Genomic DNA, 142,242 nt, shown 5'->3' with positions numbered 1-142,242 from the left:
GCGAAGATCGGTAAGCGAAACGCTTACCAGTCTTCGCAAAGCGAATTTTCCCCAATTAGAAAAACGTTAAGCGATCGCATTAGCGATCCGAAAAAACGGATCGCTATGCGATTTCGTCGTTATGCGGTGTGCTCGTTAAGCGAGGCACCACTGTATAATATTATGCATCACACTTAGCTGAGCAAATCACTTCATTCAGCCTTGTTTGCATAACTGATTATTCAGTTTGAATTTTGCAGAGTAAGACATTCACTTACCGTATTTTTTAATTTTCTGACATCTTTATGGGCTCAGTGATCTTTACCAGTCACTGTCATACTGCCTACATGCTCTCCTCCGCATCAGCTTACGTTATTTACATAAGTCTTGTGACTAGAGGAAGCCTGTTAGCAGAGACATGGGCAGTTTTGCAACTGTGTGGTTTTCTCTTCGGCTTACTTCTGTGTAAAAGATGCCCCTCAATGTTTACTCTAACAATTTCAGGAAAAAGTAGTGTCTTATACATAGAAACATATGGTACATACAAAGTTTCATTACATGGGAATAAATGAGGAAAGCAATCAGCAATAAATGAATTAGTGAAAATTCCACAACCTTGTTTGAATTGTTTTCTGTATTTCTGCTGCCGTAGGGTGCAATTCTTGATCCGCCTATTAAGATAAAAAGCCCACTAGGCTTAATGGGGTTATTTCGAGTAGATATGGATAGGACAGAGGTGATGGGAATTGGAGTCCCAACAATATCAAGATAACCCTATGTTCCTCATCCTGCTGAACACGGCTGCTGGATAACACCCCGTTGCTTGAAATTGCAGGGCCAGGCTAATTGTGGTCTCACAGAGGTGGGGTAGGAACAGTTGGAACCTGTACTGCTGTGCAGATTTGTGCTTTTGGAATGAAACTCCCCAAATTCCCCGGACAACAATGCTGCTGGAGTAATTCTGTGAATTTTAGTCCAGAAACAGAAAACATACATGCCTTTATTGGGTGTGTGTCTGTGTGTCTGGAACCCCTTCTGGGCCAGCTCATTTTGGAAACGGCAGTCCAAATAGGTGGGCTGCAAATCTGGGTAAAGCTCCCATTAGCCATGTAATATTGGAACCCAGATCCAAGGATCAAATCCTCTTTCTGAATGTCCAGGCAGGCAGCCAAATGTGCACAGAAGTGCAACGGTGTCTAGGATTTCTGCCAGGGCTTGTAATCTGTGCAATATTTTCTCTAGCACGCAGGGCACTGGATAATTTTTTCCTAGCCCAGTGCTGCTCTTGGGATTCATCAAAGGCTCACTGCCAGCCAATGGAGATGATTCCCCTCCCCCCGCCTGTGCTACTGATCAGGGTTTTAAAAAAGTGGATAGTCTACCTGCACCCATGCCCTGTCAAATCTCCCCTCCTGAAACGTTTAGCATCTTTTACACTCAAATCAACAGGACCTGGATCCTTTCAGTACTGATGAAGTTAAAGAAGATGAAGCCTCAGCCAAAAAGAAGACGTTGGTTTAATACTTATGGGCAGTTTGATTTACGTATAGAAACCAACCACTTCCTAAGCCTTAAATAAATTGTGTTATATCTCATCTGCTGTTTACCTTTTTAATAAATACATATTATGCATAGCCCATCAATTTTTTTCTGGAGTTACTTGTCCTCTGCTCTTCCTCAGTAGCATGTTGGACGCCTTCCGACCTGAGGGTCCCATCTTCCAGCGTCATATCTTTTAGCCTTTTGTTTCTGGTCATGGAGTTTTCTTGGCAAAGATACTGGAGTGGCTTGCCAGTTCCTGCTCCAGGTGGATCGGGTTTAGTCAGAACTCTCCACTACGACCTGTCTGTCTTGGGTTTCCCTGCACGGCATAGCCCATAGCTTCTCTGAATTACCCCTTCACCATGACAAGGCAGCAATCCATGAAGGGGTTCTGGGCTATATAAGATACCATTAATGGCCACACAGAGCATCATATAGAAGACAATGTGGACTCTGAAGACCAACCATGTGGATTCTTTGCGTCAGCCAGAGGTGACTACGATCTGAAGAAACATCTCATGCTCACCAAATAGAAACAATATTTAGACTTTAATTTGGCACAATTGGCTATTTCTACCTGGTGAATAAACCAGATTATAACCCCTTTGTTCCAAGGGCTGCTATGTCTTTGTATTTTCTCCACTCCCACATTCAAAAAGAAACCAGAGTTTCAAAGTAGGCAATGTGAGTATGTCTTTGGGAGGGGGACAATCACAGAGTAATTGGCAACCTTTTGATCCTAAATTTAAAACCATGTTGCAAAGAGGCTTGAGAACCCAGACTAAGAGAACTGACGTCAATTCTGACAGACCACCCATTTTGGGATTCTTGTGTACTTTGTCCATACTAGGCATGATGGTCCCATGCTAAGCCTGAAGAAGTGGGATTTTTCTCTACAAAAGCTTGAAATTTATTTGATTCTTTAGTGGTCCAATGAAAGGTATCACCCACTCTTAAATTTAGACATTTTGGAATTCCCATCACACCCCTACTTTGCCAATAAAGACCTTAATCTTGCCCTTAAACGAATCCAATGTAATGACACTGCTGACTGGTCAAATAAGAGAGGGCTAGAAAACACTTGGGATGTGGTGGCGCTGCGGGCTAAACCGCAGAAGCCTGTGCTGCAGGTTCAGAAGACCAGCAGTCGGAAGATCGAATCCACGCGACTGAGTGAGCGCCCGTCGCGTGTCCCAGTTCCTGCCAACTTAGTGGTTCGAAAGCATGCAAATGGAAGTAGATAAATAGGGACCACCTCGGTGGGAAGGTAACAGCGTTCCGTGTCTAAGTCGCACTGGCCACGTGACCACGGAAGATTGTCTTCGGACAAAACGCTGGCTCTATGGCTTGGAAACGGGGATGAGCACCGCCCCCTAGAGTCGAACACGACTGGACAAAAAATTGTCAAGGGGAACCTTTACCTTTACCTTTACCTAGAAAACACTTGTTTGGGTTACTCTTCAGGAACAGGAAAATAAAGGGTTGCTTTTAAAATGTAAGTATGGTGGTGACACTACTTTCCAATGGGCTTTAAAAACTAGATTTATAATTACTTTTAAAGTTACTTTCTAAGTGCTAGCAGAAGTTGGATCTGAAAAGGGTAAAAATGGGGGGGGGGGGAGCACTCCAAACACCAGCCACAGGCAATTCAGGGTCCATTTTGATGAAAGCTGATGCAGAAAGAATGAAGCCTTAAGTTTAGATTTTATATCTTTTTGGCCATGCACTACTTGCCTGTTTAAAAATGCTGGCGGACGTCATAGCAAGTGGAATTAGCATAGGTGGTACCTGAAAGGTGGCCAGCTAGTCAAGCCTGCAATGTGTCATAAACTGGAACACAGCATCTAATCTGCATGTTTTAATTAACATAATCAGCTGTTTGCATAACATTTGCTTGAACACCTAGGGTGCTATCAAATGCCAAATGTTGCTCCACATGATTATGTGCCTTAGAGAGTCTTTCAATTTTGAGCTGCCCCCCCCACACACACACACTCCTTCCCTTGCCCAAACCATCCAAGGACTATCCTGCCCAACCTCTCTCAATGGCTGAGTTTGCCAACTGGTTGAGTTCACTCAAATCTCAGGGGTGCCTTATGTAAAATGACATCAGAATCATACGTTTAGAAATCAGAAATCAGGATGGAATCACTGCTGGGGTGGGTTTTTGTTTGCTTGGTTGCTCTTTGGAAAGCTTCAGCCTCCCCCAGCCCCACTGGAACCAGTAGGACAATATTGGGCAATTATGGTCCTCATGATTTCTTCTTTCTTCCAGCCTACAACTCCCATAGTCACATTGGCTCTGCCAGCTACTGAGAACCGTAGCCCCCTCCACCCACCCACCCAAAAAACCTCAGGAGGGTTGCAGTTGACCCTCTCTGTACTAGGGCTTTCCTATTTCTAGTTAAATTGTGGCCATTAATTAAGATTCCAGGGTTTTTTTCTGACATAGTTGGGACTAGAAAGTGGGCTAACTTTTATCATGTAAGCTGATGTTCTCAGTTTTCTAAGGAAAACTCAAGAAGCCAAAGGTAATCCATCCTCATGTAACTCCCACAAGCTACTAGGTTTAGCCGTGTAGGTGGAGATGGCAGTGAGGAAGGGGCTATGCTTGTAAACTTTTCAGTTTAGAATGGGAAACTGGAGAGGGGAAAAATTATTTCCTTGAGAGCAGGAATTAGGACCGTACCACCTTGGGTTAAGCAAAAGAATGTAAGGGCATGTGGGGCAATTTCCCTATGCCTATAGAGTGATCGTGTATATATGCACCTTTGCAGATACTGTATATCTTTTTTAGACCTTTAAAATGTTGCCTTGTCTTTGTGCCTTGGATCACTGTGAAAAAAACAAACAACTGACCTCTGAGAGACAAGAATCTCTTGAGATATTCTTTATCTATATAAAGTTTGGGCTATGTTTCTTGTTGTTGCTTTTTCTACCTGCTTCAAAATTTTGAATCTTTGCAACCATAACTGTTTGCAATATTGATTGTGAAAGACAGCCTCACACTGGCACACAAGAATGCAATCTGAGGTTCTGCCTACAGTCCCCACTCAGGGCTTCGTGGGCAGTTTCCAGGCAAAACACTTTCCTCTTTCACTTAAAACCAGGGTTTGGGAAAAGTCCTTTTTTGGACCATAACTGCTCCTACAGAAATGCATTGTACACAATGGACATGGGGGGTGGTGTGTGAAGCCTGCCTAGCAGGGCTGAAAATTAGAAAGAATGTTTAGGAACGTGTCCCTCTGTTGCACTGGCTGCTCCTACAGAAATGCATGGTACACAATGGACATGGGATATCTGCGTGGTAGAACTGGTGATCGTTGGCATGTCAATTTATCTATCCCATAATATTTTTTATTTCTATGGGAAGATAAATTGAACTGTTTTTTTTAATTGTTTTGATAACTTGGGTTAGGGTGTGGGATACAGAAAGTGGGGAAAAAAGGTTGGGGTTGGGAGGGAGGAGAAACAAAAATATACTAACATCTATTCATATTGTAATATCAAGATTCACACTCCGCTTTTCTACTATTTTCTGCCTTCCAGATCTTAGTTCACACTTTGATCTATGTTATTCAAGCACTATCTGGTGACTCTAACCATTTGTAGAATAAGTCACATCTTTCAGTTGCCTTTTGTAAAGGACAGTCCTTCATCACTTCTGATAGTATGTCCATTTCTACCATTTGCTTTATCTTCTCCGTAAGATCTTCTTGTTTCGGTACCACCTGATTTTTCCAATTTTTGGCATAGAGAATTCTGGCTGCGGTGACTATATATATAAAACTATACACTTCTTTGCTTTATCTATATTATCTGGTATCATACTCAATAAAAACAGTTCTGGGGTTATACAAAGCAATATTTGTTGTAACACAGCATGCACTCCTATCCAATATTGTTTCGCTACTCTACAAGTCCACCACATATGATAATAGCTTCCCACGTGTGGTTCACATTTCCACCAGACATTTGATACATCTATGTACATCTTTGACAGATAAACTGAACTGTGTGCCTGAGACATTTGCCTCCCTCCTCCTAATAATAGCGCTAGTCCTGATGGGAGATGTGGTGGAACCAATCAAGATGTAGCTCACACAGGAGCAGGACTGATTTCTGGACTGCGGAGATGATCCATGGGGGCTCCTTCTGACAAGCTGGAGAGCTCTCAAGGTTTGCATGTCTAGCCCATTCCCATCCGCCCAACTCATAACTGTAAACCTCGCCTATAACCATAAATGAGCAGGCTGATCTCTAATTTCAGTGTGCTGCTCAAATAAAATAAAAACTTATGTGTCTGCGTTGGCTACTGTAAAAGGTTTATCAGTCCATAAGTCCAGGCCATCTGGCAGCCATCTGACTTGCAGGCACTGCTTTCCTTCCACCTAATTAAGATATAATGTCAATTGGGAAGGCAGAGACATTAGACAGGCTATTGTCTCCAGTCAATGAGGGAAGCAAAATGGAGCATTTATGGAAAGTGAAATTGATGTATTTATATTCAAGCAGAGCAACATTTATCCAGTGGCTACAAGGCTCTCTCTTGCGCTGACACATCAGCTGTTCTGCTGACCTGTTAGCAATGCAGGCGTGTAGGGCTTAATGGAGAAAGGCTGCAACAAAGTGAAATTTCCCCCTGCTTGCCAATAAACAGTTTGTGCAATAGTGGAAGTAGCTCCCCCTCCTTCAGTCAATTAGCAGCAGCCATCACATTTTTTTTGAAAAATGAAGAATGATCTGTCTGTGTGCCTTCTGCTTAATTGATGCAACTCTGGAATGGATCAGCTGACAATCGGCAACACCCCTTGTTCTAGAGCTTGGATAAGGTACCTCTTTCGAGCCATGACTCCCAGACTAGCCCATCCATTCTGAATTTCCGAGGCCTTTGCTGCTGCTGTTGCTATTACATTCTGTACAGTTGTTTCTGATTTATGGCAACCCTAATAGGGTTTTTGAGGTCTATGAGATGTTTAAGGAGAGAGTTTACCGGTGCCAAACCCCAGTGACTTTTCATGGCTGATCCAGGAATCGAAACCAGGTTTCCTGAATCCTAACCCATCATTTTGTTCACAACAAACACCATTAATTCAGCAAATCAGGGTTATATCAAAGGACAATGTTGTGGTTATTTAAAAACAGCTTTCCAGCTATTTCCAGGGGCTACTTGCTGAATACTTGCAGATCCTATTAACAATCCTTAACAAAACTCATAGGCACAAAAGAGACTTATATCTCCTGCAGTAATATTATTTTCTTCTAGATTAGTTCTAAACAGGCCTAAACCAGTGCCTTCCAGTTGCACTAGATGAAAAATTCCAGTCTCCCTCAGCAAAATAGGGATACTGGGACTTATTTTATCCAACATATCTTGTGAGCTAATGGTCAGAGAAAGATGGACTAAGAGGTTTCCTGAGATCATCTTCTATTTCTACTCCCAAGAAAAATCTATAATTATAAATTTATGATCAGTTCCTCTACAGGAGTAAGGATTAGGAATATACGTTCTTCATCATCATCACTTTTCATTGCAGGCTTGTTGCCTTGCCTACTTGGCATTGAGACAAAATTACTCCCTCTGTTCCCAAGCTATAATGCAGCCATATGTCCCAAACATTTTGGACTTACAGTTGCCTTGATTTACTGACCACTGGCCACAGCCTCCCTTGCTCGAAGAGGCAATGAGACTCACTGCCACCACGGCCAAGATCTTGACACCCCTTCCCCAGCCACCTCATCTCCTACCCCTTGAATATCCCCGAGAGCCCACCTCCTTCCAGGTCCTGGTGCAGGGACCATAGAGATGGCGCACCATAGATATGGAAGCACATGGCCTTCACTTCCAGTTCATGTTTGACATCTAGCTATGGCCAGCTCCTCTATATAAAGCTATGGACAGCCTTCATAGCTCTGTGCTCTGTCCTTTTTTCCATGGTGTCCCTGGCTCAGATCCCAGGGCCCCCATGGAGCCATGGCACGCAGTTTGGGAAAACCTGCTATGATGCACAACACAGGGCAGTTACCAGTGCCTGCCACTAACACTGCCACACACCCCAAGCTGTTCTCAGACCACACAGTGACACAGACCAAAAAGAAGAGAGAAGACTGTGTATTCTCAAAGGCTTTCACAGCCAGGATCCGGTGGTTGTTGTAGGTTTTTCGGGCTGTCTGGCTGTGTTCTGAAGGTTGTTCTTCCTAATGTTTCTGCAGTCTCTGTGGCCGGCATCTTCAGAGGACAGCTGTGCTTCAGTGCTGTCCTCTGAAGATGCCGGCCATGGAGACTGGCGAAATGTTAGGAAGAACAACCTTTAGAACATGGCCAGACAGCCCGAAAAACCTACAACAACCATCAGAGAAGACTGTCTCTGCTCGAATGAGTAACCTTTGGGGGTCTAAGCAAGAGAACTGGCTGGCTTCTGAAATGGGTGGTGTGGGAGGGTGTTTGGCTGGCTGGCATCACACACCGCCCTCTTTTTCCTTCCTCTCCCCTTGGGTTGGCTGGCTTATGGCAAACGGGCTGCCTTTTGCCTGCCTTATGGCAAACGGGCTGCCTTTTGCCTGCCTTATGGCAAATGGGCTGCCTTTTGCCTGGCCTGGCCAAACCCAGGTCTCCTCACAGACCATTCCCTTTCACCCACACACAGGCAGGGTCCACAGGAAACTCCCATGCCCAACTAGTCCACAGGACTGGTGTGACATGGATAGTTTTCATAGGCCTGGTCCACCTTCATTTTCACCAGATCCTTTGCTCCCTTATAAAGAGCACACACAATTTACCAGATCATTGTGGCTCTAGAAGGCATTTGATAGGAAAGGAAAGCAAAGTTCAAGAGGCTCTGGAAACCCACTCACTTGACCAATGAGAAGAGAACACCATCAAGGGCAATCATCTTGCTGATCAGAGCATTGGGTTTTCTAAGCCACCTGCCTCTGCCCTGCCTGGCCTCCCCATATCTGTGCATATAGCTGAACAACTTCAATGCTTGCTGTAAGTTTTTGGGCTGTTTGGCCATGTTCGGGAGGTTGTTCTTCCTGACGTTTCGCCAGTCTCTGTGGCCGGCATCTTCAGAGGACAGAGTGCTATCCTCTGAAGATGCCGGCCACAGAGACTGGCAAAACGTTAGGAAGAACAACCTTCAGAACACGGCCAAAGAGCCCGAAAAACCCACAACAACCAGACTGTAGATTCTTCTAAATAGTAGCACTTGGAAGGAGTTACTCTTGTGGACTACATCTCCCAGAACTCCTTGGGGTTTTCTGAGAGTGGCCTAAACCAGTGGTTCTTAACCTTTGTTACTCAGATGCTTTTGAACTGCAACTCCCAGAAACCTCAGTCAGCACAGCTGGTGGTGAAGGCTTCTGGGAGTTGCAGTCCAAAACTCCTGAGTAACCCAAGGTTAAGAACCAGTGGCCTAAACAAAATCAATTTCCAAGCAGTGCTGAATAGTAAGCATTCTCAAACGTATTCAGCTTTGCTATTGAGACCTCATGGGATGTGAAGTAATTCTACAAGTGGTAATTGGAACACTTTTTCTTTAAAAACACTTCTTCATTGATACACTTCCAGAAGAATAAACAGACAAGGCTTTAATTCTATCTGACAGATAGCAGTCATACATTCCAGTTGACACTCTGCTGACCTAGTGGAGAGATTAGTAGAGAGTATAGTATAAGTGCCCAAGATATAATAGTTAGTCAAGAGCTCCAGTAGCATGGTTGCTAAGAGACTGAGCTATGTCCAAACTGAATCTCCTACAGAGGTGTGTTTTTGGACTACAGAAAATGTGGGGAATTGTGGCCCAAACTCACAAAACTACAGACCTGTATGTAGGGGGTCCTGGGTAAACCTCTTGTGTGAAGGTGGTGCCATTTTGACTACCAAAGATCTAAACCCAGTGTGGAAAATCTGAGGACCTCTAGGAGTCATGGTCTACAATTCTTATCAGCTCTAGCTCTAGAATTGTGGAAATCCTAGCCCATGCCAAAAGAAGGCCCCAGAATCCCTGCTCTGCATATGGTTGGACTTCTGCTCCCATGAGGCCCCTCTAACATGGCTGATGGTCCTGGATGATGTAAGTTGTAGTCCAACAGTATCTGGAGGGCCACCAATTTCCTCAGCCTTGAGAGACAGTGATCACCAGCCTTCAGAAACAGAGGGAATAAAGACTCTTTCTGGTTACTACCACTGTGTCCAAGTGGGCATTTACTTTCCAAACAAATGAGCAGCATGGGCAGTTACACCATCTTTTTACAATTATACTCAGAGGAATGGTGCCATATAAGGTCTTCTCTTTGCTAACAAATTCTTCGCCATTATTAGAGAAAATGCACATACTCAAATTTGGCTAGGCAGCATGACTTCGGGCCATCTCATCTGTAATCCTGTAGTGTTTAAAAAATTACCCGTCTCCAAAAAGGCAATTGTAAAAGGTTTATCAGTAAATAAGGGCTAGCCATCTGGCAGCAATCTGACTAGCTGGCGTAGTTTTCTTTGGGTGGTAATTAAAATAAAATGCCAGGGGGGACAGACAGTCATTATCCATCTTGATTGTTTTCTCTCCCAATAGAAAAAGAGCAGGGGAAGTGGAAGCGTTTATGAGATACAAACTTCCAAATATGGCTGAGAAGAAAACTTGATTCTACCACAGCAAGCCTCTGAGCTGTAATTCCCGGACTCTGGCAACACTGTTCAATACAAAGGGATGGTTTTCCATGAAGAAGCCAACAGAGCAGTCACAGACAGTTCTAACCAATGTGTACCTGTAAAGCTGGGATGTTGTAAGAAACAAGAATTTGGCATCATTTTGGAAGGTTCTAAGAAAAAGGTGGCCAGCTGTGGCTCTCCAGAAAGAGAGAGAGAGAGAGAGAGAGAGAAAGAGAGGTTGTAACTCGTCTTATCCTCCACCATTAGCTCTGCCAGCTGGAGCTGATGGAAACTATACACCAAAAAATCTGTATAGGCACAGTCACATTCCTCTTCTTTAAGTTTAATGTCGAATTTGGAAATGAAACCCCCTTTTTTGTACTTACACCTCCTAGAACCTTCTAGTCAGTATGGTACATGTGCTGACTCTGGGAGCTATCCTTCCAAAAAAAAAAAAAAAAAAAGGTTTCCAAGCACTGAGTTTGAAGTTACTGAGAGAACCTTTTAAAAAAAATCTCCCCTTCACAGATTGCTGCCTTGTCGTGGTGAAGGGGCTTGAGCAATTCAGAGAAGCTATGGGCTATGCCATGCAGGGACACCTAAGACGGAGAGGACATAGTGGAGAGTTCCGACTAAACGTGATCCACCTGGAGCAGGAATTGGCAAGCCACTCCAGTATCTTTGCAAAAAAACCTCCATGGACAGAAACAAAAGGCTAAAAGATATGACGCTGGAAGATGGGCCCCTCAGGTCAGAAGGCGTCCAACAATGTTACTGAGGAAGAGCGGAGGACAAGTACAAGTAGCTCCAGAGCTAATGAAGTGGTTGGGCCAAAACTGAAAGGATGCTCAGCTGTGGACGCGCCTGGAAGTGAAAGGAAAGTCTGAGGCTGCAAAGAAAAATACTGCATAGGGACCTGGAATGTAAGATCTATGAACCTTGGGAAGCTGGAGGTGGTCAAACAGGAGATGGCAAGAATAAACATTGACATCCTGGGCGTCAGTGAACTAAAATGGACGGGAATGGGCAAATTCAATTCAGATGATTGTCATATCTATTATTGTGGGCAAGAGTCCTGTAGAAGAAATGGAGTAGCCCTCACAGTCAATAAAAGAGTGGGAAAAGCTGTACTGAGATACAATCTCAAAAATGATAGAATGATTTCAAGACAAATCCAAGGCAGACCTTTCAACATCACAGTCATCCAAGTTTATGCACCAACCACTGATACTGAACAGGCTGAAATTGACCAATTCTATGAAGACCTACAACACCTTCTAGAACTGACACCAAGGAAAGATGTTCTTCTCATTAGGGGGGATTGGAATGCTAAAGTAGGGTGTCAAGAGATAAAAGGAACAACAGGTAAGTTTGGCCTTGGGGTATGAAATGAAGCAGGCCAAAGGCTAATAAAGTTTTGTCAAGAGAACAAGCTGGTCATCAGAAACACTCTTTTCCAACAACACAAGAGGCGACTCTACACATGGACATCACCAGATGGGCAATACTGAAATCAGATTGATTATGTTCTCTGCAGCCAAAGATGGAGAAGCTCTATACAATCAGCAAAAACAAGACCTGGAGCTGATTGTGCCTCTGATCATCAGCTTCTTATAGCTAAACTCAAACTTAAACTGAAGAAAGTAGGAAAAATCACTGGGCTACATAGAGGAATTATACCAGAAAGATCTTGCTGTCCCAGACAACCCAGATAGTGTGGTTGCTGACCTTGAGCCAGACATCCTGGAGAGTGAAGTCAAGTGGACCTTAGAAAGCTTGTCTAACAACAAGACCAGTGGAGATGATGGCATTCCAGTGGAACTATTTAAAATCTTAAAAGATGATGCTGTTAAGGTGCGACACCCAATATGCCAACAAGTTTGGAACACTTAGCAGTGGCCAGAGGATTGGAAAAGATCAGTCTACATCCCAATCCCAAAGAAGGGCAGTGCCAAAGAATGCTCCAACTACCGTACAATTGCACTCATTTCACACAAGCTAGCAAGGTTCTGTTCAAAATCCTCCAAGGTAGGTTTTAGCAGTATGTGGACCGAGAACTCACAGAAGCACAAGCTAGATTTCGAAGGGGCAGAGGAACTAGATACTAAATTGCTAACATGTGCTCGTTTATGAAGAAAGCCAGAGAGTTCCAGAAAAACATCTACTTCTGCTTCACTGACTACACAAAAGCCTTTGACTGTGTGGACCACAGCTAACTATGGCAAGTCCTTAAAGAAATGGGAGTACCTGACTACCTTATCCATCTCCTGAGAAATCTCTATGTGGGACAGGAAGCAACAGTTAGAACTGGATATGGAACAACTGATTGGCTCAGAATTAGGAAAGGAGTACGACAAGGCTGTATATTGTATCACTGCTTATTTAACTTATATGCAGAATACATCATGCGTAATGAGGGTGAAAGAGGAGAGCACAAAAAAATGGTCTGAAGCTGAACTAAAAAAAACCCTAAGATCATGGCCACTAGTTCCATCACCTCCAGGCAAATAGAAGGGGAAGATATGGAGGCAGTGACAAATTTCACTTTCTTGGGCTCCATGATAACTGCAGATGGAGATAGCAGCCACGAAATTAAAAGACGCCTGCTTCTTGGGAGGAAAGCAATGACAAACCTCGATAGCATCTTAAAAAGCAGAGACATCACCTTGCCAACAACAGTCCGAATAGTCAAAGCTATGGTTTTCCCTGTAGTGATGTATGGAAGTGAGAGCTGGACCACAAAGAAAGCTGACCGCCGAAGAACTGATGCTTTTGAATTGTGGTGTTGGAGGAGACTCTTGAGAGTCCCCTGGACTGCAAGGAGAACAAACCTATCTATTTTGAAGGAAATCAACCATGAGTGCTCACTGGAAGGACAGATCCTGAAGCTGAGGCTCCAATACTTTGGCCATCTCATGAGAAGAGAAGACTCCCTGGAAAAGACCCTGATTTTGGGAAAGGGTGAAGGCAAGAGGAGAAGGGGATGACAGAGGACAAGATGGATGGACAGTATCACTGAAGCTACCAACATGAATTTGACCAAATTCCAGGAAGCAGTGGACGACAGGAAGGCCTGGCATGCTCTGGTCCATGGGGTCACGAAGACTTAATGACTAAACAACAACAACAACAAAATATTGAGATAGGCTGTTGCAGCTCCCTCAGGAGAATTAACCTAGCTTTGCAGAAATATATTTATTTATTTCATTTATTTATTCGGCTTGTATGCTGCCTGCACTCTGCAAGAGTCTCCGAGTGGCTTCCAACATCAATTACTTCAGTTAAAAACAGACACACTAAAAACCAATACAGTTATATGTACTCTTCAAAGGCAATAAAGCGCATTGCAGTAGTCTAAATGGGTTGTTACCAGTGCATGTGTGACTGTCATGAGGCTCCGTTCATCCAAGTAGGGCTGCAGCTGGTACAGTTTCTGCAGTTGCAGGAAGGCACCCCTGGCCATCGAGTCCACCTGGGCCTCCAGGGCCAGACCAGGGTCCAGGAACACCCCCAAACTGCGGACTCTGTCCCTCAGGAGGAGTGCAACCCCATTCAGGGCAGGGAAAGGGCCCTTTAACCTGTCTGATGAACCACCCACTAACAGCATGTCCGTCTTGTCTGGATTGAGTTTCAATTTATTAACCCTCATCCTGTCCATTATCAGGTCCAGACACGAGTTCAGTTTAAAGATTATCTCACCTGGATTGGTGGGAAAAGGGAGGTAGAGCTGAGTGTCGTCAGCATATTTCTGACTCCCCAGCCCAAACCTCCTGATGACCTCTCCCAACGGTTTCATGTAGATGTTGAACAGCATGGGGGACAGTATCAAGCCCTGAGGAACCCCCTGACATAACCACCATGGGGCTGAGCCAGTGTCCCCCAGCACCACCGTCTGGACATGGTCTGCCAGAAAGAAGTGGAACCACCATAAAACAGGGTCCCCAACTCCCAACCCAGCTAATCTATCCAGAAGTACACCATGGTCGATGGTCCATGGTTGACAGTGTCGAACGCCACTAAGAGGTCCAGGATCAACAGCGTCACACTCCCCCTGTCTCTCTCCTGGCAAAGGTAATCATACAGGGTGACCAAGGCAGTCTCCGTGTGGAAACCCAGCCTGAAACCTGATTGAAATGGATCTAGAAAATCCATTTTGTCCAGCAGTGCCTGGAGTTGCCCGGCCACCACCCGCTCCAAAACCTTGCCCAAATAAGGGAGATACACCACCAGCCGATAGTTAGCCACTGGCCCTGGGTCCAAATCAGGCTTTTTAAGGAGAGGTCGAATCACCGCCTCTTTTAAGGTGGTAGAGACCACTCCCTCTCTCAAGGAGGCATTGACAGCTTCCTGGACCCATGTACGATTGCCCTGGCAGATTTCCCAATTAGCCAAGATGGGCAAGGGTCAAGAGGAGTGGTGGTAAACCGGACAGATCCAAGCACCCTGTCCACATCACTGGGTCTCAATAATTCAAATTCATCCATTAAAATTTGACCTAAGCCCAGTGCACTGGACACATCCTCCGATTCTGCATCAGTGATGGAATCTAGTTCACTGTGAATCTGAGCGATTTCCCCCTCAAAATGTAACACAAATTCCTCACAGTGAGCTGCTGAGTGGTCCTCTGCCTCCACTGGCTCTCCTGGCCAGAGGAGATCACGGACCATCCGAAACAGCTCTACTGGATGACATTCCGAGGAAGCAATGCGGGTGGGGAAATATTGTCGTTTTGCCAGCCGTATTGCCACGGAATAGGCCCGATTATAGGCTCTAAGCTGGGTTTGGTCCACCTGTTCTCTACCTGTCTCCCCACTTGCTTCATTGCCCGCAGCTCAGACGTATACCAAGAAGCCGTCCCCAGAGCATTCAGGAAACCTTCTAGATCCATTAGTCTCCAAGGACGGATCATCTTAATAGATTCCCCCACCCTCTCAGAGGAAAGAGGACACCAATAGTTTAAACCTGACCAAGAAGTGATCTGACCATGACAATGGGGTCACTACCAGCCCCTCCACATCCAAACCACCATCTTCCAATCCCATTGAGAAGATCAGGTCCAGAGTATGAGCCTTTTCGTGCATCAGGCCCACAACAAATTGAGACAGCCCCATGGTTGTCATGGTGGCTATGAAGTCCTGAGCCACCCCAGTCAAGGCAGCCTCAGCATGGATGTTGAGGTCCTCCAGCACCAACAGCCTGGGAATCCTCAACACCAGGTCCAAGACTACCTCAGTCAGCTCAGGCAGGGAGACTGTTGGTACGCAGCAGGGTGGGCAGTACCAGCAGAATCCCCAATGTGTCTCATAAGCCCAGCACACAATACAAGCACTCAATACCTCCTCTCAAAGGGATAGGAAGCCTGGTCAAGGAGATGGAACTCCTATAGACTGTAGCAAATTCCCCTCCCTGACCCTCTGAGCAACCCTGGTGCTGGACCGAGTACCCAGGTAGACACATCTGGGAGAGGAGGACGCCACTCTCCTCTCCCATCCAGGTCTTGGTAATGCATGCCAGGTCAGCCCCCCTGTCCAAGATTGTATCAGGTCTTATTTTGTACTGACCTGATGTTCATTAACAGCACCATGTGGCTCGAGGGCATACTGATATGGTCACCTGGTACCCTTTGGTAGGGGGCAGAACTAGAAGAGGGGATAGATGTGAGGAATCTAACCCCTCTTCTCCTACGCTGGCATGTTCTACCTCCTCCACCATACCTTCCTCTACCTAGCATTACTTTTATAGCTACTTCCTCCACTGCCCTCCCCCCTTCCTCTTCCTTCTGTTATAGATTAAACTATAAGGTGAGCAGGCCAGGGTGCTGCTCCGGCTGCAAGAATTCGGTGGCGGCTGTCAGTTGTCAGCTCTGACAGCCCCCCCCCCCTCATCGGGGGTAAACCGAGCAGGCCAGACAAGGGGCGCAGCTCTGACCGCAGATGTTCGATGGTTGCTGACAATCATCAGCTCCGACAAGCCCCCTCATTCACCGGGGGCAAGCCAAGCTGGTCAGGCAAGGACATGACTCTGGCCGCAGATGTTTGATGGCTGCTGATAGTTGTTGGCTCTGGCAGCCCCCCCCCTCACTAGGGGGCAAGCTGCTCTGGCTGCAATTGTTCAGTGGCCACTGGCGGTTGTTGGCTCTGGCAAGCCCCACCCACCCACCAGGGGCAAGCCGACCAGGCCAGAGAAGAGGGGTATGGCTCCAGGGCAGGGCTCTGGCCATAGGTGTTCAATGGCCGCTAGCATTCATCAGCTGTGGCATATGTCAAGAAACTTGACAGCAGGACTTCTGCTTTTACAATTAAAAGCACTCATTGCAAGATCTTTTGCCTTTCCCGTCTGGAAAAGAGCACTTCTGGGGACCCTGGACAGAGATAAGCAACTGAGGGAAATGCTGTATAAATATACGGGCAGACATGTGTGACGCTGTTAAACGTAATCCTTTCTGGCTGCAGGGCCAAATATGCCGCCATCTTGACTAGCAGCCATGATAGCTTTTACCCTCCAGGAATCCACCTGGTCATCTTGCCATCATTCCCATGGGCTCCATGGGGAGCAACACACCACAAATACGCTCTCCCCAAAGCCTAAACATAGGGCTGTTGACTTTATTCCCACAGTTGTTACATTATGGAGTCACTAGGAAATAAAAGGGAAATCCTTGCTTGTGGTTCTGAGTTCCTTTGTTCAGTTTCATTGGATGACGATGTGATTAAGACATGCTGGGGCCCCAAGAAAGATGCAGTTTAAGAGGTTCCATAGTATTACCCACAAAAAGGGCATTATTCTAATTAATGTATACAATGTGTGTTTTTTTTTTTAAAAATTAGAGATCCTCCCTAATTTGAGGCCATTAAGCTCTAGTTACCTTGTGCACAAATCCAGCATCAGGTTACCCTATGCATTGTACCTTGTGTCACGCATAAAGCGATCCTAGTGCTGCGCCATCCAGTGCATCTGGAGGACAGCTAGTTGAAGAAGGCTAGAACAGAATGTTTTCACTGTTTCACTGCAAATACACAATACCTGAAGTGCATTGTAGATTTCACAAGACAGAGTGGTGGTTTATTCTTTTTTTTTTAGTAGAACAAAAATTATGAACCAGTAATAAAGACTTGCAGTGTGCACCTGGTAAATTACATAAAGTTTTGTGGAATTGCTTCCTCTCCCATTAGCGTTTTTTTTTTCAAACATGGGGGTGACTTGTGACACACTGCAGCATTTTTAAAGTCTTCTGCTCGCAAGAAATCCTGCCCAATGCACCCTTGAGGGTCGAACATGCAGGAGGCAGTCCCTACTACGGCCACCAGAGGGCGATGTGTCATAAGAAGAAACAAACTGCTTTTAGGAAGGTTTACTTGCCTTCCAAACAGATCCACAGTGTTCAGAATTTTTTTTAAAAAAAGAGTGCATCTCCACATTTTTCTAACAGGCATGTAAATGATCATCATTACCTCATGGGAACTCAAATGGGAAGCTGATGTTTAGAGGTTTTGAAGAGATGGTGTGCTATCCACCCAGTGGATTAGATGGATGGCTACTTCAGGGTCTTTTTCTTTCCTGTTCCTTAATTTAGATTAACTGGGAAGTTGCTAGAAGCCAGATAAAGAAGGTGACATCTCCCTACTGTGGCTATATGGATGTCAGTTTTCCCCCTAGAGATTCTTAAGGTGTCATGGTGGGGGAGAACAGCCAGCTGAACTGAGGCAACGTCTGTCTTCAGATTCCCCAGAAATGTGAAGGGTGTTCTTGCTGTCACTGCATCCTGTCAGCTAGGCCATTATCTCTCTGTCATTCAAGTTCTCGGGACTCCGACAGTGATGCCTACCACACTTCTTGCATAGGAAAGAAAGAGGGAAAGACCTGGAGGCGGGGGAGAGCCATCTTCCAGTTGCTTAAGTGCTCCAATGATGTGGAGGTGGGGGGGGCACTTAAGCTGAGGCTGCTGTCTCTCCGGCATCAGGGAGCAAGCCAGGGCCGGCGTGTGAAGGGTTAAAGCTGCCGGGCTTTCCTTCCTTTGACAACATTCTGGTTTTGTGGAAGCCGGAGATAGATTTCGGCTCAGTGTCATCTTTAGTGGATCCCTAATGAGTCCTGACAAAGGCTTCCAGGAAAGTCCACGTTCAGCATCAGCCAGTGGGTCAACCACAGTTTAAAAGAAAAATGTCATGAAAGGAAAAGCAAAAGATGTGAACATCTCAGAGCAGTAAAATCTCCCCCAATTTGATGCATGTACTGTATAACCATTTAAGTGATATAACACATATTAACAAGTACTTCACAACCTATTCAAGCGAAGAGCCTTAAACCCAAGAGGTGGTGAACAGCCAGGGTCTGTGTTCCTAGCACCACAATGACATTGATGTTGACACCATTTGCTACACCTGAGAAAGTCCTCTCCTGTATCTTCACATAGTGTACCATTCTCATTGGTGGGACACAAAGAGGACCCCTCTCTCCAGCTTCATTCTTAGAAATCTGGGTTGAATCCCTTGCATATTTTACAATGCTTATTGTGGTACTGAATTTGCCACCTTTTCTTAATAAGGTCCTCATCTATAATACCTCATTGCAGGTAGGTCCAATGTCGTTCCCTCAACCCTCGGAATAGCTGTACCTTTTGAACGTGGCTGATGCAAATGGAGAATTTCAGTTTGTTTTAAAATTTATCAAACCTCTCCTGATTTCTATTGGCAGAATTATCTATGTAGGAACACAACTATAGTCATTCATATTTGTGCTATAGAAAGATATTTGACACACTGCTCCCGCAAGAAATAGGATTGTCAACTGGCAGCCATTGAATCAATTTTGACTTGGACCAGTTGCATCAGGTATCCCTAAAACACCTTAATCTGTGTGCGTAGGTTTTCCACCAGTATTGTAGGAAACAGAACCTATGCCACTACATTTTGGGAGTTTTCGTCTGCTTGTACAGAAGGCAGTACTTATGCCTAAACACACACATGCTCCATAGTCAGGGGTCGTGAAATGATCTGGATTTGAATGGGTGTCGCGAAGACTTAACTGGGAGGGATTTGTCCAAGCAGCTGTCCTGGAATGAAGATCTGAAGCTGCATCGGCAATTCTTGATAGAGCAGAACGGTGGCTTATCTTCAGTTATAAGGTGAAAGCTAGCAGATATTTGGATCTTCCCCTAGTGGTGGTGACAGCAGTACAGATAACTCTTTGTCCCTTTTACAAAAGACCTATATATTTCTTGGTTAGCACTAAAATCAGATCTGAATAATTGCTAGTTCTTATGTTTCGTAAGAAGGGATTCTGTACTTCTCTCCCTTATAGCTTTGGTGCATCTGCCAATCTTTCACACTTAGCAAGATGTGATAGAATTATGGGTGCAATCAGACTGTGGGAACAAGTATTTTATTTCTGGTTACCATTTCTGTTTGGTGTTTAGACAATGTTTATTGTAGGTTGGAGTTTGACCCAGAGTGATGACCAAAATACTTTGGGGGGTAGGACAATGTTCCAAAATCTTCCCTTCCCAGCTGACAGACCTTCCTCTCAGCTTCTCTGTTCCTTAAGCGGAAGGCACAGTGTTTTAAAGGGTTTTGGTTTCAGCTGGTTTTTCTTAAGGAAAGTTCTTCTAATGCAGATGTTAACTGGTGCTCAATGGCCTCAAAGGTTTTCCCCTGGACTTTCCAGGCACGATCATCAGCAAAGATAAAACTCCAGGAGTATGGGAATCTTGGTGGATCATTTGTGTAAATGTTAAAATGTAACGGTGCCAGGATGCTACCCTGTGGGAGACCATGCCTTTGATTTCTCCAGCGACTGTGTCTCCCTTGAAATTCAACACAGAATCTTCAGTTTTGAAGCAGAACTTCAAAAACTTTGTTCTCCTAATAGAACAACATGGCAACCTACCACTTTTGTCTGAAAGAACCCATGTACTGGAATTCCACATGGTGCTGCCTCTACTCCATTGTTCTTTAAAGTGAAATGGCAGCATTCTTTCTCACAGTGACAAAAAAAGCAGGAAAGGTGCTAGGTTTCAGTACAGATTCATTATTTTATGCGAGCCGCACACCAGAGGCATGCTTTGCCAGAGCGTTCTGCTCAAGGGAGATCTGAGGGATATGAACTTTTGAACTTGTTGTGTAGATGCCTTGCAGTGCGACTTCATCATTTGTCCTGCATCCCTTCATGAGTGTTTTCTTTGGGGGACTTGGGCACAAGCAGGATGCAGGAGGGGCGGGGAGGGAAGCATTCGCTTTACAAAGGGTTTCTCTTATACCAGCCCACGGTTTCTTTGTCTGTTTTTCTCACTCTCTCCTGCTGTATAAAAATAACTCTGGGTTGTGATTTTCCCTGCTCTCTACAGGATTTCGACCTTTGTGAGTCAAGAGAACTCCCAATTATACTTCCAGCCTGCAGCACGTATTTATACCATGGAACTGAAAGCTTCCAAATCCTTGTTAATTGGAAAAGACAATTAAATTAACATTCCAAAAGACACAAAAATGCATACACAAGGGAAACTATAGGGGGAAAAATACACATGAATTTCTGCGGGGGGGGGGAGAGAAAGGATTTTGCATTTCAACACAAAACATAGGATGGGATGTTCAGACATCAGAGGGATTCTGAAAAATACAATGACAATGAAGAGGGGGTAATTAAGCATAGTTTCTTGGAACTGAGGAGACTTATATCTAAGAGTGTGATTATACTGTCCCTTTTGTTGTGGGCTGCTGTGGTATAAATAAGGTCACTTGAAGTCAGGGAGAGGAGCACTATATCGTTTGGCATGATCCTTGCCCCCCAAATGGCATATCAACCTCAGGCAACCGTTTGGCTCCTTTTGCTGTCAATTGGACACTCCTCTTGCTCCTCTGTGGAAAGCAAGAGGGAGTGTAACTCTTATTTTTGTCTGTGCTTGCCATCCCTGATGCAGTCAATCGCTTAGTTCAATTTTTATAAAAAATCTTTGCTTTGAGTGTAGGGTCAATTGAGAAACAACCTACAGCTGTGGTTTCTACTGGCACTTCACACAAAGGCAAAGAAAAAAATGTCTTTAATGTTTAATCTAAATGATTCAGCACAACAGTGATAGTACAGTAGAGTAATTTTTTTCACTTCCCCTGCCCCTACACAGATAAGCAAGGGAAGTGTTCAATTCACCAATATCCTGAAGTGACTCACTTATAGAGCTACTTCATACTACCAGAAATTGTCAGCTGCGAGGTTTGATTTTAGTCCATTCCCAGTCATTGTGCAGGCTGGGAATGAGCTGAACTAGAGTACACCACTCTGCACCAAAGAATTAGAAGCCCCTAACAGTGTGGGTTGAAAGGGACGTGGTGGTGCTGCGGGTTAAACTGCAGAAACCTCTGTGCTGCAAGGTCAGAAGACCAGCAGTCATAAGATCAAATCCACACAACGGAGTGAGCTCCCATCGCTTTGTCCCAGCTCCTGCCAACCTAGCAATTCAAAAGCATGTAAATGCGAGTAGATAAATGGGTACCATTAGGGTGGGAAGGTAACAGCATTCTGTGTCTAGTTGCGCCGGCCACCAAACAGTCAACTAAAAACTTAAGAGTCAACTAAAAACATGGTTGTATGTTCAGGCCTTCCCTCCTGTCAATATTTAATTCTTTCTTTATTTTTTCTTTCATTTATTATTTGTTTTATTATTGTATGTGTTATGGACTGTTTTTAAAATCCTTATGTTTTATCGTATACACCTTATTGGAAGCCGTCTAGAGTGGTTGACCAGACCAGATCGGCTGGATATAAATCAAATAAATAAATAAATAAATAAAGCCTCCTCCGAATGAGCCCTCAGCCGACATGCAGGACAACACCGTAAGGGAGGTACTGGTGCAACAAACAATACATCATGGGTTTTGATTTTGTCAGAAATATGTTATCCCCTCCCCCAACACACTTAAATTGTAATTATCCTGAAGTGGTGTAATGATGGATTGCATGGATAATTAATTGCTATACCTCACAGAAAGGCTGTGCGTCGTTGCTCTTCCACATCCACTTTTCTTCTTGATTAAAGTGAAAGAACTTGTACAAGTGAATGGTGGCAACAAGGTCTGGAACAGGGTCCTTATGAATCTCCGCTGGGCAGAAAACTCCACCAAAGCAGCCAGGCAGAGTCACAATGTTTGCATAAGTGTGTCATTGCATAGGCAATGCTTCTCACAGAGTCCTTCCATAAATGGTGCAAAGGTCAAATGACATGTTCTGCAATCCATTTCACAATTGCTGGCATGAGTCCTCCATCTTTAAACAGAGGAATTGATGCCTAGGTTTTGTCTGCCTAGAAACTGCAGTCTCTGCCCCAGAATTCTGCTCCCCCCCATCATCTGTAATATATTTTGGTGAAGAAAATCCCTAGAACCAGCAGAGGCTGTGACCACTTACTTCTTCTAATCTAACTAATCTATTATCCCCATCAATAACTGGGCAGTTCGCTGTTTAATTTTAATTACGCCATTCCCAACATAGAATTTAACCTAAGCAAAAGACATTCACAAAGATCCTCTGGTTAGTTGGAAGGGGCAGATAGCTATTTTGGGCACCCAGTGTGGAGCAGAGTGACAGACTAGGACCCAGGAGACCTGGATTCAAATCCCCACTCAGCCATGGAAACTTGAGAGTGGCAGAACTGGTAAAACTGTTCCTTAAATATCTTACTTACCTTGAAACCCCTGTTAGGGTCACTATAAGTGGGTTCCAACTTGGCGATGCGTAACAGACAATAGCTATTTAGCTAGTAGTTAAATCATTTTACAACTATGTGAGTGCAATGCTTTAAGGATTGTCTGAATGCAAAAGCCATTTTAATCATATAGATCCTGTACCTTATTGAGTGATAATAGCATATTATTCATTTTTTGTGACCCTGCGTTAACAAGGACATGCTGGGCTGACAGCCACAGTAATACAAGCCCCCTAATGATAATCTATTCTTAACGTTAACATGATGGCTATTTCACAATGGCTTTTGCTGACTGGAGGAAGGTTAGACCTCCCGGCCCCAGTAACTGCTTGAGTTAGCACTTGTTTTACTGTATGAGAAACATTATAAAATAACATCCATGTCTTAAAGACAAAGTGTCATGAGGTATAGCACAGCAAAGGAGTTGTAAGAAATGGCATCTGATTTTGCAGGAGGAGAAAGGCAGAGTGAAGAGATGGAACACTAAAGCAGTTTGTTGCCAGTGCACCGCCAGTTACCGTTTGAACTACAAGTCCCAATCAGCATAGCCGTGCTGGGGATTCTGGGAGTGGCAATCTGAAAAGTAACTTTTTACAAGCTCTGGTGTATTCTTCCTCAAATAAACCAAAGAGGTTCCTGGAACTCAAAGCAGTATGCAGGGAAGCATATCAGATAAGAACGTTCCAATGGTCGTGGTTCTGTCACAAAGCTCACAATTCAGTGTAGAGCAGTGGTTCCCAGTCTTGGGTCCCCAGATGCTTTGTCACCATCATAACCTTAGAACTGTGGAGCTGGAAGGGACTTTATGGCTCATGGTGTCTAGGCCCTGTCAAGGAAGCACAGTGGGGAATCAAACTCCTAACCTCTAGCTCCACAGCCAGAGACCTAAATCACCAGGCTATGTTCTTGGACTGCTGCTCCCAGAAATACTGGCCAACTCAGCTAGTGGTGAAGGCTTCTGGGAGTTTTAGTCCAAGAACTTCTGGGGAGCCACTGGAGCAGAGCTAAGATAACTGACAACAACTAAGTTGTAATTATTAAAATAAGGGAAAGGCATGGTCTCAAATATGCTGAACTTCAGGCTACCAGAATCTTGTTAGGATGTTGTTGACTCTACTGGCTAAAGAGTTGCTATTCAACAATATCTGGAGAAGTGGTGTCACAAATTGCTGGCTTCTGATTTTGTTTCCAAAACACGTCTCATAAGACTTACTGTATTTTTCCATGTATAAGATGCCCCCCCACTTTTCTAACTCAAAATTAAGAAATCTAAGTGGGGCTTAGCAAGTGGAGGGGAAAGCAGGGATCAAAGCCCTGCAGGAACGCTTTGATCCCTGCATTCCCCTCCACTTATTTTTGTTCTCTCCTCGGCTTGCTTCCGTGTATAAGACGATCCTCAATTTTTAGTCTAAATATTTTAGACAAAAGTATAGTCTTATACACAGAAAATACGGTAATTCTTCAGTGCCAAAATGGGGACTGCCACAAGTTCCTGTCTCATTACTGTGTTCTGAGCATATTCACTTTCCCCTTTGCATGATGACTAAGGCATGGTTGTAAGAAAAGTGTGTATTAAATCCAAAACGGCAGTTTTGATGTGGGCGATGGCACCTCTAGGAGGGTAACATTTCCATCAAAGGCAGCTTGAGAGGCTATGCTTTCCCTCCACGTGCTTTTTTTTCAATGACTACCATCTTCCCGTCACTATCCTTGCCCTGGAAATAATGCTGGGTCCATTGGCCCTTCTGTGCACCAGATTACTGTCTTCTGAAGTGATCAAAGTAGCTGTCAGGAGTTGGTTACACTCGATTGCAGGTATTTTTGCCCTAGGACTGCAAGCCAAAAGATCATTTTCAAAAGAAGAAATGAGTGGACAGTCACTCAGCTTAGTTGTTTTATTGTTGCTCAACTCAATATGATTCAACAACAGCATTTACTGTAATCCTAAAAACAGGAGTTTAAAATTACCTAGCCATATTGTACTGCAAAATATGAACCTCTGTTCTCTTGAAAGCTGCTTTAGCATTATTTCTCTCACGTAGAAGCAAGCATCATTGTATATTACCAGCTGAATGTCCTTGGTGTTAAGGGAATTGGCAACATTGGCAACTTCTTTCATCAGTAGCATAAAACAGTCATTTGTCTTTTCTATTTCATATGGAATATGTCAAGGTAATAGTCCAACATGCTAACCTCTTTTGGGCCAGAGTAAAGTAGCACATTCTCATCAGGAGCACAACGGTAATTTCCTTCAAGGATTGCTCTATTGTCTAGAGTAGTGGTTCCCAACTTTGGATCCCCAGATGTTCTTGGACTACATGCTCTTGGCTTCTGGGAGTTGCAGTCTAAGAACATCTGGGGACTCAAGGTTAGGAACCACTGGCCTAGAATTTATAGTCTGGCTATAATTTTCCAAGCTCTGGGCAGAACCATAATATAGGAATTTGACAGTGGCACCCCCTAGATTCTGTATTGGCCTTCTGTACTGGCCTTAACATGAATGGGAGGATGATGCACACTTATATGACAGTAAGACCAGAAAAATATTTCCTTCTGGTGTATGTATGTATTTGCATTCTCCAACATCAGAGCACACTGTCATAGCAAATGTTTCTGAATGTGTGTCCTGTAATTAAAATTAAAAAATCTAAAATATTATAATCAGATTTATCATGAGAATAAGCATTCAGAGGAGAGAGAGAGAGAGAGAGAGAGAGAGAGAATTGTTTGTGTCTGTTGGTTGGTCCACCAAAGTTCAGAAGCTGCTACAGGAGCAGGTACACCTTTGAATAAAAATGGAACAGGCCAAGAACCTGAGTTAACATACAAGGAACCGGAGAGGGGGAGAGATTTACTTTCTTATATATACATATACAGTTTCTAGCTCTTTCCAGCGACAAGGTATTGGCTGGCATTTGATCTTTCTAGGCCTAAAGCCCAAAATTTTTTTTGAGCCAAGCTAACTTTTTACTGATAGACACTAGACGTTTACCGAACAGTCTCATCCTGAAAACTCCGCTCGGCGCTCAGAAAGTTTCTAAGCACTCAAAGACACCACATCACCCCACCCCAAGGATTCCAGAGGCTTCAATGCTACAAGTCTGTAACTTTCACTGGTGCTGTAACATCGTGAATGATTAAACTTGGTCAACTGGTTCGTAAACTAGCACAAGGACTTCCATTGATAACTTGCTTTCTTGTTATTCTGCCTTTTCAGGCTACATGTAGTTATTGGTGAATCTTTGCTTATACTATTGGCATAAAGGAAAACTGGAATTGATTTGAATTTGTTGTGTGGATTCCACTTTGTGATTCAGGATATAATACCTCATTTTTATTACTGCTCAAAATGCTGGCAACTGCCACCTTCTGCTTTCTTTGATGACTCCTGATCTTTCTGAAAATGGTAGAGGCAAGTTTGTATCATACCACCAATTCAAAAAAAACCAAAACACTCTAGGTGTGCCACAATATTGTATAGCTTGAACCACACTGCAGCAGCAAACAGCCTGTTGACAAGGCTTTTCACAAGTCCCTCACATCAGAAGTCAGATAATTTGAAGAGATACAACTGATAAAAACTGAATTTTACTTGAAAGAAATGTTTTAAAATTGAATAGAGTAGGACTCAGGCATTTAGTCGACTTTGTTTGGAGTCTTTGCAAATAAATGGCAGGAGAGTGGGTTAGATAATCCAGGTACACTTGGCGTAAGTAAGGGAGATACATTTTACAACCGTGTGTTCACCATAGCTAGTGAGAAGATTTCCTGGAGAGGTCCATTTTTCCCAGCATGCCTTTCCCTTTTCTCTCGGAACAAGGAGCCTCTTCTGTTGCTTCCAGGAAGCTTCTTTATGTATGCTTTATCTATTGGTTCCTGCCATCTATAGATACCTTTATATAATAGTTATTCACATTTTGACAGCCAATTGTACTTTTATGGTCTTAATATTTATTTGGATAAACAGATATAATAGGTATACAACACATAATCAGATAGATAAATGGTCTGTGATGCTCCCTTGTGACTATCAATTGATTAAAAACAGAATTTTCAGATAGCAAAGGCTCAGAATGAAATGTATGTTTCTTTGTGTGTGTGTGTATCTGTTTTTAACAACAGACTCTTGCAAAGGGCATCATAGGGCATTTATCTATCTATCTATATACACACACACATACACATATGAGATAGATAAATGTTCCATGATGTTCTTTGTGACAGTCTGGTGTGCGTGTGTGAGAGAGATAGATAAATTAAATTAAAATTTATATTAAATATATAATTTAAAATGTTTGTACCCCACCTGATTCCTCAAGAGAACCCCAGGCAGCCTACACTATTAAATGAAATCCAACAGTGAGAGCAAAGGTAAGGAAGGCAATATATTATACATAAGAAAGAAAAACCAACTGTGAAATTAATTAATTAATTAATTAATTAATTAATTAATTAATTAATTAATTAATTAATTAATTAATTAATTAATTAATTAATTAATTAAGTGTGGAGAAATAATAGCTCTGCAACTAGGCTGCAAATAAGTACACAATGCAGCACATAGAAATGAATCAGGGCAATTTTAATACCTCAAAACAGTCCTGCTCAATGAGACCAAAGCTACTCAGAAACAACAACAATTGCTCAGAGTTCTTTTCTCCAGTCTGGGTTCTTCTGGAGAGGCAAAGATAATCCTGTCTATGTCAAAGCATTCACACAAGCTAAAAAAAGGTCTGCAAGGCCAAGGAAGTCTGTCTTCTGTTCTTAGCTAAAACTGATGAAAATACATGGGTGTTTCTTCTTCTTCTTCATTATGTGGTCATAGATCCAAATTAAAGCAATACAGCAATAAAAACAAAATAGTAAGTAACCATTAAAAGATCCACAAATATAAGAAACAAGGTTTTTTTGGGGGGGAGGGTACATTTTAACTTGGATTGCTTGGGGTCTTCGATTCACACTAGTGACTTTGCTTAAAAAACCAGGTTTGCCTTGCTCAGCAGGCACAATAAATTGCCAATCACTGCCTCATGAATTGACAATCATTTGGCTCCTAAGGAGTGGAGATTCAAGGAAAACCCTTTCAATGAGGACACAGTTTTTTTAAAAAAAAACCCTGTCAGAATGACTCCAATTTGTACAAATTTAATAAACTTATAAATGCTATACTCTCCATGTGACATCCATTGATGCTTAGCTCCTGGACACATAACATTATCCAGTGATTCAGATTTTATTATGTTCTTATTATCTAATTTATTGCAAGATGGAAATGAAATTGAACACATGTTGACCACGGCAGTGTCTGCTCTTTAAATCTCTCTTGCCTGCTTCTTCCCTCATGGAATCTCTTTTCTGGATCAATGTGTTTGGAAACATGGCAACCCTGCCTGCTAGTCCCGTCCTCGAGGGGCAGCATGCTGAGTCAGTTTATTTCTCAGAGTATAAAGACTCCTTGTTAAAAATGGAGCCTCGTGCTTTTCACGGAACAGATTCAGTAAGTGCCCACTCACTCCACACTGTATGCACACAGGGTGGCACATTATGCTTCTTTTGTTCTGTGTTTTTAAAATGCAGAGGCCCCCAAAAAGAAGAGAATGCAAATGAGTCTTGAAATTGCCAAAGGTCAGCAGATGAATTTTCTAAAAACAACTACCTTTTCCCAAAAAGCTAACTTAAAAACAATTTCGGACATCAGATCATCACAATGCCCTCACCTATTTCATATCGTGCAGAGTTAATAGATCATCTGACAACAGGGACGGCGGTAAAAAATGTGTTCTCATCCACACTGGGGACTGGTTAAAATGACTTAGAAATGCACGAATAAATAATGATTCCTTGTGATCATTGGAAGCAGTGTTATAGGGAGTGAAATAACACCACTTTTCTAACTGTAACCTAACATGTTACATTCAATCGGCTTTATCTGGGGCTCTGGACAGATGGAGTGATCCATCTCTATTACCCTGGGCTACCCCTCCCCCTCCCTTTCCACCTTTGTGGGGACATTTTTCTTCTTACTAGACATTTCAGTTCATTTCCCTGAGCCATGTTCAGCTTAATAGCTGAACTGAAAGGCTACTGAGATGGGTGGTGAGGGGGACTCATGGCCATTCAGAAGGAAGAAGCAGCAGTGGGATGAGAGGGGGGGGGGGGGAGAGAGAGAGAGAGAGAGAGAGAGAGAGAGAGAGGGAGAGTATGAGGTTGATGGAGAATAAGAATAATAGAGGAGGCTGGTTAAATATAGCAGAGGAAGCACAAGCTATCAGAACACACTGTTAAAACGTTGTGTTTGCTAGCTTCCGTAAACAGGCACCTTCAGATTTGATTTGATTTTTTTTTTTAATTGAACTCCTCTTTCCTCCTGGCTGTGTCACAAACAGGTATTCCTCTTGGGAACTGGAATGAGGACACTGCAATTAACTCTGCTGCCATCCAAGTGCTGATCACATCCTTAGCAACAGCTTGGTCTCTATGGCACCTGGAAGCCGGTTCTCCAACTTAGGCCCCCTTTTTATGCATCCTCCTGGCAAAGGTCAGCACGGAAGGTCGTTCTCCACTTGACAACTACTTCTCCACCTTTCCGCTGCCATTCGTCTCCATTTTCCCAGGCTGACAGTCCATGACAATGGTTGTCTAAGCAGAAAGGCTAAAATGAGAGCCATTAAAGTCCGTCAGACCATCCAGGCTGTTTGCTTGGCAAAGAGCATCGAGAGCGAACGAACGAGTGAATGAGACAAACTAAGTGCCTCTCTTATAGCCTTCTCTGCTCTAATTGTCTTCAGTGTGAGGCTAATGAACTTTATCTTTCAACTCCATTGAATCTCATTATATGGTAAATATCCCTGGTGTAAAATTCTTATAATACTGCGACCAGAAACAATAAGGATGTTATTGGTGAGAAATGCAATCCAGTCCCTGTCCCTCACCATCAACTTCCCTCTCTCCCCCAGCAGATTTATCTTTTCAGGATAAATGTGTTCCCCAGTGATATGTAGGCACACACAATAGAAACATAATAGAATAATCTGGGTCACTGTAGAGAAGGGTGTGAAAAGAATCAATATATACAGCAACCCATCAGCAGGCCAGCTTTTCACCCCCAAAGGAACGGAGTGCAATTTAGCCCAGCAGCTCTGAAGTTGGTCTCATCATTTTAAACGGTATCTTCATCCTTGTTTTTCCCACTTGATTAAAATCTGGCTGGTGTTCAGGGGATAAGGCGGCATCCTTTGTCCCTTCCATGCTATCAGATGGAATATTTCATAAGCCATGTAGCATAGAGCAAGGAAGTAACTAGTTACAAACAAAACTGTGGTTTATAATTAGTTCTTTCCATGAAGGGGAGACTCCCTTCCATTGTAAGCATCACTTTAAAGGTTACTTTTTTAGTTATGGAGGGCGGCCTTATTAAATGATAAAGCAGGAACATCAGATGGTAGAAATACCACTTGATCCTGCATGTAGGGTTGCCAGGTCTCGGGGTGTTAGCTAAAGAATCGCTTTGCTTCTCTAGATCTCCTGGCAAGGAGGCCAATGTCAGGGCAAAGGATGATGTAGGAGAGAGAAGAAGGTGGGGTTTTGTTTTGTCTGAGCAGGGTGGCTTTAAAGATGGGGAAGTTCAGTGGCTGGCAGCACCCCGATGGGTTTTTGAAAGTAAAAAAAGAGAGTCAAGTATTTCTTCCACTTAACTATGTTATCCTTCTACATACACAGACCTTTCAGAGCTTCATGCCTGAGAAAACAGACATTGAAAAGCAAAGTCCCAATGACCTCCCAAAGACAAATACAAAACAAAAAGCAGGCTAATTTGCCAAATGTGGATTGAGTCAAGCTTGGTAAGAGTAACAGTCTTCTCCTCTTAAGAGAACTTGGCTAGCCTATGATACTCTGCACATTCATGTAGGGATGAGAAAATTACTTCAAAAAAAGAGTTGCAAGACTGACTGATATAATTTGTTGCCATTAAATTTGTCATTTTAAAAGCCATTAACAAGTCCTTAGAAATAGAGTTATCTGAGGTAGAAAACTCTTCACAGGAACCCCTTTCTCTCCCTGCTGTTACCAATATCCTGTTGTTGTTTAGTTGTGTCCGACTCTTCATGACCCCATGGACCAGATAACAAAAGTAAATTAGTCATTTCCTGCTGTTTTGTGGCACCTCAGATCAGCTCCTGGAGCAGCTATTGCTTTCTTCCTAATACCAGAATAGTCTTTTCTCTAACATGTTCATTTTCGGTATACTGGAATTCCTTCGTTCATTCGTTCCTTCCTTCGTTCCTTCCTTCCTTCCTTCCTTCCTTCCTTCCTTCCTTCCTTCCTTCCTTCCTTCCTTCCTTCCTTCCTTCCTTCCTTCCTTCCTTCCTTCCTTCCTTCCTTCCTTCCTTCCTTCTCTTGGCTTGGAGAAGTGTCCTCATGTGAGCAGTACAGTCCAGAGGACAAAGGCTGATCACTTCAGTGAGAATGTTAGGGCTCAGTCATAACCAGCTTTCATTGGATTGCACCCTTGTGATTGCAAGGAAATTGGCTATACTATTTGCATCCTCAGTGCTAATAGGAAAGCACTTCTTATTAGGTTATTATAGTACTAAGGACTGATTAAGATAATACCCTGAATGTCATAATGGAGTTCCTGGAAGTTGTGGCTGCTGGTCAGGAGGGAGGGGTGCATTGTTCAGCTCCAAACAGTAATGATTAACCATCGGACAAATGTGTTTCCAGAATCATGCATAAGGTGAATATGGTCAATGATGCCAGCATTACTATATTTTTCTTATTGGAGGACATCAGTTCTCCATTTTCCTAATTGATTTGTGTAATATAGACAATCTGAGTGCCGTATGCTGTTGGCTGATTGCTAGGCAAACATTATTGCAATGTCAATATTTGCTTTTTTTCCTACAGCTGTCATTGCCTGAGTGGCTATAATTCATGTGGGGCAACATTGTGGCTGTTTTGCCTGCTGGACATGAAAAGATAGCTGGGAAACAAACGATTCATAAAAAAAATATCTTCTGTATCTCCATTAGAACATTTGCACAGGGAAGAATCAATCAATCTTCCCTGTGGAAGATCTTGATTTGAACAGCTTTTGGGAGGAATTTCAATTTGTCGAGAAGGCTGTATAAAGAACTAGTCAAACTAAGGTGACAAGAAATGAACTACTGTATGAGATTCCAGAACAGTTAGCTTACAGCTTGTCAAGGAAACTGGAAAGATGATTGAAGATAGTATTGTGTCATATGAAATAGGGAACAACGAGCCTGGCTGAAGATTGCTGGGTTTTGCTTTTGTTCAGATGGTGTACTTGGACACTCAATTTGCAATTGGAAAAAAAATCTATGGAGAGGGAAGGCTGATAAATGTGCAGTTGGGAAAAATGGAGGTGGGGAGGGAATAACTACCCTGTTTTCCCGAAAATAAGATCTAACCTGAAAATAAGCCCTAGTGTGATTTTTCAGGATGCTCGCAATATAAGACCTACCCCCAAAAAGAAGCCCCAGTTAAGTGAAACCCCGCCTTCCGCCATTGTGTAGCAACCAGAAGAAGATGACATGCCTTTATTTGAATAAATGTAGATTGTTGTACATGAAAACAATAAAACATCCCCTGAAAATAAACCCTAATATGTTTTTAGGAGCAAAAATTAATATAAGACCCTGTCTTATTTTGGGGGAAACACAGTATATATTATTCATATGCATGTATTAGGAATTAAAATGAGAAGTGATATAAGTCAGGATGATGTGTAACCCAAATGATATAAGGGTGAATTTACACAGCTTCCATACTTAAGTTGCTTAAACTATATTAAAACACCTTCTGCTTTATCCTAATGGTGATGAATTATGGGGAATGTAGTCCAAACATATCTCTATTACTTAGTGCCCATCCTATGCCTCTGCTTCCCTTCAAGAGAAACTGGATCTGGCCCCGTGGCCAGAAGTTGGGAGTTCAATTCCCCACTGGGACCCCTTGACAGGGGCTGTACACAATGATCCATAGGGCCCCTTCCAGCAATGCTGTTCTAAGATGATGATGGTGGTGGTGGTGGTGGTGATGATTCAGACAAGTCCTGTGCTGGATGCATCTCCACTGAATATATGTTGTTTATAAATTAATGAACTTGAGCACCAGCTTAAAAGGCCTATTTTCTTTTCTTTTCTGGAACTGCTATGTCTGTTCCCATTTTCCCTGAATCATTTATTTAATGAAACAAATGTTCACACCAGAAGTCTGAGGTTAACTGTGCCTAATCACTAAATCACTCACATGGTCAGCTTTCTCTGTTTGAAACAAGTCATTCAGAAGTGGGAGACTTGTAGAAAGAGCCCCCACCCCATAAACAGTGATGTAGTGCAGTGGTCCCCAACCTTGGGCCTCCAGATGTTCTTGGACTACAACTCCCAGAAGCCTTCACCACCACCTCTGCTGGCCAGGGTTTCCTGGAGTTGAAGTCCAAAAACATATGGAGGCCCAAAGTTGGGGACCACTGATGTAGTATACCTAGGGCTCGCAGGCTTGTAGTGTCAGGTTTCTCCATCCTCTTCAGGCTTCCCTCTTCTCTCTATATGTGGAAATCTTCACAGTAGTAGTAAGGAGATGGAACAGCAGCAACACACTGTTGTGTTCTCCTCCTGTTGAAATGGAAGGCACGTGTGGTATGGTTTACTCTTGAACAAGTATCTGACCCATCATTTACAAAAGATATGCTTCCTCCTGTTAGAGATGGAAGGAAACAGCTACAACCGGTTTCTTGATATGAATCACCACTACCTACATTTCTGGACCCTCCTGGGGACTCTCAGTTGGATTGTCATAATGAATGCCTCCACTTCCAACAGTGCCACTACATGATTAGGCATAAGTAAATACTACTAAAATACAGATTTAGGAGAGATAATATGGTAAAGGTGATTGTTTCCTGCTTTAAGAAGGAAATCTCTCTCCATACCTTGTAAGACAGGTGTCAGGGGGCTGGCTACCTTTTGCACCAGCATCATTCCTACCTGGTCACTGAGACATCTGGATGCGACATGGCTGCTCTGGAATATTTTCGAACATTAGAAAGGAGGCAACGGCTAGAGCATCTGGCGTGCAAGCCATGCTTAGGAAGGTGTAACCATGCTGGGCTTTACTACTGAAAGCCCCGGTTTTGGAGTGATTCTATGCAGATCATCACAAAGAAATGTCGAACTGGAACTTCTTAGTGGTGGTTTCCAGATATGCAACGCCTCCTTGCTGGCGCCATCGTTATTAAGGGCAGCTCAATACATTACAGTTGCCTTGGAAACACTGAGGTGTCTACAGCAAAACATGAAATCTTTGAGGCTTATATCAAGAAGTCCCAGCAGTTTCGTTTTATTTGCAGTCTTGTTTTGCAACCGGTCACTGGAAAATAAACACGGCCTTGTCAGGGATGCAGGTGTGGGAGGAGACATTCCCTTCATATCTTGTCTGACACTGAGCCCCGTAGTGGAAGATGAATCTTCTAATTTTTTATTTTTACTTCAGCATAAGGTCAAACCAATGGCCCTTTTGTATTCAGATCCTTTTACTGCAGTTACCTAATATGTCTCGCCTGTCCTTTACAGACAAGTATTGAGGCATCTCATTGATTTTTGTGATTGTGGCATTTTTCACTCTTCTCGGTCCCTCTCTTCTGTCATCAGAAAACTTAATCCATCTGTTGTTTTTCTGTTCATTTTTCCAGTGGTATGGGGGACATGTCTAACATATAAAAGTGGGATGGTGTTTTTTTTTTTGAGCCTAGAACTATTACCTTTAAAGGTAGAAACATGGCACAAAATGCAAGCATGGTCTCTCTCCAGCCCCTCAGAGGAGTACCTCTGTGTTCAAAGTAAACTGCTATCCCAGTGGTTCTTAACCTTTGTTACTCGGATGCTTTTGAACTGCAACTCCCAGAAACCCCAGTCAGGACAGCTGGTGGTGAAGGCTTCTGGGAGCTGCAGTCCAAAACTCCTGAGTAACCCAAGGTTAAGAACCAGTGTGCTATCCTAACACCACAGCTTGGAGAAGGGTTGGGCAGCCTCTGTCCCTCTGGCTCCAACTTCCACCAGACCTATGTGGCATAAGCCATGAATTAAGCACACCCCCATGCCAGCATTTTTATATGGATATTGCTTTTAGGGTTCAGTTTGGAATATTTCGAAGCTCTGCAAACCTGTCCAAGGCTTGGCACCTGTGAAGAATATCTCCCTGACCTTCCTCCCAGCAGGCTAGAGTTTTACATAGCTCAGCTGCTTCCCTCACATGCCATTATCCTGGTGTTTTACACACACACATACACACACACACACACCCTTCAGCATTCTCTGAATCACCTTCCCTTGATATTCAGTAGGTTATGGAACCTTGCAGGTTGTCCTTAGGACTTTTTTTTTAAGTGTATTTCTTTTCTTTTAATGCAAACTAAAATATTTTTATATAATTAGGAAATCCTCCAAGCATGTGGAAATCATTAGCATCTGCCTGGGAATGATGAGAGATGTAGTTAGGGCTTGGAAATAATTAGTTACAAGTAATAGTGTTACCTTTAATGACTTATCCTTTGCAATGAAAGGATAACAGAAAGTATATGGACTATAGGTCATGTGAGTAATGTAACAAGTACTGTACTTTCAAAATTTGGGGTATAACAAGTAAAGTTTCCCAGGTACTTTCAAGGGCATTTAGGTTTATATTGTCAAGTTTTACATTGTCTTATCAATCCTAACTGGCAGGAAAATGTTTTGTTTCATCTTTTGTATTTTTGTAAGTGTTTTTCAAGATTCAGTATCAGAATTTGTCTCCGGAGGGAACCAGAGAGTATTTCCTTATACATTTCTGACCTGTTTGCACCAACAACCAACTCTTGTTTTTTCCAAACAGAGAAACAACAAGGATACTCATAACCTGGTTGTTACAAAGTAATGAATAAGACAACACATTCCTTTAAAAAAAAACCAAAAGAAACATTTCTGATTCTGATTGGAGTCCAAGACGTTTGGAGGGTGTCTGGTTGCATGTGGCTTGTCTAAGTAGTGCTGGTTAAGAGAGAGATGGACCAAAAGATCTGTGCAGAAGGCAATATCCTCTGTGGGAGAAGCTGCTGTTAGGGGTGGAACGCCTGCTCGGCCCTGCAGCTGGACTGTTCTCGGCATCTCCATAAGAGCCCTAAGAGTTTTGCCTGAAACCCTGAAGAACCGTTGCCCGTCAGTACAGGCAACAGGGAGCTAGAGGGAGCTATTCCTTTACTAGCCTTGAAGAAGGTCCATTTTCCATTTTATTTCATTTAATCTTGAGTCTTCTCCTCTCTAGAAGACAGCATGGTTTGCAGTGAAGCTTTCTTTGTTCTCATATGATAATGGTGGGCATTATTCAGCTTTTTTTGTTACTGTTGTAAATGGTTTTTAGATTATATCAATTGAGTGCTTTAGTCAGTGTATTTAATTGTGTTTTAATACTGTAATTTATTGTGTCTTTAGCTACATCTGCTTTCTTGATTAATATTTTGTAAGCCCCCTTGGGTCCTGCCAGGGGAAAAATACAGTATATTAAACAAACAAACAAACAAACCTGTCTCTTGTAACTTTTGCAGCTGAAGATTTGGCTTTAAGGGGAGCCGAGACGTCAGCCTTACAAGCAAGGAACCCTTGCATTTGGTGTTTCATGGCCACACTATGTACAAACACAACACTTGCGTTGGCTTCAGCAGCCATCTGAAACCTCACAATTAAATTGTACACTGCATTCCATGTCTAGCATCCAGCTCAACTTTATTGTTTTACTGTGAGGTAAGTAGGGATTCATCTTGATTTGGGCCTGGAGCACATGGATGGAAGGGAGGCATAGAGCTTCCCCCAACTACAGAGTGTTTTCCCCTTCCCTCCTCAATCCTTTCCAGCATGCGTGTTCACTTTTTGGGTGGGATGCCATTGGATGTTGCTCTAGAGAGGGCAAGAACCAACAGATGGAAACAGTAGGGAAAGAGATCTTGGCTTAATATTTGGAGAACCTTGCTAATGGCATGGCTATTTAAGCAATGGAACAGACTGCAATGGAAGCAGCTGAGCAGGGTGTAAAGAGGCATCTGCCATGGGTGTTGTAGTTGCATTCAAATGAGTTTATTCTAATTGTAAATTATTTTATCCTATGTCAAAGAGAAGGTTCTCAGCCTAGGCCTTCCCTTGGCAAGCTAGCTTTCGATGCATATGGATTCTTTTAAAAATAATGTTGTTGAAAACTGTTTACCGCCTGCAGTTGTGAGGTGAGAAAGCCAGTATGATGTTCTGGTTAGGGCATTATCTTGGACTTTGAAGACCCAGATTCTTGAAACCCACTGAATGACTTTGGACCACACATTTGCTCTCAGATCTACCTGACAGGCCATTGACGTGAAGATAAAATGGGGAAGAGCCACGAATGCTGTCTTGAGGTAATTAGAGGAAGGCAGAATGTAAATGTAACACACACACAAACACACACACACAAACACACACACACACACACAATTGTGCAGCCCCAAAAGAAGTTTACTAGCTCAACAAGAACCAGGATCTTGGTTTGTAAGAAATGAGTGCAATAGTTTGCTAGAACATAACATGATCATATGGTGTTGTTAAGGGTATATCAACACCTAAGGTTGTAATCCTATGTCCACACCTGGGAGTAAATCTCAATGAATGAGTAGAGAGAAATATTGTATCCCAGATAGATAGATAGATAGATAGATAGATAGATAGATAGATAGAGAGAGAGAGAGAGAGAGAGAGAGAGAGAGAGAGAGAGAGAGAGAGAGAGAGAGAGAGCCAGCCCTTTCACTCCAATACACAGACACCAACAATCCATGCTGCTCCCACTTTTGCTTTTCAAAGGAATTGCTTGGCCTCAGGATGTGTTTTGAGTCTGGCCATGGTAACTATCCCACTTTGTTTCCCTTTCTTCTAAGTGAAATCTCAGCTTCATTTGGCGCGGAGCCTGTGCCTGAAGAGAGAAAAAAGGAGCTGATGGCAGAGATAGTTGGCTGATGGGGCCTAGTCTAGTGGAGATCTCCAAAATTTTAAAGAGGATTATTGCAGAGATAGTATCAGAACATCAAAGGGTCACATTCAGCCCTGAGGCCTGCCTTGCAAAGGTCATGCAGATAACACTTCCCACTCTCCACTCCCTTCCTGATTAACTACTACTTCAGGGAGATAAACAGTGAGTAAAATTGTTATGTGCCCTCAAGTTGCCACGGCCTTATGGCAACCCTATGAATGAGACATCTCCCAATGCTGGCATAGTACCCTCTTGCCGTTGGCCATGGAACAGTCCTACAAATCCATCTTGCTCAGATGTGACCCAGTGACAAGGAGTCCCTATAATCAGGCAATTACAGTAAAACTGAAAATGAACAGGCACTGGATATCTTATTGCACTTATATATTGACTACTGAAGTTATGTCAAAGAATTTCAGAGGAAAATCCATCCATACTTTATGGATTATACAAGTAGTAGAGTTTTTGACTACTTAGATAATGAAAAGCTAGAGATTGCTCTGAAGGAAACAGGTGTGCCCAACTTTTGACTGCCCTGATGGGTAATCTATACTCTGGACAAGAGGCCACTGTGAAGACAAAATATGAAGAATGAGACTGATTCCACAATGGGAAGCATGTCAGGCAAGGAGGTATTTTATCTCCCTATCTATTCCGTCTGTACCATTTGAAAAGTGCAATAAGGTTCAGACAAAGGAGAAATGAAAAGTGGTGGAAGAAATTTATGCAGGTAGCAAGATACTGCCATCATCCTTTAAAATTACACTTTTCACACACACAGCTTCCCCAGATGTTTGTTGCAGATGTTATTCATGCTTCCATTGCATATAGCTCAATCCAAAGTCTTTCTTTGTTTCTACTGTCTGTAAGTGTATCTATGCACATTTCATCAATTTTCACATCAATATCCATATTTCAATGAATGGAAAACAAATCTGCATAGGAAACAACTATACAGATATATATATATCAAATAATACTATGAAAATCATGAAAATAGAAAACATTTAAAAAAATTAGCATTTTGGGGTACAAAAACGGTTGTATGTAAAGCTACTTTCAGAGACAAAGAGTACATGAAATAGGCATTCCATCATCACATTTCTCATTGCTTGTTTTTTTAATGTCAATGAAACAATGCAAGGGGGGGGTATATATGCGCCTTATCTGATGTGGGAGTATTGCTTGGAGCAAGAGTGTCCCCAACAAAGGGGAGCTGAATACTCAGCCTGGTGTAATAAAGTTTTCTCAGCTCCATGAGAAGATGCAAGTGAAGGAGTTCATGCCCCCTCCTCCAGAAAGCCACATTTTAAATAACTGTTGAGTAAGCAGTCTTTTGAGAAAAAGGAAATGGGGGCTCAGCGAAAAAGATCTTTGCAGCAGAGAAAGGTCATGGATGCAGCACATGGGAGAGAGAATTGCCTCATTTTCATACCCTGTGAAAGGAAAGGCTGACTTTACACATGGAGTAAATTTCCGGTTGAATTTCACTTCAGCTGCTAAAGCCTTCTCCAGCCCTTCAGGGATTGCCATTTGCTTACGGAAAGTGTCCCAACTCGCTGCCCTCTCAGCCTGATTGTAATGAAAACCAGCAAATGGGGGAGGAGCTGCAGGCTTTTGCAAGGATTTGCTCCACATCATACTATACAGTACTGGAGAAACCTTCTTGGCTGGTTAGGGAGGACAGGCAGCTAGCTTATGGTCAGGGTATAAAAAAAATTGGCTGGGAACATATTTTGAAGGCTGAAGAAGAAAACAGAGGAGGCCCCTGTAGTATGAGTCAGAGCCATTGATTCATCTAGCTGAGGTGGCTTTACCATAAAGCAGTATGGAATGGTTGCCTCAGTGGAAGATATTAGAAGATGGTAGCAGGGTGCCATGGAAAGAGGGTTGTGTGCCACAAAACTTGCCCTGCACCCCCCCCTCAAGCTAGTTTTCTTTCTGTGGGGAGGGGTTACTGTCTCATTATCAGTCCAGTCCAGTTAGCTTTAGTGTGTGGGAAGGGAAGGAGTGCCATCTTCTCCCTTGTCCTGGACTGGCTTTACTGCTAGTCCAGATCTGCTGACAGAGGACTTTTAAAACTAGACAGTTTAATGGCAAAGGTTGACACTCTGCGTGTGAATGCTGATCAATGAACCCCAAACACTCCTAGCTGAACAGAAGTCCGAAGCATCCTCTCAGTTCTCAGGAATCCTGTCCGTAAGGACAAATAAACCAAAAATATTCACAGGGGAGGGACTCGGAACGCAGCATTCCTCTGGCGTGGGAGGTGATTAAAAAAAGTAAGTTGGGTGTTATGCGTGGGGGAGGTGCTTCGAAACTCCAAACATGGGAACAGAAAAATCTTCCCAATCATCATGGAGGAAAAGGAAGGAAATGAGACCCCGGTTAATCACTGCCTGCCTTGGCAGTGAGCTTCCTGACCTCTTTTCCTGCTTAGTCTCTCCAAGAATTGCAGGAAATGAAGCATCTACTGTGGAAAGATGAAAAAGTCCTCCCCCCCCCCCACACACACACACCATAGTGCTGGAGTTATAAACATCTCCACACAAGAGGAGCAACACTTTGCTTTGCAGAAAAAAAATAAATGACAATCAAGATTGTCTTGGTAACATTTCTCCCTGCAGAAATGTTTCTGCTTCTCATAACGAAAATTCATATTGACTCCAGTTGGTTTTAGGAACAGGAATAAAACTAAAAGCATGCACATACACGGCAATACATGGTGAATACAATGATAGTAATGGCTAGCAAGGAAGCGGAGATATTGGGATTGACACCTTTACCCCAGCCCAAGAGATTTTGTATTACGCTGTCATTTTTTGAGAACAGTTGATTGAATGTACAGGCTAGTAGACAACGATATATTCAGTAAAAAACTGAGTCAAGAAATTTGCACAAAGTCTTTAAATCAGGGATTCTTCTTCTTCTTAGAATTGCAGAGCTGGAAGAGACCCTCAGGATCATCAAGTCCAGCCCCTGTCAAGGAGGCACAGTGGGGAATCGAACTCACAACCAGATGCCCAAAGCACTGAGCTATCCAGGAATTTTGGGTCATGGGCCTCTTTGAAAATGTGGTAAAAGCTACAAACCCATTCCCCAGAAAAATACACATAAACACTCCCTCCCCCAAAGTAACAGGAAGGAACTAAAAGGAATCCCCCCCCCAAAAAAACTTGCACCTCATTTGATTTTCAAGCATTCTAAGATTCTTTCCAACTTTTCAAAAGCTGAAATCCTCCTGAGTAGCTATATGGTTGTAAGTCAATGTTGTGTAGCTGTAACAGGGGCAAGGTGGAACTGCTATCCATGAAGCACATCTACTGGTGAACCACAGAGTTGGTTTTTGCGACAGGAATTGTGCAATCTGCATTGCCTGGGTGTTATGCCTAGCAAAGTTATACCTGTATAATTTTATGTTGCACCGTGGAGAACTGGATTGTGGCCAGTGTCAAAGCACCCTAGCAAAAGTATGGATTTACCAGTTTTACCCAGAGATGTCTGTGTTGGTATAATGAACTTAAACAATGGCTGGTTTATGTGTTGGAGTGAGCGTATTCCACAGCTACTGCTCCATAACACTGTAGCTGCTTCTCCCGTTCTTTGCTATAATTAAATGGCTCCACATGAAAAAAAAAACAATCATGGTAATTGGCAGTGGGGAATCCCATAGCAAGAGAAGAGATGAAAGCTAGGTCAGTGCCACAGCTTGGACTAATATGAAGCAGATATTCAGTATGGATGTAACTAGGGCTAGACTTTGCGACCAAGGGCCAAAACCTGACAGCCCAGTTCCCCAAATGGCCACCCATCTAAAGAGCGGTGCCATAGGCCTGGTGTCAGCATCAGCCTGCACACAGTGGGGCCCACTGGGCTTAACCCTGCTTGTCACAGCATCCTCCCTGTGTAGACAGAGAGACAGTTAAGGGACTGTCAGGCCTGCAAGTACATGACTGAAAATCTCCTTTGTAGTTTCTCTTTAAGAAGCCAGCCGAGCACCCCTCGGTGTTAGTCGGAGTAGAATGGATGGCATTCACATCAGAAGGAACAATTACGGCCTGTACTACCCTGTCAGAAACCAGGACAGTCCTGGGGCCTACTCTGAGCTGAATCGGTTTCTATATAGTCAGAGATCAATCTGTGCTCCAGGTTTAAATACATGTGCTTTTTTAAACTACAAACTGCACAGTATTTCTTGCTTATCAGGGTTCTCCAACAGATTTTATGTGTTTTGCTATAGTTTGCAGGAATATGTTGATTTTTTTCCGTTAAGGGGTATAATGGGAGACAGCAAGGAAAGCTCAGGACCATCAGAGAAGGATCATATCCTCATCTCAAAAGATCCCCAGTACATACAAGTGAGAAAGCCATACTGGGGAACCATCTGGTGCCACCCTAAGGCATGTACCAGAGGTGGGGGGAGATTGCGTCTGTAGATAAACACATTTCCCCCCAATGTTTCTAACTTTTGAAACATGTAAGACTGAAAGTAAATCTTTTAAAATGCCATTTGTCGTAGAGTAGATGAGAAAGCTCTGTTGTTGTTTTTTAAGTTGGTGGAAATCTGGTCAGAAGATGAAAACTATGAGGACTCAGTTCAGAAAAATTTTATTTACACAACAAATGTTGGGTGCTGTATGTGTTATGAAAACAATGGGGTTGGAGAGAAAGGATTCTACAAAGCCTGCTGACTGGTGACAGCTCTTGCCTTGTACCTGCTGTTCCATAGGATCAGGAAGGAGTCAGGTGTTGGCACTCTCACTGCTTGCCATGCAGGAATCGCCGGTGTACATGGCAGGAGACAAGGGCCAAGACTGTTCGCCTTCCAGAGCTTTCTAGAATGCTCCCCCTTTGGGCTCTGCACCCCCTTTTCATGTTAACCAAAACTGAGAATTAAGTTAGTTCACGGAGAGAGAGAGAGAGAGAGAGAGAGAAATGCAACTACTCATTGTATTCCAGAATTAGAAATTAGCAACTGGTAAATACTGCCCTTAAATAATAACATTCTGAAGGCAGTTTAAAAGGTTAAGAGTTGCCTCTGAAATTCTGTATCAGAATTTTGAGCAAAAGGGAGGAAGGTTTTCTCAGGCAAAGTTATTTTTTGGGAGGGAGGAATCAAAGGAGTTTGCTACAGCGGTTGAGATTTGTTAGAGGAGATGTTGTACATTGAGATGTGCTATTAGCTTTTTGTTTGCTGTTAGGAATTCAAATTCCACTATTCTCCAAGAATTCCCCAGCCCACAAATACATTTTCTGCTGACACCTTCATTTGACACCAACTCATAAAGTGTCTGCAGATATGTGTTAGTGGGCTGGAAGTCCCAGAGTTCTGTCTTGGGAATTCTTGGATAATTCCGGGATATGGAGTTGTGTTTTTTTGGTTTTTTTTTTTTAAAGAGCAGATCCTATTGTACATTTCTTGATGCTCATATTTCAGCAAAAACAAAATCTGACTCAAACTTGTGATTTTCCTCAGTTACAAAAATCAACGTATTCTGAGGACAGCCAGAAGAATTTAATTTAAAAGTAGGGATCTGGTATTCAAGGGTTTTGTTTGTTTGTTTTTGGAATGTAACCCTCAACATATTATGAGAATTCTCCATGCAGAATTTTAGAGGAGTTCCAGTTCACAGACACAATGCTACAATGTCTACACTTTGCTCACCTGGACAAGAATCTTGGAGGATGCATGGCTGCCTCGGCCCTCTTTCCTTTTGTCAACGTACAAGAAAGGAAGCTGTCCTGGTGCTTCTTGGGAGGCACAGTTCTTTGGGCAGTGCCCACTACAGAGCCAACGGGCAATGAGCCTACACCTCTTTGGATGTACAGCGATAGCTTTCCTGCTTTTGGAAGTAGAAACAGGCCAAAGAATGCACTGATGGAGGTCAATACAGCTGGCATATAGACTTTCACTTATTGGCTGCACCTCCTAAAACTCTGCTTGGGAAATTCTTAGAGCTGGACTCTTAACTCTCCACTCGACCTGCAATTCCTATCCCTAATGAAAACTACAGAACTGACTCAAGAGAGAGGCTGAATAAAAAGTGATGAATACTTTTATTCCCAATCTGTATCACTTTCACTTGCTCATTTAGAAGTCTCTTTTGTCTTGCTTCCTTATTACTCTGTGGCTGTTATTTTTAAATTCTGCACAAACCCCCACATTGAAATACACATGGATGTATGGATAGAAACAGACACCTGTCCATTGAGATACTGAATTCATCAGTACAGATATTATTAGATTCAGCCACAGAAGGCTGAAGCCAAGGATAGCCTTTCATCAGCAGAATACTCCTACTTGTGCAAGGCAAAATGCCCCATTTGTATCCATGCCCACTATAGAGTTTGACTTCTGCAACATAAGGAGTAAAGGGGCTGTGGGAGATGGGGATGTGGGAAAATTGGTTCAAATCCTGGGGTTTTACCTTCTATGTACGGATGTTCTAACCTATAAAATCCTAAATATCTTGGGCCCAAGCTATCTCTCAAGGACCACCTCTCCTTTTATGAGCCCGCTTAAATGCTAAGATCATCAGGAAAGACCTATTGTCTTTTAATGGTGTAAGCTGCCTTGGGTCCTTTTTTAAGGAGGAAGGCAAAGTAAAAATATTTTAAGTAAATAAATAAGAAGTAAATAAGAATATGGTTGTTGTGGGTTTTTCGGGCTGTTTGGCTGTGTTCTGGAGGTTTTTCTTCCTAATGTTTCACCAGTCTCTGTGGCCGGCATCTTCAGAGGACAGGAGTCGGAACTCTGTCTGTGTTCTATTGGATCCTGGCCGCGAAAGCCTTTGAAAATCCATTAAATAAGAATACTTTCTTCTTCCACAAATCCACCATTTGGAGCAACCCAGAGAATTTCACAGTTTGGTAAACCGATTCCCAGATATATTTAACTTGTTCTTGCAGATTTTGTTGTACCTCAAAGCAACTCTCTAGGATATCTTGAACCATTTTCAGGCCAAACACATTCTACTTTTTATTACACATAGTACATTCTTAAATAAAAATGCGTCACATAACTTTTTTTTTTGCATAGATATCTTACAATATACCAATTTAAAAAAGAATTATGAAACAGACCAGTAACAAAAATAAATCTTTTTCTTCATTAATAATCTTGTAACATTAACATACCACATCATATAATACAAATAATATTTTTTAAATCTTAAGACTTTTGTACAGCCAAAAAAATTGACAAAGTAATATATTCATATATATATATATATATATTTATATTTATATATATAAAAAGCTTAAAAAAAATAAAATGTCAACCAAAAAAGGCAGAACTGAGGGCTACAAGTTTGGGTACTTCTGTGATATACTAGAAATACCAGAGAAGGCCTGAGAGAATGTGACTGAAGGTTTTTTTCCAAATGCCCTTGGCAGACACATCTGGCCAAAGGAAAGCTGTAGTGCAAAATGAAAGTCCTTCAAGCGCTGTTGGTTGTTATACAGGTATAGTGTGTGTCTCAAAGGAATGACTTGAGTTTGAACACTAAAAGGAAATTATTTATACTTTTAGAATGAAAAAAAGGGGGTTGGGTGGATTTGTTTGATTGTTACAGATAAGCCACACTTTTGCTTACATAAGAAATGTTGTGAGTACTTTTTTTTTTTTAAATTTCTGACTTGGTTCCTTTTCGTTTATCATTATTAACAAAAAAAGAAAACTAAAATCCAACCCCTCAAAGGCAAGAAGATGTTTCAGGGGAGAAATTTCTCCAGTCAAGCATCTGACATTTCCCCTTCTCCATCCCCATGTTCTGCTGCAGTTTGGGAGGTAATAAATCATAGGAAAGTGGCAAGTCAAACAAAAATTTATCACACTCTGTTGCTCCAATTGAACAAAAGGATTACTGACATACAGAATCCGCCTTCCTATCTAGAATGTACTCATTGCCAAGTATAGAAAGCTGCTATTAGAAATGGAACCCTGCTTCTAGTAGTCTTAGCCATATGCACAATGCTGGACCCAATTCAAGATCAACTCTTCCAACTGCAGATTTGACACCCACTGTTGCATTCCTGAAAAACCCCTAAGGTTTAAAGGGGAAGGTAAACAATGCCTCACTTCCTCCCAGCTGCAGATGGCAACAAAACTGAACTGGAGGAGGTGAACAGCTCTTAGGTCTTTGGATCAGTGCACCTTGACAATTCATAATCCATGGAATGATGCTTCTTCACTTTAGAGCCAATCCCTGCGGCTTCATCCACACATATGGATTTGAGCTAACTTCATGCTTGCACTGGTTTCAACTTTTTCTTAAATATGCTTTTGTTACTCCAATGTAGTAAAGCGTGGTGCAAATATAATGCCACTAACAGTGAAAATTACTATTGGTCATGCCTTGATTTTAAAAACTTTACAACTCACTTGAGCAAGCTTCCCCTACACTCCTTGTACTGAGGGGCTTTTCGTTGTTATCATTGGAATTAAACCTGGGTATTCCAAGCTTGCTCCAAGACCAAAGAGAAACTTTCTACTAGCCCTCACTATTAGCTCCAACTCGCTTCCTGAGCAAACCTAGCTCTGAGAGGAAGGAAACTGGGAGTTGAAACAAAGGGAACCTGTACAACTTACCCTGAAGTGTCCCAAAGCATGCTCTCAAGCCTAATTTCTCTCCATTCTACAGTGACTCCTACCTACTTTCAGAGCCCTCCCTTCGGTAGGTTGAGCTTGCTTTGGGAAATAAGAAAGACACTTGGCAGAGATGAGCTCGATACAAACCAGGTGCAAACTTCAGGGAGAATTTGGGTCACACTGAGAGTACCATTTCTAAACTTTCCCAGTCGCAACTACGCTATTAATTTACACCTAATGGTCCGTTTGTAACATTTCCTATTCCTATATACTGTACCCTATTGCTGACTGGAAAAAAAAAACCCCTACTTGCTATGCAATAAACATGCAAGTCAACTGCTCGGCTAACTGTGACGGGCACGACTATGAACTAATTGTCAGACATACAAAAAATGATCCTTCAACTTTTAGACATTCCAGATTTTTTCACAATAGTCTATGGAAGCATTTATGAATGACTGAATGTAATGTAAGTTCTTTACTTCCTGATAACACATACTGGAATGGTTTAATTGCGGCTTTCTTTTTGTTAAAACAGAGCAACTTCCCACCAATCTCGCAAAAGCTTGGGGAGCAGTAAAGTCTGAGTCAGACCTTAGTTTTACAACTTGTTGTTTAGGGATTAACAGGCACAAAACTCAGGACATGTGTGAGAAAACAGATAAGCCACATGCAGTATTATTACAATGAAAGAAATATAGTTGAGTGTTTACTGGGTCTGGTTAACTGGACTCCCAGGGAACCATTTACTTGTCCTGGCAATTGACCATAGTAGATAACAACCATGTACTAATAAGAACAGTAAGTGACAAATGTGTTAAAAACATTAAATTCCTTGGAATGTCTTTCCAGATGGACCTTGAAATGTATAACTTCAAAAAAATTCAGTTTTTCAGGGGAAAAACTTTTTTGGGGGGAAAAATATGGAAATTTTTGGAAAATTTACATTTCTGGATGGACCTCATATATTGCACACAGACTTAAATATCCAGCCCAAAATCTGTCACACAGGAATACAATTGCTGTGTGCTTATAGATGAGTTTTCCTCAGTACAGCCCAAATGGTCAAAGATTAAGTCACCTCTCAACTTCTGATTTCTCTAAGGTTATTCCTGTGAGCACTTTTCTTCCATAGTTTTAGGCCTATTCACTGATATTACATGTTAAAGCACAGACAAAAACTTTGCTACATTAGCTGACCTTATTTCTAAGACCCACTGACAACTGTTAATACCCTCACCATACCAGAAACAAAAGAGGCACTGTTGGTTACTACACCAGCAATAGTTGGACTTCAGTTTCATCTGTGTGAGAATATATGTAGTTTAGGCGCTTGAATGCACACAGAAGAAGAGTGTAGAACCTGGCAGTTTACCCAATTAAATAATAATAATTAAAATAACCACAAACACCCAAAGTGATGGTTATTTAAAAAACTTGTATAGGCCAGCCTTCATTCCTGAATCCAAAAGCATCATGAATATATATAGAGACAGATATATTTTTTTAAAATCTCACCTGCTTGTGCAATTAAAGCAGGCAATACATTCTTCATATAGTTGCTGTTCCTTCCCACTGCTTTTGTGGGAAAACGAAACACTGCTCTAACTCAAAGCAGAACAGAGAGATTTAAAGAGGGCCTGGTTAAGAGTATTTGAGGCCAAATCTCTTTGTTTCCAATGAGACTGGTCCTATTCAGGCAATCTTATCCAATAATGAACGGACCACCCCTCCATGCCTGCCACCCACAATGTTTTTAGAAGGAGGGTGATCCAAACCCATTTTGATATGAAATCTACCAGAGATCAACAGCTCTACCTATGAAAGAAATTCTTGACATACAAGGTGTCGTACAATTCATTATTGCTACGACATAAGCACAAAGTAAGTTTTTTTTTTGTCTGTTGCCATTTAAGCCAAAATCTCAAAAAGAGAGAGAGAGAGTGAAAGAGGACATTAACTGTTGTGCACATCACCCAATGCAATCCTGAACACATTCACCTTCAGAGGAGAAGTCCTACTGATTCCCAAGGAACTCTCTTAACAAGTAACTCTCTTAACAAGTAGTTAGCATAGAGTCCCACAGTTGGGGTAGACTGGGAAGAAAGAGCAGAGAAAGATTTGGAAGCCTTATTGGTAGCCCAAAATAGAGCATAGTAGCAGTGGTGGTGAAGGCAGGGGCCACAACTGCTGATTGACCAGCAGCCCCAACTGTGGGTCTCTGATGGTATATTGCCATCCTGGTTTGCCAGTTAACAGACACATGCCTACAAGGTGGGAAACGAGCCACTTCCATCTCCATTTTGCAATGCCTGCCATCAATGCTAAAGAGATCCTTGTCACTACTGCACAGCAGTGTCTGCTTACATCTCGTTCACCTGCCTAACTTCACACCAACCATCTACATATTTACTTGGGAGCAATTCCTTTGTATTTTAACTGGTCTTAACACCAAATAGCTGTGCCTCAAGCTCCTGCTAATGATGGGAAACCAATAAAGAAGAACAGAAAAAGTTCAAGTTGCCATAGAGGTGTTCCATACTGTATTATGATTGTGCCCAGAGGTTGGAAAAGTTACTTTTAGGGACTACAACTGAGTTATGGGAGCAGAAGTACAAAATTTTTTCCCCCAAATTCTGGTGCCTGTAAACTTCAAGCGTTGAGAAGGACAGCAGAATTTTTGTTGTGACTTGCCCATAACATGGCCTTCCAGAATTTCACTCTGCCCCAATCAACAGAGAAATTAGCAAGAACCCAAATTACAACAGGAGGTACATCAACATTGCTCCTTTTCATTTTCCTAGTTACCAGTACCCAGTCACTACCACCCCCTTTAATTTTTTTTTAATGTATGCTCCCACCAATTCTTGTAGATGATTCCTAAGAACACTAGAACAGGATTTAACAATATTTCAGACGATGAGATTTATGTATCTTATTTAAGGACTATCATCATGATGAATATCTAAGCATATTACATAGGATGCTATAAGAGGAATTTTGTGAACAGTATAGATTTTTCAGCAACTAGTACACTTAGATGTTCTCCCATCTCCCTCAGCTGACATCCTAAAACTGTCACACTGGAACAGTTGGGATTCAAATATCAAGGAAAAGAGGTTCTAAAAATGCCCACTGAGTGCCTGGATGAAATAGAAAATATGCAAACACAGGTACAGAGAACTATAAGATTGTCAGCAAACAGTGCTCCAATATTTTCTAAATCCATGTTAACCACAAATCTTTGGAATAAAAGTTAGATCTCTTCTTTCCTTCGTTCTTGAATGCTAACATTCATGGCCCTTGTAGAGATGGTGTGATTTTGGTCCATTTCTCATTCCATCCTTAAGGTTTAGACCTTGAACTGCCCACATAAATGGCGACCGACAGTCATAGTGTGCCCAGGAACTCTGATCCAAAAAAGACAGCGTGTATTGTTTGAACATCTGGTAGCTTGGTGAAAACAAAGATGGAAAGAAAGCCCAATAGGCCAAGTGCTAAGAATCCCTGTGTCTGTACTTACATTATACAGTTTTTAAAGATATCCTGTATATAGTATATATAAAAAAATTGTAAGGTTTTTGCATCCTAAACATAAATTAGGAAATTATTGAACAGTCAGCAAGTCAAAGAACAGTCAAAAGGAGGGCAGTGAGCTAGTTTCGTGAGTGGAAGAGCAGCAACCAAGGGAAATATATATGCTGTTTCATTTCTTGGCACACCTTGCAGGAATGGTTCCATGTAATTAGTTATGTACAACCATTCCCAATGACTAAGCTCTCCACCTGCATGATAGAGGGTTCAAAAAGGCAGTCTTTGGAGTCAGTGCCAGTTCCCACTAGCTAGAAACAGACATTATGTATAGAGAGAAGTGTGTGTGTGTGTTTGTGTGTGCATGTCTGTGCGTAAAGTACAGAGAAATTAATCCACTTTGAAATCAAACTATAGCCATCAAATTATCTACAAGATTCAAAGGTGAGCCTGATGCCTCCATTGATTACTACGTGGTACAACTGTTGGTCAATGTAGACCCATGCATTTTTTTTTTTGTTTAAACTGATCACTTAGATGGAAACCAGCGCTCACCCAAAATGCCAATTCCTTTTACCCCATCAAAACTGTTAGAGGAAAGGGAAAGTTTTATCACCTAGATAAATGGGAAAATGAACCTCAGTGAAGTAGGTGTTTTCTTTAGAATAGAATGCTGTACAAATTCATTTCAGCTTGGAAGGGGTTCTCACTTTTCCACTCATGAGGATTGTATATCTACAAATTTGCCCAACCCCAAAACACTAAATTTTGCAGGTGCCAGACACACAGTTAAGTTACTGGACAGGGGATTTGTTAAAAGAGCTAGCAAGAAACAAGGAACTTGAGTTGCCAACTCATCAATACAAGTCGCAACAAACATGCCCCTGCCCCATGGTACAGATGGAAAACCTGAAGTCATGCCTGAGTGACAAAATCCGACAGATATCCAGGTGCATACATGAGTTCTGAGGAACATGGAGGAAAAATTTCAAAGCTTCCAAACAAGCTTTCTTTCAAGTTTTCATTAGGCAATTAAATAGGAAGTCTAAGCTATGGCAATATGGTAGTGCCTCCAAAGGTATGCTGTGGTGTTGCTCAGAGATTTCGCTGGCCAGCCACGGTGAAATCATATCAGCAGATTTCATAGTCCTCTACTGCACATGATGTGCAATAACCAAATATCAAAAATTAAGAGAGGGGTGAAGAAAATAATATAAACTATATATTCTCGATGAAGTCTACATCAATTCAAGCAAGAAAGGTGGTAGGCGTGTCCTAGGTGTCACTGCACAGTTTACTGCCAATTAAGGCCATTGGTATTGACTTAAACGGATCCTGATGGGTCAATTCAATGAAGAAACAGAGCCAGAGCACATCAGAGTTTTCTTGAGGAGTCTTGATACATTGTTGTACATAAAGGAGTCTCAAAAAACAGAAACAGAAAGGAACCAAGAGACTAATGTTTTGGCTACCACACTGGGATTTGGTTTTTCTAGGTCATTAGTTTCCCTTCCAAAATCTATTTTAAAAAGAAAAGTTAGTGCTACAAATATGCAACTCCAAAATCAGGTGTCCTTCCCTCCCCCAAACTAGATCCCTCCATCATCAAGTTGCACTGTGAAGCAAGTTACATATGCCCCTCTGATTACTGTTCACGTGTACAGAATCCTCTTCTATCTGCTTTTGTTTCCATTGGCAATGAACTGGGAACAAAAAATTGAGAATCCTGAAGTGTCATAAGCAATGCTGCGTTTCACTGACTCCTCCTGCAATCTTTTCTTCCTCTGTGTCTTCTGCCCTCCAGACGGGCAAGCTGTTGAGACAGGCAAATCTAATTAAGTATAGTTAGGTGCATGACAGCTTTTAGTGCATGTTTTGTGTACAGAGGTTTACATGTGATCAAGTTCTCTTCTCCTGAAAGGCGGCAAGAGACAGACAATCTTGTTCTGCCCTTTTCTCCATGACGCTTAGAGGTCTGATTGCATCTGGGCCACACTGAATAAGCTTGTTATTTAGATGTGCCTCTTCATATGGAGAGCAAGGTGATCAGACCTTGAAAAACACCTGCAAAAATAAGGTACAAAAGTGAAATCAGGATTGGAAGGCACAAAAACTTTCAGACTGTATGGTGAGTGCAAGAACATCAGCAAGATACAGAAGTCTGCTTACACCTGCCTTCCCTCAAAGCAGAAATTACAAGGCATCTCTTACATGTTCAGCACTGTAGGTAAAAAAACACACCAATGGCTGTAGTTTGCAATTTCAATTCTGTTGTATCTGCTGCATTCTAGACGATAATTATGTTTTAGCTCTCATAAGTTATGGAAAATTCCTTAATTAATAGGATGAAGGAGACAACAATGTAAGTTTGAAATATATGTAGACAGAGGTCTTTCAGGACAAAGGAAGTGCCTTTCATGTACTTTTCAGCTCTAACTTCTGACATTTTAGAGATTAATGCACTGGAGGAAGCACACTTTATTCATCCAACTAGTTGGAATCCTGGATACTTGTGAATTCCAGGAAGGGGCACTGCATTGCCTTCTTTGGTGAGAGACAGCAAAGCATTATTACAACCAATGGGCTGCAATTCAGAAAGCTCTCTGTAGCTACAGTTTTCTGCTAGCAGCAGCAGCATACCAAATAAGTCCTGGCACCACAACCCATCCAGTCTATAAAACTTGACCAAGCAACACAGTCTTGCAATTAGCAATGCCACAGTAAACAGCACTGCTGAATGGGTGCCATGAAGACAAGCTCTAACTGGCATTTTAAAATTTCAGCTTCATCACAAATCAGCCCACAAAAGGCTGTAGATACAGAGATAGCTATATAAATATATATGTGTGTGTGTGTATGAGAAGAGCCAGCCTGTGTGGCCTTGGGCAAACTACATGGTTCCAGGGTGACCCAAATGAAAGGGAAGGGTATTTTATACACAGGAAACTCCGAAAAAGAGTTGACGTAAGTCAGAATTGACTTGACAATATGTAATTATTATTATTATATGTATACATACATATTTACATATGTCTTATGTACCATCAAGTCAGAACTGACCTACAGTGACCTTAATAGGGCTTTTAAGGAATGGTACTTAAGGAACAGCATGGATCTGCAGGGATTTGAACCCAGGTCTCCTGAGCGCTATTCCATCATGCTATCCACTACACCAGTGGTTCTGAAACTCAGATTCCCAGATGTTCTTGGACTATAGCTCCCATAAGTCCTGGCCAGTACAGCAAGTGGTGAAGGCTTCTGGGAACTGCAGTCCAAGAACATCTGGAGACCTCAGTTTGAGAAATACAGTACTACACTATACATATGCATACCATGCCAGCCAGAGCAAAGCAATGTGAAAATAACTAGGTATTTCTAATGAGTAATTGCCTATTAAAAGTGAAACTGAAAAAGATGCAAATTTAGCAACATTAAAAGATGACATGCAGCTATTATTTGTCTATGATAAGAGCTGGGAGCACTGTAATAGCTAAGAACCCCGTGTCCATGCATGAAAGCCCCAAATCAATTCTCAGCTTAGCTGTGAACTCACTGCTGTTCTTTGGGAAACTACATGTCTCCAACTCAGATTCCTACACTGACAAGAATATGCAGATCATCTACCAATGATGCAAGAAGTAATATAAGGTGTATGAAGTACCATGAGCTTGTGCAGCTATTGAAATGTTTTTATAACTACTACTACTACTACTACAAAGGATTTCTAAAAAAGAAAGAAGCTGTGATTTAGCTAAATATAAAGGACACCGGTAAGATTGGAGGAATGCTGCGTGAGAAATAAGTTTTCAGGAAAAGATATTTTCACTGAAAAATCTGTTGTGGTGGCAAGTTTAGTTCATCATTCACTTTGATGGGTTCTTTTGGGGTGGGAAGCAAGGGATTATCTTACGTATGGTATGGGATTCATCATCTTCCACAGCATACAGACAATTTCATTAGAAATACCTAGTTATTGAAATGGTGCCCATGACACTCCAGAGACTATCTTTCATCTCCTCTGGTGGGTCTTCTCTGCCCCCTCTCCTCTTTGCTATGCTGCCTCAAACAACACACTCCATTTGAAGGACATGCCTTGAGACTGGAAGTCAGCACACTTGACTGGGTTACAAGCAAGCGTTAAATGCTATACTTCACTGGAGATATAAACAATAGCTGGAATGAATTGTTTAAAAAAGTTCTAAATAGTTATTTCCTAAAAGTATCTCTCCCCTTCTTCATGGATTGCTGCCTTGTCGTGGCGAAGGGGCTTGAGCAACTCAGAGAAACTATGGGCTATGCCGTGCAGGGACACCCAAGACGGACAGGACATAGTGGAGAGTTCCGACTAAACGCAATCCACCTGGAGTAGGAAATGGCAAGCCACTCCAGTATCTTTGCCAAGAACGCCCCATGATCAGAAACAAAAGGCTAAAAGATATGACGCTGGAAGATGGGCCCCTCAGGTCGGAAGGCGTCCAACATGCTACTGAGGAAGAGCGGAGGACAAGTACAAGTAGCTCCAGAGCTAATGAAGTGGTTGGGTCAAAGCCGAAAGGACGCTCAGCTGTGGACGTGCCTGGAAGTGAAAGGAAAATCCAATGCTGCAAAGAAAAATACTGCATAGGAACCTGGAATGTAAGATCTATGAACATTGGGAAGCTGGAGGTGGTCAAACAGGAGATGGCAAGAATAAACATCGACATCCTGGGCATCAGTGAACTAAAATGGACAGGAATGGGCGAATTCAGCTCAGATGATTATCATATCTACTATTGTGGACAAGAATCCCGTAGAAGGAATGGAGTAGCCCTCATAGTCAACAAAAGAGTGGGAAAAGCTGTAATGGGATACAATCTCAAAAATGATAGAATGATGTCAATACGAATCCAAGGCAGACCATTCAACATCACAATAATCCAAGTTTATGCACCAACCAGCATTGCTGAGGAGACTGAAATTGAACAATTCTATGAAGATTTACAACACCTTCTAGAACTGACACCAAAGAAAGATGTTCTTCTCATTCTAGGGGACTGGAATGCTAAAGTAGGGAGCCAAGAGATAAAAGGAACAACAGGGAAGTTTGGCCTTGGAGTTCAGAACGAAGCAGGACAAAGGCTAATAGAGTTTTGTCAAGAGAATAAGCTGGTCATCACAAACACTCTTTTCCAACAACACAAGAGGCGACTCTATACATGGAAATCACCAGATGGGCAATATCGAAATCAGATTGATTATATTCTCTGCAGCCAAAGATGGAGAAGCTCTATACAGTTAGCAAAAACAAGACCTGGAGCTGACTGCGGTTCTGATCATCAGCTTCTCATAGCAAAATCCAAGCTTAGACTGAAGAGATTAGGAAAAACCACTGGGCCACTCAGGTATAATCTAAACCAAATCCCTTATGAATACACAGTGGAAGTAAAGAACAGATTTAAGGAACTAGATTTGGTGGACAGAGTGCCTGAAGAACTTTGGATAGAGGCTCGTAACATTGTCCAGGAGGCAGCAACGAAAACCATCCCAAAGAAAAGGAAATGCAAGAAAGCAAAGTGGCTGTCCAACGAGGCCTTAGAAATAGCAGAGAGGAGAAGGGAAGCAAAATGCAAGGGAGATAGGGAAAGTTACAGAAACTTGAATTCAGACTTCCAAAGAATAGCAAGGAGAGACAAGAGGGCCTTCTTAAATGAACAATGCAAAGAAATAGAGGAAGATAACAGAAAAGGAAAGACCAGAGATCTGTTCAGGAAAATTGGACATATTAGAGGAACATTTTGCGCAAAGATGAACATGATAAAAGACAAAAATGGGAGGGACCTAACAGAAGCAGAAGACGTCAAGAAGAGGTGGCAAGAATACACAGAGGAATTATATCAGAAAGATTTGGATATCCCGGACAACCCAGACAATGTAGTTGCTGACCTTGAGCCAGACATCCTGGAGAGCGAAGTCAAGTGGGCCTTAGAAAGCCTGGCTAACAACAAGGCCAGTGGAGGTGATGGCATTCCAGTTGAACTATTTAAAATCTTGAAAGATGATGCTGTTAAGGTGCTGCATTCAATATGCCAGCAAGTTTGGAAAACTCAACACTGGCCAGAGGATTGGAAAAGATCAGTCTACATCCCAATCCCAAAGAAAGGCAGTGCCAAAGAATGCTCCAACTACCGTACAATTGCACTCATTTCGCACGCTAGCAAGGTTATGCTCAAAATCCTACAAGGTAGACTTCAGCAGTATGTGGACCGAGAACTCCCAGAAGTACAAGCTGGATTCCGAAGAGGCAGAGGAACTCGAGACCAAATTGCTAACTTGCGCTGGATTATGGAGAAAGCCAGAGAGTTCCAGAAAAATATCTACTTCTGCTTCATTGACTATGCGAAAGCCTTTGACTGTGTGGACCACAGCAAACTATGGCAAGTTCTTAAAGAAATGGGAGTGCCTGACCACTTTATCTGTCTCCTGAGAAACCTATATGTGGGACAGGAAGCAACAGTTAGAACTGGTCATGGAACAACTGAGTGGTTCAAAATTGGGAAAGGAGTACGGCAAGGCTGTATATTGTCCCCCAGCTTATTTAACTTATATGCAGAATACATCATGCGAAAGGCTGGACTGGAGGAATCCCAAACCGGAATTAAGATTGCCGGAAGAAATATCAACAACCTCCGATATGCAGATGATACCACTCTGATGGCAGAAAGTGAGGAGGAATTAAAGAACCTTGTAATGAGAGTGAAAGAGGAGAGTGCAAAAAACGGTCTGAAACTCAACATCAAAAAAACTAAGATCATGGCCACTGGTCCCATCACGTCCTGGGAAATAGAAGGGGAAGATATGGAGGCAGTGTCAAATTTTATCTTCCTGGGCTCCATGATCACTGCAGATGGAGACAGCAGCCCTGAAATTAAAAGGCGCCTTCTTCTTGGGAGGAAAGCGATGACAAATCTGGACAGCATCTTGAAAAGCAGAGACATCACCTTGCCAACAAAAGTCCGAATAGTCAAAGCTATGGTTTTTCCTGTCGTGATGCTGGACCATAAAGAAAGCAGACCGCCGAAGAATTGATGCCTTTGAATTGTGGTGCTGGAGGAGGCTCTTGAGAATCCCCTGGACTGCAAGGAGAACAAACCTATCAGTTCTAAAGGAAATCAACCCTGAGTGCTCACTGGAAGGACAGATCCTGAAGCTGAGGCTCCAGTACTTTGGCCATCTAATGAGAAGAAAAGAGTCCTTGGAAAAAACCTTGATGTTGGGAAAGTGTGATGGCAAGAGGAGAAGGGGACGACCGAGGATGAGATGGCTGGACAGTGTCATGGAAGCAACCAACATGAACCTGACACAACTCCGGGAGGCAGTGGAGGACAGGAGGGCCTGGCGTGCTCTGGTCCATGGGGTCACGAAGAGTCGGACACGACTAAACGACTAAACACACAAAAGTATCTCTATATTGTCTTTTAATTCTAAATGTCCAGGTTAGCTGCAACAGTACAATGAAACAACTTATACTAGTGTTACAAATAGTTACAGCAGAAATTATTTATTTATATTATACACATACAAGGGGAGTGGCGTATAAAGCCTGCAAAAGGTATTCACATGGTGTAGGTGCCAGGACAGCCTCTTTTGGGAGAGAATTCCATAAGTGGTGTGCTACAATCAAAAAAGCTCTGGCTATATTAAGTTGGATATAAGTGAGGGCACTCATGACCAGCACAGGGGGGCACCCCCCCCAAATCTTGGAGTGAAGCACCAATTATCCCAGTCCATAAGATACCCCTGACTGCCAGGTACACACTTGTGATCTGTAACAAGACTAATGTTTCTGCATGATCAAAACCTGACATCATAAATCATCATCAACAACATACAGTACTGTCATTAAATGTGTATCAAACAATGTCAGATTGGTTGGTGGATGCATATGAGTAACCTCACTGCAGAAATTTGCTATAATTAGCAGAAACTTACTATTTTTCATTCTAACTCTTGCCTTGTTCTAAGAAACTTATCTTGGTGTTTTAACTCCTCAGTAAATCTATACAGTTGGCCAAGTTTCCTATAGACAAACAAATAAAACTGATCTACTAATCTTATAGCGACTCCATAGTTATCTTCACAGTTTGGAAGAGTCAAGACCAAAAGCTGGTTCCATCCCAAAAGACAGAAATGTAGTGAAAAACGGAAGTGTAATGGTAAGGGTTGAAATGATCAGAAAGTTTAATTCTCGTAAGGACTCTGTGCTCATCCTTATGAGAATTAAACTTCTGCTTATCAATACTGAATGGGCAGGAAAAGGTTAAAAAAAAGCTATCGCAAGTCATCTTGCAAATATAAAGTGAAACAGAACTTTTATCAGCTAGGTTGTCAGTGTAGGAAAACATCCTTATTCAGTTAATCACAGACTTATTTTCTCTCACAAATGAGAGCTTAAAAGAGATTATGCTGCACACTCTTGAGAATATGGAAGGAAGAACAAGAGTAATGAAAGCAAATGTTACAATCAAAGCTGGCACAATTAAATAAAGAAAACCATCATTCAGCCAATTTGAATAAAGTAGGTTTCTGGATAAGCAGTAAGACTCTCATTCCCTCAGATAATCTAACATGGGGGGGAAATGACAGAATATATCTGATAGGAAATAGATGGTTATTAATGTGGCAAAGTTTATCTCTACATCCTCCCTCTGCAGTTGCAGTGTTTATTTTATCTGTCTGTTCAGTCAAGATATAGCTCCTTATGAGGACTAGCAAGGAAACCACCAAGGTTATAAGTTCCCCTCCACTTGCACTGAGCAGCAATATGCCTCCATATCTACATGCTGGATCCCTAGGGCCCCTTTGCTGTTAACTACAATTTGACTTCCTTATTTTTAATCTCTGGAGCACTCAGGAGTGTATGCATGGTTATCTTCTCCTATTTTATCCTCACGATAATCCTGTGAGGAAAGCTGAGAAAGAGAACGAGGACAAGCATACACTTCGTTTGTCCTGGACCACCGTGCAAGTTTTGTGGATGAGCGGAGATTTGACATCACCCTGACTGCTGTACCAATAATGTTGGAGGGATGTCAAGGCATAACAAAAGGCAGGGCAAGAAAAGGAATCAATAGGCAGAAAGAAGTGGGTCTCCCAACTCACTCACAAGTATTTGGAAGGCACAAGAGTAAAAGAACCCCATGCCAAAGCCAACTCTCCTCCTGTGTACTTTTGGAGGCCATCCCAAATTCTGTGGGAAAATGGTGCAGGAGCATGTGCAGGAGTGACCGAACCAAGATCCTCCCATATTTCAGGCTGACCACTTCAAGAGGCACTTTATGCCCAGATACACACTTTGTACTCTCTCTCTCTCTCTCTCTCTCTCTCTCTGTGTGTGTGTGTGTGTGTGTGTGTTCAGTTGACTGCAAAACAATGCAAAATAAATTTCTTTTATTTATATATGTATTCATGTATTTTATGATGTAAGCCGCCTAGAGTGGTTGTAACTTTACCAGATAGGCGGGATATAAATAGAATAAATAAATAAATAAATAAATATAAATAAACAACAAAAAATTAAAATCCAGGGTAAGTGTGAACTGCAATACTGAAAATACTGAAATGAAGTGAACTGCTTCAGCCTTCAGTCAGAAACGTGTCTGGCTTCTTCTTAAAAGGTAAAAATGACAAGAAAGCAGCAGCCTCACTCTTAAGAAGATGATTCCCTAGATGCTTGGTACGTGTATGGTTCCAGCCACATCAGTGGAACAACAACTGTCTGAGAACTCTCCCACTGCCCTCAAAGAAAAGAGGACAAGTCTTTCTTTGGTTCACCAAGAAATGCACAAAGGAGGCAAGACTCCAGAGGACCTCTCTTTAGTCTATGTTCTGCCTTGTTTTGAACAAACAAAAGCATCATCTAGCGTCCACAGATAAAAGGCAAAGGAAAGCAGCAGTTCTGGCAAGAGCAGAGGGAGAATCAATGGGTGGGGTGCCCCAGGCAAGCAGGAGGAGAAAAATGTTCCATTTTCTTTCCTGTTAAAGAATGGGTCCCTGTTTATGTCTGGTGCATCCTCTTCCCTGAGCACAAGCTCTAGTGATCTAATGCGCTCAAGAACTTAATAGATCTTTGATTGCATTACGAGCATTTTCTTATTACAGCGGAGGTCTTGAGGCAGCTCTAAAAAGATGGGTAATTTTCTAAAAGCTACTCATAAAGCTACATATATAAATATGATTTTAAAAGGTGGCGCAGCCAGATGTAAGCATATTACTTGATTACTGCCTCAGCAGGACCTGTGCTTTAGACTGGACATGACCAATATCACCAATTAGTTGGTTTACTGCTTGGCAGTGACAGCGCTCTCACGTTTTATTACTAGGAAGTCTTTTCCTCCATACTTACCATCCAAGACGCTACCAAAGCAAAACCTGGAGAAGTTTCTTTTTGAGACTACAACTTTCAGAATTCCCAGCCAGCACGGGGAATTGTGCCCAGAAAAAAAGGCTTTCCAAGTTGTGACTGAGGATCAGATGTAAAGTCCCTTGAGCCAAGCACTTCAATTCCAGATGTCTAAATCTTAGCAGTCAGATTTCAAAACTTAGGAAGAGCTCATAACTTCTTACACGTGTGAGTAGTAAAGGCAGATTCAAATAACATCTGCTGTTTATTTGTAAAAGCAAATGGTGAGAGTGCAGTCAATTCATTACCATTTACCTTTACATAAATTATTAAGAGAAAGCTAGACAGATTATAACCTATTTCCCCTTTTAGGCTGCATTGAACATGGAGAGCTTTACAATCACAACACTCTTGCTCCTAAAGGCAGTTCCCTTCATTTCTGCCTGCATTTTACTGTTCATGTGGAATTTTGTCATATACCGTATTTTTCGCTCCATAAGACGCACCTTTCCACAAGACGCACCAAATTTTTAGGAGACGAAAACAGGAAAAAAATAATTTGTTTTCTTCTCCTAAAAATTGGTGAGCCTTATGGAGAGGTCCATCTTATGTAACACACCCTAAGACCCTTTGGAGGCTCACCCTGCCCCCCGGGGGTCAGAGGGGGCGACATCGCCAGTTTCTGGGACTCTGCTGAAGCTTCCCAAGCCTCAAAAGAGTCTGAGAAGCTGGTGATACCCCCCCTCTGGCCCAGCGGGGGGGGGGGCAGGGTGAGTCTCTAAAGGCTCCTAGGGTGTGTTCCAGGACCCTTTAGAGACTCACCCTGCCCCCCTCAGGGGTCAGAGGGGGCAAAATCACCACCTTCTGGGACTCTTCAGAGGCTTCCCAAGCCTCAAGACTCCCAAAAACTGGCGATTTTGCCAGTGCTGGCCCCATGCAGGGGTGGGAGGAGCGTGCCAAGGATCCTGAGAGGCTCCCTCGGACCCTTGCCACGCTCCCTCCCACCCCCCCACGGGGCCAGGGGGGGTAAAATCGCCAGCTTCTTGGAGTGTTTGGAGGCTCCCCAAGCTTCCAAACACTCCCAGAACCTGGCGATTTCACCAGCGCTGGCCACGTGGGGGGGTGGGAGGAGCGTCGCAAGGGTCTGAGTGAGCTTTCAAGGACCCTTGGGACGCTCCCCCCACCTGGAAGCTGGTGATTTCACCGGCGCTGGTCCCGTGGGGGGTGGGGGAGCCTTGCAAGGGTCCTGGAAGGCTCACCTGGACCCTTGCGACGCTCCCCCCGCACAGCGTCGAAATTGTGCCTTTGTTCCATTCCACTTCCTGCCCCACATTTTGGGAGGGAAAAAGTGCGTCTTATGGAGCAAAAAATACGGTATTTTACGTATGGGTGTTTTGTGATTTAATTACCAGATGGGAGGGTATTTTAGATTCAAACATGTTTTACATTCTTCACGACAATTTATATTACAGGTTTGATTAGAATTTGTAACCAGATTTCTTTCCTGCTTTTTTTTTTGTTTGCTATTGTGAATGCTATGTATAACTGGAGCTAATTACTATTTTAACCTCAGTTTTTGAAATATGGCTTATTTCAGAATATGTGAGGAAGATGCAAATTAAACCACAGAGGCCATTTTATGTTATCTGAATCACCCAATTTAAAAAAAATCCTATCTATTAATATTTTTTTCAGACTCTCCCACTCCTCAGGGCTATACAAGATAAGGTGGGGGGAGCCAAATGTATTTTTCACAGTTCTGCCCTACTGACATACAAAGTAGAGTGCAGAGATGTAATTTTTAATAATAAAAAAACTTTCTGATAACATAAAAGATATTTGTGGATGATGAGGGAACTGAGGACACACACACACACAACCATGTCTCCATCTCTTTCAACACCACACTGTTGTTTCATGGACTTGAATTCTTCCTGGCCCTTGCAATGAAAGCATCTTGGGCTGGGATGAAAATCCTCTAAAGTAAGGATGGAATACAGAGCAGAAAAAGAGAAGAGAAGGTTCCATTTACTTCACAGCATGTGTTCTGTTGTAAAAGTGGGATCCACACCCTCCTGCTTGAGACATGAATGGCGGGGACAGAACGTGTTTTGTTTTACAGCCTAAGCCTATTCTTATCTATTCAGAAGGAAATCACACAAAACCTGATAGAGCTTTACTCCCTGGGAAGTGGGATTATAGTCCAGGTAACTTTTGGCTCTTATAAAGAAGATCTGCCAAAATCACATTCCACAGCACTTCACCTTCCGCTGAGTGTTGTGTTGTGCTGATGGTGGGATTAAGCACAGTAAGATTGCTCAGCAATTGCAGAACACATTTCCTTGGCAGTAAATTTCATTCCTCCTCACTTTTACCATTAATTCATCCTTGCCTAGAAGAACAGCAGTAAGTTTGCATCTGCACTTAAGGGGTTCAGAAAATGGAACGCTTTGCAAATGTACAATATACATTTATACCAATTCAGACCAATTTGGTTTGTAGCCATGTTTGTCTGTTCTGGCTTGCAGCAGCATTTGAAGGTCTCAGTTAGAAGTACTTTGCAACCAGAACAGCCCTAGATTCTTTTAACAGGAGGGACAGAACCTGAAACCTTAATTGCTTACTAATCAGCAGGTAGCTTGGTTTTCCCACTAGGCATCTGTCTAAGGAAATGGAGTCCAACTTGAACCATTTGGAGATAGTGCCTTATAATTGCAAGGCAGGCTCTAAAACTGAAAGGGAAAACTGTAGCACCTCCCCAAAAGGGGCAAGCTGCCTACTGAATGATTGAAGGGCTCCTCTTAAATCAAGAGGCAGAATAAAAGTTAATAATAATGGATCTTTGTTACCTGTCACAATGGTTGCACTTAAAGGGCTTTGCCCCCGTGTGTTTCCTGTAGTGCCGTGTGAGTTCATCACTTCGTGCAAAACGCCATTCACACCCTTCCCACGAACACTTGTAAGGCTTTTCACCTGCAGAAGAGAAGAAAGAGGCCTTGTTAATCTTCAGCAAAAACTGGAGCAGGATACCCACCACTAGCTGCCACCCTCCCTCCCTCCCTTTTTCTTTCTTCCGCTGTCCTTCTCTCCAAAGAGATCCAGAACAACGTGCAACACAAAACCATAATCTATCACACACAACAATAAAATACTTCATATAAATCATGAAATGCAATAAAACTTAGCCACAACATATTCACTTTTAACATATAAAAATGCTAGCCACGTAAGTGGTGGAATGCCAACCTCTGGAGGGACATGATCAGCAGGGATTCAGAGCTACTCCCAAGAACCCAAACAAGGTGGCGAGGCTTCCCTTCTCAAACTCACCCGGGTCCTTCCCACAGCAATGCACTTGATGGCAAAGAGACAAACAGGACTCTAAGCCTGGTCGCCTAGAGATCGGGGGTATGTTTTATATTCCAACGTGCAGATATGCAAAAACATTCCTCAATCGCTAGTGGTTCTCCCACTCCAAAGACTCACTGTGTAAATATAGTACATATAAGTATATTTCCTTAATTTGGAAGATTTTTTCGAGTTACAGAAGTGAGGGGCATTTTGATATATAAATTTGATTTCAGGTGCTGAGAGTTAGAGATACATATCTCTATCTACACCTGTGTGCAGAAAGCATGCATGTGACCAGTACCTTATCGTTAAACAAAAAATTGAAGTGCAATTGCTTTAATGCTTTCAAAATATACATATAGTTTTTTTTTTCATTTTTAGACAATTAATTAAAATCAAGCAGGAATATATGACATTAGAGACCTTCATTTCCAGGTTCTCACATTAAATCCATACACAGATTGATTTATTGCACGCATGAGACAATATGTACATCACCTGACAGCTTGCATGACTAACTGTGACCATTGCATGCTCTTATAAAGTGTGCAACTGCGTTCAATCAGGAATTACATATTTTAAAGTGCCATTTCAGTACAGTGATTATTTCACAGACTTTCCTTTATGAAATGAGAATCTCACTGTCTCCCCCACCCCCACATGCTACCCTTCACCACCCCGTGGCACCGAGTGCCTCAGTTCCTTAGAACCATCCACTGCTGCCCGGCATGCAAAAAGGCACACGTGACTAACAGAAGGGAGGATGAGTGGGAAGTGTGAATTCACAGATGACCACTCAAAGAACCAGTGTTACAGGTAATTAAGCTCTTTTTCTTCTTCATGGTCTCTTTGAATGAGTGACTAGCAAGCTGACTTACCCAGAGGAGGGACCTCACGAGAGCACAGAGGCCAGAACAGCATGACCCACGGAGGCTTCAGCCATGGCCCGGACGTCCAGTCAATAATGGGTCACAAAGGTTGACAGTGTAGCCCATGTGGCTGCCTTGCAGATGTCAGACAGGTCCACACCTTCTTAAGGAATCCTGTAGAGGAGGCCACAGCCCTCGTCGAGTGGGCCCTCAAGGTGTGTGGTAAAGGCATCTGGGCAAGATTGTACGCCAGTCGAATAGCTGAAAGGATCCATCTAGAGACTGTCTGTGACGTGACTGCCGATTCCCTGGAATGACCTTGATAGCTGACAAACAGCCTCTTTGAAGTGCAGAAGGACGAGGAGTGAGATACATAGTAGGAGAGTGCCCGCCTGACATCCACGGAGTGCAAAGAACATTCAAGACGTGAAGCCGGTGCAGGGGAAAATGTACACTAGGCTGGCTTAAATGAAAATAAGTGGCCACCTCGGGCACAAAGGAAAAGTCCAGATAGAGTGTCACCTTGTCCGGGTGGAACTGAAGGAAAGGAGGGCCCACCCTAAGAGCAGCCAGTTCTTCTGCCCGACGTGCAGAGGTCATGGCAAGGAGGAAGGCAGTCTTCAGAGTCAGAGTGAGCAGCCTTTCAGATGCCATAGCCAGGGGTTCAATGGAAGCCTCATGAGGTGATTAAGCACGAGCTGAAGGGACCACTGCGGGGTAGGAGGTTTGTAAGCTGGATGCATGTTTCTCAAGCCATGTAAGAATTGCTTGAGAGTGGGATGGTGGAATAAAGCTGCTGCTTCTGAAGAGTGCAGCTGAAGAGCCACTATTGCCACCATGTAAACTTTCAGTGTGGAATGAGAAAGGCCACAATGGAAAAGATGGAGGAGGAACTGGAGGACCACATCGAGAGATGTTGGCTGTACAGGTAAGTGGTGTGAGGATGCAAATGCACGAAAGAGTTTACATTTGTAGGAGTACATCAGTGTTGTAGAGTGTTTCCGCACATGGCTCAAGACGTCGGCTACAGTGGGAGTAGCCTCCACACCGTTAGGTGAAGGGAGTCCAGGTCCGGATGGAATGTCCTGCTGTGGTGCAAGGTCAGTAACTGAGGAATTGCCAGGAGTCGGAGATGCTCCGCTGCCCTCTGGTGCAGAGCGGAGAACCACAGTTGGCGGGGTTACCAAGGGGTGATGAGGATGGTGTCTGCATTGTCCTGGTGGACCCTGATGACTGTTTTCTGAATAAGCGGAATTGATGGAAACAGGTACAGCCGGCCAGTGGAGCAGCTGCTCATGAAAGCGTCTCTCCGGGAATGACGGCCAGTCCCTGCACGAGAGCAGTAACGACTGCACTTCTTGTTGTTTACAGAAGCAAACACATCTACTTGTGGTCTGCCCCAACGGTGGCAGAGAAGACGAAAGATCTTGTCGTCGATAGCCCACTCGCGGCTGCAAGACTGGAGCCTGCTGAGATGGTCCGCTAGGGCATTTCCCTCTGACGTCACATGAACTGTCACAGGGTAAATGTGGTAGGCATAACACCATTCCCACAGCTGAATGGCCAGATAGAGAAGGGGATGGGAATGCATGCCTCCATGTTTGTTGATATAGAAGACAGCCGTCATGTTGTCTGAGGCCACCTAAACCATCTGGCCTGCAATTTTATTTATTTATTTATTTATTTATTTATTTATTTATTTATTTATTTATTTATTTATTTATTTATTTATTTATTTATTTATTTATTTATTTATTTATTTATTTATTTATTTATTTATTTATTTATCTAACTAACTAACTAACTAACTAACTAACTAACTAACTAACTAACTAACTAACTAACTAACTAACTAACTAACTAAATACTAACTAACTAACTAACTAACTTATATGCCGCCCACACTACCCGAAGGTCTCTGGACGGCTTACAGCATTTAAAATACAATAAAAAGGCAAAATAAAAGGGCAAAATAATTAACATGCAATTAAAATATATATTCTAAAATTTGCCATCAGACCCACAGCTGATATTATTTCAGTTAAAAGCCTTCTGGAACAGGAAGGTTTTGACCTGGCACTGAAATGTCATCAGTGTCGGTGCCAGACGAATCTCAGTCGGGAGGGCATTCCATAGTCTGGGAGCAGCTGCCGAAAAGGCCCTTTCTCTACAAGCCGTCCCTCTTACCTCCTTAGGGGATGGCTCTTTCAAAAGAGCCCCCTGGTTAGATCTTAACTGCCGGGTAGGTTCTGTTTGAACGCTCAAAAAGCCTGGATAACTGCAAGCAGCTCCAGGTGACTGATGTGGAAACAAGCCTTGCTCTCAGACCACAGGCTGTGTACAGTCAAGTCTCCCAAGTGCGCGCCCCATCCAGTCAGACTGGCATCTGTGGCCAGTTGCGCTGTCCGTGCCAGAGGGCCAAACAACCCTCCCACCAGGAGGTTTGGCAGACAGCCCCACCAGGTCAACCTGGACACCAGCTTGACAGTGGCCTCTAGTAGCTTGGAAGGGGGGATCGAGCACAGCATTGAAGAGGGAGAAGTACCACACCTGTAGGGATCTCATTTTCAGGCGGCCACACTAGACCACAGCTGTGGTAGATGCCATGAAACCCAACAGATGCTGAGTCTGGTGGGCCAATACTAAAGCTCCCAGGAGGAAAGACTTCAAAATGAGCTGGATTTTTGCTATCCTGTCTTCTGGCAGGTAGGCTTGGCCTAGGGAGGAGTTGAGCACCACTCCAGTGTAAGACACTCGCTGAGTAGGCTGTAGGGTGGACTTCTCCAGATTGACTTGGAGACCAAGGGCTGATAAAAGAGAGTCAATGTCGTGTCTTGCTCGGCCTGGGTGCGAGGCAGCACCACCAGCAGCCAATTGTCCAGGTAAGGGAACACCGTGATGCCTTGCAAACGGAGATGTGCTGCCACCGGGGCTAAGCATTTCATGAACACTCAAGGGGAGACTGACAATCCGAAGGTCATTCCTTTGATAGAGAATCTGAGAGAGCAGCAATGATCTGGCCGGATGCTGATGTGAAAGTAGCTGTCCTTGAGGTCTATGACTGTGAACCAATTGTTCCGCCTGAGCATCTGGATGGTACCCTCGAGGGAGATCATACGGAATCGCCAAGGAGTGATAGAAGAATTGACGTGATGGAGGTCTAAGATGGGGCGTAGGCCCCCATCTGTCTTTGGGATCATGAAGTACCGGAAACGGAAGCTGAGTGTTACATCTGGGTTATAAACCTGTATGATGGCATCTTTCTGAAGTAAAGAGCAAGTTTCATCCTCCAACGGAGGAGAGGGATTGGTGGTCTTGAGTAATCTCTTCACGGGAAGAGCATCAAACTCAATGACATAGCCCCTGGCTATGATGGTGAGGACCAGGAGTCCAAAGTGATGCTCTGCCAGATATTGAAGAAGGCAGAGAGGAGAATAGAAGGGTTGGCGGCTGCTGGTGGATGGGTCACATCAAAAGTTCTGTCTGGTCTTGTGGTGCGGGCGATGTGCCTGTTGACGGCACTGTCTGCCCACCTGTTGGCGAAAGGGTGCCGGCGGGAACCCTGAGGCCTGATTTCCCTGTTGGTCCTGAGAAGGCCTATAAGGATACGTACGGCGCCAGGCACTCAGAGGATGGTATTACTGTGTGGAGTATGACCTAGCTGTCTTCCTCAGCTTCAACAAGTTGTTTAGGATTTCATCTGTCTTGTCATCAAACAGACCCACACCATCAAAGGTAAGGTCTTCAATCCTTGACTTCACGGCCTCAGAAATACCTGCAGACCGCAGTCAGGCATAGTGGTGTAGAACCGATAATGCAGTGGCGAAGGTGGCCCGTAGAATCCATTGCTGGCTGATATCTATAGTAGGGCTCAAGCCTATGCGATCTAGAATAGAGATGAAGATCAGACTCAAATTCCTCGGGCTCGAAGAAATGAAGGCGTTCATAGCACCGCAACCTCTTAGCCTCATGATATCAGTAGCCATCGTCGGGAGGCATAGGCCGATGCTGGGAAGTCTCAGGCTCGACAGGTGGCTCCAAATGTCAAGTCTTTTCTGTTCTCTTCCTAGGGGCCTCCAACAGGACCGACTCCAGTGGAGACATCAAGGCATGCCGAGAAAACGAGCCTGGATGAGGCCAAGGGCTAGCCTGTTCCAACTGAACAATCTAGGTATGTCCCCAGTCAGATGACTGACTAAATTGCGGGTATGGTGGGGCCTCTGGCACTGGGGGCAGAACATCCTCATCCCCCAAAGGTATGCTAAGGCAGAGATAGTCAACCCCTGGGTCCACGACCTGGTGCTGGTCCATGGGCTTGCAGGAACTGGGCCGCAGATACGGATCTCCACCTCCCCGCAGGCGTGACACACCCCCTGCGAGCATGACATGCCCCCGCATGTGCAACATGCCCACCGCGCAAGCACGCCCACCCCCCTGCAAATGGAGCTCGCTCCCCTCAGCCAGTCCTAAAAAGGTTGGGGACCGCTGTGCTAAGGCACCGATTCCCGCCAGGATCTATCAACGGTCAGCGGCAAGAGCGTGGTATTTTCTGCTGTGTGGCTTCTGTGTGGCTGCAGGCTTCTTCTTTTTTGTAGACATCGAAACCAAGGGAGGCTTCGGTGTCGATATTGTAGCCATCAACCTCAAGCCCAAGGAGGACGCATGGGGCTTCGATGCCATCTTAGGTCCTTTTGGGACCTTAGGAGGAGGTGAAGAGCCTGAGGTTCGAGAACACTCTGAAGCTTGGGCAGATTCCATTGGGGCACCTAGAGATGGAGACAGGGACCTTCCCCACAAAAAGGAATGGAGACGACGAAGTCTCAACTTAAGAGCCGGCTTCATAAAGTTCTTGCAAGCCACAGAGTGTCGGCTGGTGTTCCTCCCCCAAGCAAAACAAACAGTGGGAATGCCCGTCTGAGAGGGGTATTTTGTTGGAGCAGGTCTCAGACCTCTTGAAGAGGCCTGGAGCAGCCATAAACAAAGTCACAGCTCTCTCAAACAAACAAATAACAGTCAGTTCCCCCCCCCCCCCCAACTCAGAATCATTGAACGGTCCAAGTCAGAGATCTGGGAGGTCCAAAAAAAGGGTAAGTTTTTTTAAAAAGAGAGAAACGGTAAGCTCCTAACCGAGGTGCAGCAGCAGCAAGAAAGGAACTGAGACACTCGGTGCTGAGGCGGAGTTAAGGGTAGCGTGTGGGAGGTCCCAGCACCATGTGCTTAAGCTCTGGAATATTCCGAGGTTTCTCTGCGCAGGTGCACTAAACCCATTAGTATGCATTCACAGAGACCACAAAGAAGAATCAAGCATCAGCACTTTGACTAAACTGATAGTACCTCGTGGATGCCTTTCATTAAAAGGACAACATATTGTATTTACTTGCTCAATATTTGAGGCCCCTTAGTGGGGCATCCTATTGGCCTGTGTCCTTCCCCAGTGTTGGACACTCTTCAATAGTCGGTGTGCTGGCTGCTTGCCTATCTATCACGGTAATGCAGAGCTGAGATTTTTGCCCCATGCCCAAATATATGCATCCAAAGTCTTAATTACGCCCATCCTGATATGTGTATGGTCAGTTAGGCCTGACATACTTAAGAGAGCAACACTTCATAGGCCTAAACTTGCGTTGATCGCTGCCGCTGGTCCACTTTCCCTCCCCACTGGTTTACCCAGCAATGGCAGTCCCGGCACACAAGAGGAATTTACTGAAGCTCCAGGTTCACCTGCCCAAACTGTCTAACATTGCTGTCTTTATTGCATCAGTTCCACCATCCACATATACATGACAACAGTGGCTCAGGGATGTGCGGGGTGGCCATCTCATTTTCTGTCTCAACTGATGTCAAGGCTCACTGGCTCTATACAACGTTGCTCGGTTCTGAAAAATGAGGTTTGTTTAGAACAGAGGGGCCATGCTCACTTTTATTTTGGGCCGCATTGGCATTATGGTTGCCTTCAAAGGGCCGGTTGCAAGACTATATAAATGTATCTACTCTTTATCATATTAAATATAATCCTCCTCATTCGATCATTACTGCTTTTAGTAATAACATAAGTAATAACTACCTCTGAAAGTAAAAGTCTATGATCAAAACCTAGAAATAATGGTAAGCAGATATTCAAGTGTACAACTATTATACAATTTATTGAAAAGTGAGTTTTAGTAACACTCGTTGATGCCTGCTCCACAGCCTCATTCGTGTTCATTTTGTTAATTATTCACAGAAGTCTCCCACCCTTCCCTCGTGCTTGCTACAGCCCTCGGCCTCCTCACTCACTTCTGTAGCCAATGGGGTAGAGGAGGCAGAGATGGCTGCTGCTAGGCAATGCCATCGAACAGTCCTTGCCAGAAGCCGTAACGAGTGGCCATTAGCGAGGACTACATTTCCCAAGGTCCTGTATGCCACCCAAGAGGCTGCACTTTCTGGCTCTTCGATGCTTGGAATGCTGGGATTAGAAGTCCTGCTGGGTGGATTCCCAGCACCCATGCCGAGCATTATGGGTGACTGGGTAAGTGCCTGTGTATTGTATGCTGCACAGTGGCAGGGAACACCGCAATGGCCACATGAAACGGCCTGGCAGTCCAGATTTGGCCCACGGGCCTTGAGTCTGACACATGTGCTTTAGAAGGTTGCTCAGGAAATCCACACTGTCTGTCTTTCTACCTACCTAGACATATATATCATTTTGCAAAAGTTATACAAGGTGCTCACAAGGACCGCTCTCTGTGATATCACTAAGGCTGGCCACTTGATCTTAGGGTTTGGCCCTGAAATCTCAGCTGGTTATTCAATCTGGAAGTCTGCTCGCTGTCTGGTGCCAGAGATCAAACAGAGCCCTATTAGCAGCTTTTTCGGCAGCAAGTGAGGCCTGCTTGCGTCACCTTTGCATAAGTATGTAACGCGTGGATGCTAAGTACGAGTCTCCCACCAAAGATGTAGGTTAGCCCATACTTAATGCTACAAAAATACACAAACATTTTTAGTACGGAATTGAAATACAGAAGTCGTATCACTTTGCACTCTTCTTCTCTGCACAGTTGATAAACTTAGCATCTGCATATAAAATAACATATTCTATACTACTGCATCAAGGTTCAATAATTTATCTGCTAGATTTAGCTATAGTTTATTTTAGCCAATTTGTTTTATTATGCAAAATAAATATTTCAGTTCTTTTGATTTTGTAGTTTTTGTCGCCAGGATAACTGGAAGGCAGAATAATTATGTACAGAGTGTTCTGACACTCTATTTTAAATTCTGAATTTACTGTTGCTAGTTCATGATACTTTATGATACCTCTGCTCTTATTTAGATTCTCAGTTGTAGTTCTACATTAAATTTCTTTATAGTACCTATTTCATTCTCACCTTCCTGTTTTTGCATGATAGTATTCTGGGCATGAAGAGTTTCTACATTGTCTCCTGCCTTTAATACACCTTAAGCTATGCTTTACCATTGTTCCCATTAAACGATACATCCTCCTATATTTCACTGACCAGCAACAGCTGCCACATAAAATAATAAAATTAGTCTGACTAGAACAAGGACAAAGATAAAGACAGCAACAATAACAGGGTTTGCCTACTATCAAACCTAGGTAGAAAATGAAAGTGTCTCCATTATCTGGTCCTACAGCAGGATTTGATCAATCAGCTAGATCAGTGGTTCCCAACTTTGTATTCCCAACCCAGGTGTTCTTGGACTGCAACTCACAGAAACCTTGGCAAGCACAGCTTGTGGTGAAGGCTTCTGGGAATTGCAGTCCAAGAACACCCAGCTCAGACAGTGTCAATCAAAAGAAGCTCAAAGAAAAGATGACTTGTGTATGGAAGATATCATTAGAATTTGCTTGTATGCCACTTTTCTTAACACTGTGAACAAAGGGGCCCACATCTTTCTGTTTCTTGGTTCTTTTATCCAATCTGGCTGCTTTCCTTGTCTTTCAGACAACAGGCAGGACTGACTCCTGTGCTCATATTCTAATATAGGAAACCGCCACACTGAACACTGGAAAAATGTTGCTTTAAAACTAACAACCACACACAGGAACAATCCCTTGATTACAGTTTGTCCAGAATCCTAAATGCAGTCTCTGTCTCATTATTTTTTGGAAGCAGTGCAAACAGGAAATGAGGGCTCTGACTGTTTTACAGGACAAATCTTTGACAAAACCATGTCATCTTCAATAGTCAACAAATGAGGAGATGAAATGGGGCAAATCAATCTCTGTTTTCAACCCCCACCCCAGTTATAATGAAGCAAACAAACATCTCTCATCTGAGTCTGAGGAAGAGAGAAAAGTCTGTGTGTGGTTAATCACCTACTAAACATTATTGATTGCAAGCAAGGCTGTGCTACTTGAAAGATAAAGTGGAAATCTGGCAGAGGCAAAGGAAGAGAATAGGTAGAGATATCTCTCATGGTTCAGCAACCAGAGCCTTTTATCCTCAGCTCAGGGCTTTCAAAAAGGGAAAGAGGGAGGATGAAAAAGCAAAGCAGAGAGGAAACCCTAAACCAAATTGCAGCAGGCATAGTGAAGCCAAACAGCAATTGATCCATCAGTCAAGCCATCAAAGCTCAGAGACGCAAGAGTAAAGCGAAAAATGGGGGAGGTGGGGAGAGCAACAACTGCTGGAAGTTTAAAAAGTTGAGTGAGTTTAATCTCGCAACTATTATTGCAGTTCATTCAAACTTACGTTGATGCCCATGGCCTGACCCAGAAATCACTAGGAACTTCATATGAAGGGGAAAATAAAAGCCCAAATCCTATTGCAAATGACACCAGTCAAGGTTGTGCCCACAACATTTCCTCCAACAGTTGAATTAACCATAAATGTTTGGTTCACACAAACTTTCAGAAAGTTCTTTTACAGACTTACAGATTTTTGTGCACGCTGTTAGTCACAGCAGCCAAACCTGAAAACAGTTTCAGCAAGCTAACATTTATTAGTCAATCTTACATGGGCAAGAACAGTTTTCAAGTTATGGCCACTCTAGCTTTCCAACCCAAGGTCTTATATCTACAGAGTGAGAACTTGCAAGATAAATTGTCCCTGGGGAGCTAATTAATGATTTTGCAGTAAACAGATCAGAAATATAAAGGTTAGAAGTGAATTATTTCAGCACCTTCCAGTCTGGCTTTCCAGATGTTTTAGTGCAACAGCTCCCACTGTCTCTGAGCATGCTGGTAGAGCTGATGCAGGTTGCAATCTCACACTACACTGGGGAAAGGTCGCCTAGCTTTTAAAATGTTCTGAGTTATGTTGGTCCTTCAGAGTTTTAAAAAAAAATAAAACTTGAACATGGACATAATATTTTATTACGCTCAACCAGAAAGCTACAAAATATGAGAGCCACATTTATAAGAGCCAAAATTCTATAAGCTAGTTACTAATAAGTAATCATTTACTTACTAAGTAACAATTGCATCCTGATTATTTACCTACACCCATGTCATCCATAGATTCATTTTAAATCAGGGATTCATCCTAATTTGTTTCGTCTTTATCACTGAACGTGTAATATTATTTATGAATAGTCCTGTAATATGTTTCTTTGGGTTGGGAGCTAGAGTAGCCATAAAGTACCCGCAGAAGCAACATATTGTCCCCTTCAATATTTCTGCTTCCTCACCTTCTATGTCCATCATCCTCTAATCCTGTAGTTATAATGGTATTATTCCAGCATCTTCTGCGGTAGATGATGTGTCTGTCTTTAAACATCTGTTTATTTTTATATCTGGGCAGATATTTTTGTGCAATATTTCTGTTACACATCAGTCCTTTCCATTTGACCCTCCAGAACCAGCATATTTCATATAGGAACTTAAGGTTTTCAGTGCTGTAACGTTAGCCAAGCTGATTATCATGAAAGTAAGAAATGTATTCGCGAAGGCTTTCACGGCCGGGATCTAATGGTTTGTTGTGGGTTTTTCAGGCTCTTTGGCCGTGTTCTGAAGGTTGTTCTTCCTAACATTTCGCCAGTCTCTGTGGCCGGCATCTTCTAAGTACTGAAGACAGAGTTCCTACTCCAGTCCTCTGAAGATGCCGGCCACAGAGAGTGGCAAAACGTCAGGAAAAACAACCTTCAGAACACGGCCAAGGAGCCCTAAAAACCCACAACAACCAAAAGTAAGAAATACTTTTCATGTCCAATTCAAACTCTGGCCTAACAAACAAAACCTGTTATTGGCACTGACGATCTTTGGCTTCATTAACTGAAAAACATAAGCCAAGACTGATGATTCTGACAGTAGGAAATGCTGCATGAAACCCAAGTACGAATGCTCTTAAAAATCTTTGAGAGAGTGTGTTCTTATCTTAACCTCTGCTGTACCTTTAACATCTATTGATAGCTGAGCTCTAGGGGCATTCCAGAAGGGTTCTGCAAAGCACAGCCTTCTTTTCAGATTCTTTTCTATTGTAACATGAGCTGCTTGCTGCCAAATGTCAGACAGTGTCTCTTTGTCTTCTCAGGCACTGCATGCCTGCTTACAGTATGCAGTGGAGAGAGAGAAAAAAATATATAAAGGCAAGGGTGACCTTTAAAAGCCAAGTCTAAAGGAATCCTTGACCCAGAGACCTCAGCAAAGATTAAGCTGCTGCCCTCCTCCCCTTGACAGCTATTTCAAATATCAAAAGTTAAAACAGGGAAAGAACCAGGCCATCTGGGAACATGAAAGAATAAAAATTCCTAAGAAAACGTAGTTAATTGTCCCTTAATATATAATTGCCAAACTTTTGTGCTTTGTGCAAATGAGAAGCCTATAGAGAAATATTTCGAATGAAGGAAACACCATCCGTTGACTATCTCATGCTATAATGGGTTCAAGTGACCTCAAGAAACGGGCAGGACAAGACAGAAAATCCAAACTGGATTTTTCACAAGAAGGAGTTTACATACAACATATATTCAATACCCAAACTTTGTATTAAGGTGATTCCTTCATCTGAGTAGTAGTCTCCAATCTAGGTTTTAGAAGCACTAAATCCTTCTCTGCCTCCACAAAATACAGACTGGGATCTTTCACATCATGGGTTGTTTTGCTGTGTTTTCAGATAGGGAGCAGAATCCTTAAGCATTTAAGAAGTAAACAGAGGAATGGAAGACTGATCTGAGGCTGCAGATGATACTCACAGAACACTTACTCGATTTTGCCCCTGTGTTTCTACCTTGGTTTAAGAAGTGGATGAGCCAGGCACAGCTTTTCACAATGCATGGCTATTTGAGCACTTTCACATACCAGAAATTGTCTTTGGGTAGGCTCAGAGTGATATTAGCAGAAGAGTACATACTTTATAGAAATAAATTGTAGGTTTCATCTCTGACATTGCTAGTTATTCTTGTGTGGTGGGACTAATGGAAAAGGCCTCCAATCAAAGCCCTGGAAAGGCATTACTAGTTAGATATGGGATGCGATGTACTAATGGTCTGAATTTGGCAACATCATCTGTTCAAAATCAGATTTTTCATACCAGTACTATTACAACAACTGAAAAGCTCAGTGAACCTTCTAATAAAAAAAAATAACAAAATAGAAGCTATTTAAATGAAAAACACTCCTACCTGTATTTGTCAAGCTTCTTCTCATGTGGTATGCCCTATATCTTTCTGCTGTTCCAAAGATGTCCTAATGGCAGATCTCTATCTCTAGCCTCTGAAGCTTCACCTCTGAAGTGTTGTTTCCACATTTATTTATTCCAAAGTTATATTTTTAGATGTCTGCGTGTATTCAATTCTATTTGAAAAAGTACAGTCCTAATAAATAGCTCAGTGGTTTAGGTACTGTATCTTGCTATGGAACCAGAGGTTGGGAATTTGATTTCCCATTGTTCCTCCTGAGAGAATAACCAGCCTGTGTTGCCTTGAGTAAGCTACACAGCCCCTTGGTGCCCCCAGAAGAAGGGAATGACAAATTACTTCTGAGTAGTCTCTGCTTGGAAAACCCTGGAAAGGATCATCATAGGTCAGAATTGACTTGATATCACATGGTTATTATTAATGTCAGGGTGAGGGTAGAAACGAAATACACAAAAGTTTGACACATACCGGAAGTTAATGATCTACAATACAAGATTCTTTAACATCCTGCTACAAAACACTCAGGGAGTATCATTCAATCCTAAATGTATTATATAAATTATCAGATGGCACATCAGGTTTTCTGCTTCTAGAGTGAAAGAGAACACAAAGGTATAGCTTTTGGAGACATATACATACACCCCATTGTCTTGAAGGTAAGAGATTATTGAACAGATCTTGGTCCTTCAATTCCCAAGTATGCCTCTAATTTATTTCACTGAAAACGAAGTCATTTTATTGTACCACTTCTATTTCTAACATGAAGAAAAATGGCACACGTATGGCAAATGCCAGTGACAGCAAAGATGAACAGGCAAATTCACAAGAGCATAGTGGGCAGAAAAACATGAAGTGTTAGATGAAAGGCAGGACAAGGTCACTGTGACAGTGCTTTCCTCAACAGATATGCTCCTATAGTCATTTGTATCCCAAAGCCTCAGAATGGTTAGAAGAGAGGGAGTATCGGCCTCTAGTTTCAAGAGACTTGACAGGCAGATCAATGGCAATTTAAGCCACAAAAAATTACCCATTGCAGGCAGGCACAGCACTGACACACGGTGCCTCACAATGTGCCTGAAATGCTGCTCAGAATATAAAGTCTTGAGTGGATGGTATTAAGGAAGGAATTATTACAGATCAGAGCAAAAACTCTCCATGATCCAACTAGTGAAGGCACATTCTCAGAAGTGGTTCGAATAAAGGGATGATGGTTCCAGTCTCCACTGGGACCTTTAACAGAGGTTCAACATGAGTACAGAGGCCTGTCAGGGTCAATCCCGTTTTGACTCTTAGGGGTGCTTCACACATAACTTGATTTCTTAACAATTAATGACACAGCTGAAGGAGTGAACTGACATTGCTTGAAAAGTGCTGCAATAGAGGTGGGAAGGGATTTGACTGGTGATGAGGTATAAATCAGGGCCCAGTGCTGCAGCCATGGTGTAATCCACATCCATATATCTCAGTGAACTAGGGAGACCCTTGTGTGATCACCGACAATACCGTTAGCCGTTTCTGACCAGTTCCTCTGATCTGGCCTAAAAGGAAGCTTTAGAAGCCATAAGGAAGCTCTTCAGTTTACCTGTATAAATAGTAGAGTGAATCACAAATCATTTTCTCATGTAAGTGCCCATGACAGGTTTAAGTATTGTTTCGATATAATTTGAAGCATCAAAGGGGATGCAAACATAAAGAAAACAGGCTTTCTTTCTGTGACAGTGAAGAATAGCTCTTTTTTTAAAAAAAGAAGAAAATGTCTTAAAGGCTTAAGCAGGACTCTCAGACACTCCTTCTCCACTTCTACCCAGTCTGCATGTAAGAAAGCAACAATTCATTTCATCAAGTTCTACTGACAGAAATTATATTGAAAAAGTGTACATTATCCCTCTGCTGTCCCTGCAAGTCTCCTCTTAAAAGGGACAAAGCTTCTTCCATTCCTGTTCTTTTTAAAACCTATTCTTATAAGCTTAGCAGAGAAAGAAGCTTGAGGCACCTGATGTGTATTTCAGAACAGAAGGATTTTGTTGTTGGTGGGGGAATAGGGGACACAGGTGCTAGGCCTTCTGTAAAGTGTGCACTTCTGCTCCATTAATTGCTGACATATCCTTCCCCCATCTCAGACCTCTTGGGAGAACAGCAGAGCGGCAGGCCCAGACTAGTACCCAGCAGCAACACCAGCAGCAAAAGTAGACAATTAGGTGCCAAAAGAAGAGGGAGGAGGGGGGGAGGAGAGAAAAGATGTAGTTGCTTAGCAACTAGGCACCAGAAACAGCTGTGTAGCAGGCCCAGGCTGGTACCCAGACACTGACAACAAGCTAGCCAATTAGTACACTGTATTTAATGCTGATGTGGTTTCCTAGCAACAGGATGCACAAGTCCATCAGTCGCATGCTTTTCCCTCACATTTTCTATTCCCTCCCCCTCAGCCCACGACTTTTCCTCCCCTTTTGCCTTAATTGACAGCTCTTTGCTGCTTCAAATTGCCATTATTTTTTGTCCCAAGAGAGATTAGAACTTAGCTTCAAATTCGTTTTAGCATTAAGAGCTCCAGATATATGACAAGGCAACAGCTGCAAAACCAGGAGATAAAGAGATGTTAAGATTTCAGTTCATTGTAAAACATTTTCTTTTGCTGTCATCAAGGATAGCTCATGGTCCCAGCAAAGAGGGCACTTCTCCCTCAAATGGTGGGATAAGACATACACAAATGTTGCACCTGAACCACAAGCGGCTGCCATGTTTATATACAGTGGTGCCTCGCATAGCGACAATAATCCATTCCAGAAAAATCGTCTCTATGTGGATTTGTCGCTATGCGAAATAAAAAAGCCCATAGGAATGCATTAAAACCCATTTAATGCGTTCCTATGGGCAAAAAACTCATCGTTACGCGAAAATCCTCCAAACGGCTGCCATTTTCGCTGCCTGGTAAGCGAGGAACCGGCGCGAAAACACAGCGGGTGCCCATTTTTTTTTACCCGGTGGCCATTTTGGAACCACCGATCAGCTGTTAGGAAAACATTGCTATACGAAAATCGGTAAGTGAAACAGCTTACCTATCTAAATCATCGCAATGCGATTGCAAAAACTTAATCGCTATGCGGATTCATCGTTAAACAGGACGCCCGTTAAGCGAGGCACCACTGTAAATGCTATTGCATTTTATTCCTGTATCTAGGAGAAGGCCATCTATATCTTATCTGCAATTATGCAATGTAGAACATGGAAACACGTACCTGTATTTTTGTGGGTTTGCACCTGAAGAAAGATGACACTGTCAAATTGCAGACAAAAAGATACTAATTTCCTATCTGGATGGTGGGGAGAGCAGGAGGGAAATGCAACCTCTATTATATTCTGAATCCACCTGTCCAGGTCCACAAAATCATAAGGACAGCTCAAACCCACATACCCGTGCTACATTTGGGATAAGTTTCACATGGGGTTGTAACAATGGCACCACCATTACAAGTTCTGTGTCAGTATTAGACAGCCTGCCCCCCCCTTGATAGATCCTGAGTCATGGTTCTAATATCCTCTATCACTCCAGCAAGGCGACAGCTTACCTCTGGAAAGCATAGTGACATTATTTTGGACATCTAAAACTGTGGTTATCAACTCTGGGTAACCCAGGTGTTCTCGGACTGCAATTTCCGGCACAGCTGGTGGTAAAGAATTATGGGAACTGCAGTCCAAGTGCACCCGGTTACCTAAGGCTGGGAATTGCTGATCTAAAAGGGAAGGAAATAAAGTTCCCATCTCCTTCGAAGAAGTCCTGTGAATCACAAGGAGGATGAGTGGACTCCACTAGTGGAATGGAGAGAACTGGCCAGCTGCCGCAGGAAGAGCAGGCAGGTGTTGACAACAAAGGCAGCATAAAAATAGAAGGGTCTGGGAATAAATTAATGGTTAGGCAGAGGGTAGCACAGTTAACACTGGAGACTGAACCTAGGACTGACAAAGTGTGGAAGGCAGGAAAGCTGAGCCCAATGGGCCACGGTGGTCTGGTAAGGAGGAGTATTGGTAGAAGTTATCGGCAGCTCTTTGTGAAACTCAGGGTTGATGAAAGATCTCTGCTGATGTTCTGGATCAAGCTGAGTCTCAACTGTCTATGAGCATCCAGGATGCTGTCTTCCAGACCAAGCTTCACGCTGAATGTGATTATCTAGGACTATTTGCTCAGAGAAAGGGAGTATCCATCAGGAGCTGGTCTCGAAATTCTGTTTAAAGTGATTCCACATAGCAATGGAGGCAACAGCAAAAGAATCTTATATCAAACTTCACATTGACAGTACAAGCACTGATACCAACAGAAGAAGTACAGTATTTCTGACGTTTCAGCAGGCATGATCAGTCAAGCTACAGGTAGAACATAATGCTCTTTCTGACGTCTCTTGGCCTTTAAAAGAAAAACTTTCTATCCTTAAATGCAGAGAATGGGATTGCATTAGATGGCAGCCGCTTATGAGGATTTTCTGTATCACTCCTAATATCATAGGAGAAGTGGAACAACATGGGAGATAATGGCCAGCTGGCATCAAAGCAGCTGACACCATCTTAAATGTCAGTGGCTTCTAGGTCAGCGAGACTGGTACCTAAACCAACTGTGAAGCTCTGGAGGCAGAATCCAATGTTGTGGTAGATGGACTGGGTCTTGCAAACAGAGGCAGAAACTGAATGAAGGGGCTTATTAGCTGTTACCTGGCTTTCTGAAGAGACCTTCCCACAAACAAAGGTGCAGTCCAGACAGAGTTCCTCCGTCTCATCTTAGTAAAGCCTCAGCAAATGGACTACTGCTAAGAAAACCAGGGCAAGAAACATTTTGAGCATGCATCCTGAAAGGCAGCCTTCCTCCAGCACTCAGTATCTTTTCAAAATAAGGCAGTGAGAGCCATACAAGTTCAAAAACTAGAAAATCAAGGACTGACACTGTACTGTACCATACCTTAATTATGTTCATGTAAGTGATAAAAAAAAAAGAAAGAAACAATTTTGGAGAAAATCTTCACAAAGCATGGGAAATCTTCCAGCTGATGCTGCTAACATCGCAGGCAGAAAGGAACAGAGGGAATTTCACTAAAGTGCACTTGAACACACAGCTATGGAGGTGTAGGTGCATGGGCTCACACCCAAAACTAGATTGATTTGGCTGTGGCACCCAGAGGCACAAGATCCGTATGTAGGGGTCATAAGGACAATGAAGAACAACCATCTCTATAGCAGAAGAGTGAATTCTATGAGAACACTGAAACAGAGCCCACTTTTTAAATTCCTTAAGCATGTTTCCTTCTTCATGGATTGCTGCCTTGTCGTGGCGAAGGGGCTTGAGTAACTCAGAGAAACTATGGGCTATGCCGTGCAGGGACACCCAAGACGGACAGGACATAGTGGAGAGTTCCGACTAAACGCAATCCACCTGGAGTAGGAAATGGCAAGCCACTCCAGTATCTTTGCCAAGAACGCCCCATGATCAGAAACAAAAGGCTAAAAGATATGACGCTGGAAGATGGGCCCCTCAGGTCGGAAGGCGTCCAACATGCTACTGAGGAAGAGCGGAGGACAAGTACAAGTAGCTCCAGAGCTAATGAAGTGGTTGGGCCAAAGCCGAAAGGACGCTCAGCTGTGGACGTGCCTGGAAGTGAAAGGAAAATCCAATGCTGCAAAGAAAAATACTGCATAGGAACCTGGAATGTAAGATCTATGAACACTGGGAAGCTGGAGGTGGTCAAACAGGAGATGGCAAGAATAAACATCGACATCCTGGGCATCAGTGAACTAAAATGGACAGGAATGGGCGAATTCAGCTCAGATGATTATCATATCTACTATTGTGGACAAGAATCCCGTAGAAGGAATGGAGTAGCCGTCATAGTCAACAAAAGAGTGGGAAAAGCTGTAATGGGATACAATCTCAAAAATGATAGAATGATGTCAATACGAATCCAAGGCAGACCATTCAACATCACAATAATCCAAGTTTATGCACCAACCAGCATTGCTGAGGAGACTGAAATTGAACAATTCTATGAAGATCTACAACACCTTCTAGAACTGACACCAAAGAAAGATGTTCTTCTCATTCTAGGGGACTGGAATGCTAAAGTAGGGAGCCAAGAGATAAAAGGAACAACAGGGAAGTTTGGCCTTGGAGTTCAGAACGAAGCAGGACAAAGGCTAATAGAGTTTTGTCAAGAGAACAAGCTGGTCATCACAAACACTCTTTTCCAACAACACAAGAGGCGACTCTATACATGGAAATCACCAGATGGGCAATATCGAAATCAGATTGATTATATTCTCTGCAGCCAAAGATGGAGAAGCTCTATACAGTCAGCAAAAACAAGACCTGGAGCTGACTGCGGTTCTGATCATCAGCTTCTCATAGCAAAATTCAAGCTTAGACTGAAGAGATTAGGAAAAACCACTGGGCCACTCAGGTATAATCTAAACCAAATCCCTTATGAATACACAGTGGAAGTAAAGAACAGATTTAAGGAACTAGATTTGGTGGACAGAGTGCCTGAAGAACTTTGGATAGAGGCTCGTAACATTGTCCAGGAGGCAGCAACGAAAACCATCCCAAAGAAAAGGAAATGCAAGAAAGCAAAGTGGCTGTCCAACGAGGCCTTAGAAATAGCAGAGAGGAGAAGGGAAGCAAAATGCAAGGGAGATAGGGAAAGTTACAGAAACTTGAATGCAGACTTCCAAAGAATAGCAAGGAGAGACAAGAGGGCCTTCTTAAATGAACAATGCAAAGAAATAGAGGAAGATAACAGAAAAGGAAAGACCAGAGATCTGTTCAGGAAAATTGGAGATATTAGAGGAACATTTTGCGCAAAGATGAACATGATAAAAGACAAAAATGGGAGGGACCTAACAGAAGCAGAAGACGTCAAGAAGAGGTGGCAAGAATACACGGAGGAATTATATCAGAAAGATGTGGATATCCCGGACAACCCAGACAATGTAGTTGCTGACCTTGAGCCAGACATCCTGGAGAGCGAAGTCAAGTGGGCCTTAGAAAGCCTGGCTAACAACAAGGCCAGTGGAGGTGATGGCATTCCAGTTGAACTATTTGAAATCTTGAAAGATGATGCTGTTAAGGTGCTACATTCAATATGCCAGCAAGTTTGGAAAACTCAACAGTGGCCAGAGGATTGGAAAAGATCAGTCTACATCCCAATCCCAAAGAAAGGCAGTGCCAAAGAATGCTCCAACTACCGTACAATTGCACTCATTTCACACGCTAGCAAGGTTATGCTCAAAATCCTCCAAGGTAGGCTTCAGCAGTATGTGGACCGAGAACTCCCAGAAGTACAAGCTGGATTCCGAAGAGGCAGAGGAACTCGAGACCAAATTGCTAACTTGCGCTGGATTATGGAGAAAGCCAGAGAGTTCCAGAAAAATATCTACTTCTGCTTCATTGACTATGCGAAAGCCTTTGACTGTGTGGACCACAGCAAACTATGGCAAGTTCTTAAAGAAATGGGAGTGCCTGACCACTTTATCTGTCTCCTGAGAAACCTATATGTGGGACAGGAAGCAACAGTTAGAACTGGTCATGGAACAACTGAGTGGTTCAAAATTGGGAAAGGAGTACGGCAAGGCTGTATATTGTCCCCCAGCTTATTTAACTTATATGCAGAATACATCATGCGGAAGGCTGGACTGGAAGAAACCCAAGCCGGAATTAAGATTGCCGGAAGAAATATCAACAACCTCCGATATGCAGATGATACCACTCTGATGGCAGAAAGTGAGGAGGAATTAAAGAACCTTGTAATGAGAGTGAAAGAGGAGAGTGCAAAAAACGGTCTGAAACTCAACATCAAAAAAACTAAGATCATGGCCACTGGTCCCATCACCTCCTGGGAAATAGAAGGGGAAGATATGGAGGCAGTGTCAAATTTTATCTTCCTGGGCTCCATGATCACTGCAGATGGAGACAGCAGCCCTGAAATTAAAAGGCGCCTTCTTCTTGGGAGGAAAGCGATGACAAATCTGGACAGCATCTTGAAAAGCAGAGACATCACCTTGCCAACAAAAGTCCGAATAGTCAAAGCTATGGTTTTTCCTGTCGTGATGTATGGAAGTGAGAGCTGGACCATAAAGAAAGCAGACCGCCGAAGAATTGATGCCTTTGAATTGTGGTGCTGGAGGAGGCTCTTGAGAATCCCCTGGACTGCAAGGAGAACAAACCTATCAGTTCTAAAGGAAATCAACCCTGAGTGCTCACTGGAAGGACAGATCCTGAAGCTGAGGCTCCAGTACTTTGGCCATCTAATGAGAAGAAAAGACTCCCTGGAAAAGACCCTGATGTTGGGAAAGTGTGACGGCAAGAGGAGAAGGGGACGACCGAGGATGAGATGGCTGGACAGTGTCTGCGAAGCAACCAACATGAACCTGACACAACTCCGGGAGGCAGTAGAAGACAGGAGGGCCTGGCGTGCTCTGGTCCATGGGGTCACGAAGAGTCGGACACGACTAAACGACTAAACACACAAGCATGTTTCAGAAAGGGTGCCTTCTACAGTTCTTGTGCTGCAGGCCATCAAGCTAAGAGAAACTAAGTAATATCCCCACATGACTTTCTTGAGTGTGAGTCCCATCCTCTTTCTACATATTCAAGCAAATGTCCAGTGCTAGTGTTCTCCACCTGGCATGCTGTTACTCTTATGTTCCATACCCCCCAGAGAACAAATCTGCTCATCATCCCCACCCACTGCATACTCCCCCCTCCCGGGGCTGAGCTCACTGGCCTGCCCACTCCTTCATTCCGCACCTCTGTTGCCTCCTGATTGCATCAGTTCTCTTCCATCCCATTTTGTCATTTCCGAATTGTCAAAACCTCTGTCTTTGTTCTAAACTTGGCTTCTTCTTCCACCTGCTTTTGCAGGAAAAGCAGTACTGCCTACAAGGTGCTTCTCTAGGTCCCTTTCTAGATTTGTGTGATGACTGGAGTCAAGCTCCCTTAGAAAACCTTCGCTTCTTTTATTAGGCATATTTTTCCCATCAAGGCATTTTGCTTCCCATCTTAGACAACAATAAATTTATACACTTCTACTGGTGATTTTGTCTGATTGAAATTAGCTCTCCTGTCCCTTGGCTCAGGCATTTGCTGAGCTGGGGCTGGAAAATAATCTCTTACCACCACCCCCCCCCAGAGGCGCCGAACTCTCATTCCTTGCTGAAGTATTTGCTATGCAATTAAAGGGGGACAATTGGGTCAAAGCTGGATTTATGAGCCCAAATAATTAAATATCTGTTCTATTTTAGATCCTCCTCACACCCATGAACTAGGTGCTCTTTCTCCCAATAGCAGCCCTCACTTTTTCCTGCACCTAGAGTTCTCTTTCACACATATCTTCCCATATGACAAGTGACTTCTCCATTTCCCTCCAGGCCAAGATTTGTTTCCATCTTTTTACACATTTTTTTTTAACGACAGCTCTTTGGCGCAACATAAATTAGCACCATCACTAAAAGCCTTAGGCTTACCAAGACAAAAATAGAGGACTGCTTCTTACTGCACTCTGTTCAGTTAACTCTCTTTCTGCACACGGGGCCCCAGCTTAACATCTCAATTCCAAACCCTTTCTATTGAAAGGGTCACATCAGCCAAGTGAAGAGCTGCCTTACAGTGAGGCAGATTGTTGGGTCCCCAGATGTTCTTGCTCCCAGAAATCCTAGCCAGCACACCTAGTGGTGAAGGCTTCTGGGAATTTTAGTCCAAGAACATATGGGCACCCAAGGTTGGGAACCAGTAGCACGCAAACCCATAGTGGCTTTCCAGAGTTTCAAATATATCTGAAAATATCAGGGACTGGACCTGTAGTCATCTAGCCCTGACCTCTCCTTATTTTCTGCATTTCTTTATTTTAAAGGAAAGCATAGCAAAGCGTGCTGCTTATATACCGCCCCATAGCGCTTCAAGCACTCTTTGGGCGGTTTACAAGTTAATTATGCAGGCTACGCATTGCCCCCCCCCCCCCCCGTGAGCTGGATGCTCATTTTACCAACCTTGGAAGGATAGAAGGCTGAGTCAACCATGAGCCGCTACCTGGGATTGAACCCCAGGTCATGGGCACAGTTTTGGCTGCAGTGCAGCGGTTTAATCACTGCACCACGAGGCTCTTTTTTGTCCCCTTCATAGTACCTCAGGCCCCCATACTTTCCTTCAACCTGCCTTATGATGCACAGTGACTTTCTGCCTTGGGTTCCTACCTATCACAGTTTGATTTCTTCAGTTTCAGTTCATGGATTAGAAAGAACAGGACCTTATAAAGCTCACCCTAAAGCCAGGGCTAGACAGCTGGCTTTTGGCCCCAGTCAACAGGCTTTCGGTGTCTCTTGAGGGATAAGGCAACTTCCCCTCCTGATACCATGCTAGTTATGATCCATGGTACACTTTTCTAGGCATCAGGTGAACAGTGGAAAAAAGATACTAGGGCTCCAAGTCCCAGCTCCATGGGGGTTTCAATGCTGCCTTGGGCAGCAATACTGGCCAGATCTAAATCTTCCACTTTCTTGATCATTTCACCTGTCAGGTACTGTTAAGACAACAATAGAGCTGTTTCAGGATTCTCATCTCTTGCTTCAGGGTGCATCCTTTTTGTTTTCTAACATTTCCTTTTACATACAAAATTTGCTTTCTTGTTCTGCTCCAGTCTTTTTATTCCACATGCAGTGGAGTGCATGTGGTGTTCCATTGTTCGACAGGGTCTACAGTGAGAAGTGGGGTATCCTCCGACACGGCAACCCTTTCAGCAAATCTTCTCAGTCTAACACAGTTTGGTCTCTTGACAACAGATCTGCTCTACTCTGCGGATACTGCAATTCTGCAGGATGCAATACTGCCTGGTGGGACAAAATCCATCTACTTCTTGTTCTAGGATAGAGAGAGAAATCTTTGCCTTTCAGTATTTAGTGCAGAGATGCAAAGCAAACGAGCCACAGAGAGCCTTCTCCTGCACACGAGAGAGAGCTACCAGCAGGGAAAGAGAAAAATAATATCTCACAATCTTTTCAGACTTTCAGTTCAGCTGTTACCCAAGCCAAGCGGCTGGCGGCCATTGGCACTGCCAAGCACATTCACAATTGACAGAGTATTACACTGATGACAGTTCCAAGAAGCTACGGCTGCACGCAGAGACAAAGGACCCAGCAAAATGATGGCTTTGTGTCTATAATCTTGGGTATGTGCACTTGGGACCCTTACAATACACCCCCAAATTTTCAAACCACACCCCTTTAATACTTCCTATTTTGGTTTGGAGGCACTTCAAATCTCTCCTTGCATAAATAATGCTAGCATTATTGTTCAGAGTGATCAGACAGCACAGATTGAGAGAGGCAAGCCATCTAAACATAAGCACAGCTGTTCTTGGTAAGATCTGGGGTTTGCCCACTAGTGTCCAATAGTGATCAGGTTCAGAAATTTGACACTTACAGAGTGCTTTACTATAATGTGATGGTGTCAAGGAAACCTTCAGTATAGGATGGTTACTTCGGTCCTGTTTTCTAAAAGTCACTGATATTACTCTCTTCCCTATTAATTTTTAAGCCTGAAAGGTAAATACACAATCCAGAGCAGATATATTGACACACTGCTGGTTGATTGCATTTAATTGGTAAGGGATTCACAGTCCCACCATTTAAAAATGGCAGGCAGTGAAGGAAATGCCTCAGTTGAACATGTGGCTCTCCTGGCAACCTTAGTTCTAAGAATGTGCTTGTTCCTCAACCCCGGCACTATTCTGTATTAGGATTCTAGGAGGAAAAAAGTCAGTCTCTGAACTACAGTCACTAACAACTGGTCAAACCAGGAAGTCAAGATTTGATCTGAACCAGATTTAATAGAACAGTATCAGAAAGCTGGCACGGACCAAAGATCCATGCATTCCTCTTAGAACAAATCGCAAATCAATCTGGATCAAAATATCCTGTTACTGTATTAGGTAACAGTGGACCACACAAAAGTGCCAGCTTGATGTAATTCTGTTTTCCAGAGCCATTAAGTGTCAAACTTGTAAAAAAAAGCTTTTAAATGTTCTCCTTCAAAATCAATTTCCCAAAATATTTCACAGTATCAGCACCTTCTGCAATACTGCCCACAATTTTAGGCACCCTTATTCGAAACAGTAATGTGGCTTACACTGGAAAGAAAGAAAGAAAGGGTTTTGAATGTGGAGCTATTTAAAAAAAAAAACATTGTTGACTGTTTTACAACTGTTCCGTTATGTTGCACAATTATCCACATCCTCACAGACTTAGCACAAACTTCAAAGGTTTTAGTCCAATGAGAAAAAGATAGTAGCACCATCCCTGGGTAATGAGTGTTTCACTTGCCCAGTTGCTGGCCTGGGATCTGTGAGATACGGATGGGGTGAAGCAAAGTAAGGGAAGAAGAGAACAGAGCAATTGGGAAAATTTTGAATAGATTCTCAGACCAGCACAAATGAAAATAAGAGCGATTCTCTGTATACCACCATGTGAAACAAGTCACATTTATCTGCACTACACAACTTTAGCTCAAAGGTGGAAAAAGTCTTCATACGAATTGACCAGATCAACAATGAACCACTTCCCAACTCACCAACAGGCACATGACAGCTACTAATATACTAAACTGATATTATGGTGCTACCTCACAGAAACAGGCACCATTAGCCTGATGTATAATTTAAAAATCTGTATTGGTGGGGAAAGAACACATCTGGCTGCAGTTCAAAATAGCAGTCTTCCCTTTAAAAAATTAGAGAAAGAACTATTTTGTCTAGAGATGGGATCTTCATATTCGTCACCTGGGGAAGACAAATAGGAATATCGCCACCACAGGTGGGGGGCCCTTTGGAACCAACCCCCCAGAACCAGCTGGTCTACTTACCGCTTGTAGTCATCATCGTTTGCACCACACTAATTGCAGAAGTAGCCCGGCTGGCACTTTCCTGTCTCCCAGCGTTGCTATCCACTCCAGTGAGGAGGCAGGATGATGAGTTTCCCTGTTCAGCTGCTAATTGGTCAGTAGCACAGGGAGGCAGGGAAGTGCCGGCTGGGTGACTTCCATGATTGGCACAGCGCGAACAACTACAGCTGCATCTGCCGCGCTACAAGGAGTAAGTGGGCCAACCAGTTCTGGGGAGTAGGTCCAAAGGGCCCAGCCACCTGTGGTGGCGACAGTCGTATTCATCTCTCCTGGGAGACGAATACAAATATCTCATCTCTAATTTAGTCTCTTATATCTTCAGGAGATGCATTTAGCTGAGATGCATTAGTATAGCACTTTGAGATTTCAAAGCTCTTAATTTATATAATTACCCTGATTGTTACAACAGTCTTGCAAATAGGACACTGCTGGCTGAGTTCCCCACGACTGAAGAGCAATGGCTCAGATTTAGGCTTCATGTCAAACCACGATTTATAGAAGCTGGATTTACAGTTCGACATACTGTCTGAACTGACAGACCATTGATGTGGCATCAGTCTGCTTCCAGGGATTGCTACACTACGAAGACTAAGGAGTCCCTATAAATTTGAGGGCTGAGAAGACAGATCGCAAAAGAAGAAAAAGAACTCTAATCTGAGTATTTTGCCAGTTATTAAGTTTGGAAGTTAAATCAATCAATCAATCAATCAATCAATCAATCAATCAATCAATCAATCAATCAATCAATCAATCAATCAATCAATCTATCTATCTATCTATCTATCTATCTATCTATCTATCTATCTATCTATCTATCTATCTATTTTAATGCATTTATACCCCACCTGTCTGGTCAAACGACCATTCTAGGCAGCTACCAACATATATAACCATATATAAAATATAACAAAATTTTTAAACATCAATAGACAAGTTATTCAAGATAAAAGAAGGGAAAAAGAGAAAATATAAAAAGAAAAAGAAAAAAGAAAAAGAAATCAAGCATTAGCTGGAGGGAAGGCCTGCACAAACATCCAGGTTTTCAGTTGGTTTTTAAAGATGCCCAGCGAAGGGGCAGCACGAATCTCCGGAGGAAGGCTATTCCAGAGGCGAGGAGCCACCGCCGAGAAGGCCCGGTTTCTTGTTTTTTTCCTTTCGGGCCTCCCTCGGCGTCAATGCAAAGCCATGGTTTCCATTCTAAGTTACAGCTAAGGCAAATCCATTATTTGGTGTGATCCAACAACTTAAGCAGTGCTTTGGCTGAGGCCATCTAGGAAGGCAAGTGGCTGAAGTGAGGTATTGTTCCTTTAAAAGCCTACATGGCATACCAGTATCTTTTACATGTCCAAGAAATTTATTTCAATGTGGGTAGAAACACTGTCTCTAGGAACTCTCCTCTCTAATGATAGGATAGTAGGTTAAATAAAGCACTATCAACAAAGACGGCATGCTCCATAGCAAAATTGAGGAAACTGACTCAGCTCTTCATTTGGAAATAAAAAATAGCACAGTGTTCATAGAACTGTATCATCCTCACAACGGAAATTGCAAAGAACAGACAAAGATGAGTGAAAGAGAAAGAGAAGTAGTAGATGTAGTATTCTGAGGGAATGTTGCTGTTACTGACAATAGTAAGTGGTGGTAGTAATAGCAATAGCAGCAGCAGCAGCAGTAACAGGAAGGAAGAGGAGGAGGAGGAGGAGGAAGAGGGATGACAGAGCTGAAAATAAAGAATTGAAAAAACTAACAAAATGCAGAGACCTGGCAATCAAAACGTCTTGCTTCTAGAAGAAACACACTTCAGTGGTCCCCGTAGTCATTTGAACTTTGGGAACAATATCAATAAATTTTACACAGTACAGTACTAGAAGCAGTGGCAGATATAATACCAGTCAATGTTTTTTATAATCTTGATTGACTGTGCCTGGTGTTTAATAATAATAATAATAATAATAATAATAATAATAATAATAATAATAATAATAATAATAATAATAATAATAATAATAATAGTACCTATTCTTACATGCATATGGGGTAAGCTTAGCCACTGTATCCTAAGAATAGGTTGTCAAAATATTTCTTCAAGATATTCACTTTTTAACAACGCAGTTCTGCTTATCTAGTTGATTCACTAGATTAAATGCACGGGACAGAAACTCTAAAGCTATACTGATAAGGTACCACTTCTGTTTATCCATAAAACCACAAAAAAAACAACCTCACAGGACTGTAAGAAGGAGAACAGAAAGGCCATCTAAACACTCTGACACCACCTCCCGCAATGCCAGGGCTGATATCTTCTGTCATTACATTCACCCAGATCATCCAAAAGAAAAACAGAGGTACCTCCCTGTGTCCAAGATAGTCTAGTTATTTCAGACAAATAGTCAAAAGCAACCCTCCAAATGAAAACTTTTTATCTCAAGTGACTTGTGTGGTTCTTTTGTACCCCCAGTGCTTCTGAAAATTCTGAGTAATCGCCCAATGTGGGAAAGCACAAGAATGGTAAGAGATAAGATTAGATCAGACAGTGGGTTCACACCGTTCTTGACAAATACATACAATGTGTTGTTCCAGCTCATGTTCCAGTAACCAAGACCTGTAACTGTTATCTAGGGACTTCGGCTGCGGGAACAATATACAATTAAGTACAAGGAGCAAGTTTGACAAATGAGCCCACATATCCAACAGAAGTACCTGTGTGAGTCCTCTGGTGCGCTTTTAAGTGTGAGCTCTTTGTATAAACCTTTCGGCACCCATTAAACTGACAGCGATGAACCCTCTTCTTGTTTTCGGGGGATGCGTCACCCCCTGCCCCTCCTTGCTCAGTGTCGCTGAGCGCACACTTTGTTGTGCTGGCCGGAGTTACCGCACCGACTTTTACTGAGCTGAGGGCAGCTTTCTTTGCCACTAATTTCAGGGTAACTGTGCCATCCACTGCAGAGACAGTCTGTGAAGTTTTTACAAGATGACGACTGAGCTCAGGAGAGGAAGGGGGCGTTAATGAGGTCACTGCGTTGAGTTGGGCCTGGTTAACGGCAGTGTAACTCTCTGTAGAGGAGCTGGTAGGCTGTAGGTTGTGGCAAGTCTCAGATAACAATTTGTCCCGTGAGAGAATAACGTCCATGTTGGTGTTTTTGTCACAAGTACTCATGTCTACTGGTAATAACAGAGGGTCCAATCGCTGGATACTGTCTTCCGTGCCGTGAGCTGAGGAATTATGAAGAAAACACTCCAAGTCATCACCAAAACTTTCTGAGATCTTTCTAGGCTCTGTCTGAAGATATCGTTCAAGCTCAAGGCATGTCTGTGGAGACACAAGGGGAAAAGAAGCCGCCATTAGTAGGGAGGTTACGAATACTGAGGGTGGGAGGGGGAGAGCATTCTTGGCAATTTTCCACTTTCAGCACCAAGACTCCCCACCAAGACTTCCCTGAAAACTGAGATTTCCCTGCTTCATGCAAAAACAAGACCTCAGTCTCATCCTTTCACTTCTGGTTCCCCAATTTCTGCCTGCTGTTCTTCACAGGAATTCTGAACAGCTGAATTCCCTTTCTGATGAACTCTACAGAGGCAAGATGCCATTTCGCACAGCAATTCTAATAGTCTACTGCAGCATGGCATTTCTTCCATTTAAAAAAAAATGACCACAGAACTGTGACATTTCTTCCCATGAGCCATCTTGAAGCGTACAGAGAAATTCCCTCCACAAAGAGAAAATAGATCCCCCCCCCACTTTAGGTTTCTTGCTGAGAGTGAGAAGGGTATGAGATTCACAACCCTCTATATTAGACAGTAAAACCCAGTAAATGCCAAGAAATAAAAAGAGAAGCATATTAACTGCCTTACACAGATCCACACTGTCAGGCCAAAACATCATACAAAAGAAGGCAGAAATCACCCATAACAAAGATTAGGCATACTAAAAAAAAATCTTAAAGTAAGAACAATGAGTGACACTGCCAAGGAGGTTTGTATGTCACAATACTTGAATTGTAGGGATGGAGGTAGTGGAAAGAAAGGAGAAGGAAAAGATCCTTTTTAGTTGCCTAGCAACCACAGGAGCAATCACTTAAAAATCAACCCCCAAATGTAGGAGAGTGCTCAATAATCAGTTCTGAGTCAAACCCCCAAATGTTTGCTTAACTGCAAAGTAACAGCATTTTTGTTAGCTGCCTTGCATGCTTTTAGTAGATAGGCAAGGTTATAAATAATTCAAATAAATAAATAAAAATAGAAACTCTTTCCCACCTTCCTTCTGCAGGCCAATACAATATTCAAACAGGAACTGAGAGTTGAGCATGGCAATGAGGAATTGCATTTTTTTAGACTTGCAAGGAAAGACATCTACAGTCTATAGATATTTACAGAAGGCCAAACACAAGATGACATGGGCTGCTAAATTAATTTCACCTGGTAAAAACATACATCAAAATCATCTTTGAAGGGCACAAGTTTAGCTAAAAGCAGCATGGGTTGAGGTGTTAAGTGTATAGCCTTTTTTCAATACAGAGTCTCTGAGCACTGGTTCCTGGGGGAGAGAAGCAGAGAGGCAAATCTCAAGGCAAGCAACACTGGAGGAGATTTGATGCTTTGGATGGGATGGTTTTAAAGCCTGGCACCAGGCTCACTGGCAGAGTGTAGAGATGTCTTTTTTAATGTGTGCAGTGGTTGTGCAAGACTGGCACACCAGAAGCCAAGGCGCAAAAGAAGGGGAGACAGGGTGAGAGCAGTGAATGCACACACTTAGGTCTGCTGTCCTATCTGAAGCAAGACATGGAGTGGAGTATGTTCACTGGAACTCATCAGCCTTCTTGCTGTACAGGTTCTGGTTTTGTTCACAGCACCTGGTAAAGCTCCAACTGTGCTGTGTGTGCCATAGGTAAGACAACAGGAGATACAAATTCTAAAAGTAATCATGGCAATCACTGCAGCCACAGAATACATTGTCCTACCTGAATGGCTGCCAGATGTGTGTTCACCCTCTCCAACTCTATGTTGCTATGTCATCTGGCCAGCTGGGTTCAATCTGGATTCCTACTAAGTCCCTTTCCACAATCTGCCAGCTCAGAAGCATTTCTTGCCTGCTTCCCATCCCTTTTTGCCCTGCTTTTGTCACATCATTGGACCCTTTCCTATCACATCACAAGAAGCCCCGTGCCCGGCCTCAGGGCTGTGGGGATGCTTCTGAACGAAGAAGCCCACTTCCCACTCTGGGAATTTTCTCATCCAAAAGTGTATGGCCCAAGTTCAACCTCCAAATACAAGGGGAAGAACACAACAAGAAAGCAAACTGCTAAAGTGAATGATCTTGGAATTGATTCAATGAATTGAATTGAATCAATTTATTGTCATTGAACATATATATATATATACATACAATGAAATTCACAAAGAACACTGAGACCAGACCAAAAATACCGACCCCATAACAATCCCTAAATCCCAGAACCCTGCCTAGAGCTCACAGTATCCACACAACGATGAGCTTTTGCATCACTGGAATGATGCAAAATGATTTCGCTCAAGTGCGACACAACTTCCAAGTACAAATGAAAGCATCTCGGTCAACGAGTCAACAAAACCTTAGCCTCCATTAGATCAAAACTTAGTATGTGGGGGTTGGAGGGGGGAAGATACACATATATAAGCAAACCATTTTAATCCTATTTTTGCAAAATCTGTCTTGACTTGTGCCTTCTCTGAGCCGGTGATAGCTGGCTGAGCAGAGCCATCAAGACTGGACAACTGGGGTGTCAGAGCAAAACTGAACTTAGGAAACAGTTTTTGTGGAATCTCTCCCCAACCCAGTACTTTAAAAACTGAACATTCTTTGAACCAGGAGAGACCACTAGGTGGAAAAAAAATTGAATGCAAACACCTCCCAGAGTAGCAAACAAAGGAAGCACTGAAATCAGGAACGAGGAGTACAAAGTAGTGGGATACTTCCTGTATTGCAAGCCAGGCAACTTTTGCTTTGATGCTCACATGCTTTCAGCTAGATGGAAAGTGGATGCAGCAGATAAGGCTCTTGAGGGTCCTGATCTGAATTGCTTTGAGGTGAAAGGAGAAGGGGTGCAAATGCAAGGTAATCAGAACAGGTAACAGGGAGATGAAAATCCTTGTGACCATCCTTTTCCACAGGTCTGCTCTTTAATTCTTTTGGTCACTCAAATGAACATTCAAGGAAACACAGCAAAGAAGAGGAATTATCACCAAATATCCTGTGGATATACAAAGAGTGAAACACACAGCACATAATCCCTGCTTTAGCAAGAGAAAAACTGGGGTGGGGGAAGGCTTCTAAACTAGTGGCAGTCACAAGAAATCTCTGCTGCCTGGACATAAAAATGCTGTGTCTGGTCTCCTAATTTCCTGGAGAGAGGACAGGGGGGAGCTGTCCCTTTAAGGCATTATTCCTCTTATGACGACCCTAGTGGTCTTGACAGTCTTTGAGCCTTGTCATTAATTTTCCATAAAGCACAGTTTCTCCATAAGCCCCCTTTCAGGCAAGGCCTGATGCTTCAGAAACCTATAATTATTCTTGGATCTCACCCCCTGCAGTCCTTGCACCTGTGTCAGTTCGAGATACCAGCTGGTCAAGTCTTCCCTTCTGCCTCTGAAATACAAAACCACCTCATCAAGCCCATTTCTCTTTAAAAAAGGAAAACAGGAGCAGAGAAATATCCTGGACATACACCGAAAACAAAAACAGCGGATGAGAGAAAGCCACAGCTTTCTAAAATGAAAAAGAAAGGGGGAAAAAAAAGAAAGACAAAATAAACCCATGCTAGACAAGGTTTCAATCTAAGACCGCATGGGTGAGTGACATCCAGGCGGGGTGCATCCCTTACAGCCTTCAAGCAACCTTCACTAGCTTGCAGGCTCTTGCAAGGATCCAGACATGTTCATTTGTTCACTTTTTAAAAGCCTGTAGGTTTTTAATGGTATGGAGACAGTAGGATGTTGATCAAGGGGAAGTGAAAGGGGAAAAAACGTTCAGGTGACATATTTGCTTATGCCATTATTTCAAATTCCATCAAGGAGTGTTTTTGGCAAGGGGGATGTTTGCTGTCTCAGGTTTTCTCAAATCTGAGAAGAATTGCCAACATAGCTTCAGTCCTGTGCACAATTAGAAGTCACTAAGCATCAGCGAACCTTTCAAGTCCTAACTCCAATTCAGGATTCTACAAGGAGCATTGTCACTCTGCCATGTTCTTAAAAATCATACATTGATTATATGCAGCCAAAGAGGTAAATTACTTTCATGATTTCCTCCCCCCCCCAACATGGCCCACTGTGTGTTATACTTTGCCTATGCTTTTGGGGAATCCCTAGAGGCATTTTATTAAGACAACAACAAGGGTTACCAAATACTGCTATCCTTTGAATCCCAATTCCTGTCCTGTCTGCTATTTCCCTATTTGACAGGTTCGTGCTTATTCATTCATTACAAGGATTCCTCCTTCCCATGCAATTATGTAACATGATCAACACCATACATAACATTCTTAGCCTGAAAGTGTGAGTGAAAATAAGATCAGATGGTTGAGACTGTGTTATAAACCAGATGCGATGACGTCACACAAACATTCACAAATCACAAATAAAGCATGAGAAAGAAATGCCACAGTGTTAAGAGGTTTTCCATAAATAAGATATTTGAAACATGTTTAATCATCTGTTACACTCATGGTTTGAAGTTGGCTGGTTTTAAAAATTACCCTAGTTAGTGACACAATTCACAATGTCCAGCCTGGACAGCACAACAAAAACACCTCATGGAAGAAGCCCATGTTGGATGTTTGGGAAGAGCGAGAAGGAGGCAGAGCACATAATCCTGGCTCTCACTGTGGATGTATCACCAGACCATAGTTCAGCATGACATGAATTCTGCCATTGTATCTAAAACAGATACTGAAAAGACCATGTATGACACCAGCTAACTCAAAGTGACCTGGAACTTCATGAGATGCTCAAGTAATTTTCTTGTAGGTCTCTTGTAGTCCAATTTCTGCAAATCTTCTTCCTTACTCCCAAGTGGGTTTGCTGGCAGCAACAATATAAAGGATTATTAAAAGGGTTTCTGTAGTTCAGGTGTGACAGCTTGTGCTTCAGAATTTAGCCTACTAATGCTGCCCTAATTCCAAACTGATCTTTAAATCTGCAAGGGAAAGTCATTGATTTATTTACTCCAAAGGCTCATTAGCAAAGGATCACTGTCTCTTCCAAACGTCCACTACACAACCACACTTTCACATTACAGTACGCCTGAGTAAAGCAAAGGAAGATATTGATTTGTATGGTGTAGATGGATACTGAAGAAAAGACAACTGGAGGTAGTACCTATTGCCAAAGTCACCATCTGAAGTGATGAACAGATATTGAGAAAGAATGTGGACCTTTAAAAATAAACGAGACTTAATCTCCTGAATTTCTAAGGTTAGATAGCTTCTTAGCTCTCTAAGGACTACCCCTTCAGGATGTTGATTTCCAGACACAACCAATTCAGCCTTTGTCCAGAGCTCAAAGCCCATTTATTTAAGAGGGTCACAGAAGCACAGATTTGGAAGAGATCTAATTTAAACCTTTTTAATTGGGAAGATCTAGTATGGCCTTTGGAGCACCTAAATTGCCTGGAGAGGTCAAACACGGTCCAAATGTTGCAAGTTTCTCATTCTTGTTCTGAAACCTCTAATGAAGGAGAGTCTGCCTTCAAAGGTAGTTTATTCTACTGTTCAACAGCTTGTACCATTAGAGAGTTCTGATTGACTGTGCCTGGTATTTAACAATTGTTGTTGTTAAATACCAGTCAAAGTCAACCAAAATTACAAAAACATTGACTGGTATTATATAGCACATACAGTACCAGTTTTAAAACCTAAGTATCTGTTAAATAGCGCATCATCTATGCTGTTCCTAATATTGCCGTTTTTTGTAGCTATTTTTGCCGCTTTTTGTAGCTATTATTATTCTTTTTCTTTAAAAACTCCAGGCACAGTCAAATTATCAAAATGTTGACTGATATTATATAACAGATACAAGTTTTAACTAAAAACCTAAATATCTGTTAAATAGCGACACAGTACGTATGCTGTTCCTAATATTGCCGTTTTTTGTAGCTCTGATTGTGTGATTTCTGAGATCTGCAACTGCTTATAATACTGTGTGAAATTTCTTGATATTGTTCCCAATGATTGTGGGGACCACTGAAGTGTGTTCCATCCACAAGCAAGATTTTTGATTGCCAGGTCTCTGTATTTTGTTAGTTTTTCCAATTCGTTATTTTCAAATCTGGCATCCCCCGGAACTGCAATGTGAATGATCCTGACATTTCTTTGTTCTATTACAACTATGCCTGGTGTGTTCAGGTGTCTATCAGTTTGGATTTGGAAAATCCCACAAGACCTTGACATCAACATTTTCTGACATCTTTTCTACCTGGTGTTTCCATGGGTTTTTGGAGGCTGGCAAGTTATATTTTTTGCATAATGATTAGTGCACTAATTTTGCCACTCTGTCACATTAGTTTTGAGTGCTCGTTCTTGTGCAGCAAAAATCAAGCCTTTGGTCTCTTCCTTTATGGTCCCCAGTTTTAGCCATGTCCAATGTTGAATTATGATCATACGTCCCATCAATATTTCTCAGGTGTTTTCCGTGTAGTGGTCTATTTTTCCAACTGTTTAATTTATTTTCAAATTGTTTTTATATTGAGCGTTTGTTTCTGTTGTTTTCAAAATATTCTCCACTTTTATCGCCTAAATAATTTTTCTCTACTTGTACTAATATAATTTAGGCTCTTTTTTCCTCCTCTACTAACTGCTGTATTTGCAGTAATCCATGGCCCCTGATTTTTGTGGTAAACATCTCTCCACATCACTTTCTGGATGTAGTGTGTGATGCATGTTCATTAATTTCTGTGTTTTTCAATCCAATTCTTCTAATTCATTTTGGATCCAATCTAATTACTGGAACTGCCAATGTGTTTATGGCTTTGATTGTATTTCCACCATTCCTTTCTGATTTTAAGATTTGCCACTCTTTTGTTGTATTCCCTTTCCATCAGTTCTTTAACCTTTGCATGCAGGATGTTATCTGCTTCTAGTATTCCAAAGTATTTATAATTTTCATCTTTTCCAACTAGTTTTTGGATCTTGCTACAGTGTATAGACACATTTGTCAATTTCAAATTTCATTTGGGTATCTTCACTAAATATTTGCACTGTGTTTAGCAGTGATTCTATCTCTGTGGAACTTTTTACATATAGTTTTAGGTCATCCATGTATAAAAGATGACTGATTTTTCCTGTTTGTTCTAAAATATGGTAGCCTATGTTATTTAAAATTGTTGACATGGGGATTAATGAAATGTTAAACAGCAGTTTAAGAATCAGTTTAAGACAAAGAATCCCCTTGAAATATTCCACCACCACCACCATTATTATTATTTCTTTGAATGATATACTGCCCCCCAAAAATTCAAACTGTAAGAAGAAAAACCGGCTTAGAGAAAAGTACCAGACACAAGTATGTATTTCAATCCACTTGGCTCATATACAGTCATTTTAGGGGTAGCTTCCTTTTGCACAACATTTTGAACCAGAGGTATAATAAAATTACTAGTGTAGAGCATTCGTATGTACCACATCTGTTTCAAAAGTGCAGAGATTATTATTCACTATTTGTCCCTTTGGAGCTGTTAACTCATGGATGTGCCTTCACAGGTACTTTAGAAAGCATGGAAGCAGGACACCAGTGATGAATCATGCATACAAGAGCTCTTCACCATGAGATGGCATGTGTTTATTTTGTGTACTCAAGTCCCTTCTCTCAAATTTAAAACTCCATATGACTGACTCCCCCTCCCCCTTGTACTTTTATTCATGAATCAAGTAGTTAAAAAAGTGGGCTCCACAACGAAATACTGTACTGCAGAATATCCTTGCCTCCAAAAAGTTCAACTATTGCTGTGTTTGTCAGTCATAATCTCTGGGAGACTACAAGCTGGAATGGGACTCAAGACAGTCAGCTGACCTCAACCTAATTTTCTCTTTTTCAGGGTTACTGAACATGCTCAGTTTTCTCAGACTTCTGTTTATTTGGTTGCACAAGGTGCCCTCTTGGATGCTTATACAGTACTTTGGTGGGAGCTACTTGGGAACCCTGATCCCTTCCACCATTTCTTAGTGGCACCATTTTGACTCCAATCCTGTTGATCCTCAATCATAAATACAATATTTGGTCTCTTTAAATCTTCTGGAGAGCATTTCTCAGTGACATCACATGCTCCTCAGTCTGCCTTGTAGTCCTGTAGAGAAGGGCATTTACTGTCATGCACGTGCTGTGTAAAGTATCCTTTTTTGATACCCATATTAAAAACATACCTACTTGTGGAAGCCCTCCCTCCCTATTTTATTTACGATCTATTATTTCATGGACAACACAAACACTAGGGCTAAATTTAACTGGTACCTCCAACTACAGCAGACTTACTGAATTAATGGGATTTAATGCTGTTCATGTTGATTTAACGCGGCTCATTCATTGAAGGCATCTAGTTGGCAGTAAAATTAGATGTAGCCCTGTATTTTATATGTGCATATCATGTTTATTGTATGCTTTTACTGTTTTTATACACTATTCTGAAACTGTGAAATCTAAGCAGTTTACAAAGATTTGTAAATAAGTACAGTGGTGCCTCGCTTAACAAGCGCCTCGGTTAACGACGAATCCGCATAGCGATGTCTTTTAAGCGATCGCAAAAGCGATCGCATTGCGATGTTTCTAATGGCAAAAAATCACTTTGCGATGATCGGTAAGCGTTTCACTTACCGATTTTTGCATAGCGATGTTTTTTTAACAGCTGATTGGTGGTTCCAAAATGGCCACCGGGTACAGGAAATGGCCGCCTGCTCTGTTTTCGCGCCCTTTCCTCGCTTACTGGGCAGCGAAAATGGCGGCCGCATGGAGGATCTTCGCATTAAGGTGAGTTTTTTGCCCATAGGAACACATTAAACGTTTATAATGTGTTCCTATGGGCTTTTTTGCCCCGCATAGCAAATCCACATAGCGACTTTTTTTCAGAACGAATTATCGTCGCTATGCGGGGCACCACTGTATAGAAATAATGTGTTAACAGTTATTTTTAACTGTGGACAATTTATGATACAGAACACTCTTCAACACGTTTGTGCCACACATCATTGGGACCACAGATGTCCATCAATGATGGTAACTGGGCTGTAAGTGACACTCAGGCCAGGAAACAAAAGGGTGTCAAAATAACAAAATAAAAATATACTACTATGTATTTTATACCACCATCATGCCAATAATAGAAAAACCTTATCTGGCAATGTTCAAGGTAAGCTTTTGAGAAGCCAGCAAACAGCTGCCTTCAGCATCTGTAATAGTAAGACGAGAGACCAGGGGAACACTCAGGAGCATAATAAAAAGCCCAAGGAATCAGTGCTGCAATATTATCACTTCTGTTGCAATATCTGATGTTTTTATTAATGCCCCAGGCACTAAAGACAAGCAATTAGAACGGAATCTCAGCTTTCATTTTTTAAAAAAAGTTATATTCTAGCTCTTTAGGTTACGAGAGCATATCTGAAAAACACTCTTCCCCAAAGGCTTGAGAGTAAGGAAGCAATTAAAAAGGAGGGCAGAATTCCTTTTAAGGGTATAAATTACACACATATCCACCCTCCCAAATTTGGATTATTTTAAGGACTACTGAAAGAGTAGAACTGCAGAAATTGGAGAACAGGGTGCTTTCTTTGTATCAAAGCATTGCACAATTTAAACTATGGGTGTATGTGAAATATAGCTAAAATTAAAAACAAATTAAAATGTTAAGATAATGAGATGATTTTTATCAGAAGCGGATTACTTCAATAGCATTACCTTGGCAATTTGCTAATTTTTTTTTCTTTTGTACATATGGTGGGGGCATAAATTTCATGCACATAAGTGCTCCATTGATTTTCTCCACAGTCATAGACAATTTGTCCTGTATCCAAGTAGCCACATTTTACTTTATTACTTCTTTGATCTTCCTACTTCACTTCAAGGTCTATTAAGTGACTTCCAGATGGTCCAGCTAGAATTCTATCCTGGTGGGAAATGCTCTTCAGCACTCATCCATTCGGCAAGGTGCATTACTTTTTTTCTCCACAGGTGTAGCCTAGCCTCTTCTGGTTTAGTATTTCAGTATATAAAGTAGATCATGTTGGGAAAAAAATCTAAGCAATTTGGTTTTTATACTTTAGGCATCCAAAGAGGACATATTTCTTACACAGAACTTACATTACTTGTAAAGGCAGTTGGTGACCAAAGCTTTAGTGAAGGAGTCAAATAGCAGCTAATTTACAAAGTGCAAATTAATTTTGTTTACCAAATGGTGTGCATTCTTCCATTATGACTACATTCACTGATTCAGTGAGGTGGTAGACAATTACTTGGAGCAAAAAAGTGAAGCTTTTTGAGAAATATTTCAGCTAATTTAAACTACATGGCTCCATTAAGGAAGTTGCTTATTTATTAACATATTGAAAGAACAATTTGTTTCAGCCACACCTGCATAATTCAACTGGGCAGAGTGACAAAACATATAAAGGAAGATGACACTGTTCACAGATTTGTCCCATTGCCATTTGTTGAAAATGTGTTAAGCAAATCTAGAAGGATTTCTGAAAGAAAGAGTGAGCCATTTGCTTAGGCTGCATGATGCCAATTAGGGTATGCATAATATAAACATGTATACGATGCAATTTTGTATTTCTTATATTTCCTATCACCATGTATGTGTGTGAAAGCTGGACAGTTAATAAAGCTGACAGGAAACAGTTCATTTGAAATGTAATGCTGGAGGAGAACTTTGCAGAGAAGCCTGGACTGCCAGAAAGACAAACAAGTGGGTCCTGAACTATCTCTGGAGGCAAAAATGTCAAAATGGAACCTGTCCTTCTTTGAGCACATCATGAAAAGCCAATACAGTAATGCTGGTAAAGGTGGAAGGGAGCAGGAAAAGAGGAAGACCAAATGGAAGGTGGATTGAGTCCCTAAAGGAAGGCACAGGTTTGAGTTTATAAGAGCTGAGCAGGGCAGCTGAGGACATTTTGAAGACCACTCATCCACAGGGTCACTATAAGTCAGAGGTAAGTTGACAGAACGTAACAGCAGCAGCATGTAAAATGCAGAAGTGAGTCAGTTATGTGAAACGCCTACACCTTGCAAGGGCAGACTGAGTTATACTGGACACTCCTAATACTAGGAGTGTCCAGACGATGCAGAACAGTAAGTTCTGCAGAAAACGCTTTCTGTGTCCACTGCTTACTGAGGGAAACCCCAAGCATCTTCCATGGAACCTTTGCATCTTCCAGATAATTTTGAGGAGCACTTCCGCTGACTTTCCATGAAGTGGAAGTCTTAGTTTGATGGGACCAAACTGAACGGAGGCTGAGAGGACAGGAGGGTCTACATTACACTTCCTTGTAATGAGGAAAATTCAGCCCATTTGTCCTGTGCCCCAAAGCTGTATATTCATCTGTGTTTGTTTACCAAAGCATTAAGAGTGTCTTCCCTGCAACTACATAGGGAGAGTTCTTTTTATCTGTCAATTGCTGGGATGGAATTCATGTAGACAGCCCTAAATGCTGGTTCCAAACGTCTCTGAAGCCAATAATGTTGCTTCATTTACCATGAATACATTTTATGAGACACTAACAATGGATTCCCAACTTTACGGAACCTGGAAACCATTTCAGTGATTACAAGAGGCAATACTCTGTCTCCCTATCTCCCGACTGGCAAAAACGAGAGTCTGGAATTGTCATGGACAGAATTTCCACCCAAGCAGCTTTTTGTGAGACAGAGTGAGGTGGGGGTGGGTGGGAGCAAGCCAAAGTGCAGGGAGAGGGAGAGAGAGAATCTGTATTTTATCTATTCTCAAAGGGTGAAAATAAATAAATGAATCCAAATGGTTTTGAGCTCTCTCTTCCTTTTTGGCTGTATTTTGTGCACTGAATTCACTAGTAACATATAAGTGTTCATGTCAAAGAACTGAGTTTCTGACTTTGGCATCTACAGTTGAATCATTATTAAAGCATTATTGGATCAGGTATGACGAAGATCTGTGCCCAGCGTCTTGGAGGCAAATGTGACAATAGTAAGCTAGATGTTTCAAAGTCTCAGTATAAAGCACTCAGACATAAGAGACACACATATCCATATTTTGAATTGGCTTATTTTGTTCTTTTGTGTCTCTGTACAAAAAAAAATCTACTTCTTTTGTCACTTCTGCCAAGAAAATGGCTTAGAGAATTTATTCATGGAGAAAAGCCCTCTCACCTTTTTGTATAACCAGAAGCTTCACTGGGACACTTTATTTTCTTTCAATTAAAAAAAAAAGGCCAAATACTCAATGGAATTCATTTGGGTTTTAACAGCATCCACTGCTTTTATTTTGCCCAGTTTCCAATTGTTTGCACCATTCAAAGTGAACACAACAGGTAATCCTTACCCCTTATGACTTCAAAGTCCAACAATGAGGTCCCGTATGCGGACTGTGGATGCCTTTTTAGTACAGCTCACTTTGTTCTCAGCTGAGGCAGCAGCACTTTCAAACAATGCAGGGAAATAGAAGTAACGGACCCACTTTCTTCTCGGTCCCAATGTCACATGGCTTAGCTCTCTGGGGCTTGATGCAATTTCTTTTCCAATTTGTCTACTACATCTACCTCTCAGTTGACTGCAAACTAGCACTGCAAATAACAGAAAGGTCTAAAAGCACCTATTTGACTACAGTTATCATCATCTTGGAAAATGGAAGAACAGTTCATAGGTGGGTGGGAGAGAGTGAAAATATAGGGTAGCTTGCCAGCTGTGTGTTGGACAATGCCAGCAAAGTCCCATCCTATGACATGCCCGATATGCTTTAAAAAAATGTTCAAGTATAGGACAAGCGATTGGGAACTTATTGACCTGAAAGATACGAAACAATTCACTTATCTTTCTTATTCCAAAACCAAAGCTAGCCAGTTACAAGAAATATGGGTGTGTGTGTGTGTGTGTGTGTTGTGTTGCTTTTTCCAAACTCTGGAAGAGGAACCCAGACAGATAGTCCTCCAGAATGAGCTGAAGAGGGGCAAATATCGGGTGCCAAGAGAGGAACAAAAGGGTGTCAAAATAACAAAATAAAAGCAAAAATAAAAACAAAAGAACAAATAAAGACAAAAGCATGGTGGCATCTTAAAGGCTAACTGTGATAATTTTTAATGTGAGTTTTCATAGACACATCCGCTTCCTCAGACATAAGAGAAAGAGATATAACATGGCAAATATTTATATATGGCATCAAAATATAGAGATCAAAATACAGAGATCGTGGTTGGTTGGTAAGAAAGCCAGTGGGGGTTTAAAATTGTGGCGAGATCTCCTCTTTGAAATGCAGGCAAGGCGAGTATGTTTATGCCCTAAGCCTAGCCTACCTCAGCCACGCTGGATGTATTATGAAAGCATGGGTATGTACTCAATATCCATGAGCTTCACCACTTTCAAGTATGCATCCTTGTTACACAAGATGCATAATAAATGTGGATGCAAGGAGAGATGAGACTTTCCTTTTCTATTGGCATTTCTTACCAGGCTTAAGCGATCAAGCACCCTGGACAGCTACAAATGTGTACTCTTAAATGCAGGTGTCTCTGCATTATCTTTGGCAGAAGGCAACATGTGCCAATATTGCTGTCATGGAGAACTTTGTTAGGAGAGGAAAAAAGAAACACATTACAGAATATCAATGCCTGCTGACAGATTCAAAAGCTGCTGACACTCCACTCTGTTCATGATCTCACAATCAGCCCAGGTCTCTTGCTTTGTAATCCCTTGCTTTTCAATCTTTTCAGATCTCTCAGGACTGCTCTTGCATTCTGCCTCTGCAGAGTTCAAAATGCTGCAGAAAGTACAAGGCCGAGCATGACTTTTGAGGGAACTTTGACACTCATGGAACTCTTAAAAATATCATACAGGAGAGCATGGTGGAGAACTGAGTCGAGACCTCCCTCACTCCCAGTCTACTATTCTTACATATTATGTTTTAAAAGTAACACCAGGGATATACAGAACAGCACCATGGATGGAACAGGATATTTCCTACTAAATGAAGCAACAGGGAAGAACTACTGTACATAGGCTAGAACTAGTAATACTTGGAATTTCTGCCAGAATTAAAATCTTTGCCAAATCCAGTGTAACATTAAGTCTAACATACCAGGCAAAAGAAAAAAAAAGATGACAAATAAAGAAGGCACCTTAAAGACTAAGTGCTATATTTTAATATGAGCTTTTGTGGACAAGTCCACTTCCTCAGACTTGTCGACAAAAGCTCACATTAAAATATAGCATGCAGTATTTAAGGTGCCACAACTTTGTCTTCTTTATATTTTCTTTTTCTCTTGTTTTTGCCTGTTATGCTAGCACAGACTAACACAGCTATCTCTTCTAAAACTACTAAAGTCTAACAGGGAGACATAAGTTGAATTTTACCCAGTGAGTTTTTGCCACTGGGATGCTCTCCCCGACCCCCAGAAAGAGCTAGGATGAACCAGGATTTGAAAAAAATACTCCATGACATAGAGAGACAAAACTGAATATATCTCTTCTATAGTAAAGAACTGCACATATGAGTTTGTCTGCCTAACGTTTTGCTATCCAAAGAAACATTTCAGTATGGTGAAAGAACTCCCCAAATATTTACATATACGTCTTAGTTTTTATCAGGGTGGATAAAAATCCATGATTTTTCAACAATCAAATTGATTTAAATCACAATTTGAATTTCAAAAATCAAATTTTTAAAATTTAAATCACAAAATGTTGAATTGAATCCATCCTGGGTTTTTGCATATAGAGCAGTATCACAACACTATGTTTATAATTGTTAAAGACCAGGGATATCCACACACAGAGACCAACAAGAGACAGGATGCATGAACACGCATTCTTCCCTCAGCCCCTCCTTTCCACTTCCCTGCTTTTTGTTTCAGAGCCTTGTAGTTCATCTAAGCTTTAGACGCCAAGGCAAGGGCATTAACCAATAAATAATAGTATTCACATTTGCTCTTATGAGAAATGCCACAGAGGCATTAATTATGCAGACAGAGTACACAGAGACTCCATTTGCAATGTCTCAGAAACTATCCTCAAGAGCACCGTGAGCAAAAATCGGCTTTAATCTACCAAGGAAATACAGAAGGAGACTACAGTACAGTCAGATGAAACTCTGGTTTGCAGCTTTAAGCTCTCTCAGGGTAATTTTAACACAATGAAGACTAGTTAAGTTTAAGTTATCCCACATGACTTTCTGGTTTGTTTTGGAAGCCCTCTGCACAAAGCAGGCTTGCAAAATAGTCTTTTTCCCCCCTGTTCACCTGAGAGAAAAGTTGCATCTAGGCAGTATGTATTAGATTAAGCTCCACACAGGTAGAGTGGAGTGCTCTAGATCCTCCCCCCAGTACTTACAGAGGTAAGAGGAACATGTCTGAAGAGGACAAGCCTCAGCTATGCATGGGTGGGGGCTCTCCTCCAGAGTCAGGTTCCGGGAGAATCACATGGAGAGACCCTATGGATTGCAGGGTTCTCCCTCTGCAGACTCACTGCCCTGCACGTGTAGCAGGGTAAAGGAAACCATGAAGGAGGAAGCAGGGCAAGAGCACTCCACTCCAAGCACGGTAGGTATAATTCAATACACAGAGTGCTTAAATAAGGCTAAGGAAGAATCAGCTTAAGGCAACTAAACAAGGAAGTTTCATAAATACTACCTTTTATGCTGCAAAGAGTTAAGCATAGATAGGCAGGCAGGCAGGCAGGCAGACAGACAGACAGATAGAGTATTGGCAGATGGACACATGTGTTTAAAAATAACTTTTAAAAAAAGGCAGAGGTAAACTCTGAGAAGTAAACTCAAAAAGTACAGCCACAGTAAAAACTGAACAAGTTATAACATGCTTTGCAAGACTGCACAAAATATCACTTTAGAATTTGCCCAATATTTTTCCATTACTACTTAAGTAAAGAACTATATCTTGTACTGTATTGTACATTCATTGCTAATTCTCTCACACATTTAGAACTTCAACAAGATGAGAAAAGTAATTTCAGATGACTGCAAGTGAAACCAAAATAGATGCAATCTCAGACTAAAACATCTGATCATCAACAACATCACTGATGTCGTCATCATCATTATTGCAGTCTCTCAGACAGAACATTTTTTTATACAGGGTCATGATCAGCAAGGTAGGTGTTAAACAAAGCACCTTGAACATTCTCTTACACACCACTTTGCTACTGTTGTTTCACTTGATTTTACCTCTCCTGTTCCCGGAACAACATGTTTGTCCACATTCCAGCAACAGAACACATTCATTGACTGCCTCCTTGAGAAGCTTCTCAAGGGCGCAGAATCAGACCTTGTAATCACGTCTTAACCTCAGTGTTGATGCAATACCCATTTGGACGTAAAGAAGGAAACACAGTGCAGTCCTCCCCAAACTGTAACACTTCACGAGGCAGCTGAGAGGATAATAACAGTGCATGCTTAAAGGATTTCAAAGCCAAATTTTTAAAGCAGAAGCAACCTCAGAGAAAATATGCCTGTAGGAAAATGTTGGGACTGTAAATATTTACAACAGGACTTTACACCCTAATGCACCATGCCATGCCTTTTTGAAGCAGTAGGTGGAAGGTGCATTTTGCAAACTGCACAATGTTTGAATCAGAAACAAATGCCGAGTGACACAAAGCCTGGTTAAAAATCAATACTGCACAGAGAGGAAAGGGGAGCACAGCTTTATCGGCTCTGCTGAGCAGGAGAGGAAGGGGTGAAAAATCTTTTGAATTCCCCTTTTCCCCTCCAGATGGCTAAGAATTTGCCTGAGGATGGTTTTTAAAAGTTTCCATACAGAGACATATATCAGGTTATTTTCCAACACACTGGGAGTTAAAACGGAGGAAACCAAAGTTACACAAGAAACAAGCCAAGAGCCACTCTATAAAATGGGTGACTGTTTAGAGAGCTGATACTGGCAGGGGAGGCTTTATTACACAGGATCATTAAAAAGGGTGATGCATCACAAAGGGCATGAAAAACAGAAACCGTCATACGAACGGAAATAGGATCATTCCAGGAAAATATACAAAAACAAAACTTTAACATCTGCATCAACCACCTTGTTCATTCTTTCAACACTATACAAAAACTGAAAGAGAGTGCTGATAGCTCAGACAATTTTCATTCACCACAAAGGGATATCAAGGTTATTTCAAGGTGGTTTATTGAGAATCTTTGTTCTGCCTCAACAATCCCTGTTTACCCAAGCAGACACTCCCCTTGTAATGTAGTCTTCTCTTCCTGCTCACTCAGGTCCATCTCTGTTTATATACAGTCAGCAACTGTGTCCTTATTTATACCGTCAAATGTCTCTACTGCCCTTTAATAGAAATTCCCAGGGTAACTTACATAAAAAGGAAGTCACAAAAATATGTGTAGTGAAAAAATACAAAGATTAAAAAGCAGCAGGACCCTAATACACCAGATTAAGTCTGCAATCAGCAAGGCTAAATTTAAAGTCCTGCATATATTTAAAACTCTATCTATCTATCTATCTATCTATCTATCTATCTATCTATCTGTCTATCTATCTATCTATCTATCTATCTATCTATCTATCTATCTTTAAAATGATCAATTTAAAACAATATATATATTGTTTTAAATTGATCCCAAAAGTATAAAAAAGGGGCATCAGAAGGACTTCCTAGGGAAGAGGATTTCTGAGCTGGGGTACTAACCACTGAGAAAGCCCTCCTCTCTACAGTTGCCATTTGCGCTACCTCAAGAAAGCAGAGGCATCCACAGAAGGCCTGAACTGAACGGATGGCCTTACCATACCAATAAGCAAACGAAGAAAGCAGGGATAGATGAGAAAATACGTTAAGAGCCTGCACAACTGGCATATCATCAGTGTAAGATACCCACTATGAAGGATATGGCTGAGATTCAGAATTGATTAGGAAAGCAAAGCAAAGTGGAGACATGTGTCCTGTTCCCTAACTATTCTGAAGCAAAGTGAGGATGCCATGCTCAAATTGAGTCAGGGCTCTCTGCAGCACTGTATACTTCAGCACTTTGGAAATTAAAAATCCAGAGCAGCAGCTCTGATGGGAACTTTTGTCTACACTGGTGCTCAAGCGATAGTTAACGGCACTGAGTTCCACCCCCCTATCCCAGGTCAGAGCCCTTTGTTTCCTCTCATGTCCATGCTTTTTCCACTATTCAGATGAATACAAACACGTACAAATACTTTGGAATGTTCCAATAGAAATCAAAACAGACAAATGGGCTGATTTGAATTCGTTGCAATTTGTAAGACAAATAATCTGGAACAAATCAAAGCAGATGACATTCGCAAACCTCTATTCACAATGTCTAGTCCTAATGAGTAATACAGCCAACACTCTGAGTTAACTACATTTTGAGAGGTTCCCTGCCCTTTTTATTCCTGAAGCAAAACAAACGAAACAAAAAAAAGGCACACCATCCATTCCAATTATCCAAAGCGAATGCATGAACAAGCTTTGATTTGTGATTTTTATGCTGTCTCAGTTTGGAAATCAAAGATCAAATCAAGTAGGTTACCTCAGTGTAAACTATGATACAAATAAGCCTAGGTAGTTTATGGTTGCACAACTTTAAAATAACTGTAGATTCATTACTATTAATTGCTTTCAAATTAATATTAATAGATATAACTGTTAAGACTTCATTTTGCTGTTTTTGTACAACTAATTTTCACAGCAGGTAGTTCCAAATTGTTTAGTTAGAACCAAAGGAACTAAACAAACATTGCAATAAGCACCCGACTAAGTAATCCTTTCCACAAGGTACTCAGTCAGAGGAACTGACTCATTTTACAGCATTTTGAGCACCTGAACCATGAAAACCACACAAATATATATCTGTAGATTTAGCGATGGCTAACCAGAAGTTCTGGGATCTCCCATTACAAGCTCTGCCACATGCTTTTTGTACAAGAACCAAACCAAACCAAACAAAAAGGGTTACTTCTCAAGAGCCTATCATCCACCTCACAACATTTAAAGGGTTAGATAAGGTGTGAAGAGGAATACTACTTGAAAGAAACGTTGCTAATATATGCTTGCCATCAGATCCAGGACACATGTAGTACTGCTTTAGATCTGCATTTTAGAGAAAAAGACCTGCTGCCAGTCCAGAGCAATTAGATTCCAGGAAGAGGAGCAAGACTCTACAGGGCCATAGGAAAGAAAGGAGCAGCCATATTAACCAGTTTCCATTATGTCATCATGGTATGCAAAAGATGACACAGATAACGCTCTTTGCACCATCAACAACCTATAATCTGTCCATTAGAGGTCTCTACAAGATAGTTTGGGGTGTTTGAACAACCCTGGAATATCTCCTTCCTTTACAGAAGGAAAGGGGAAAAATTTTAGCTTTTAAAAAATCCCAGGTTTGAAAAAAAGTAAATATATGTGTTGGGCGAGTGTCCCAAGCAGCCAGCATTGTTAACAAACTTTGATATTGGACATCTGAAAACAGTCTATTGTTAAGATTTCCAATCCAACCTGTCTGAGGTACACCAGTGTTCCAGAGAATACACATTTCTGCTTAAAACATATATTTCTAGCATCATCTACAATATGTTGCCATGAAAGATCTTTATTGAAGAATCTGTGAGATTTCAGAGCTCTGTATTTATTCCAACAACTGAGCTGACACAGATATTCCTCATGCATTTATGTATTTATGACACAATGGCTGGAAATCTGTTCCATAATTTATGTCTCTGTATGGCTGATGATATAATCAGCTGGAGCATTTTTTTAATTAAACATTTCCAATTTCTGTACTGAGGTTCCTATGTGTATTGTCTTTCATTGTCAAGAAGCCATGGGAACCACAGGACAGGAGGAGGAAATCTTTTATTACCGAAAACTGCTGCTGCCATTATTGAAACAGATTGCACAAGAGCCACAGGTGACTGAGAGCAGAAATTCAGATGCTCAAAATGCTGTAAAATGAGTCAGTTCCTCCGAATGAGTAGTCCTTTCTTATGAAAAGGATTACTTAGAACATGATTTCAGCCATAGTGTCATAGGTACGTACATAAATGAGGAATATGTGTCGCCTCAGCTGTCAAGTAACAATCAGGCATCATACTTATCACTTGATCAATGGTGTTTGCTATCTTCCAAGAAAGCTATAGAATCAAAGTGAAATCCTATACCTACCTAAGAAGGAAGACTCATTAAATTATCTGGTGCTTAAATGCAAGTAGCTACGTGCAAGAATGCACATAATGGTAGAATCCTTTTTGTGTTTGTGTGAGCTTTGTATAACTTGCCATGGTAATTACAGCTAACTGATAAGATCCCAGAGTACATTCAGTTCTGCAGTAAGGTGCATGACTAGGCATGTGACCTAGCCACAATTAGCCCGGTAAAGTTACGCAAATGCCAGTAGGATTCTGGCCATTATAAATATTTATGGCTTTCGGTGTTTCAGTGACAAGATGTTTAGCTTGGCCATCAAACCCTTGGCTCACATGAAAATGAGGTATCCAACAAACTAACCATCTGTATTCCAGGAACAAGGCAGGAATCGTCCTTAGTCAGGAGACTACATGAGATTCACTGGAACCCACTGGGGTTGCATCACTCCCGTACTGCAATATGATAGCAACCACAGCAGGAGTGATTGTGGGATGGTGCTAGAGCACTCTGTTGAACAATAGAGCCCTGTCAGTCCACAGGACAGATTGGCTCCTTTCTTTCTGAGAAATGCTCCCCCCACCCCCGCCCCCTGGTATCAATAGATAAGAGAAAGGGTAAAAATAATACATGGTTATTTCTACCATCTATTAAAGAAATTTACAGTTGCTTAAAGAGATGCTTTTTCCCTGCTAGGAACTGCTGGCTGTAAAGAAAAAACAAGGCAAAGCTTATGCGCACGTTTTGGCAATGCCAGATTGTGGTTGCTTTTTTCAAAGCACATTGTGGATTTTGTTAGGGTAGTTGTTACCAATGAATTCACCATTCACGGAAACAATTTTAGCAACATTTTCCAATGCGGGTTCTCTGACAAGTTGCCAGACACTCTTTACTATGCAAAGTTCAGTGGCTAGGGCGGGGGGGGGGGAAGAGAAGAGAATGTAATTCCATCAGGTATGGAAGGAAGGATAATAAATATTCCAGAAGCATCTGTGCAGCATTCTGAGGCTGCAGAGCTGACATTAAATGAATTAAAGAAATAAGGTACAGGAATTAAAATGAAATATAGTCTGCATTTATGGATTATGTTTTGAATTTAAGAAAAATGACAAAGTTATGGCTTTTATAGTTAACAGAAGGTTTGTATGCTGCATTGCAATGCGAGTACTGTATGCGTTATGTTTCAGATCTCTGAGTTTTATGGAATGGTTATAAGACTTAGACAACATTATTCTATAGTGGGCAAAATCCTGTTGCATAACTTTGCACCCAACATAACTCCCATCAGACACTGGAAAGATTTAATTTACAATAATTAAAACACATATCCTCTGATCTTGCATCTAAGGATCTCCCAGGCTTCCTTTTGCCCTGGGAAAGCTGTTATGAGCCTCAGGATGGAGAAACCTTTATCAAAAGTAAAATATCACCTCCCAATCCCCATCACTGGGATTGGGACTCCTGCCAGCAATCCAGTGGTGATTTAAAAAAAAAACTTTTAAAGGCTTTTCTTGCCCCCTGTCTGTCCTAAAGTTCCCAAAGGCTTCCCCATGACAAAAGGGAGCCCAAGGGAGTCTCAGAACCTAAAATGAGGTAGGGGAGGATAATATGCTTTTAATTCATATACATTAAACATTTCTGGTGCCAGATCTGGGTTATGTCAGGCACAGAGTTACACAACAGGATTCTGCCCAATATCTGAAAAGATTCATTCATTCATTATTTTATAAATTCATGGCCCACATACCTTCAACACATCAATTAGCCCAATAATAGCTACCAGGACCACTACTGGCATGAGGCAGGTTGAGGCAGCCTCACTCTCAAGGGGTGGATGTTCTGGCGCCATTAAATGGCAGCAAATTTTCAGTTATTTAATTTATCATATATTTCCTCGGCATTCTTAGTGAGAGCTCCATGTAGATTTTATTGCTTAAGGCAGTGGTTCTTAACCTTTTTGGAAGAAACGCCCCCTTGAGCCATTGAGGAAGTTATCATCGCCCCCCTCCCCGCGGTGATGATATCTTATTTATTTATTTATTTATTTATTTATTTATTTATTTATTTATTTATTTATTTATTTATTTATTTATGAAAGACACTTAAATCCAATGACCCCTGAAAACAATATTCAATTCCAAGAAAATGAAATGCCCCCCAAAAGGAACATTTAATGATTTAGTTGCAAGCGAATTTTAAGACTCAAAAAGAAATATTAAAAGGGCATAAAAACAAACCGCAATGCAGGAACTAAAAATTTCAAGACGAAAACTCTGAAACTAAATTAAGATTGGAGGAAAATATATATTCATGCACATTGTAAAAAGGCTGCAGCCATCTTCACAGGTTTGGCTTGCTCCAGCGCCCCCCTACCGCCCCCTTCTGCTCCAGCGCCCCCTTGCCGCCCCTTTTCGTTCTACCGCCCCCCTGAAAAATGAAATCGCCCCCTGGGGGGCATTATCGCCCACGTTAAGAACCACTGGCTTAAGGCACAAATATGCCTTGGACAAACTCTGATAGTTTTTAAACACAATCAGGATTGATGTTTCTCACTATATGCTGAAAAGTACACATGCATTTCAAAATATTAATGCAAGTTCCACTAGTTTGTTCTATGCCAATTCTACTAATTCTACTACTTTTTTTATTATTAGTGGCAGCCCTTCCTCGTCCCTACCAAGTTAATGTTGACTCTCAAATTGGATGTTTTAGGTTGCTTTGTTCACAGCAAATTCAAAGTCTGCTAAAATGAATGTTTAAGCCCTCTCTTCCCATCAGCCATGCACTGTAGTTGTTGTGCATTTAAAGTACAGTGGTGCCTCGACTTACAAACTTACTCCGTATTGGAATGGTGTTCGTAAGCTGAAATGTTTGTAAGTCGAAGCACCATTTCCCATAGGAAACCACACAGTTAAACTCAAAAGGAATATTAACACCAAATTTTCCGCATCGAAGCTTATTTTGTTTATTTATTTATTTATTTTTTATACCACCCAACTTAATGAGAATTCACTATTCTGGGCATTCATTGTACATAAAAGAATTGAATCCGCCTATACCCCACATCATCAACATAAGACAACAAAATAATACAACGAATAATATCAAAAAACAACAAATTACTAAAATTGCATCAAGTATTTCTTTGATATTCCTTTCTAGTCATTAGCAGCTGGCTGTTTTTATCTTTATTTACAATACCTTTATACTGTACATTCAACTCCTTGGGCCAATGTGGTTTAAGGAAGGAATGTCATTGTTATAAGAAGAGTCCTATGTTGTTCACTGTTTCTGTACTTTCTTGGTTTATCTATCTTAAGGTCTGCATTTTTAACAATTACATCTATTTGACTGGGCTTAACAGTGGCAGAATCATCACTGCAGGCCAATACTGCATGTAGATTACCACATATTTCTATGTGTTACCTTTTTATATCATGCACTGTTGCTGGTTTTTACTTTGGGTTTACTTTGTTGTTGTTTTAAGCTTTGTTTGGTTTATCAACGTTGTATGAATTGAAGAGGGTTTTTTTTAAATCACCCACAAAGCTTCAGCTATTGGGCACAAATAAATGCATAGACAATGCCTATAGAGAACCATTCTGTCCTTAAGATTAAACATACATGTATCTACAGACGTCCTGAGACCTAGATAATGCCACTACACAGATGAGTACTGGTATTTTTTTTTCTGCACTGCAGCACAAAGTGTTACTGAAGTTCTTTCCATTGACTCTAATGGCCTTAATATAGATAACAAGGCCTCATAACATTTCTATTTTTGGCTCATTGATGCCATTCCTACACTGTCTGCTCAGGTGACAAAAAACATACTTTAGTCTCAAATGCAGCACTTGTGAACACAAAAAGCAAGGAACTCGAGACAACCACTTCTAAATCTAATACTCATCCAGGTCAACAACAAATGTTGAAACTGCACCAGAGCACAGAATGCTACTCCTGTCCTCTGAAGATGCCAGCCAGAGACTGGCGAAACGTTAGGAAGAACAACCTTCAGAACACGTCCAGAGAGCCCGAAAAACCCACAATAACCAAACATTGATAAATTTCTGTACAAAGAATTGCCTGCTGATTAGGGGAGTTGTAATTGACCACATCTAGAAGGGTGGGGTAGATCAAGAGAGAGCTGGATGGAGTGACAATGGTGCCTTTCTATATCACTTCTTGCTTCACTGGAATTTAGACTGCATTCCTATACTTACCAACCTGGAGTAAGCTAGCTGTTGTGAATAAAAATGGGTTGGAGGAGAACCATGAATGATGAGCTCCTCATAAGACAAGTGGATACAAATGTGAAAAATAATAAATAAATGCACATTGTGGATGACATCCATTTTTCTCTTAATATATTTAATTTTGAGGGCCATGCATTCAATTATTTGTAAAAGCAGCAATTCATATTACAGTGAGATTCCCATTCATTTGGATCTGAATGGCAGATTCAAGTGACTGGTGTTTGTCTTCCTGATGTTATAGCCACTAGGGCAGCATTTTTGAAGGCAGTAGAGGAAAAACAGAGAGCCGAAGAAGTTTAGTGGATTGAGTCCTGGTCTAGGAGACCTGCCCAGGACTCAATGAGTTAAGAGTCACTGTTGGGCAATGGAAACTCACCGAGGTGGGGTGGAAAGTGATCACTCCTTGAACATCTCACATACCTCAAAAACTCTTGCTTGGTCACCCTAATTCAGAAGTGATTTAACAGCCCATAAGAAGAAGAGGAGGAGAAGGAACTGACGTAATTTGTTTCTTTCTAAGCACGTCTGCAATCCTATAGTCCCAGGACCTTGTTTCAGGGGTGAAAATCACTGCCAGCACGTGTCTGGCAAAGTGCAGGGTGGCAGGTCCAATATGGCACTCCCTCTGACCCATCCTTCCCACTCACTGCACAAGTCTCCATGGGGGTTCCTTCCCCACTAAAGCTGAAACTCTGACTGAAGAAAGGGAAGAGTATACTATATTAAGAGATACGGTAGTGAGCAGGAAGAGAAAGAACCTCGATCCCTGTGGACCACAACCCTCTGAGCTCCTAAGCCCACCTCTAAGACAGAAATGTACTGGAACATCCTACTTGCCCACACAATTCTTAAAAATGCCTTTTTAACGGGGTAAATTTCAACTAGTAAACTTTACTAATAACAGTAATGCTATTCAACACAATCCCGAATAGCTGGCTTTTTCACTCATCTTGCCCCAAAACTCAATTATGCCAGAGTAGGACTAACTGAACGTTATCCAGTTCTACAGAAGGCATTGGCCAGAGCTTCAAAGTGCACGTGCCTCCATCATGAACACAGCAAACGTTCATCCTTCATGATAAGAATTTTTTACATCAGGCAGCTCAGGTCTATTGCATTAATCTTTTCCGGGGAAGTGCTCCTCTTACCAAGACTGAGACCCATATGGTAGTTAGAGTTTGTCTTTAATAAAACTAGAATAGCAATATTTATTGTTGTTGTTGTTTAATTGTTAAGTTCTGTCCAACTCTTCGTAACCCCATGGACCAGAGCACGCCAGGCCCTCCTGTCTTCCACTGCCTCCCATAGCTGTGTCAATTTCATGTTGGTTGCTTCGCAGACACTGTCCAGCCATCTCATCCTCTGTCGTCCCCTTCTCCTCTTCCCTTCACACTTTCCCAACATCAGGGTCTTTTCCAGGGAGTCTTCTCTTCTCATGAGATGGCCAAAGTATTGCATCCTCAGCTTCAGGATCTGTGAATCCTTCCAGTGAGCATTCAGGCTTGATTTCCTTCAGAATGGATAGGTTTGTTCTCCTTGCAGTCCAGGGGACTCTCAAGCGTCCCCTCCAGCACCACAATTCAAAAGCATCAATTCTTCAGCGGTCAGCCTTCTTTATGGTCCAGTTCTCGCTTCCATATATTGCTACTCGAAAAACCATAGCTTTGACTATTCAGACTTTTGTTGGCAAGGTGATGTCTCTTCTTTTTAAGATGCTATCTAGGTTTTATCATTGCTTTCCTCCCAAGAAGCAGGCATCTTTTAATTGCTTGGCTGATGTCACCATTTGCAGTGATCATGGAGCCCAAGAAGGTAAAATCTGTCACTCCATATCTTCCCCTTCTATTTGCCCGGAGGTGATGGGACCTGTGGCCATGCTCTTAATTTTTTTGATGTTGAGCTTCAGACCATTTTTGGCGCTCTCCTCTTTCATCCTCATTAAGAGGTTCTTTAATTCTTTCTGGCTTTCTGCCATCAAAGTGGTAGCATGTGCATATTGGAGGTTGTTGATATTTCTTTCGGCAATCCTAATTCCGGTTTGGGATTCATCCAGTCCAGCCTTTCACATGATGTATTCTGCATATAAGTTAAATAAGCAGGGAGACAATATACAGCCTTGTCGTACTCCTTTCCCAATTTTGAACCAATCAGTAGCAATATTTAGAGCATCCTAAATTAGAGGCCAAGAGCCTAACTAGATAATAGCTTAAAAACAGTTTTGTTATGATCTAGTTCAATTCCAAAAGCAACCATACACTCAGTTTTAAGAACTTCACCAGAAACAGCAGCATTGCCTGTAAATCTATAAGGCAGATTTACAGTCTGAATGCATTCAGATTAGCTGGCAAAGTTCTCAAGTAAATGATCTTGCAAATCAAGGTTGAGGTGAGTGGGGAAAAAACTCTTCCAGTGTCACCTTGAAGTTATATAAAGATAATTTCTGTGTCTGAGGCCGCTGGTAGGATTTCCAAGATAGTCTGCTCATGTATTCTATAGTTGGGGGAAGGGGAGTTTCCCCGATTCACCATTTTAGTTTTTAGGTTCCCAGCCCAAGGCATGTTAAAGAGGTATTCAGCTCCAGAGAGGAAACAGCTTCCTTGGATTACTTTAGGGCTACGACTCTAGAAGCAAACAAGCCTGTCAAATGAAAAGAAAAAGCAAAACCACTGTAAAGAGTGTTCCAAAAGAATAGCTAAAGGTAAAGGTTCGCCTTGACAGTTTAGTCAGTTGTGTTCGACTCTAGGCGGCAGTGCTCATCCCTGTCTCCAAGCCGTAGAGCCAGCGTTTGTCCGGAGACAGTTTCTGTTGTCACGTGGCCAGAGTGGCTATACAGAAGTGAAGTTTAATCCAGACAAGTCTTGGTCAGTCAAAAGGCTGACTAGGCAGTAGGGCTTCAATCTATGCTGGGTGGGATTACATTTCCCCTGAAAACACAGGTTTGCAATTAGAGTGTGCCCCTGGATTTGCCCCTGAGCCTGGATGTCCACGTGTTGGTGATGGACAGGAGTGCATTTGCACAGTTAAAACTGGTGTGTCCATTACATCCACAGTGGCACGTGCCTTAATTACATTCTGTTTGGATTACTGCAATGCGTTCCTACTGGGACTGCCTTTGGAAAGAGTTTGGAAACTTCAGCAGATCCAAAATGCCGCAGCAAGATTCTAAGTGCTGGCTTTGACTAATAAGACCCTAAATGGCTTTGCTTCTGGCTATCTAAAATGCCACCTCCCTTTATGAGCTTGCCTAGATTTGAAAATAATCAAGGGAGACCTTTCTCTTGATCCAGCGACCATCATAAGTGTGCCTGGTAAGGGCACAAGAGAGGGCCATCTCTGTCACTGCTCCCGAGCTGTGCAATTCCTTCCCATGGGAGGTCAGGCTGGCCCCCTTTTCCCTGTCCCTCCACCAGCAGACACATATCTTTCTCTTCAGACACTTCCCCCCTCAACACCTGGCTGCCTAAGAACAGGGCTGTTATGTTTTTGTTATCTCTCTCTCTCTCTCTCTGTTAAAATTTTTAAATATGTTTTCAGAATGGTTTTAAACTGTTTTTATCCACTAGTTTTTAATTTGACATTAACATTGTAATAATTTAACTTTTTTTGCTTTGAATATTGTTTGTTTTAATAGTGTAAGGTGCCTTGTTGTCTTAAGGAGAAAGGTGGGGTCTTGATATTTTAAATGACTAAACAAATAATAAATAAATAAATGGTTCTTGGATTATTTGTTAGACTGGAGGTTCTATGAGGGTTTTTTGTTTTTATATGTTCATTTTTAAAATTGTTTGTATATTTTTGTTATCTTCTGGAAGCCGCCCAGAGTAGTGGCTAGTCTACTAAATGGGCGGGGTATATGTCCAAACAAATAAATAAGTACAGTAATAAGTAATAAAGGCTTTTAGCTTTCACGAGCACATAGGACTGGGACTGCCACCACTGTTCAATACTGGCTAGGATGTCCGGCACCGATAGGATATAGAGTTTTAAGTCACCTAAAAGGCCACAAGTCCCCCAGCTCTGGGCTAAAGGGCCAAACATACATCATACCGATTTAAAACCCTCTTGCAACCTCTTAAGGAGGCCCAAAGCAGGCTTTTTATGAAAGGAGACCTAGGAAACATAGCTGCTTCTGAAAAGCCAATTGTCACAGTGGTAGCAGCTGAATCGCCACTACCAGGTGGAGAATGTGCCACGCTGCACAAGGTAACTGAACAGTTAGAGGTTTGTACAGCTGGCCTTTGCATATCCAGTGCCTCTTATTTAGAGACCCAGACACGGAGGGGTGTTTCTCTTGATGTGTACAGACGCAACATATGAATTGGGTCTAAAAACTACAACTAATGCTTCCTTTAAAGAACTGTACTATTTATAACTTAATAGTCATCCTTGTCTGCTTCCATATTAAATTATCCATTCGGTTTCAAGTGTCACTTCTTCCAGGTTTCTGTGTATTCTTATCCATCACTTTTTCATATTATCTATGAATGCAAGAATATAGTAGTCATTTTGCATGTGTTCAAACAATCGTGGCTGATGTCAAGTAATAGAACAGATCATCAAAGCCTTGAGTGTGACTACAAATAGGCACATTAACAACAAAAACAACAGACAGTTTAGCAGGAAAGTCTGAAATGGGTCTACCATCACCAAGGATCCATCAAACATAGCAGTGACGAAGCTGTCTCTGGTTAAGTGGGAAATTATAGTTGACAATGTTAACAAAAATGATGAGCTACTGACTGTTTTAGTCCACATCCTAGTCAAAAGGGCAAACAAACAACTGTGCAATCTTCAAAATAATAGCTTGAATTTATGCATATTTAGGACTTTATAACATTAAGGGCTGATGCCTAGGTTTTCTTCTTTGTTTTGTTTTTCTCCCCTTCCCTTCCTTTCCTTATCCCATCCCTCCCCCCCCCCCCTTTTGTGTCATGTCTCCCATAGATTGTAAGGTGGAGGTCACCAGCAGCTATCTTGTTTTTACTGTAAGCTACTCTGGGAGCCTTTCTGGCTGACAATCAAACTACAAATATTTAAAAGAAACACATAATTTACTTGTGAGTCTCACTGCACTTCAGGGGGCTTATTTTTTTAATAGGTATGAATGGAATCGGCATCACACAACCAAGCTGTAAATAGCCATTTGTCTGATCCCCTTGATCCCCTTTGAGAAGTAAGAATGACAGCTCGTCAACCAAGCAGCACAGAGGCTTTCCACAAATAAAGAGTGTAGAAACACACACACACACACACACACACACCTTCCTTTTGGCAATAATGACTAAAAATACCTGCAGAGAAGTAGAAACGCTTGGAGACTAGTAAGGCTGAGAGGCTCCCCTGTATGATTGGTCTCAGTTGACAGATCATGGCATTCGAATGAAGGACCCAAACCTATTACATTCTTCAACACGGACCTGCCTCATTGTTAAACTGCTGCCACAGCTGCAGAAGCAGCAGCAGCCACCTTTAACAGATCTCACATCTTCTTCATTCTAGTCACACAACATGGAGACTCTGGCAGGACAGATTGGCACAATACATAAAACACATTTGCAGCCCTCTTTTGGAACTCCGGCACAAGGACACTTGCAAAGAACAGCCTTGCCCTGCTTTTAACACATTGTTAATTGTGGAAGAGTCTGCACGTAGCATTCATAGTTCAATTTTCAAATGCCGCTTTAAAGACACACGCTTTCAAAACCTTTGCATCACATTTTCCATTGCCAATCCAATCTGCTCAGTAATGTGCAAAATTTATCCTAGGTGGCATTCCTCCAGGCTTCCATTACACAGTTAGCACCACTTTTCTACCAGCGATATGTCAAAGACAAAGCAATATTTGAAGGAGGCTTTTTAATGCATCAGATGGTTCTCTGTCATCCAGTTCCCTTCTTCACCATCTTTGCTCCAGTTCAGCTGGCCCTTCGTATGTGCAGCGTTCTCGTTTTTGCATTAAACTTTCCAGAGTAACGGAGAAACGGAGGAGATTATATGCCCCCAGACACATAAACATGAGAGATTTCAATATACTATTTCAGTGGCTTCCATGGTGGAGTTCATTCATTTCAAGAAGAGTGGTGGCTGGGGTACCACAATGGGAAAAATAGAATCCTAGTACAAAAATCTCTGCTGTGAGGACTCAGGATGAGGAAAAACAAAACTGCAAAGGAAATCTGAGCATTTGTGGAATAACAGTTTTCAAAATGAGGCATAAACCAAGTCACCTACTAGCAAGAGAGTTTATCACTGTTAAGGTTCCATGCTGCCACAGCTCAAGAATCTTCACTGTGACCATCATGACTGGGAAATCCACTGCATCAACTACAGGTATTTACAATACTGTACACTGGACATACACAGATACACTTGCCATTTCATCTAAGGTACTAAATAAGAAGAAAATAATCTCTTAACAGGATGGTGGGTAATGAAAACAAGGAACAAGTATCTTCAGGATAGAACCTGAGTAACAGAGAAAACTAAAAATCGCATGTCAATCCATATTGACATATATAGCATAAAGCAAGTGTATGAGAAAAACTTGTAGACTTTGAGGAAACTAGGGTTTCCTGCAACACCATCTCTCAGAACTTGGGATCTTTGTTGTAAAAGTAGAGAAAGCTTTTAAAAATGTACTAGGAATTACAGTATAATGTACAGTACTGCTTTATCTTAAAGCAGTTCTTCAGTTTACAGGTTATTTACAACACTGGAGCACCATATATGGTGGTGGTGGGAAATGTTTAATGGTAACTGTTTTACATTTTAGGGATTTTTTCCAACTAGATCAGTGCTTCCCAACCTTGGACCAAAACTCCCAGAAGACTTCATACTAGCTGTGCTGGCCAGGATTTCTGTGAGCTGCAGTCTGATAACATCCGATAACATCTGGGGAACCAAGAATGGGAACCACTGAAATAGTCTCTCGCTCACTGACTCACTCTCTCACACACATCCCAAACCCCTAAGTGTCTCAAGGAAGGGGAAAGTACTTGCTCGTTTTAAAAAAAGGTTCATAGATAAAGTGAACATCATGAAGTTTTTTCCCCTACTTTGGAGCAGGCTTTGTTTCCATTCCCATGGCATAGCTAAGGGTGACCTTCAGTTCAAGATATTAAATTACAAAATGTATAGTTCAAGGTGACAACTGGAAAGTTTTTGCACAGTTTCACATGCAACTACAGAGTAAAGAACTCTGTGCTGATCCTTTACATTCAGGGTGTGGCCTAGAGTGCTCTTTTAGACCAGATGGGCGGGGTATAAATCAAATAAATAAATATGTTGCTGTTAGGCTATAAGGCCCAGGACTGCCTGCTACTGGTCATGCTGGAACTCAGGCTGAACAGCATCCAGAGATCCACAGAATTCCTAGCAGACATGGGATATTCGTCTTCCAGGGGAGACAAATACAAATATTAGAACCACAAGTGCTTGGGTGGTTTGGATCCTCTCCTCAGAACCAGTCGGTCCACTTGCTGCTCATTACACAGCCCACACATTCACCATAGTTCATATTATGCCAATTGCAGAATCGTGCTTCCCTGCCTCCCTGAGCTGCTGACCACTCAGCAGCTGCGCAGGGAGACTCGACATCCCTTGCTAGAGTGGTTGGCTGTGCAGGGAGGCAGGGAAGTGTTGGCTGGCCTACTTCTGCATTTGGTGTGATGTGAACAATGACAGCTGTCTGTGGCATGTGGCAAGCAGTAAGTGGACCACTCCACTTATGAATATCTCATGTCTAATTCCTAGTCCTGCCTTACACATCTGCAATTTCACCTAACCTTAAAAAAACAAAAGCAAATCACTGCCACAGAACTTCCTTTGTTTGGAGAAGATGAAAAAAGAGATATGAAGGAAGTATATCTTCATGAAATATCCCCCCTAATGTAAATAGAAATAAGGAAGATCTGGAAAGAGATTGTTACAATAGGAAAGAGGTGCTCTCACATCTTCTGCTGGAATCATTTTTTTTTCCACGGGATCAAGCAACAAGATCATCTTTCCACTCCAAGCATAACTGCTTCTGTCCAATCATCACCTGCCCTGGTGGCTTGTTTGGTTTGAGAGCTGCCTTGCTCAAACTGAACCCTTGCATCTTACAGTTCACTGCTTGCCAAATGCCATTAGTCATTTTGCCCTATATTCCTTCCCTTTCTGCAACATTTAGCTACTGGAGGGTAAATGAATTCCGCCAACTCACTTGCATGCAGACAATGCCAACCAAGCAATCATGTGCAATTTGTGTAATAGAGAGGCAGTGAATAAGACTGGAAAATCACACTTCCTACATCCAAGATTCCCCCTCTGGTTCCACGTAAAAGCTTTCAGCAACCTTCATAAGTGCAGAGTGGGAGCTGTCCCACAGTTTCAGGAAAGCATGCAGAGAAGGGTGGGTGACTGAAAAAACTGAAATAGAGCAAAATAGATCCTGGCTGTACTGCATACACAGAACAAATGAGAGGTGACACAATTATACAGTACTTCCTATACTCCTGCTCAGGAAAAAAAAAAAAACTTCGGAGACATAGTGAAGAATCACACATTCACAGTGCCAAAATGCTGAAGTGTTAAGGGTAGACAGAAAGTGACTTTTTGGGTAGACAAAAACGCTGCCTTTAGGAATGATATATGAAACCCTCACAATAAACAAACAGCTGAGCAATTATAGTTTTAAAAAAATACACCTAGTAAGAGCAATATTTAGGACTGGTCATTCAAATTCCAAGTGCTGCCTATTGGTATTTGTTGTATTTTGCACTTTGTTTAATTTTTATCTGGTGAGAGGCCGTAAGTCTGCACATGTATCTATGATCTTGCACCACAGCATTGGCTGTCAGTGTGTCCCTGGGCCCAATTCTAAGTACTGATCATATTCATAAAGCCCTAAATGACTTTATTTGAAGCATTTGCCTTCACTCACCCAATCTTCTCCATAGTTGACATCTGCTTCAGGATTTTTCTAGGGTGCCAGTTGTTAAGAATAGTACAGTTAAGATGCATAAGAAACAATGCCTTCCTCACAATGACCCCCAAATGATGGCGCTCCTTTGGTGCTAATTCGTGCCTTGCCCTTCTCTACAAGGAAACCTGATGAATCTTCTTCTTTAAACTCAATAAAACATATGTATTGAGTTTAATACTGGTTTTATACCTTTCCCCTGAAAGGAATTACATGTTGCCTCTCCAAATATTTTGTTTACTGCCCATACGGCTGTAACAGTTTCCTACCTTATCCTTGCTTCTGTTTATATATTGGGGGCAATGAAGAGTTATTGCTCATAGTGATAACCACCATACTATTAAAATTACTCATTGTAGCATACAGCGATTACTTTTAGAGATCAATGCAGTTTTTTTTTTAAAAAAATCAACATGGTGGAGAAAATAAAAGACATCACACACCGACCACTCAAAAGAAAATGTCTCAGAAAATATAGCATCTTATGCAGAGTAGCAAAATTAAATTAATCAGCTGTCGGATGCTGTAAAGCACCTCCAAATGCAGCCGTCACAACAGGGCTACATGATCTCACCTTTCAAAACAAAAGGACACAGGACAAGTCCTCTCTTGTGGACTGCAGGGCTCAAGCAAGAATTGGGGGAATTTTGCCCACTCTGCAATTTAAGTAACAACTTAAATCTCCCTTCTCTCTAGATTTATAAGGAGGATTAGAACAAAGTTTATAATAATTTTTTTTGCAGCCAAGAGATATCAGAAAGGTTAGCAAGAAGGCTTTTACCAAATATCATCCATTGTGCAGGTACTTATTTAGCAGTCATTTCTAATATGCAGCACACCACACAGGTAGCTGTTCTGGGAAGCCAACCTTTCCTGCAAGCAATCCTCCCAGGGGTATGATGTACAATAAGCACTTAGGAATGTGTTTTGCTGCAAGTGGAACTAAGATGAAATAGCAATATTAAAGGAGATGAGTTTCGTTTATGGAGTGGCCAAGTACGCCATTATTCTAGAACAATGGGGGATGGCAAAGAGGGAGGAATGTTCCTCGGTATGATTTATGCCTGCCCGGTAGTAGAGGAAAATTTTCAACCAGCTAGCAAAATGGCCCTGAGTGCCAAATGTGAGTCAGTTTAATGGCTAGCAGAGTTCTGCTAGATGAGTTGTGTCATCTCAATACTTCCACAGCACTAATATTTTAGATGACTTCACAGGCATTACCATCATTCAGTAACACCACCTGAGGAACAGAGCATGATCCTGACCACCAGTTCCAAACAATGAGATCAGAAGAACAGTCCTGTGCATCTTTACTCAGATGTTAATGCCTTGTTTTCAGTAGGGAAATTACTTCCCACCTAGTAAACATGTCGAGGACTGCAGCCTAGAAACATGTAGGCTAATGCCCTGTTGCCTAAACACAGAGCACAAGAGTAATCACGTAAGTGTCCCCTCCCTCCACTCCAGCAGGCTACCCCATCATATGTCCATTCTCACGCTGGCTGCAAGATTGGTCACATAACTGGTGATGCAATGGGGATCCTGCAGGAGGTGGGATGTATACAAGACTCCCCTTTCACTCTTGTCTTTAGCCAATATGACCAGAGTCATGGAATACAACCCTCAGGCTTATATTTACATTAAGTGTAGAAAAGATAGAAGCCTTTTCTAACTTTTTCTTGTACTGTATTCTTTTCAAACTTGGGTGCTTGAATTGAGTGAAATTTATATGGATTGCATTTTCACATAGAGAGACCATATCACATGATTCCAAGCAGGCTATTTTCAAAAAATCATCAGCCATCTGGTCCGAAACTCTCTTGAGCAACTATCACTGGGGGGGGGGGCAGTGGAGAGAACTGAGCAACACCAACCCAGTTCCTCTTAGGGACAAACTAGGCATGATAGTGGTTGCCAAAATGGCAGTGAATGTGCTTAGTTTTCTAGCTTTGAATACAAGATGCACGGGGAGGTGTGCAAAGCCATATTGGGACTGCAGTGTGTGAAGAGCACTGGGGAGTGTGTTAACCCCGAACTTGTCAACCTGTGCCCCTCCAGGTCTTACTAGACTATCCTTGCCCTCAACTCTCTCCGGGAAGGGCTGATGGGAACTGTACTCCAGTCACATACGGAAGATCACAAATTGTCCACTTTGGGGTCAATGTTTTCTCTCAAAGAGAAGTCCCATATACCACTGAACTATGCAGGTTATTTGTCCTGGGAAGGAGACAGACATTGGCGCCAGTTTCAAAGCAAACAGGCCTTCAAGACAAATTTTTCCCACTTACTTTGCCCTTCCTGTGACTTGCAATCTGTCCAACCTCAAGTTTAACTTGAGGACAGGAGTGAGAAGTCACTGCCGGACTGAACTTTGTACTTACTAAGTCAATGGGGAACTTCCCCACCCTTTCACTTTTCCCGAGGAAGGTTCACCAATGTGAACTCTGAAAAAAAATCCACAGGCTTAAAGATAACCTAATTTTTAAAAACAACTTGGAAATAAGCCAGGGCTGTGCCAATGCCAGAGCTGAGCTCAACAGGTACGCAACCAGGTATGAAAAGAAACAAAGTTTTGATGAATCAGATTGTAAGCAGGAGGAAGACGACATTACAACAGAAGTATAATTGATATTACTGCTCTCTAGAACTTTCAGTTAGCAGATGCTATCTAAACCTCTTCTGAAGGAGGAATCTAAAGATGGCAGAAAGAGTGGAGTTCTGCCCACAAGCACCAAAAAAAAAAAAAAAAAAAAACCCACAAGCTCCCTGAGGCCAAAAAAAGGGCAATCCTTCTGGTGCCCTGCCTCATCTCACATACTGGAGCTTTGTGGATGAAGGAATTCCACAGTTCTGAGCAGCTCAGAGGATATGACCTTGTGGCCAAGGACACAAAACATTCTGCTAGGTCTAGAGGCTTCTCAGCCAAGACCCACAAACCTCAAAACAGATTTGTGAACTTCTCCACAAATGTATTATAAAAATGGGGTCTCCCCTACAATATGCAAATGTATCTTCATTTATTCCGGTTTTGCCCACAAGTACACTATAACTTGTCAGTCGGTAGTAGTGGACCATGCCAAGTAGAACGCTATGTATGTACAGGATATGTTTGATGAAAAAAAAAAACAAAAGAAGAGAAGAAGAAAAGAAGAGACAGACAACTATATGTTTTATAGGTACCTGCAATGTACAGGAACATGCCTGCAGTTTCCAGTAGCACCAAGAGTCCAGAGAAATCATGAAGCTGTGTAATTCAGTATTCTCCTAAACCTGTTCTCTCTCAGGGCAAATGTACTCAAGAGCTTTCCCCTTTTAAAAGGGTGCCTAAACTGCATATCATTGTTGCCCGACATCTGTACTAATCCAGGTCAACTTGCAAGAAGAGGCAAGCAATTTGCCTATTGTTCTGCTTTGCAAGACTGTACTGTGTAACTGGAGCTCAGGAGCCAAGGAACTGCTTTGTACGTGAAAGGTGCAAGGTTCAATCCCTACAAACCATCAATCAAAAAGGGTCTCGGGTGAGTAGGTTTGGAGAAGGTTTTAATAGTTGCAAGAAGTGGGTCTATGGTTTTCCAAAAACAGCCTCACATTTTCATTTGGCATCCTCAGTACAGCCACAGCAAAAGATGCTGCATTATTGCAGGAGACCTCGGTCCAGTGTTTGCACTCTCAGAAGATACCCAAGAACAACAGTATAACCAATAGCAGAAGGATGGAGAGAATGTTATTATTAGAAATATTCCCATCTGAACAGAACTCAGTATCTAAGTACCTGCAGTGCATGCTGATCAATCTTCCTCAGCCTGCTGTCCTCCCAGAGTACTCAACTACAGTTTCCATTTCCACCATCCTCAGAAACCTTAGCTATTGGATGTACCAGCTGGAGATGACAGAAGTTGTAGCCCCCCCCCCAAAAAAAATCTGGAGTGCACCAACCTTAAGATATCACAAAAAGAAGGAGCAGAGGATACACATATGTGGTTCAAATATATTTAAGGGGCATATTATATAAGCTGGTAATTGCAGCAATAGCCAACAAATGTCATAAACAATATGTAAGCAGTTTCATATATGGTCACACAAATGGTACTGTAAACTCAGCTTATCATCCAAGGCTTAAAAATTTTGCCAAAGTGTTACAAATATAAATACACTAAATCTACATTACTCTTTTTGTCACTCTTTCTTGCCCTTTCCCTCATCGGAGGCAATAATTCCATATTACAATCAAAATTTCAGGGAAAGATACAAAAATTCTTTACATAAACTCTGAACGTCCATTCTGAGACCACTGACCATTAAGAACACAATCACAGCTTGTGGTAAACCAAACATAATGTACCAGATAGCCACACATAGCAAGCTTTTCCTGGCCATAAAACATTCTTCCATGCAGGTTCGTTCAACATTTTACAAGTCTCTTTGATTTCATCCAAGCATTTCCATTTGGGCTGTGATATCTTATCCAATGTAGCCATTCCCTCTCCCACTCCTTCCATGAAAGATACTTTTGCAGTGCTTTCAAAAGATGTGTGAACAATTAGGTTTACAAAGAAACTGGCCCCTTCAAATGAAACTAGAACTGATCCCTGGAACTGGGCCAACACTGTGGGGCAGAGAAAGAAGGATTTGCTCAGAGTCAACACAACATTTTCATGGCTGAGGAGAGTCTTGAACTCAGGTCTCCCAGGGCAAATTCACAGACAGTATTTGACAGGCCTGGACTCCTTCTCAAACATTAGCCCATTCTCCAAGGCTATCATAACAAACGAAGGTAATTTGTGGTTTTCTTTTCAGAGCTAATTTGCTTGCTGTAAAGTTGAAAATTTACTACTGTTCCAATCTGTTCCACAAAACCTATGCAGAAGTTATCTCTTTTGACACCGGTTCAATCCAAATAAAGGCATTAGCCTATCCATGTTCTATCGTTTAATTTCAAGGTATATAATCTTAATCATTTTAAATCTGGTACAACCTGAATGTATTTACCTTGGTTGAAATTGTTAGGAGCTGTCAAGTCACTTATGATGTATGGTGACCCTCATAGGGTGTGGAATACATTCAAGAACAAGTTTACCATTGCCATCCTCCAGTGACTTTCCATCACTAAGCAGCAATCTGAACCCAGGTCTCCTGAGTCCCAATCCAACACTCTGTCCACTGTACCACACTGGCTCTCTTTAAGCTTATTTCCATCTTGAAGCTAGGACATATTTACAAACATGCAAATGCACATAGAGAAGAACTATTTTCTTCTACCAAAAGGTTTGTCTACTTTATATTTAGCAAGATGTGTTACTTTTTTTTTTTAAAGCAGCTCATTATAACTTTCCACACAACTAATTCTCAGAAACGGAGACCTAAAGACTTCCTCTTCCTTCAGCTATGGGGAAGGGGGGGCAGGTCTGAAAGAAAGACAGATGAGAGTGAGCAATTATTTAGGAACTGGTTTGAGTTACTGCTGCAGTCAGAAGCAATGTAGGCGTTCTGGTTCTTACACTTGCCAACTACATGTAACCTTTTTCTATTCCGTTTTTTACCCAACACAACCTACAGTAGTGGACTGGAAAGAAGGATGGAAGGATATGAAAGGAATACAGTGTTACTGCACTAGTTCTTCACTGCCGTCATTCACACTCGGATGAATAACTGGACACAAAGCTGCCATCTTCAGCACGTTTCTTGAAAGCAAGTTTCATTGAACCTTCCTCCCATGCAATAGGAGGAACAAGAGCCAGACAGTTCAGGATTTTAAAGTCCATGTAGCTTTAGCTGAGAATGGAAGTGCCCTGCTTTGGCTGGTTTGTGGTGCTAGTAGTTTTGACCCTGTGCTTCCTCATATGCTCAGACACTTAGCCAATAACAACAACAGCAGCAACAACAACCCCTAGCCATTTGAAATTTCCAGGCTGCAGGTAGAAACCTGGGGCTGACACCATGGTTCAGCGAGGTCATGGCTGAGATAAGATTTGAATTAAAGGCTTTCTCACTGCCAGCTCATTCCCTTTTTATCAGGGACGCTAAACTAGTAAATTGGTTTAGGGCTACTGGTTTCCTTTGAGTGGGAAGTTTCATGTCATTGAAGAAACCAACTCAAGCAACACCCTTCAACAAAGGATGGGTTACTTCCCACCATTTAGAAAGTCAAAGGCAGAAGCACTACCCAGGACTGAAGGATGGAAGCTGGGGATGAGGAAACTGCAAACTGTTTTGTGTTCAAGAGGCCTCAGACCTCGTCTGGGAACTTCTTGCAAAGGCAAACCTCTGGATCAGAAAAGACGGTCACGGGGACAAAGGCAAGGTGAAGCTATGCAGAGCTTTCTCCCTGTTATTTCTGCTGGTTTCCTCTACCGCAACGGTGGTGCTAATATTTTGCTTCAATAAAACTTCAGTCAATTTTGTAAAGAAGTCTTGAGTGGGGCCTGAAATTCTTGAAGCCATGTTGCCACTTCCAAAGCCTGGAGGATAAATCAGTTTCCAAAAGCATATATAGGTTTGATGTACGAGTTCTCCTAAGCGGGGGGGGGGGGGGAGGCCCTATGAAAAGCCTCTTTTTATTATCGTAGATGCTCTCGCAAGAGAGACAGACAGAGAGAGAGAACTTAGGAAATCCCATGGTGAAATTTCACTTCAGTCCCGCTGGGAGACCTGTACAGCCCTTCCCCCAAGCACAGATAATATGAAGGTAGTAACAATGGCCTACCTGACAAGATTGTCTGTAAAGGTTATTGAGGTGTAATACAAGGAATGCTCTAGGCATTCAAAAACTGGGACATAAATGCTAATTATTACTGACTGGTATGTTCATCTAAACTAAGCATCTTAAACAATTTGGTAAAACTATTCAACACAGCTGCAGTAGAAGCTCAAAATTGGTAAAAGGACTTAAGACAAACACATGAACTCTTAAAACGCAAACACAAAACCACTACTACCTTATTCTTTTAAGCTCAGCATACATGAAAGATATGAGCTTTTGCTGGGGAAAATGGACAGTTTTCTTTCTTTACAGTACGGTGACATACAGTATCTGCCTTAGGCATGCTGGCTATGTCAACAAATTATCTTGCATCGAACTGTCTAGACTGTTATTAATATGCAACTGATTCAACTAGCAAGGACACCCTCAGAAGCAAGCTGGAAGAACTGTTAAGTGGAGAATTATTCGCCTCTCCAACTGAATCAAGCATTCCAAGGAGAAAGATAAAGAAAACCAGATGTGACTCATCACCGGGTATGCGTAACAAGCAAACTAACAGAAACAGCTCCTCTTTCTTTAAGAGACAAGTAAAGATGAAGTCCCCTTGGTTAAAAAAATAAGAATAAAAAAAAATGTTTCCACAACTTATGTTGCTACTGAACCTTTGTGGTAAAGAAAGCTGGAACTGAAAAGATGGTCTACAGAGAAATACTTGAACGGCTCATTGTGATGTACTGTAAATGGTTAACGGTTTCACAGCAGTTAAGATCCACATATACATACACTTCTAAAAGCCCTGCAGTAGACTTGGGTTAATGTTTGTGCTTGACTGGAAGATCTGATCCTGCAACTTATCATCTCCATCAACATGCAACTGTCACAAGGGAGATGCAACTTACATGAGCACTCATAAGCTTTTTGCACACACGTACCTGTCTAGTTAGCTACGCAAGCCAAGACTCTTCCCCCCCCCTCCACTACCCCTGTTTGTAAGACAATAGTTTTACTAAACACTCAAGGTCCTAGCATCAACTCTACAGACTCAACTCAGGGCACACTACCTGAGGTACTGCCATGCCCTAATGAGGAATCTCTTGCCCTGCATCTCCCTTTCCCCATCCCAGCTGATCACTCTCTAATCATTCCTTCCTTCCCCATCTTTGTATTTAGGCTAATCACAGATTTCACACAAGTCCCTCATTCTCCCATTTCTCCTGACAGTATTGTCTACCAGTTTAGCTTAACCTCATTACCCATTTTCCCTCTTTGGAAGTATTTGTTAACCCCCTCTGGTGTCCAAACTCCGCGACTGGATGTGTAGAAATCACCTACCAACTATCAGGATTCTAAAACCAGCCTTGAGCATTTTGTTCTGGATAATTTTATTTTATTTTTAAAAAAGAAGAAACTCAAAAAGGTGATGCTCATTTTAATTTTATTACAGTACATCTCTGCAATCAAGTCACTCCAATAAAGCACCTGGCTTGCACTGACACACCAATTAATTACCTTGAAAAATCAGAGAAAGAAATTTAGGCGGCTTCTACAGCTGTCAGTTGTCAACAGTGGGTAAAAAAAGGACACCCCCGTGTTCCAAAAGGAAAGGGGGGAAAAGGGGGGGACACAGTTTTGTCTTTCTAAAAATTAACCCATTAAGACAATAAGGAGAGAACTCCCACGAACTTCCACCGGACCTCATGTGCGCCCCGATTTCGGGTTACTAAGAGGAGTTCTAGGATTCGAGGCAAGTAGCTTTGAAAGCGGGCTGCTTCGTTAACCGTGACATTTATGACAACGTCGCTTATTTGGAGAAAAAGAAGGAAAGGATAAAGGAGGAGGAAGGAGGAGGAAATCTGGATGAGACAGAACGAGAAACAAAAGAAAAGCAGAAAAGCAGCTCCGATTCATCCATGCCCGCGCTAAAAAAAGATTTACAGGAGTAATGTAAATGGTTCACCTGCTGCCAGTTCTCTTCCAGGGATGGCAAAGCGGAGAAGTACCCGGTGTCGTGGACAAGCTGCAGCTCCTGGAATATACTATAACTAGCCAACACATCCATGTTGTAGCTTCGGCTGCTGCGGAGCAAAAAAATGGCAAACTCCAACCTTTTTCTTTTAGGTTTGTGTTTGGGGTTTCGTGATGGGGTTTTAGTTCTGTTCATTAAAAAAGGAGAGAAGAGGGAGAGAGAGGGAAAAAAAAGCCCTTTTCGGTCAATCCAGACGCCCTTTTTTTTTCTTCCCCCTCTCTGCTTGCCTTTTGTTTGTTTGAGATATATAGATTATTTGTAATCACACTTTCAAGGAGAGAGAGGAGGGGAAAAATCAAGACGGGAACAAGAGTGGAGGGAGGGAGGGAGGGGGGAAGGAAAATAGCCTCATCCACAACCCAGTGAGAAAGGATAAATGCACCCAAACATCTACAGCGCAAGCCGTCAGCCAGGCAACCAAAACGGTGGGGGGGGGGGGAAGCGAGAGAGAGATAGAGAGAGAGAGACTTCTCCACTTGTAGTAAAAAGCAAATCGCCTTCCAGGGCTGTTGCTGACTCCAGCTCTTGGGCCGGGGAGGGGGGGGGAAGAATGCAAACTCACTGACACGAGACTGCCATCTATTTCTGCATTGCTGCTGAATGCAATCTTTGCTCTTTATTTTGGGGAGGTTGCATTTTCTCTTGCGCGCGCGCGCGCCCCCTGCGCGCTCTCCCATCTTCCTCCCTCATTTTGCTCGCGCGCGCGCGCGGCGCTCCCCCCCCCCCAGTCCCAGCGCTCCTCGCCCCCCTCCCCCTCCCGGCCCCTTCTCCTCTTTTCCGCGCAGTCGTGGGATCTTGAGAGGAAACTGTCCATTAAGGCAGCGCGTGACCATGTAAGGTAAACAGGGGGTGGGACGAAAGGGCCGCTCATGAAGTCACTGGTGTCCAATCCAAGGCCTAGGCGAGAGGGGAAGGTGGGACATAGCACGGAAGGGCCAGAGCGATTGGACAAGGGCTCCAGTAGACTGCCGCCTAATAAGGCAGTGTAAGCGGAGCTATTTTTAGAGAACTATATAAAGGGACGGGCCGCTTGTTGCGCGGCGAGACTTGGGAGTGATGGAGAGTTGCTGTTTGTGTGATAGTAGTGTGTGTGTGGGGGGGGGGGGGTTGTAGAAGAGCGTGCGGTTTGCAGAATGACTCTCCAACTGCGTGGCATGCAAATTTCAAAGGCGCTCAGGAAATAAAAGAGGGTATCTTTGCGTTGCAGCAGGCTGCGTGTTGCATTGCTGGAGCAAAGAAGGCGGCAAGCCTGGAAATGGGGTGGAAGGCTTTCGTCGGTGGGCCGGCACACGGGCGTGCGCAAATGATGGAGCTAGGCTGTGGGGCGGGGAAGAGGGTCCCTGTCTTCACGGAGAAAAAAAAAGTGGCGTGGGGCTTGCTGAAGTGGTTTAGACCAGTTTCCCCCCTCTTGAGAGCCCGAGAGCAAGAAAGGAAGTACTGTACGAAATTCGCCGAAGGAGTGGCGGCAGGGGAGGGAGAGAGAGAGAGAGAAACGTTTCCTCGAGAAAGTCCTGGGAGGACGAGCCTCAGAGACGTGCCAGAGAGCTTGTCCGCATTATTGTGGACTTAAGTCATTGCGAGCCACACCACAAGCACGGGGAAAAGGCGCGCGGATAATACGGGTGTGGGAATCGTCGAGCGCGACCTCTACTTGTGAGGAAACGGGGGAGGGGGCAGGATCGGTCCCTCGGCTGTTGACCTTGGCGCGCTCCAAAGAAACTCGTGGCTCTTGAATCTGGGCGCTCCCGGTTTGGCAGCGCAGAGGCATCCCGAGACGCTTCTTCCTTTGCATGCCCCCCCCCCATGGCTTGAAATTGAAGATAGCAGGAGAAAGTTGCCATGGGTGCCTTTTGGGAGCCTGATATATGTGCCCTTGGTGTCGCGTTCCCGCCAGAATGGCGGGGCGGGGGCGGGGGAAAGCAGTTGGGGCTGTGGTGCAGTTGGAGGCGGAAGGCAGACGAAAGTGGAAAACAAAACCGATGTAGGGATAACTTAAAAGAGAGTGGCCAGAATTTACAGTTGAACGCCAGAATCTTCCTCTGCTTATATATTTGGAAAACTGGAAGGCTCTTCCTGCTCCGTGTTGGAAGTAAACATGTTAACGGACTGGGCTGAGGAGTTTTTCCATAAATGGTTATCATGGGCCACATCTGCTTCCCTAAACTTCTGGTTGGGGGTGGAGAGAGAGAAAGGAGTTGGATTTGCAGCCAATGCAGAGCTAACGACTGACCGGGCTGCCTTTAATCTGATGTTTTTGCTGCCACAGTAAAACAGACAGATGCACTGCAGGCAAGATGAGCTTTAAATGATAATCAGTTTAAAGCAAGTTAAAACAGTTGCCAATAGGTGCTGATCTGCCCTCTGAAATTCAAAAATCACAGATTTTGCAAACATCACTTCACTTGCACATTTCTTGGGCTTAACTCCTAATTTTTTGGTTTGATCCCTTGTCACGGCAATATTAAGAAACAAGTATGTTTATAACCATAATGGGTGTGTGGTGGAGGTGCCTCATGTTATCTAGTAATTTGGTTTAATGAGAGTTGCACTGCTATATGCCTGCACTTAGGTGTACAGTACTCCCTTAAACAGCCATCCTGTGTGCAAAGGTGACAACTATCCATATGGAAAGGGTGTCATTCTGTTTGCATCATCCAGTGAAAACGTCCACTAGTCATTGTCTTGAAACCCAGCTGTGTGTCCTGTCCTCCATGTATTGTGACAAGGTGTGAGAGATAAAGGTGAAGAAGTTGGTGAATAGTTGCAAGAAGCCAGTTAGTGGGAGCACTGTCTTTTTCCAGAGCTCTAGGAATTTGGAAAAAGCACATTAAGCAGACAGTTACAGAATTTGGGTTTTGGTTCTCTCCTCCAATCTCAGCAACAACCAGGCTGAAGGAAAGTCCTCCAGATCACGCTTTAATTTTTTAATTTGTTTTATTTTAAAAATATGTTTAGGAGTCTAAATATCTAGAATTTGTTTATGACAACTTTGGTCAGGCAAGATTACTCTCAGTCACAGTGGCCCTGAGTTTATACCTTTGATAATAAGAATGGATGTCTCCATGTCTAGACACAAAACTAATTCAGTAAAAAAAAGCATGCCATTTAAAATCCATGTGTAGTTAAAACAGATCTTGTTCCATGCCAAAGGAGAACTAATGCCTTATCTAACATAGGCTTAGAATAACATTTTCTGTTATATAATCATTGAAGTGTCTAGTCCAAAATTTGCTCATTCGTTTGAATCAAAACATGAACTTCATTTCCCACTCCTGTTTTTCCAGCCATACATGCCTGTTAGTTTATTCCTACTCTCATTTCCCCATCTCCATCTATCTTCTGCATTTTCTGAGATCCAGGTTTTCCACCTGGTTTGTCTGTCATGCCTCACCTTTTCTCCTGTTTGATAAGCACTTACCTGTATTATTCCTATTCATACTTTCATGGCCTCATTTCCCCTGAGGAAAAAGGAGCATCAGAATATCTGATATATGAGAGCAATTCAGCTGATGTTAGCCAGAGAAGCCTAGATCTCTTAAAAATCATGGCTACAGACTTTGCATTGGTATTACAAAATATCAGTCTATAGTAAGCCTGCTGTAGAGCTGTTTTACATATTGAAAGATTTAAGCTTGAAAGATCCCAAAAGGGACCATACATGCTTTACTAGGTTTGGTAGCCCTTTATCACAGTATTCTTAATACCAACACTCTCCCCCACCAGAATGATAATCTCTCGCATAGTAAAGTTGATCAGTTTTTCCCATCAAACTCCTAGTTACTCAGCACATGGAAGCCTCTTCACTGTGCTTCTGGATGAATACCATATGTATTGGGCAAAGTCTCTTGCACTGGGGAGAAGGCCAAGATGTGCTTTGTTAGAGATGCCGTAGTATAAAGGAGTTTTTAGGTGAAGCAATATAATCTGAACAACTGATTCACGCCAGATAATTCGGGACTTGGGCATCAAAGCTGCTTGTCAGAAGGCTGTCAGAGAAAGTTTTATTCATTATTTGAAAACTCAAGATAGAACCTGAGTAAGCCACCACAATCCTTCATTTTGTTTAATACAAGTAAGTGCCAATTATTCTGGCTGCTTATTTTGGCTACTTTCAATGATTTGGAAAATGAGAGACAGTTACTGATGCTGATGAAATGCCAGTTATAAACAGTTGTTTACCTCGTTGTTAGTCCAGATAGGAGACTACACGGGTTCCCATCTAAAAGATACTACAGATCCCTGATTTAACAACTCGTTCCCCTAAAAATGGTTGGCCACACCTTGAAGAATTTCATCAGGAGGGCTATAAACTAATTTGGAAGGAGGAAAGGGACACAAGCTTGGAGGTAAAAGACAGATGAAGGCTTATGCACAATAAGAGGAACAGACCAAGAAGCTCTAATTGGACCCAATAATAATCTACATAAAAATGTATGAAAGAAAGCAGGCCACAAATCACCATCTCTGGTGTCTGGATACAAATGCTAGGTGTATGGGAAACAAACAAGAACTGGAAATCTTTGTTCAGGAGGGGAGAATATGACTTGAAAGGAATAGCTGAAAATTGGTGGAATGGCTCCCATGACAGCAGTTGGAGGTTATAAATTGTTCAAAAAAAATAGAAAGGGAGGTAGAATCGCAGTATATGTCAGAAACATATTCCTGCGCAGAAATACAGGAGGATAAACTTGGTTGTCTCATCAAGAGCATCTGGATTAATGTACGAGGGGGTGCTGATAAATATTGAGCCTTTCCCAGAAAAAATTGAGCTAGGAAGCTGTAGCTGCCACACTATTCTACATATTTCCCTAGGAAGTCAACACACTTGCGACATCTGTCCTGCAGCTTCTTAAGTTCCTGCAAATAAAATTCTTCTGACTGCTGGTGTAACCACTCATTTGCAGCATTAGTTGCCTCCAGAACACTCCCAAATCATTGTCCCTTTACGTGTTTTTGAGTTTGGGTAACAGATAATAGTCAGAAGGAGTCAGGTCGGGAGAATAGGGTGGATGGGGCATTACTTGAAAGCCTAAGGACATCAATTTTGCCATTGTTTCACCTGCAGTGTGTGACGAGGTGTTGTCATGCAACAGGATGACACCTTTGGAGAGCTTTCCTCGATGTTTTTCCTTGATGTTTTGCCTCAACTTCATCAATAAAGCATAGTAATATTTTGCATTGATAGTTGAACCCTGTTGGAGGTAGTCCACCAGTAGAACTCCCTTCTTATCCCAAAAAAACTTGCCATTTGCTTCTTCACCAACCTTTGCAGTCTGAACTTCTTTGGCCTGGGGGAACCACTGAGCCTCCATTCCTTAGACTGTTCCTTTGTCTCAGGATCATGATAGTAGGTCCATGTCTCATCACCAGTTACCAGTTTGCCCAGGAAATCTGACTCATTTCTTGCAAAATGTTCCAAAACAGCCACCGATGACGCCACACGTTTCCTCTTTTGCTCGGTTGTCAACAGTTTGGGGATCCACTTTGCTGCCAGCTTTCTCATTTCCAAGTCGTTGTGGATAATGGCACCAACTCTCTCACATGATATTCTCAGATATATAGCAATACTTTTGGCTATGGATGGCTTTCACCTTTTCAGGCACAGAGACAGAAACAGGCCTTCCAATGAGTTTCTCACTTTCAACACCGAAATGGCCAGTTTTAAAATTGACAACTCAATGTTTAACTGTTGCACATGAAGGGCCACTGTCAATTATAGTTTTTGACATTTCATCATGGATCTGCTTTGCACCTTTCCCTTGGAGAAACAGGAACTTGATTATGGCCCTAATGCTCTTCCACACTGAACTTTTCTGGAGGTGCTGCCATGTTCACTTTGGACCTGAACATGAAAGATAAGTTAAAATCATAGGTAGTTGATTTTTGCACTATTGAATACAGACAAATTGTCCAATACACCCTGCAATTTATAGCTTCCTAGATCTTTTTTTTTCTGGAAAAGGCTCAATACTTAGCACCTCCTCGTAATAGGGGCAAACCCCCAAAAGAATGTGGTAGTTGGTCTCTACTGCTGACTGCCCAATTGAGGAAAAGATACAGATGAAATCTTTGTAAAACAGATTGCAGGAATTTCAAAGAGACATGATGTAGTAGTAATGGGAGGTTTCAGTTATCCTGATATCTATTTGGAGGCAAATTCTTCCAAATATGAAGCTTCCAATGACTTCCTCGCTTGTGTTACTGATGATTTTCTACAAAAAGTAGAGGAAGAAGCTAGAGAATTGGCTATTCTTGATTTGATTCTAACCAATAGAGAAAACTTCGTGGAAGAAGCAGTGGTAAAGAGAACTATTATCTACTATCTTTCATTCATTAAAACATGGATTTGATTACTTATAAGCTAGCTTGTACTCCTTTACTTCAATCACAGTCTCAGTATATGCTGCCTGTCTATCTACTTCGAATTCCTTTTAACTCGTTAATATTCTCTAACTAACTATCAAATATCTAAATACTTCTCAGGTTTCTCTCTGTCTAAACCCTCGATGGAACAGGAGTGATGTGTGGGCTGTCCGCCACAGTACTGTTTTTTTTAATCTTTAGGAAGGTGGGAGGTGACCCTCCTAGGTGGTTCGGAGAAGACTGAACCAGAAGGTCCTTCTGGAGAGCAGAGTGGCTCTGTCACGGAGGAGACTGGTTTAGCGGTGGGTAGCGAAGGCCTGCACAGCCTTCTGGAGAGGGCCTGCTTGCTCCCGGATGCCCAGTTGACCCTCCCATGAGCGAGCAATCCCCACAGGAATTCACCATGGCAGAGGAGAGCGTAGCCTGCGGTGGTGGTGAGGGCAGCCATGGTCTCGTCTCAGCACAGCTGCCGGCAATGGCTCCAACAGAGGAGGTTGGCCCAGTGGAGATGCCCGTGGCTGCCCCACCCAGCCCGGAGAGGTGTAGGAAAATGGAGAACATCACAGGAGCTGCTGAAAGTGGTCCTCCGAGTCCGTTAGAAGCGCCCGGGATGCTTTCCGAGTCAGCAAGGGGGGGAACGGGCAAGGGATGGAGAGGGTGTGGATGAGAAGGGAGTGCCCAGAGAGGGAGCCCACGATGCGGCAGGAGAGGAGCCATTGGGAGTGGAAGAGGCCACCCCAGGGAAGGAAGGAAGGATCACAAAGCATCCAGGAATCAGGCAGGAAAAGCTTTCCAGGAAAGCTCTAAGAGACCGGGGCCATAAAGAGAGAGAGATAGAGGAGGACAGGAGCCCCGAGGCTCTGGGCCTAGCCTTGGTGGGGGTGCCTCTCGAAGGGGCAGCCTGGCAAGGAGGAACCCAAAAGCTCAGACGTCCCCCGCAAGACCAACAGGGGCGCCTGGCACAGGTTTACCACCGGCGAACAGCCAACAGGCAGTGGCCTCGGCTGGAGTTTCCCAAGGGGATGCCGAGGTGCAGACGGTTGTGCCAGCATCCTTCGCCCATCAGCATCCGGGTCACTGTTGTGCTGTGCAGGGCCCATCTCTAAACAGTGTGGCTAATGCTGGCCGGGGTAGGGAGGGGATGTCCTGTTTGAGGAAGGAGGCAGAGGCGCTCTGTGGCCATGGTTGCCCGAGAAATTTTTCAGGGGGGGACCTCCCGCTTCAATTCCTTTAAATTTGTGGAATCTTGGAGGAACCAGCAGGTTTTCCTCCCAGAATGCACGTGTCTGTCATTGCCACCCCCTACGGGTGATCCTTGTGCCCCCTCCATCCTCCAGAGTCAGGACGGCTCCGGTGGAGTCACCTGTCACACCCTCGGCAGTCGATCTGGTCTGTGCCAGGGCAGAAGCTGGTGCCTGTGAGGTCCAGTGCGTGCCCCCTGCTCACAGACTGAGGATCTGGACCCTTTTAGCTACCGCGGGAATG

The 142,242-nt window shown here is 42.4% G+C and overlaps 1 protein-coding gene across 3 annotated transcripts; it reads right to left on the bottom strand.

The window, feature by feature from the left end:
• Positions 1-45,733: 45,733 nt before the first annotated feature.
• On the bottom strand, positions 45,734-135,114 carry KLF7 (KLF transcription factor 7). Of its 3 annotated transcripts, none has more exons than XM_078379517.1 (5): positions 134,957-135,114; positions 134,326-134,521; positions 91,832-92,441; positions 63,256-63,379; positions 45,734-52,092 (listed from the first exon to the last, which is right to left on the bottom strand). In XM_078379517.1, exons 1-5 carry the CDS (start codon positions 134,971-134,973, stop codon positions 52,041-52,043), a joined length of 999 nt encoding a protein of 332 aa, XP_078235643.1. In that variant the 5' UTR covers positions 134,974-135,114; the 3' UTR covers positions 45,734-52,040. The 3 variants fall into 3 exon arrangements, with proteins under 3 accessions (XP_078235643.1, XP_072834337.1, XP_072834346.1); XM_072978236.2 differs by having other exon boundaries at positions 134,326-134,443; XM_072978245.2 differs by having other exon boundaries at positions 134,326-134,443; positions 134,961-135,101.
• Positions 135,115-142,242: the final 7,128 nt, after the last annotated feature.

The sequence above is a fragment of the Pogona vitticeps genome, chromosome 1, assembly GCF_051106095.1.
Source record: "Pogona vitticeps strain Pit_001003342236 chromosome 1, PviZW2.1, whole genome shotgun sequence".
Taxonomy (NCBI): Eukaryota; Metazoa; Chordata; class Lepidosauria; order Squamata; family Agamidae; genus Pogona; species Pogona vitticeps.
Note: the sequence above shows the minus strand (reverse complement) of the source record. Positions and strands in the feature narration are given on the sequence as shown.

Bases quoted from the DNA above. Each gene is read 5' to 3' on its own strand.
- KLF7 (XM_078379517.1), bottom strand. The intron at 92,442-134,325 runs GTGAACCATTTA...GTGTCTCCACAG, and splicing joins TGGAAGAGAACTGGCAGCAG to ACATGCCTTGAGCTTGAACG. The intron at 63,380-91,831 runs GTACTTCTGTTG...TCTCTTCTGCAG, and splicing joins GCACCAGAGGACTCACACAG to GTGAAAAGCCTTACAAGTGT.